General features: G+C 45.0%; 2 protein-coding genes and 1 long non-coding RNA gene across 5 annotated transcripts; 2 read left to right on the top strand and 1 right to left on the bottom strand.

Annotated features, from left to right (window-relative positions):
• Positions 1 to 3621: 3621 nt before the first annotated feature.
• On the top strand, positions 3622 to 62913 carry LYPD6 (LY6/PLAUR domain containing 6). 3 transcript variants are annotated; one of them, XM_054208531.1, is made up of 5 exons: positions 3622 to 3644; positions 54645 to 54805; positions 56254 to 56352; positions 61490 to 61620; positions 62710 to 62913. In XM_054208531.1, exons 2-5 carry the CDS (start codon positions 54688 to 54690, stop codon positions 62911 to 62913), a joined length of 552 nt encoding a protein of 183 aa, XP_054064506.1. In that variant the 5' UTR covers positions 3622 to 3644; positions 54645 to 54687. The 3 variants fall into 3 exon arrangements, with proteins under 3 accessions (XP_054064506.1, XP_054064505.1, XP_054064504.1); XM_054208530.1 differs by lacking the exon at positions 3622 to 3644 and adding an exon at positions 12096 to 12426; XM_054208529.1 differs by lacking the exon at positions 3622 to 3644 and adding an exon at positions 28496 to 28999.
• Positions 62914 to 76281: 13368 nt separating this feature from the next.
• On the bottom strand, positions 76282 to 90593 carry MMADHC (metabolism of cobalamin associated D). Its single transcript, XM_054208528.1, has 8 exons — positions 90516 to 90593; positions 90214 to 90256; positions 87828 to 87972; positions 87349 to 87566; positions 84740 to 84845; positions 83296 to 83426; positions 80266 to 80352; positions 76282 to 78943 (listed from the first exon to the last, which is right to left on the bottom strand). Exons 2-8 carry the CDS (start codon positions 90220 to 90222, stop codon positions 78749 to 78751), a joined length of 891 nt encoding a protein of 296 aa, XP_054064503.1. The 5' UTR covers positions 90223 to 90256; positions 90516 to 90593; the 3' UTR covers positions 76282 to 78748.
• Positions 90594 to 114320: 23727 nt separating this feature from the next.
• On the top strand, positions 114321 to 119716 carry LOC128912869 (uncharacterized). Its single transcript, XR_008467783.1, has 3 exons — positions 114321 to 114422; positions 115323 to 115448; positions 118739 to 119716. It is a non-coding gene; the product is annotated as an uncharacterized LOC128912869 (long non-coding RNA).
• The last annotated feature ends 2180 nt before the right edge of the window (positions 119717 to 121896 follow it).

Below are 121896 nucleotides of genomic sequence, written 5' to 3'. Positions count from 1 at the left end.
GTTTGGGGGAGAGGGTTGGAGAACATACATGAATACATTTAGCAGTCATAACTCATTATTTTAGAAAGTTTAAATTTCACGGTGATTTGGTAAGGTCATTTTTAACATTGTTGTCAGTACCCTATTAAGAAGCTGCTGTTAAAGGAGGGAAAACTGTAGATGTTTGATGTTTGAATGGATTTATGCCAGAAGAAAGGTGACAGTGTTCTATAGGGGTTTAAGGGTCACGTTGCACAGGTCATTTGTGTTAATTTGTCCCTGTCGTAGCATTTATTGTTGGGGTCTTTTTAATCTCTGCCCTTTGATCCGTGTCACTGTAACCAGGGTGATACGGTGCTGGTCTGGAGTGGGAACGCTGGGGCAAAATGAACTGTAATAAGTAGAAAATAAGTCTGCGAGCGGAGGTGGGATAAACAGAATATTAAATAAGGTGAAAAATAAGTGAACGACAAATTCACTTGCAATTACTTTCACTGAATTTATAGAAAATATGTCTTGTGTCATTTGAAGAAAGTATGTATCTTTTAGGTCTTACAAATTGTCGTAGTGTTTCCTCATGGTTTTAGTTTCACAGATTCCATAGTATGTTCCTCCTACTCTGAAAAAGGAAAAAAAAATAACCTCTTGCGCATGCCTCCATCCCGCAGACTTGTTACAAAAGGCACTTCCTTACTGATCTTAGGCTTTCCCGTGTCTGGTTTTGGCTAGGATTCAAAGAACTTGTTAATAGATTCCCCACTATGCACCCACGCTAAATGAAGGATGAAAACAGCCGATCCCAAGCTGTTCAGTTTTAATTTGTGACCGATCCGCGAAGGACCCTGTTATCCTTATTCCATAAAGATGTATGTGTCATTGTTAAAGGCTAGCCTGAAGCTTTTAAACCATGGCTGTGTATGTAATTTTTTAACTCGGTGAGGTCACAGGCGTGTTACCAGAGCACACGCAGCGCATCCTTTGTGCCGTTAGACCTCGGTGACACAAACTGCTGCGATGTACTCATTACTCGCGTCCCCGTGTACGCGTACTGTTTGTCAGGACTCGTCTCCATTAGCACATTAATGCTGGTACAGGTAGGCTGTCAGGCTCGAGCACAGCAGCTCTACCCAAATAATCTTGTGGTAATCTTGTTTACTGTAGTGCTTTTACCGGAGACAGGTAAATCTTCCAGGAGTAATGCGTTGTGTCCCCACCTGATCTTAATCAGCGGTGACTAATGATGAACTCCTGTGTAGGCAAGTTTGGAGCCTCACTGGAAGTGACTCCCAGTTATTCTGTGATGCAAGTGTTCTCCGCTGATGCTTTTCTTAAAAGTACTTTCCTTCTTACGGCATAAAAATAACTGCATAGAAATGATGAAGATCAGGAGAATGTGGTTACTCTCTCCTCTTGCTTTTCACCGTCTTCCAGTAACCCCCCCGTGAAGGCAGGTGCTGGCTGGAGTAGCCGGTCCCGAGGGCCCCGTGGGAGGGACGGTGCGTATCCTCCAGGCTCCCCTTGGGTCTGGGGCCTCTCAAAGTGCCTTTGCTCTTCCCGAACTTCTCTGCCACTGAAGTTGCATGAAATGGATTTTCAAAGTAAGGCTTTGGGGTGCCTGTCGAATGGTGAGATGATTTAAGCTCAAGGATCCAAAGATGTGCAGGTGCTTAAAATTTAGAAATGAAAATAGTGTCGTTTGCTGTGTAAAGGGCAAACACTGTGAAAGTGCTTGCCTCCAATATTAAATATCTGATGCCTTTCTTCTATTGCCGAATCTACTGTACGTTTCACGTATTTAGTGTTTAAAAAAACCCTCAAATAATGCCTATTCACTCGCTTTGCCTATTATATCTCCCGATGAAGAGCGATAATATCCATAATATTTTGCTTTACCAAACTCGGCAATGCAGAGAATATGGAAGTATTCTTGCAACTATGCATTTTTTTTCTTTCATGAATGCCAGTAAACTTCCAGTAAACAGGAAACGTGCCTTTGGCAGAACCCGGGAAGGTGTTGTCCAGGGAGCAGCGGCAGAGTTCAGTCTTGAATATTTGAAAGTAGAAAGTTAATTACCGCAATTGATTAAGAACTGTGCGAGCGCAAATGCTTTCATTTAGTCTGCGAGGGCAGTTGTCATGCATAGTTAGTCAGCTCGTATTGGCAGTAAATCAAACTTTTTAAAAACGTCTCATGGAGAACATTATATTAATGAGTTTTGCCCGCAGAACTCCCCAAACTGGGACATCATTCCTCTAGTCTGGAAAGCAGCCCATGGAAGTTGTCAGTAAGAAGGAATTCCTGGAATTAATTTTTTTTCTCTTTGTTCTTGGGTCAGAAGAGAACATAGGTGGGTTTTTTGATGGTTTGGGTTTTTTGGGGGTTTTTTTGGAGGTGGGGTTTTTTTTTTGTTTGGTTGGTTAGTTTGATTTTGGGTTTGGGGTTTTTGGGAGTTCAGTTTTGGTTTTTTTGGGTTTTTTTTGGAAAGTAAATTATTTTGCCTTAGAGGGGAATATGGGACCTGAACTGGAAGAGATTAGAGAAATTGTTGCAAAGCTTGGTGCTGTTCTTGGTTCACTTCCATCTTGTTCAATGGTGTTGGGATTTGTCAGGGGCAAGAAGTAGTGGGGAGAATAAAACTGCTTTTTAAAAAAATTAAATCTAGGTATGCAAAAGATTCTAATATATTTCTAATGTATCTCTTTCTTATTATTTCTAGATAAGATACTGAAGTAGGAAATGAAAGTTATGCTAACTCCTCCATAATTAATATTATATTTTACATAAAGAAAGCCAGCTCTAGGTCTGTGAATCACTTTATACCTTTTGAAGTTGTCAGGTAAGAGTTTAGGGACAACTTAATTTGATGCCTTAGGACTTTTACTGCCTGAATTGCCAGGATAATGCATACGTAAATACATAACACCCAGTCGCATGAGCATCACCATTTGGTTCGAGAGGGCAGTTGCCCTGCCTGGTTCTTGTGTGTCTGATGGCACTTGTTCAAATTTGGTTAAAAAGAAAAAAAAAAAATTATCTTTCTCACAGAAACCATATTTTACTGATGAGCATTTCTATTGTGTCATTGCTCACGATTGTTTACCAGCTTGTCTTTAGAAAATATCACCTCTTGCTCCCTGCGAGGAAATTTTCTGCTACTTTACACTGGAGTAAATAGAAGGAATAGATTGAATTGGAAAAAGTGAGATTTTGGAAAACCACATCAGGATATCAGGAGCTGATAATGACTGTTACTTTTTTAAAACCAAAGTATCCTTCTCTAGTCTTTGTACTTCCCTCCTTACAGGATTTGTTTTACTAGATTGTTTAGAACTACAAGTAACGTTTGTTCAAAGGAATGTTATGTTGTTATAATCCCATGGCTAAACTAATTTGTGCTTTTGCAGGCAAGTTTCAGGGTTTAGTCAACTAATTTTTGTTTTCCTTCAGTGTTTCATTCAGCTGATTGCTAGTTTGCTTCTAACCGCCGCCTCTGAAACTGCGACTGTGTGCATTCAAGCTGAAAATACACAATAAGGCATGTTTAAATAAAATGCCCCTCCCTTCCCTCCCCCTCCGCCCCACGTGATTCAGAAGTTCTCCGATATATTTACCTTGGCTTTTGGTTAAACACGGGCTGCCAAAGCTAGCAGATCTGATCTCGAAGGTGAGCAAGGTATTGGCTGCAGATCGTCACATTGGAGGTACCGTCGACGTGATGCCGTTGACTCTCTACCTTTTCCACTTTCCATAAATAATCATGTCACCCACTGACCTAATCTGCTGAGTCTCAACCAGATTAAGAAACCGTTGTCTTTACAGGAAGAAAGTTTTTGGGAATATGCCCTTCCCTTGCGCTCTGGCCCTGTTCTGAGCCAGGGGCTGGGCTGGATCAACTCCAGAGGCCTCTTCCCACGTACATGGTCCTTGATGGCTTACTGCGTTGGGGAACATCTTGTCGTTCTCAACTTCAGGTGTTAAAGGAAGAAAGTCTGGGTGAATACTTATCTTTTTAGGGCAATTGTGAAGGGCTACAGTGACTTACCATTCTATCGGGCAGTTTGTTATTACTGTGGCTGACACAGGGAAGCGTTTACGTTTAAATCATTCCCGTCATAGAGTGTTATTTACAGGTTAAACTCTTTGTGGGTTTTACAACCTCATATCTTGGTTTTTCGTGCTAGAACAACCCCTCAGACTCTGGTCTTACCGGGCACCTAGAGAACAGCACGACAGGCTTGGTGAGAAATCTGTCTGTTCTGCTGTGAAACAAGAGAACACTGAACATTTTTATTAATAATCATTCTCTATTTGAAAATGAGTTTCAAGTCCAAATGATCTGTTGGAATGCATTAGTGCAGATAATTTTAATAGAAATCATTAAAAAAAAAAGATGATTTCTACCTTATTCTGCTTTAGATGTACAGATATTTTGGTTAGGCTATCTTATATCACTAAAATTTTTCAATTTTACATAATATTCTATACCAGACTAATATTTGTGCATGTTATATACAGACTCTTTTGTGCTATGTTGTAATGGTTGGATGGTACCTAAATGGAATTAACCAGTGTTTATGAATTTAAGGTGATTTTAATACTACTTTCACTCCATGTTTGAAGAGTTAGTATGACTAAGAGTAATTAGACTCACCGGATTGTAGGAATCTGGTGAATAACTGATTATGGAACTTTTCAGGGGACTCTGCATATGAAACTTAGTATAGAACCTGTCTTGCAGTAAGTAACTGCAGCAGAGCGCGCAAGTCTCTGTTACAGTTCATTTTCTTGCTTTTGCTGATAATTGTGCTTGTTCGTTTAATTGGCTCGGACAGCGTGCATATAGTCACTTGGGGAATTTTAATGTCAGAACGGTGTTTGTGGTTGATGCCTGTGTACGGCTGGGATTGCTGTGAGCATTGTCTTCTGAGATCCCAGAAATACCCTGCCTTTGGTGTCCCTGCACCGCAAACGGGCTTCATCCATCAGGGAGAAAAATCTCCATCTCTCTGCAACTTCTTCTCTTCGCTCAGAAAATGCTTTGACTAATCCAAGTTTAAAAGTTTCTCTTTTTTAAAGTAATATCAATCTAATACAGCTTCTGCCCTAACTGTCAAAAATCAGCAGTGCTAGGGGGTTCGGTTGAATGACATTTGGCTGTCGATTTGTTCCTTTCTGTTTGTGAATTATTTCCAGAACTAGCTTTTTCTGTTATTGCAGCTATAAATAAATATTCCATTTACACACATAAGACGTGTCAAGAAACCCCAGACTTAGTCTTGACATGCAGTCGTTCTGCTTTTCTTCGCATATACTGTTAATAGTTACTAATGACTGAAGGCTCTAAATCACATTTGTACGCCTCTGATTCGCAGGATTTTCAGCAGCTGAAATTTTGCTCCCCTTTAAATTAAATTTTAAAAGCCCAATCGAAATGAGCATAAAGGCAGCTGAGGACCGGCCGAGGCTTTGGGCTGTTGCCCGCTCCGCGCCTGGCATGATTTAAAAATATGCATGTGTAGACACGCGCACTTTGAAACATTTGGCAACTCTACACCGTTGATTGATTTACGTTGTCTTAACATATGTTTAAGTATCCTTTATTCCCCTGATTTTAAGCAAATGCAAAATATTAAGGGATTTAAAAATTTTATTACTAGTATGGCTTGTGTATAAATCAGACCATCAGGTTTTTATGCCTGTGTCTGCCAGGAGCTGTGTTTTAAGTTTCTTTATTTGAACTTAGGAAGACTAGTGAAAGCTCCTGGGGTCGCTGCTTGGTAAAGTTCCTTCTAAACTCCGAACATTCCTGAAAAGTTTTGAGTTCGTATGAAACGTCATGATCAATGACCTTTGTAATTTCATTTCATGGGCTTTATTTTTTTTTAATTCAAATGTTCTCTTCTCTTATAGTAATTTTCCCTAATACGAATCTATTAAATTTCTTTGAGGCCAGATAGGAAATTAAAAGAATCTCCAGAAAAATGTTGGATCAACCTTCTTTGGATCGAAGATTGGTCTCAGCCTATGGCTGTAAACTAAAACTTGAGAGGCCTGTGGATTCTCTAAGGGATCCACTGACAGACAATCTTCCCTTCCCTGCTCTCCGTTAAAAGAGTTATTTTTGGTTGGTTCAAATTAGACCCAAAGGTTGTCTCCCTTTTAGGAAACTTTTAAGTTATGTGCAGGTCAGAAAAAAGGTTAAAAAATGCACCTCCCCCTTCACTTAGCACCTTTTTTCAAGCAGTTTGTGTTCCCTTTTGTGGGACAGAAACTGATGGTTTCAAGATGTTCTTTGGATTAGCTGTAAAATGAGGTCTGGTCACGGGAATTCATTAAGGATTCTGCATGAAAACAGAGGTGTTCTCCCTCAGCTGTGATCTACCCTCCCTCTTCACAAGTTGCCTTTCTGCGGTCTCCTTGCTCTTACAATTAAATAAGGTGTGCTCCATCACACCGTGTCCTACAGGCCGCGTACAGCAGGAGTGTTTCTGTTGTACACATCTGGGTGTTTCGGAGCGTGGTCGTGGTGATCCTCTCAGATCCCCCCTGCGCACTGGAAGACGTCACTGGCGAAGATTTTAGGGTGGTTCTGGGTCCTCAGGTGTCAGAGGATGTAGAAGTGATACTGGGCAGCTCTGCCTGCTAAGATAGCGTGCCTTTATGTATTCCTTTATACATGTCGCCTTTTAAACTCTGGATAAAATCTTTTAGCTCTTCTTCAGCTATTTAAGTTTCTGAAAGAGATTATTATCTATCTTTTTTTTTTTGCCCCCCTCTTTATTGAGTGAGAGAGTCTCTGTCTGCACTGCTTAAGAAGTGGGCTTTTCATTTCCTTTATTTGTCCTCTTTATCTTTCTCCTGGTCCCATCCTAGGGAGCTCCTGATTCATTCCACTGGTTTCAGTGGAAATCCATTCTTCTCCTTTTCCCTCCTTAAGAAGTTGTAGTTGGCTGTGGGCAAAGGAAAGCTACTGAGAATGCGGTTCTGTTGAAAAGCTTAATCTTTTTGCTTATAAAAGCCAAGGGCAAATTAAAGAGGACACAACAATTTATTGTGCTAGCTGTTTTATAACAGATGCTTCCAAAAAGGCTCAATGTGAGATTATTAAATGTGTAGAAAGCTATCTTTAAAATACTCTGCAGCTTCTTGTGTAGGTTGGAAATATAAGGAGGCTGTGTGGTTCTACAGGAAATCATGGAATCACAGAATGGTTTGGGTCGGAAGGGACCTTGAAGACCATCCAGTGCCACCCCCTGCCCTGGGCAGGGACACCTCCCACCAACCCAGGTTGCTCCAAGCCCCGTCCAACCTGGCCTTGAACCCCTCCAGGGATGGGGCAGCCACAGCTTCTCTGGGCAACCTGGGCCAGGGGCTCACCGCCCTCACAGCAAACAATTTCTGCCTCAGATCTAATGTGTTATTGCTTTTCAAAAAACCAAGCAAGTCAACATTCAGCCACTTCCCCTTGTCCTTCTCTATATTCGTTGGTACAAAAATGGCCACAAAGGTCACAGTGAGGAGATAAGTAGGATGAGGGGAGCACAATGTTGGGGAGGTCAGTACTCTGTGGAGCATCATCAAGTTAAGTGTTGAGTAAGTATCACCTGGAGCCTGATCATATCCTGGATCATCAGAAGACCTGGTGAGATCTTTTCACTGGGGAGCTTTGTTTCACTACCTCCTCGCTGAAAAATAAGCTCAAGTAAGTGTGGAGAAAAAGGGAAGTCCTGCTGGAGTACGTGGATTAGGAGAGCGGTAGCAAGGAAGCGTGGTGAGATGGCAGCTGCCGACCCCATGGTGGAGGGGGGAGCCGCGCTCTCTTGAAAAGTCAGTTACGAAGAGATGTGAGAGTTAATGTGGGGAAGGGAAGGCAAAGAGCAGTAGCAGCGTGAGTAAACTTGACTTACGGAAATCTTCTGTGTGGAGAAGGATGAAAGAGCGATCTTGGTTACCGCAAGTGCGGTAGCTCAGCAATTCATCGTATAACTGCAGGGTGTACATTTGATTTGAAACCTAAAACCTTCTTGGCTCAGGCGGGGAGATAACACTTGTGTTGAGGTATGAGCTTGTACGTCGTGGTCGCGCTGGCGCTGTGCGTTTAACTGGGATGAACGGAGGGTGCAGTTGTTCGCGGCGCTGCTTGAGACGCCTCGGTTCAAGGAGGAAAGTTATGAAAAGGAAAATTGTGCCGTATGCAAGGACATTGGCACTGCACGTGTAACAGGACTTTTTTCCATCTGTCATCGGCGCATTCAAGGCAGTCATTACGCCCGTGCTTTGCTGCGTCTGCTGTGGAATTTGCTATCCTAAGGCAAGTAATTTCAGAGCTTCCTTAACTGACCTCCAACCCTTGCTGCCATTAAGTCCTGTAAATCTCTCTGGTATGAATCCAGCACAGGTAGATAATTTTGGAGATAGTAATAGTGACTGAATTACAGTGGGTTGGGTTTTTTATTTATTTTATTTTTGAAAAAAGATCAGGGAGGACGATGTTAGTGATACGGATAAAAGAATAATCTGATGGATTCAAGCGCTCGATGGATTCATAAGCTAATATGCTAATGTTTTCAGGCTTTATAACTGAGATGAAAAGATTCTGGTATGTTTAGGTTAGCTAAATTAGTTACCAATCAGTCCCAGAAAACAAAAGTACAAAGTGTTTTTGTGGTCCCTATTAGACTCATGTGCTCCTCGGCTTTTTTTGATGGGGATGCAGAAGGCTCGTGACTGGGCACAGTGCTGGGATGTGAGAAATGCCTGCACGTGTTCCTTTGTTCCTTACGTGACTTCAGCTAGCGCTTGTCTCCTTTCCGTCTGCAAAGTGGGGATAAAGGCTCTTCCCCACACCCCTGCTTCGTTCTGCCTGCATTTGGGGGGCAAAACCTGGTTGGCCTTACTGACCATCAAGAACACGCTCCCTTTGAGTTTCAATCTTGCTGAAGGCATTTAGATCCTACTTGATTCACTTAATAATTATTATATGTTAATCTTTATAGAGTAATTGTGTGCTCAGACCAAAGGCTCTGTGTGCGTTGAAAGGACGTATCTAACATTTCCCCCGTAACATCTCCCTTTTCGACAGCTGAGGGCAGAGTCTTTTTACTTGGGCGCAAACTGCCTTAGGAGTTTTTGAGACATGTTATTAGTCTTTCTTCGCAGAAGAAGCTTCCGTTAATAGCCAGACTGCTGCTGACCGAAATACCGGTCGGAATATCTCTTTTGTTGATCTGACCTGTCTGCCACGTCTCGTTGCCTTGTTGCAGACGAGCTGCGTGCCGTCTCCTGCCCACACGCTGCCTGTGGCTCGGGGCAGCCAGCGATGGCGGAATCAAGCCGTGGTACCCATTCAGCATCCCGTGCTTGTCTCGGATAGAGGGGTCCAGAGCTGGCATACGGAGGCAGAATCATTGCTCTTCACTTCTCTGCCTCGTTTACAGGTATTGGTTGATTATTCCTATTTTTTATATATTTCTTTTTTTTTCTTTATGATGAACCTTGGGGAAACCTGTAGCCCCTGTCTGCTTGAACTTTAATTGAAACCCAACAGAAATCTTTGTTGGATGTCAGCTTTAGGCTCTGTGGGCACTGTTTCTATGGCCTCTACATCGCGGGCCATATATGACAACAAGGAGCATGGGACACATGGACTTTATTCAATTTTTTTTCCTGTCCAAAAGCTGGAGGTAAACATCTATCAAGGAAGGAAGAATTTATGTGGGGCCTTAGGCTAGAAATGCTCAGGTTTCCCTGTCAGTTGCAAAGTGAAGTAAAAGCATCCATCTGTACAAAACCAAACCTTCTCCAGAAAATAAGCTATAGATGAGTGTTGTGCAGGAAAATCCCTTTGTAGAAAAAATTCCATTTTTGTTTTATTCTCCTTTTTAACCAAGAAGCACCCCTGCAGAATACATCTGTGGGTGGTCTCATTCAAATAACATTAATCTTTGTGTCCCATTTGTTTCTCCAAAGTGCGAGTCATAGTATCATTTTTGTGCCACTGACTTTTATGAGACCTAATTAGTTATTTATTGGTCACTTTTAGCCAGATTACACAATATATGTGCACTAGCACTGGGTGTATATACCCTTGTCTTCCACCGATACCCTCCAGAGCTCCTTCAGCAGCTGTTTAAACCCCTGATACTCCCCAGGATTAACTAGTAATTAGACCTCTGGCCACGGCTAATGAAGAAGCACCAAGAAAGGTTTGCCCATCATAAAGCATAGAACCAAACACAGAACCAGGTGGTTTGAATGCTCGGGTAATTAGAATTTTTTTTTTTTTCCACAATTGCACTATGTAATTTTTTTTCTGTCTTTGCTCTTCTGTAAAGGACACAATTCGTGTGTCTCAGAGGTGTTACGAGGATATATTAGAAAGCACCTAGCCTGCTGAAGGCTTTAACGTTTAATTGTGTAAACAACCTTGACCTGAGTTTTTGACCACCGAAAGCAGCGTGGAGAGAATCCTTTCCAGGCTGCCTAATTAGCTGGGCACGCGTGTCATCCCAGCCAGCTTGGTGTCACCGTGCAAGCGACCCATGGTGGTAAAAATTCAACTTCTGGGACGCCAAAGTACCAAAGTGTCCTTTCCACACAAGGGAAGGGAGGCGGTGGCTGAAGTTCTTCTCGCTTTCAGTAAAAGACAGGCTCCTCGGGGTCAGGTTTTAAAGTGGCTATTTGGCAGCGTTCTGAAAACCACCTGTATCCCTAAGGAATTTTACAATATCTTGAAAAGCCTTGGCCGAAAATACCAAAGCCAAATTTTCAGGCTGGTCAATAAGCTGCAAGTCAGTAAGCACGCTTCAAAAAAATACTATCCGTGGAGAATAAAAGTCATCATAATTTCTATTGCTAATAAATCCCTGTGGTTTTATCACTAAAGCTGCCAGAAATGCATTAAGGAACAGATTTTTGAGTGTTTTAATCATATGACTAATCCTGGCTGAATTCAAACAGGGAGAACTAGCATGAACATGCATTTCTCGGTGCAAATAAAGACTGAGTAATTTGTCTCACGTGAAAAGCGGCTTTGCTAGTTTTCGTACTCCTCCCCCTGATGAGCTGGTTGTCACCAGCCGTAACGCAGTTACGTGAGTTTCGCCTAAAGACCCAGTCAGGTGTGCTGGTAAGGATCTCTCTGTGCACTCCTATTTTTATTTTTTTTTCTTCTTTTTATCTTGTCTGGATTATTATAACTGAAGGTCAAATAATTCTGCATGGCTGATACGGAAGCATTGAGAGTGTCCTGATGGTGAGATAAGGCGGATGCAGGTGACTGTCAGCCTTGTAAAGTAACTACATGTGAAATGCAGCCTCCTCTGAAGCTCTTAAGTGCACAGCAATTACATAAAATTTGCTCGACTCTTTCTCGTATCCCTTGAAATCTAAGCGAGGAAGAATGTGGCATTAGACATTAAGATTGATAGGATCCTCGATAGGCCGTAGCAGCTCAATAGCTCTGTGTTTCCTCGCTGGATTCCTTCAGTATTCCCATTGTTAGTTTAAACTTGATAAATGCAAGGAGATAGTGCAAATGGAAGGCTGGCCTATTTTGTTTGTGCGGAGGAAAGAGATAGCATTTTACTTGTTTGCTAGCCAGTCAAAATTCATATTTTTTGATCTTGAATATAAGCTAAAGTAACGCGGCGTTAATTTTCTAGCGTTTGTTTCGTGTGTCGTTACGCCTTTTTAAAAAACCCAACATAATACTTGTTAGGAGGGGCGATGCAAAGGCTACTTATTTCCAAAAGTAGTGTAACCCTAGCGTTGGGCACTGATATGTGTGCAACAATGGTGGTATTCATGCTGGTCTTCAAGGATTGAAAATGAGTGGTTAAGTAGGCTGCCCTTCTGGGGTTGAGAAAATCAGGGCTGTGCTCTCTTCCCCATGTATATAGGAAATGGTACCGGGGGGGGAAAAATAGCATTTTTTTTCAATCAATCCCGGACAGAGAAGCAAAGTTCACTGCTGCTGGTTAAATCATTCCGTAAGTGCTGGGAATACTGACAATCATTTACAGAAACTCTATGTAATGTATCTGATAATGTGCTGATCCAAAATACTGTTTCTGCTAAATGCTGTTACTGCTGAACTGACCTAAGCAGTGTCTTGGTGTTAATCCTCTGTGCTTCAAAACAGCTTTTTTATTTTTATTATTTTTAGTTTTTTTACCTTTCCATTTGAGATCTTACTCTCTGAGGTGTCAAAGCTGATGATTTTGGTCTGGGTGAAGCCTGAATGCCAGGACGCCGTGTTTGACTTCCCTCACACGGTGGGTTTGGAATTCAGGCTGGCTCCTGAATGCATGAAATGACCCATCTCTGGCTCCCAAAATTCAGCAAATGACAATAACATCATCAAATCAAGATATCCTTCCTCAAAAAAAGTACTTTATCACTTGCTACAGAGAGAGATGGCCAAAGTCAGCTTGCGCAGCCTTAAGGTAGGTTTTGGAGCATTGTAGAGCTGATGCCGTAGGAAACCTCTCCCTGGAAATGCTGAGGTTTAGATTTGCAGTTTGTCCTTCGCATCTGTCTTTCTGGGGCTAAAATCTCCATCTCCGGTTCCGTGTGGCTTTGAGCCATCGCAGGCGGCGGCGTTCAGCGTGTTCTGTTTGGTTTGGTCCTGCCTGGCGTTTGCTCGTTATCGCCTTCAGACTCCGCTCTTCCTGCAGAGTTTTCCCGTGCTCTTCACAGAGTACGTACCTGCCCAGGCCTATGCGCACACACTGGATGGGTTTAGCTTTGCCGTCTTTGATTTTTGCTCCTATTCCCCTGTAACTAATCTGCTAACGTTACAACTTCATTTATATGAAAGAGGAAGAATTCCCTTACTGATCTTTTCTTACTGAAAATATGGGTTTTCTAAGCATCGCCCTCCAAAATACCTCTCAGGGTACGAACGATTGCCTGTTTTACAGACAGGGTAACGTAGGATGTATCTGCCACAGGCTGTGCAAAGTTTGGAACAAAAAGCAGGAGTTTTTATCTTCTATTGTGCCGTTTTTCCCTCCTATTTAAAAATAGGCTCTTTTTTTAATTATTTTTTAAGAAAACTATTGTGGATTGCTCTATTCATCACCATTTAAAACCTGAAAAGGGAAGGGCTCTGGGCTTCAGCCGACAACTACTATGGCCAACAACATAGTCCACCCAAGAGAAGTCTGCGGACTCGTGAGGGCAAAAGCAGGGTGCAGGTGGACTCAGAAATGTCAGAAAAAACTGTTTACAGAGATGCAGAAGAGCAAAGGCTCTGTGGGTGTGTACGGCACACAGCGAGTTAAGCGTTACCGGTGGTGAAACGAGGGGTGCAGAAAAAGAAAGAGCAAGAGCAACGTAGGCTTGAGTTTTCAGGAGGGTATTGAATGAAGAACATTATGAACTACAGTGGGAAGAATTACACCCTGAAGATTTTGAGTAAACCAGATCCAATGTCTTCGTAGCGACAAACTAACTTTTGGAAAAAACTAACTGGAGAGAAAAATCTGTGCTTAGAGGAACAAAGTTTGGGAGCAAAAACACCTGGGAGCAAAGAGCCCGAGACAACAGAAACATTGTCGAAATGCTGCTGGAGAGCACAGGACTGTCACAAGGCTCCCCAAATCAGAGCCAACACAACTGGAAACTGTGGCTTTTGTATGAATTGGGCATGGAGGAGAAAAGACCTGGTGGTCCGGGACGGAGGGGTAAAATACCGTACCTGAATGGAGCTGAGATCCTAAATTAATGCTCTGGTTTAAGTACAGGGTGAAGCGTTGATGTCTGTCTTGCTGCTGCTGCTGAGAAAACGTGGTGAACACTCCTTTTCACTCCACTGCTTTGAAAAAATGTAATAAAATCCATATATACAGCCCATGGGATAGCTGTTGGTGTGCAACCTCGGGGCCAGGCACAGCGGCCGGGGGTGGGAGCTCGCTGCTGGTAGTGGTGGAAACCGGAGTTTTTGCACAGAGCCTGGAGTCCAAAACAGGGTGAAGGAGGGCAAAAAATCTGCTGATGGGATGAGATGAAATAATCTTCCCTGGGGACAACGATTTCCTTCTGTATGCAGGTTTGGGGCTCAAACATCTGGAGGACGGGAAGGGCATGAACGTCTTGCCCATACAATACCTTGCCCGGGAGCCGGTGTTCCTGGTTTGTTAAGACCAGCTTTGCGCAGGATCTGGCTTCACAGAAAAGTGTTTTGGTCATAGCCCAATTCATAATAGAGAGGGCAGAAAAAACCTTTTTGACAGTTCATTGGCAATAATCTTTATGAGCAGATTTCTGGAACCTAAGCCTTTTCAGCACCCATCAAAATCTGCAGCTCTAAATCAGTTTAGACACCAGCAGACTGATATGAAGGTTTTTGATTTGCGCATGCGAACGCCTGCAGTTGGCCTGTAAGCGTGAGGTCAACGTGACGTTAGCAGTGAGGTGTTTGGTTACGGGACGGGCTGTCCCGCTCTTGTGGGATTTATACGTTGCTCTTGTTGAAGTCTGAGAAAACATCCATTAATTTGTAGCTTGGGAGAATGGGATTAATTGTGAAATCTTGAAAGTGTACTTTAATAAATTTGTCCATTAATATAATGTCATCCTTGTCATTAATCGTATTGCATTAGCAAACTATGCTCTTGACTTTGAAAGAATTGTTGTTTTACATTCCCCTCGCCCCCCAGTTTCTGCTATTAATCTTAAAGACAGTTATCCCTGTTCAGATTAACAAGATAAAGTAGTCATTAATGAATTGGAAGAACACTATTGGAGTGTCACTATTTGGAGTGTCCCACACCTCTGGAGAGGGGCTGGGACAGCTGATTGTTATGGAGTTCAGTGTTGTCTGAGCATCAAGAGAGGGAGCAGATGTTCTCCTGGTGGGCAGAGATGTGCTGTTTGCAGAGGATGCTCCAGTGGTGTCCTGGTGTCCGCACAGCAGCAGTCACCTTGCCTAGTAGGTGCGACCGATATTAGAGACCTCAAGAAGTCTCAGCTAGGTATGTACAAAGGCAGTTCTGCTTCCTGACCCTGCTCTTTCTTGACCCTGCTCTGGCAGGGGCTTGGACTAGGTGATCTCCAGAGGTCCCTTCCAACCCTATGGTTCTATGATTCCTGTGCTCCTCGGTGGTCCTTGTCTAACCTGGACTGCAAGACTTCCACTGAGGGCACGGAAAGCTCTTCCTATGCTTCACCACCCTTGCTGTTAGGTTTTGTTCCTGTCTAGCTTAAGCGGTTTTTGCTATAGCAGATGTGTTCACTTCTATGATGAAAAGGCTGAATAGGTTGTCCCTTGGTGACCTGTAATGAACCTGCCTTTTCATTCTGTCAGAAAATGTCCATAGGTTGAATAGCTCCCACTCGTTAGACCTTCCCCTGTAGGTCATGGGCTTTAGAGTTCTATTCTTTCTTGTTGCTCTCTTTTTGTCACTTCTCCGCTGGTTAAGTCTCCCTCTCTCTTCCTGCCCAGTCCTAAAGTGATGACATGGGAATTTGTGCGCGCCTTCAGGGCAAGAGGCTCTGAGGAGCAGAACGCGGTGGGCAGAGGTGAGAAAGCAGTAGGAGATGGGGGCAGGCAGGAGGAAGAGTGTCTGTGAGGCTGAAGGCCATGGGGAAAGCATGGAGAAGGTTCAGGCTGTGCCACACTTCTCCTTTGCTCTGCAGCATCGCGTGCCTTTCTTGAGAACAACCTCACTTCATCAGGTTTCCTTCAAGAAAGCACGATGGTTGGTTTAGCAATGATATCTGGCTCATCTAAGGAGAGATGAGGGTGTCTTCTGGGGGGCCCACATGTGCTACGGGCAGGCCAGGGCAGCCATGCTGAGAGCATGTTGGGTTCTGCAGTGCCTCATGTTTGGGAGAACCAAGGGTTTGGAGATAACCCTCTTTTCAAAATTCGGATGTAGTTTTTCTTACCTCGTTACCTTTGCTTTTGCTGGAGGTGGGGCTGTGGTCTTGCAGACCTGGTACCGCTGCCCTGCGCGGCCACCTCCCGCGTGTGCCACTGCCACCATTGGGTGTTGATTCTCTAGCAGCATGCGGCTTTGCAGCACTCCTAGTATTTTATCTTCAGCTCAGTTCTTACCTGTCTTTTGTTGGTGGTGAGGGACTCTGTTAGAAGTTAACCTCCTGATGTGGAAGCGTTAACTGTGGGTGTTGCTTTGTGTGTTGCTGCCTGGGGTGTGATGCTCACCAGCCCCGTTTGTCATAGCTGTAGATCCTCAGCACCTTCTGACCTTCCAGGATGCACGACTGAGTTCTCCACTTCTTGTATGAGGTCCAAGACCACAACCGGAGCCTTTCTCCCCCTCTAGCTGTGGGTCCAGATAATCCTCTGATGAGCCTGTTCCAGTTGCCAGCTGGACTGGATCCCAATCTAAAACTATTTTAAGCACACGTGTAAATTTAAGCATGAGAGTAGCCCAACTCAATTCAGTTCATTTTTGGGGGCTGGGCCGTGGTGGCAGAGCTGGAGAGCTTTGTGGCCGTGAGTGAGGTATTCCTGCCCTTCTTCAGACGCATTCTTGATGAACGTGCTTGGCTTTCCCAGCAGCGCGAGTTAATGCCGAGCCGTAGCTGCTGCTGTTTGGCCGAGCATGAATTATTCTTGAACAGGGAGTTTTGTAGCAGTTACGTTTTGTGTGAAACTAAGTAATTCAGTAATGAACATTTCTGTGATGAAAATAGGATGGACGTGATCAGTTGTCATTATACTATTTTAAGAAAAGAATCATTTAAGCGGCAACTAATGACCTTGAAGAACACGCAAAAAAAACCCCAAACAAACAAAAAAAAACACAGAAAAAAGTGCAAAAGGGGCTTAACTCCCACTGGCTTCTTTTCCACTGAAGCATTTGATATTCATAACGAATTCAACATTCTATATTTGATATTCATAACCGAGATTTGAAGAAAAAAATATATCTGAATTTCCAGTACTCCAGGAAGAAACACACAAGCACTTTTCATGTTTTAAAAGATATCCGTGTATTCTAATGAATCAAAAGTGTTTGGAAGGCAGCATTTAGCAGCCTGATTGCAAACATTTTGCACGGCGATGGGGAAAGGGCTGGATTTCACTTGTGATTCCCAAGTTTGGCAGTTTGGGGAGCGTTCGCGTGTTGCCCAGCTACTATCGTTGTGGGGTTTGTGGTAGATCTCATCTTACATTCTTTTCTGCTCGCTGGGGATCCCTGTCTCTCCCAGGTGAGGGCATTTGTCTTTATGCCGATGCAATTTTACAGCTCCTCTGATTTCTGCGGAGAAGCAGACTGCTTGGCTCCACGGCTGTTAGCATAAACTGGTTAGGTTTTTTTTAGCATAAACTGGTTAGTTAATTTTTCAGGTTCATTATAAATCCTTCAAAATATTGCCTGTTCACCCAATTAGATAAGAAGATTCTGAAGTGCGGTTCTAATCCCACGACCTAAATTTAAGATTCTCTAGAAACTGCTACTATTTATTTAGTATAAAAAAGCGAAGTTATTTAATGACTGACAGGTGGCATATGGCAGTGTTTTTGGATAGTTTTACATAATTTTGGATAGCTTCTGACTTTATATTTAGAAGTTAATGTATCGATCATGTGTGTGATGTTTTTCTCCTGTTGAGCTAAAAAAATAAACTACTCCAGACCTCTTCCAGCCCTCCTTCGAGGACTCGCGTGTGTGCCGAAAGCCAGAGCGTGTGAGCACCTTGAAGTAACTGACACTGGGTCCTTCGTTCTGAGTGAAAAGCCCTAAATCCAAGTGTTTGATTGGGATCTAGGCTCTGCAGCGAGTATGCAGAAACGCTGTCAGACTTGGGCTTTCAACAGGGAGAAGGTTGAGCTCTACCACTTTTACTTCTGCGCGTAAGGCAGTATCTGAACTTTCCCCTCCAGCTCAGTTTAATGTTAGCTCCAGAAGTGAAGGGAGCTGGCAGAGAAGAGCCATGGCGCTCAGCCGGTGTCCTCAGAATTGAACTCATTACTGAAAATAAGGCGCACGTAGGGCGTGCTGCTCCTGGGTCCCTGGGGGCTGAGGGAAGAGAAGGAGGTGAGCAAGGGGCCTGGGGTATAACCGTGCCGGTGAGGTTCATCGCAGGTAACTCAGCTCCTCCCCAACCTTGACTGCATCACTTCCAGCAACTGTTCCCTCTCCGGGGACACGTTCCTCTGCTGTGTGAGCGATTTGGAGACTGAGGGGAAGGGCACAGAGCAAGCCCTGTGGGTTGGGAGCAGTTGGAGGAAGCAGGACTGAGCTGCTCTGTTGAAAGGACAAGTTGGCACGAGAACAAATGGGACCTACTGGAGTCATGCATAGGCAAAGACATGCTGCCTTAGTCCTTTAGAAGAGGCACAAGAAATAGCCTAGGGGGTTTCTTCTTGATGACTTCCTCTGCAAAAGAGCAGGCCTGGGTTGAAAAGCCTGTTCCTGACCGTCCTCGCTGCTGGGAGCGATCTAAGCTAACACGGTACAGAATGTGATGCAGCCATGGATACCCTGCGTGGTGGGGAGCGGTTCTGGCGGTGACCAGATCAATGAGAGTCAGGAATAGCCATCCAGTTGGCGGAGCTGCACGTTTAACATGGAAGTTGATCCCTTTGTGAAACAGATTTCCTGACAGAACTGTTTGCAACGGCGGAGGGTGAGGTTTGCTGGTGAGGGAGGTTCTCTCCAGTACCTGACTTCTGCTTCTTGGTTTTTCCCAGTACTCTGTTCAAGAGAAAAAACACTTCATGAGAACATTGTGTCGAGCCAAAGTCTAGGACCATCAGGCCGAAGGATGTGATGCTACACATGTAGGTCCCCTGTGCTATAAGGCAACGTACATCCTTCTCTGGTCACCTCTGTATTGATGCGCCGGCCACTACCATAACTACCCTTCTTTTTTGCCTGCTTGGACAACATTGCAGTGTGCAACGGACTGCAATGCTGGGGGTGAAACAAATAAACTAGCAGTCCAGCGCCGGCTGCGGTAATGCCACCAAGATGGTTGCAAGAGTGGAGCCAGCAGTCCCATGAAGCCACTGGATGGACTACTTCATTAATACCTAAAGTCACATGAATTTATAAATAGACATTTAACACAGAGGTCCTAGAGGTGGTCAGCTAATCATCAGTCCAGCTGCAGCAGTCGCTTCCCACCCTGCACCAAAACTCTTCTTTTTGACCATCTTCTCGATTTTCATGAGACGGGTTTTTCTGTGCCCACCTAGGAAATAGCTTCTCTTCAAAGGATTTTACTTAATCACATGAGAAGGTTAATGAGAAGAAATAATCCGTTACTAGCAATGAAGTCATTTTTCAAACTCTGACAACTCATTTCAGCCTTCCGTTTGGGAAGGAGGCGGCTGGCTCTGCGAGGCAGCTACGGCCAAGTGGGACAGTCCCGCAGATAACCCACATGGTCACAGCTGCGCCTCGGCACCGCCTAGGAAATAATTTGGAAAAAGGATTGTAATCCTGGGAAAAAAAGCAGGGATTCCCAAACAGAAGAGAGGACTGAATTCATACCAGCGTGCGTGGTATTGTAAATAACCAGAAACTCTCTACTCAGCCCAAAAAGATGCCAGCAGAGCGGGAGAAAAATACAGCTGGGGTTTAATAGCTCTGCCGACTGTCTCTCGTCTCAGGGACTCGTAGCTCGTTCACTCCAGCTCTCACCGCAAGAGCGAAAAAGCTGGATCAAATCTGGACTGGCCATCTCTGCGTTGAAATTCTCAAAAGTTTATCTCAGCCTCTCTCATAAAGATTCTTTTTAGCTAGCTTGGGAGCAGCTTAAAAGAAAATTAAGGAAACAAAGATGCGATCTTGGAGTGACATGCCATAATGAGACCTTTCAGTCTCTCAAACTTTCTCATTAACTTCCACCAAATGCAGACTTCAAAAATTACAAAAGGATTTTCTCTCGTAGCCCATAAATAGTCTGTGCTTAGAGTATACCACATTGTCTCCATCTTTTTGGCTTTTTCCCAAAGCAGCTTCTTTTGGCACGCTGCAGTTGATGGGAATGATATTGTAGGAAGAACAAAGTGCAATTTTTCCAAAGGAAATAATAAATCTGCTGTGGGCTTTCAAAGCAAGCTAACATAATCAGCAAGGGATTTCTTTTTTATTTTTTCTTTAAGAACGTAGGAAGAACACAGATGTTATTTGGGACCATTAACATCTTAACTATAAAGACATGCAAAGTATTTCCCAATGGCTTTTCCCCCTTCTTTTGTTTATTTTCTTATTTTGTTAAAGCCTTTTTTCACCCTGTATATTAAACATGGCAACGCCACCTCACAGTTCTGCCAAACTGCCGGTATGATAGTCTGAACAACTACTGCTGAATATTTTATTTTATTTTATTTTTTAAAAAACTGCTTGTCGTTCCACCAGTTCATATTTTATCTCCTTAATGTATAAACCCAAAGAATCATAGAATCGCTGAGGTTGGAAAGGACCTTTAAGATCATCAAGCCCAACCTTTAACCTACCCTGACAAAAGCCACTTCTAGAAGACATCTAGCTGAAAAGCAACTCCATCTGTAAACCAAGGGCGACAGGGTTAAGCCGCTGATATTACATATCCAGGAAGTTTGACCTAAACATGCGGTGAACCCCAAGATGATCTTGATGATTAAAAAAAAAAACCAAAAAAATTAATGGAATTTAGCTATATGGAAAAAAAAAATGGAGAAGTTTGTAATTATTTTTTTTTTTAAAGCCTAATCAAGCAAGGCTGGAGTTGGTGGGAGCCTTGCATTAATTCAGCTTCAGTGGGCATTGGCTCAGGTGGTTAATAACGTGAGGTGTCGAGCTTCAAACCGAACAAGGGCTCTTTGCTCTGGGGCCCCGCGCGGCTCAAATGGTCCTAATGAAGGCTGGAACCGTCTCCAAACTAAAAGGTCGTGCCTGCGACGCTGGCAAAAGGGGCAGGTTTCAGGAGATTTCTCCCATTCCCACAACCTTGCAAAATCTTCATGCAAAAAATTGTGCATTGATCTTTTTTTTTTTTTTTTGGAATCTAAGACAAAGAGTTGAAGCAAATGTGTGTACGCGTCCTCCTTCAACACCTTTCTGACCTGGGATCAGATTTAATGGTATTCTTTAGTAACACAGACAAATGGTCAAAGGAAGAGGCTGGAGTGGAACTTGCGTGGTATTTTGCAGGATGGAACTGCTTTCTTTGCCCATCTTGCTTATGCAGTCCGACACCATTTCCGTGGGAAGGACACATAATTGTATTTGCATGTGATTTTTTGCTGTTTCTTCCATGTCGTGTTTGCACCACTCTGTGCCTTCTGCTCCTTATCTCCACACCTGCTTTAGAGACGTTTTCCCTGAGGGAAGAATATAAAACTTGTCGGTTTAGCCCCCTTTGGTATTTTCTTTTAAATCCATCTTTTTTTTTTCTTTTTTTTAAAATTTATTTAATTTTGTCTTGGTTGTGTTCTCTAACTAGTTATGCTGGAGAGCTGAGAACTTAAATACAAGTATTCCCTTGTATTTAATCAAGGATCCAACTGTTACAAATAGCTAGCTACGAATATCAGAAATTAATGGGAATCTTCTTCAGATGATCCTTTTTCCTCCTAAGAATCCCAACGGATCATCTCCAGAAAGCTCCAGTGTTTTGTGTCGGAATGTTTTGGTGCATTTGCAAGTGGAGAGATGCTCCTCAGGTAACGCTTGCTCAGAGTGATTGTAGTTGACAGCAGTGGCTTTGCTTGTTCCTCTAGAAGGAATGGTGAAAAAGGCAGCCGAACGAAAAGATCTAATTTGGTAATTTTGTGAAAACGCTAGGTTATTTATCACGCAACCGAGATGCATGGGGTAGATCCACGCACTCATACAAATGGGATCTGCAATGAGTTACTCTAGCCCATCCACTCTTTTTTTGAGATTCAGGGAAGAAACAGAAATGCAGGGGCTGGCAGGACAGACAGACTGCTGTTTTAACAATGAGGTATAGCAAGTAGGTATTAATTCCTGAAGCAGAGTTGTGGGGTTTTCATTTACCAGACCCCACCAGAAATGGAACCGTCAAGCAGTCAAAGGGTCTGGCGGCGCTACCAGAGGCGACGTACGCCCAGGGACCTGCGTGGGGGGAAAGAGGTAGGTGCTGTGGCAGTCACCTGGACGCGTACAGCTCCTTGCAGTAGAACCGGCCATATTATTATCCAGCTGGTTAAAACAGTTTTATTTAAAGCTGTTAGGGTTAGGGTTTAGGGTTAGGGTACCTAACCTAAACCTAGGGTTTTTATGTTAAAACATGGTTTACATCACCCTAAGCTATAGGAAATCTTGCCTGTTTGCTTCCCGTTTCTCTAATGTATCCATGAAAAGTTTTCAGAGTCTTTTAATTTCTTTGTGCGGTGCTATTTCTGTATTCCCTTACGCTGGCGTTTCGAGGATGCTGATGAAGCAGAGGCGATGGATTTGCTTTCCTTCCCCGCTCCCAGCGCATGCTGCGTTTTGCTTTCTGTCCTCTCCCAATCTCTTCAGTTGGAGATAGCCTTTATCTTTACGGAGCACCGAAGGAATTAATGTTTCCTTGCATCGTGCTGGGGAGGTGAAGTGATGCTGCTGTATCCCACTACCGACCCCAGGAGTATCGGGAGATACTTATACTTAATTAATTATGTTTTGTGCCGTGCTTTGACAGACCCTGATCAAAGGCGCGACAGGCATATGAACTATTATTGATGGTAAATTTTAGCGTTGTAATACTGCAATGCTGGGCATAAAGCGGAAAAATAGCAGGAAATCTTCTACTGGGGGGGGGTTAAAGTTGTCCTAAAATCATTAGGAGCTCTCTTGGTGAGTACGGCTGACTACAGGCATGTGTGTTTGCATTTTCACACAGGTCCGAGAGAAAGCATTAATGGAGTACGGAGCTATCAGGTTCATTTCCAATTTTCCACCAGACTGTAATGAAACGCCAGAATGCCTCAAACCAAACCTCTCATTAGTCTCCTTATTAGTTTTCACTCTAGTAAATAAACTAATGGTGCTACTAGCAGTTGATAATAGGCAATCAGGGTCTCTTTCATGCCCGTCACTTTTCTCCCTGCTCTTTGCAAAAAAAAAAAAAGCGAGCGGAAAAAAATTCAACCCCCTTTTTATTCCACTGACTCCCTTTTTTCTTTTTTTTTAACTTTATATTTTTTTAAATCCTTTATTTCATGGTTCCGTGCTTTTTATGGCTGCCGCTGATCCAGAAGTGCATTTTCTGTGACGCATCCTTCAGCCGGCAGAAAGGCTCTGCGCGATAGTTTCTGCAGTTGATACCCGCCTCTGGAATTCCCTTCCTGGCGCAGAGGTGTCTCCTGCCGGAGCCTGGCAGCGGAGGGAAAACACGCCGTCAGTCGTTTGCTGAGGTATTGTTCTTGGTGGGTACAACGGGCGCGCTGAGACCGCGGCTGATAAATTGCGGGGCGCGTTGTTAAAACACGCCACACACCTTCAGTACCTTCTGCTAGGAAATACATCACGTAGCTGCGCGCGAGTGTTTTAGTGGTGCTGGAGCTTCTGCCTTGTGTTCCTTAGTGACTTGGCCACCTTTTTATTGGTTGTTGGTTTTTTGGTTTTTGTTGTTTTGTTTTGTTTTTTTTTAGACTGAACTCACGTTGTCCATGGGCTAAAACCTTACAAGAAGATTTTGGGGATGTCTGTGCTTCTGCTGTGGCACAGAAACCTGCTCTGACTAATTAATCTAGTTTCTTGTCAGGCAGAGGAAGCCAGGTCCTTGTGGACAGAGGGATTTTCCCTGTCCATGGATTATTTTAAATTTTCTCTTCCGCCTCCCCACACACTTATTTCTCCATGTTATGCTGTCCCTTGCCCTTGAAGCACTCCTACTTTTCCCCCTCCAACTTTTTCCACCCTGCCCAGTTTTCTGTAAACCTGATCTCATTCTTTCTTATAATATTTTCTTGTTTATTTGAGGTATTGAGGGTTTTTTATTACACCAGACAGGTGTTGTGTTTGGTTCTATTAAGCCATGCTCTCTCTTAAAGGGATGTCCAAAAAGAATCGTATTTGAAGAGGTACCATTGGAAATGAAGGGATGCTGAACTGGTATGAAGTCCTTTTCTTCTTGATACTGCTTTGGTGGTTGGGGTGTTAGACTGGATGCAATTAGAACAAATAATTGATCAGGTTTTTTTCTCTCTTCAAGTGATATTTAAGCCAGGAAAGCCTGAAGTCAAGTGAAGGATACAAAAATGCCCAGTGTGTCCTGTTCTTTGTAAAATGCTGTGGTTTAATAGTGTGTTCCCAACTTTACTACTGGGAAAATAATTTCCAAATGCTAGAGACCAGTAACACCATAGATATTTACCTCCATTTCCTTTGTAGGGCTGAAAAATTCGGTCTTGCTGATATCATAGCAAGGCGCCCGTGTAGACTGCTCATTCAGTCTCCTGGCTCCCAGTATCTGTTGAACATTATTAAATGTTGTTAATTATGTCACTAATTCCATATGAAACCAAAGGCTGTTTGGGCATGCAGGAACCTAAGCCTTACAGCTGGAATATGACTATAAAACACCGATAGCTTGGAATATGTCTCCAAGCTATTGTCCTTGAACCTTCTACCAAATAAGACAATTTGGGAGGATTTTGGTAGCAATTGAATTTGAAGCTTCAAAACTCAGTAATTTCAATCGTGTTCGTTTGGTGTAAAGTTTAATATCCTCGTCGCTGGTTTTGATCTTCTTCTTGCTGAGACTGCTGGTTTTTGAGTGGTGCCTTCTGGGGTCAGCGCACAAACACACAGTTCCCTGAGGTCTGTAGGAAGCAGAAGATAGATGGAGGCTTCTAATTTGGAGAACCTCTTTGTGTCAAGGCCCTCTCCTCTATCTCTGAAGATGTGGAGGTTCAGTTCCCATCAAAATGATCATTATAGTCTATCCAGACTTTGGATACCTGAAAGCAATGTGTTTCACCATCTTTTTATAGTCTTTTTGCCCCGGGTGGTGGGCAGCCAGGAGAAGGTGGTCTGGAAGGGCTGCACAGAGGCGTGAAGCGTGCGAGCATCTCTCTCATGCCCTGGCTTTTCTACAGCCTGATCATGGATGTCCGGCCCCAACTCCACCAAGCCCAAAGGTTAATGATTTGCTCATGTTGTGTCTTCCAAAATCTTGGTCTAAATCCCGGAGGTGATAGAAAACAGGCAGCGTGCCTTCGGGGGGCTGTCTTCTACTGCAATAGCTGAGCGGTTCTTTCAGAAACACCAACTGCCCCGGTGCTCTTGGCAAAGCTTCGGCGAAGATATAAAGGTGATTGAAACTGGCAGAAGGCTTTTAAAAAAGGATATAGCAAAACTTAATTTAGACAGATATGTTATATGCGATGCTGGTAGAGGAGAACTATAAATAGTGATGATAACGTACGCTTAATAGGGGAGTTACTGTCCTGAAACGCAGATGGAAAGAAGTTCAGCCTTATGCCTAAGCTAGAGTAGGTCATGGTGGAGAAAGAATGACATAGCAGTCCCGGTTTAGCTGTTTTCACAGTGTTTATGGGGAATTTGAGGAATCTGATGTAGCAGTGTTAGGCGCCGCAGATGCACACTGCTGCTTGTATAAGCTACACGCAACTAAAGAAACGGCTTTCATCTTCCCCTGCTATGGAGTGAACGTTCATAAACCATCGCAAGCAAGTGGCTGAATGAAAGGCATTGAATGTTGGCACAGAAACCGAGGGCTGCACTGAACATACTGTTAAATGGTGATGTGTCTTCGTGCCTGGCCAGTTAGGAAGTGTCTGAAGATAATGTGAAAATTCAAATCTATTTTTACATAGTGCACAAAGGCAGGGTCACAGCACTTAAGGCCCCCCCCAAAAAAACCCCCAAACCATTTCTGAAGGAACAGATGTCCCTCATTCATTCACCACAAAGACAAAACCAGGATTTGCTATCAACAGAGCTCATGTTGTCGGCTGGTTTTTGCTGCGATTGTTAATTCTTTCATGTAATCTTTAAAACTAATGAATTAATAATAACTATTAATAGCTGGCCTTTGATGCTTCAAGATTACCCGATTACCCGATTTAACTTGGCGTGAGACACCATAGTGCTTGCTTGGACCCTTGGGGTTAATTACTGCTCGTGAGCCTGCCCCAAATATCACATGAGTGCGCAACCTCTTGGCGAGGGGATGCGTATGGTGCTTGGCTGCAGTGAGCAATCCTCCTTAGGAGAAGAAATAAATGTCTTTCACAACAAATTACCTAGCTTTTTTTTTCATGGTTAACGTCAATTATTTATTTCTTTAATCCTCAAGTCTGTATGGGACTCTGAGAGCGCTTTACAATTTATTTCGTAACTTGCATAATTTTACGAGTTATTTTAACAATGGTTTTATGTACCAAGTTTCTAGGCGGTTGGAAATGACTCCGTACATGCACACGCAGCCAGGTAGATACACCTTCTACACATACTGATGGAGTGAGTTGGAATAAATTTATTCGTATAAAACCCTTTTCAATTAGACGTTTTGACCTCATAATCTCCCTGCTGAAACACAAGGCTTTTGTAACCTTCACGAGGCTTACAGCCCTTGTAATCCTGATACTGTTGTGGGATTTCTTGCCTGTCTTTTTGAACATCTCATCTTCGCGATGCCGTCTCATAGCCTTGCTGCTCCTTTTGTCTTCTCTTTGGTGAGCTCCTTGTCTGTGTGTTGTGATTGATTCATTGGGATGATTCACAAGCGCTGCAAGCTCCAGCTGGGTGAGTCTCTTTCTATTAATGGTATTCGTGGCAATAAACAGGAAAATAATTCCTTATGCATTATTAAATCCTGTGTATCAGGCGAGGGGTTTTCAGTCTGAAGGATCATCCTAGACCTGAGTCGGGCCCTCGGTCCCAGGGTGTCCACCCTCTGTTAGCAACACTCCATGTCTATCCCACTCTTTTAACCTTTTTTCGCATTAGCTCCCCTGAAAAGGAGCTTTCTTTCTCTACCCATTTATTTTTTGGGGTAAGGCTGGTTGCCACCTCAGTCCACAGAAGCCCATTGAATACTTGCTGGGCTGCAGCCAGTTCTACAGCCACCTCCTGGTGCAAGCTGTGAACACAGTGACTAAACCCAGCCAGGTGCCCTTCCTTGGTCCCGGCAACGGCCAGTACCGAACTGGGGCTTCCATAGCTTCCTCCTCGCGTGGGCTTTCTTGCTCCTGTCCCCTCCACCCCAGCGCTGCCGGCTCAGCACCCAGCTCCCTGCCTCCGCGCCCAGCCCTGACTCAGGTCCTTGGCCCAGAGCTGGCATCTGCCTTTGAGCAGCTCATCCTCCGGAGACACCTGGCAGCTCTGGTCCTGCAGCCGGGTGAGGGAGCGGACCTTGCCTGGCCCACGCAAAGGTTTGGTCCTGGGTCCCATAAAGGCTTTCCCGGACCTTTTATTGCCTGTTCTGCTAGACCGTTTCTCTCTTTCCCCGTCACTTCTTCAAGTCGTCCTTCAGCCTTCACCTGACACATGGGGTACATTGCTCTAAGGAGGTCTGCCCTTCGCCCTGGGTCAGTGCTCCGTTACGTGGTATTTTTCGTGCAAAACTGTAGGGAATCTTTGAAATGAATACTTATACTATAGTAACCCTAAGAGGAAAACATGAACTTCTCCAAGATGCCGTGTAGACAAATAATAAGCAAATAATTCAAGAATTGGGTCTGACTTTGCAGCCTTTCCAGTGAGTGAGGAGCAACTCTTTATGAAATGAAATTATCCATGGGAGCACACGGGTGTCAGCGCTCAAAGCCCAGGGGACAAAAATATCTTTGGCCCTGCCGGAGAACTGTGAGAGCTTGTGTTTTGCAGATGACGTTCCCATAAACATTGCGAGAGGGAAGGGGAGCAGCGCAGAGCAGGAAAGACCGGGGAGCGGGGGACAGGTTGTGTAGCTTCTCCCATCAGCCGGAGCATTCCTGGCTTTATTAGCAGCTTTCAACTGCCAGCCAATGCTGATTTAATACTAATGCTTTTTTTTTTTTTCTTTTTGATGAATTGTTGCTTAGTCTTGTTTTGAATACTTCCTGCATGACTAATTAATGTAGCGAAATGAATTAAAGTGTGTTGTTAAACTTTACGCTAGTGTGTGCAAACGAACGGCTGGAAGTCACAGCTCTTCTTCGATGTTTTATCTAATCTTCGCATTCTCAGGGACGCGGGGTATTGCTTGTTATCTAGAAGCCAGTTAACTGAGCTAAAATGTGATGTCATGCTTCCCTAAGTACGTGTAGGTATTTATGTTCAGTCTGCTGGGAAACAGGCGTGAATATAGGGAGATATACGTAATTACATTCTTCTAACGATAACAAAACCCACTTGAAATTGGCAAGAGATGAAAACCTGCAGCCTCGTATACGGAGTTTTGCTGGAGTAAAGCGTTCTGTAACATTACGCTGGGATAAAACCCGGGTGATTCATCGCGGGAAAGGCACTCCCAGCTGGAGCAGATAGTTAGCAATCCCTCGCTGCCGACCCTGGCGCGCAGCGGCATCAGCCCCTCCGAGCGGAAGAGCCGCAGGGCAGAAGGTAACCCCGCGGCCGGGCGAGTTTATATTTCATTTTCGGATAGCGCTGGCTCGGCGCTCGGCTCGCTCCTCGCTGCGTGCCACCGTTCCTCTCCCCTTTTGGCTGCTCTCCCCGAGAGCTGCTCCATCCCCCTGCTTTATTTACGCTTTATTGTCCGTAGTTTATTTTTTTTTTTCCCCCCCGAAACAAAGACGACTTGTGTAAGAGTAGAATAATAACATAATTGTGCGATACGCCTGTGTACCCTTGAAATAATTCAGCATCTAATTTTTAACGAAGCATGAAAGAAAACTAGAGCTCAGCAGGATCCGCGCCGGGCGAAGATCCTAATCTTCCCTTTCCAGCGGCGGGGAGTGTGTTCGGCCGTCGGAGGAGCCGCCGGCCCCGGCGGGGAGCTGTGCCCACCCCGGGACATGTCCCCGCTGCCAGACCCGGGGAGGGGACCGAGGGGACCGTCCCGGGATCCCCCGGCGCTGCTGAGGGCGTGATGGAAACCCCCTGAGCAACCTGCCAGAACGTACGTGCTGCAAAGGTACACCTCGATATACTGTATAAAAATCTCTTCTCTCTAACCTTTTGTTTCTATTACAGCAAAAAAAAGTGATGATCTTTTAGTCTAAAAGTCACTTGGCTTGACATATACTTAAAAATCCACACTGTGTGTCGTGCCAGGTGAAAAGTAAACCTGAATATTTTCTGTTTATTCAACTCTCAGATTATTGAAGCCCAACATGTGGATTAGTCGTCCCATGCAGGGAGTAGCCCCGGACCAGTACTTGCCCGAGGGCTGGCGGGGGGAGCCCGGGGCGGTGATACGACCAGCCCCAACCCCAGCGCGGTGCTTTGGGTGCCGCAGGAGAACCTGCCTGCAATTTTTAGGGGTGTTTTTTTTTTTTTTGAGACCCTGCTTATGAAAACGTAGTTCTTTACAAATCGCTTTCCAAGCAAATGCAAATGAAAAAAATTATACGTGTTGTGCGTCTGCAAGAGAGAAGCGCATCGCTGGCGTGGAAGAGCTTCCCACTCCGCCTCCTTATTTAAAAAATTATCACTATGCAAAAAATTAAATTAACTTCTTAAACAAATATTCGAGTTTCTGATTGTCACTAATAGCTTGCCAATATAATAGGCAAGCTATTATGATTCTAAAAAATTAAATTAATTTCTTAGACAAATTGTTGAGTTTCCAATTGTAACTACTATCTTGCTGGTATAATAGGCAAGCTATTATGATTCTATGTTTCTAAAAAATTTATTTAATTTCTTAGACAAATATTTGTGTTTCCAACTGAACCCAGCGCATGCACTCTTTTTCTGCTAAAATACCCTTTCTTTGGAGGGAATATTGGCAGCTTCCTAGTGATTGTTACGTTCTATAGCTAGTGTGACGGAAAACGGTAAATCACACCACTTGCCAATAGAATAGGCAAGTTTCTATGATTCTGTATAATTCTATCATACGTTCATGTGTTTTCTTTTGCATCTTGGAAACTTTTACTTAGTAGTGGATATTGAGAAGTCTGAAAACCTGCCCAAATTGTGGGACGACCTGCAGGAGTATCCGTTGTGTTTAACACAGCGCGTTATTAGGTGTACGCTGGTTGATTTTTACAGCGTGGGAAGCCCAGGCTGCGCAGAAGGGCTGTGGTTACTCTTCTTTTACTTGTATGAGATTCATTGTAAGGCCACGCCAGAGCAGAGGGCTGATGGTTATCGTGGATTGTGAACTTCCAATGGGCAGAACTGGTACAATATACGTATTCTCTAAAAAAAAGAAAAAAATTACGTTGCCTCAGAGAGCTTGTTCTGTGGAAATATGGTAAAAAAAAAAAAAAGTGAAACAACAAAAAAGATCTCAGTGTGAACTGGGTGGAGATCCCCAGTGTGGCCATTAACATGCCTTTAGAACCATCTTTGTTGAATTTTTTTTGCTTTTATTGCTGTGGAAACCCCGTTTTGCACAGAGATAACGACTATCTGGATGTATCAGAGCTCAGGGCGGCCGCTGGACGGTGGTGTCGGGAGGTCGGGATGGCTCCGGCGTCCGGCTCCAGCATCATGGCTGCGGAGCCCCCGGGGTTTCACACCGGCGCCTCTGGATTTCTGGCGTGGAAATGTAACGGTGCCATCCGCTGTGTAACGAGCTCTGAAATGAAAACGTAGAGATTTCTGCTGTAGTGAGCGATGAGCTTTCAGGCTCCATGTGTCGGTGGAGGGAAGGTGTCAGGACGAGGTTTCTTCACTAGATCCGCGTCTGCTTTGCTGCGGAACAAGGTAAAAATAAAGCCTTGGTGAGGTGCTTACGGGTGGGTGATCACTGCAATAATAATAGTGATTTAGCTCATTAGTACCGCTCAGATAAAATGATTCCCAACATCCAACTGAGGAGTTATGCAAACACTGAGGACAGGCTTTGAATCAGGCTGGTCCTCGGGTATAACCCTGCTGCCTCCTGCGCGGCCCCGGGGGTGCCAGCGGGGAGGGAATCCGACCCTCTGAGTTTCCACTGGATTTTTTTAGGTCAGCGCTGACATAAAAAACTTTTGAAAAGTCATCCTGGTTGCATTACAGTAGAAGACTTGTTCGCCGTAAATCTAAAACTTTATTTATGCGTCAGCGCCGCGATCCGCTGGTTTAATTATCTGGCATTCACGTGGCTGATCTTGAGTCTGATTTCCTGCGACTCTCTGGTGTAAAAGGCAAAGTGTAAGTTACAAGTAGTTTGGAAACAGAATAATATGGGTTTTTTCAGCTTTTGCTCATGAGTAGGGTTGGAGTTTTCCAATGGAGACCCAAGTCCGAAGCCCTCGATGTGTCCAGGCTTCCCACTGCCCTTAGAAACGGCATTGATGGGTAAGTATAGCGGTTTAAGCAGTGCTAAAATAATTACCGTGCGTCCTTCAGGAGGTTATTTAGCCATGTATGAACCTGACCGCAGTAAGCTATGACCCCCCCCCAGCCTTTTCCTGGCCCTCACATCGCACGTCGTGTCTGTCACATTGATGTGATGGGACAGGCAGAGCAACTGGCGGGGGTCAAGCGATACAACAGCCGAGCTTGGGCGATGGTGAACCCCGCAGAAGAGCCTGAAGCGCGTGTTGGTGCGGCTGATGGTTCGGTTCGATAAAGCTCAGCAAGACATATTTAGTCAAAATGAGCTCATTTGCCTTGAAAACAAACTCTTTATTTTAATGCTCGGGTGGCTGACGTGGTTAAAAGGTGGTGTATCTTGATTGCTGATAGGTATCTTCCTCTTGGAAGAAGATATTTACTGAGTGAGAATAGCACAAAGTAGGCGGTAAGGTAGAATTGCTGGCACTGAACAGATCTTCACATTAGACAATACCTCCTTGCGATATAATCAGTGCGGAAGGACATAAGTAGAAATATATTCCATGTTTATTTCATCTTTTTTTAAAATTATTTTGGATTCCATGATTTTTTTGGGAGGACGGGATAGTTTGTACGACAAGACTGCCTGCTTGCCTTCTTTCTTTTATAAAGTTAATAATTCTTCATAGTTTTCCTTGTTGCCAACTATTGGAATAGCTGTAGTAGACCTTAGATGCCCATTTTCCCTGGTGAAGTTACGGTGTTCTTTGCTGTGTGGGGTGACCTACTCGGAGAGGAGCGTAGTTCTTATCCCTCAGTCGCCATATGTTCGCAGCAATAATCATCGCTTTCCATAAATGCCAGTATTGGGTCTGTTGTGCGTACGCGGTACTTTACTGTCCCTGATATAGTTTTTATAAAGCTGCTGTGGAAATCGTGAGGGTTTCACGCTAGAGATGGATGTACGTAGGCAGGACTGCTTCATCACGGGCCATATATCACTGTTAACTTCTTAAATATTTTTGACATCTGCAGACCAAATAAAATCACAGTTGATCCCTTGGCACGTGCTAGAAAAGGGAAAAGTTGTCTATGAATGGCGTTTGTACGTTGACACAGCTTTGCGCCTACGTGACCCCCAGTCCAGACCCTTCTTTGGCGCCGCGGGGCGTGATCGGGTCTGAATCCACAATATTGCCAGTTGTGCGGCTGGCAGCGGTGCCAAGGCAGGGCGTTAAGAGTGGCTCTCTCTCAGAAGGGATGCTGCAGATGCACGCAGCAGGAGCTGCGCCTCGTGCCGGGACTTTACTTCGCTGTAACACTCAGAAAATTCTTCCTGGGAAACCTTGAAGCGAAATACGGGGATGCGCTCAGGATGAGGGTGTAAAATACCCGGCGTGCTCCTCCGGCGGTGTGTATTTCTGAGCAAGCTGCGGCCACGCCTGGCTTTATATAAACAGCTAAATATGCTATATGAACTGCTAAATATGATAGGAAGGGATGGGAGGAAAAGAGTCAATTATAATTAAGTTTTATTGTGGCCTTTTTTCCTTTTATGTGTTCATATAGTATATAAAATCCCTCGTGCGTTCTGTTTAAATTCTGGGGGGTTTATCTGACCTTTCATTCTCTTCCTATACAACTGCCGTTCCTTTAATAGAATTACATAAATTACTGTCATCGAATTCTGCCTGCAATTACTTTGTATCCGTCAGCCTACTGCTTTTGTGCGTATCTGCTTTCATCTCATTAGCTGTTGTACAGACGAATTATGGCTCGTGGGTAGGTGACTGACTGGCTGTCGGGTGCCTCCTTTGTGTACTGAAGGTATTTGGCTGGTGAAACGGTAACGTAAATATTTCGGCATCGGGCAGGTTACAAAGCGACCGGGGTTTGTATTGACAAGGGTGTTTCCGTACGAAGGGATACGCTGCGCGAAAGTATGTAACCGGGTTAACAAACCAAATCATTGGGATTCCGAAATCGGTTTATAGTGCAGCAAATAAAATGATTCTGGAAAACTGGAAGTCAGGCCAGGAGGGCATTTTCCTGGTATTTTATATTCAGAAACGCCGAAGGCTGCATACTCATGACCTTGCCTAATTTTGAGCTTATTAGCTATAGCTATTAAGAGCCCCAGGGCAATTAAAAAAAATTCCTCAAGAAAAATAGCTTTTCACAGGAACTTGCATGAGCTGCTGCTGTGTTAGTGTTTGATTTATTTTTTAATTTTTTTTAACCTCTCCCCCCCCCCCCAATAGCTGGAAATTGCTAACTCCAGTCCCCGTTCCCTTTCACCGTTATCATTCCTTTACTCCTGCAGAGATTTTCGGATGAAATCGCTTTGCAATGCGAGTCCCCGCTATTTTCCAGCACTCGTACGGAAGCGCGGTTGGGGCGATTGCAGCTGGTTGTCCTTTTATGCCACAATATTCACATTACTGCTATGGAAATCAATTGCTTTTCTGTCTGGATGCTGGAGGCAGGGGCCTGACGAGCTCATTTCTGGAGTTTAATCAGCTGTAGGATGGATTTTTAAAAGTAAATAACGTGTGTCTACAGTTGCGCTTTGGAAGCTAAGGTAAAGCTATGCCATAAAATGAGGGTGGCAGGAAGGAGAAGGACAATCAAACCAAAATATTCGCTTAAACCACTGGATTTCTGTTCTCCAGCTCCAAGCTTTCCTATGCAGATTTTTATTTGTTTGTTGTTTCATATCCTTGCACGTGATTTTTGCAGTAAATGAAGTAGATCCTGTTTGGTTACTTTTCAGACGTTATTTTTTGAATAATTGAATAAAAGCTAATTTGGGCTATTGGCTGCATAGCGCGGCTTCCCAAAATAGCGCTGATGTGAGTGGACACAATAGCTCTTGTCTCCAGAATAATGCAAGTCCTTGATAAAATTGTAGCGTCTTAAGATACCGCCCTGTGCATCTGTTGCTCAAGTCATTCGGTCTCGTGGGCTTCCATGGACCAAAACCCCAAGGAGCAGCAGTTTAATTTCAGCATCCCAAACCAGCTTGAACCTTTTCATCTGGCTTCATTGGAACGCGATAAGCAGAAAGAAGATGCGGTCGGGTGGCTGCTGATATGTCGTGATACGTTTAACGCTGTTTTGCCCGCGTGTTGTCAGGGATGAAGCACGTGATGCCTGTGTGTGTTTTGGAACGGCTTCCCTAAATTACAGCCATGCTCGCTTTGTTTGAGTGGATCGGTAAAGTGTGTTTCGGCAGGATAATCACTCTGGTGGTTCTGATGTGCACGTGCAGTTGATTTAGACTTGGTTCATATATGTCGTATATAATACCCATCTCATGATATTTGCTTGAGTGTCGCCACATAAGGCTTGTGGCACTTCTTTAGGTCTAAATACATTAAATTAACATTTGAATTTTCATAAACAAGGCAAACCTTCAGATAAAGGTGGTTTTGACGTGAGCGTTAGTGGGTTTCCATGACCAGTTTGGCTAGTACTGTTATTGTGGTATTGTGTATGTTTAAATATTTAATAGAGTTTAACTTATTTTTAAATATTTTATTTTTACTACATCCATTGAGCTCTTTGTTTTTGTGGATGCTAATGATGAAAAGCATTCTTAGGCTTTTCTGGCCTTAAATATTTACCCAAGGGAGTTTGTTTTCCCGGGATTCTTGTGTTAATATATCAAGAGCCTAAAGCTAAACCAGTACAGGGCTGGATTTCACAGAAATCCCTACTGGTTTTAGAGCGCTTTTTCCAGACAAACATTTGGGGCTAAACTGCCGAGGAAACAGATGCCAGTCTGCAGTTATTAAGAGTTAATATCTCTTGAGATGTGTTCGTTCTCTTAAGGAGCTTCCAGCCCCCAGCGAGGCTCCTCGTCAGCGAGATAAGAGGGGCTGGCGAGGGTGGTGGCCAGCACCTTCGGTCACGGCCTCTGTCTTGTGCGGAGCCGCCTGCAACTGTTGAACTTGAACCCCGTGTCGCTGGGATAGCGGCTGTGACTTTGGGTAGGTTTACGTAGCTTCTGAACAGGTTCGTCGGGTGGATAATAATCGCGGTGTTCCAGAGCATCCGAGGGAGTCAACTACAGGAAGAAGTTTGGGGGGAGTGAAAACTTCGTTGATTCCTCCCAGCCCAAGAAAAGGCTAAATGCCCTCGTCCTCCTCGTTTTACCTCCCGTCTCTCCTGAATGATGAGAGTGTGTGTACATGAGTGTGTGTGTATATATACACGTGTATACGCGTGTGTGTATTTATTTGTTCATTGGCCTTCGGGATTTGAAAAGATTTTAAAGTTGTTTTATCAGCATTGGGTGAGCTGCTATGTAAGTATGAAAGTTTCATTAAGTCGCTTTCAACAAGAGTTTAGCTCGTGTGGACCAAACTGTATGCTACTTTAACATAGACTACAGAGGGGGTGTGTGCATTTAAAATGTTTTAAAAATTCATATAATAATTTTCTTACTTTTTCCCAGACAGAAGAGGTTCGAAACAGCTTCTACCTCATTAAAACTTGGTTCTAGATCTGATATTCAAGTTGCAAAAAGGAAAAAGACTTTCTTATTGGTTTTTGTTCTCGTGAGCGTTTTTCTGTGGTACTGCTTTATTGAGCAAATTTCAGCTGAGGCAGCCAACAGCATTGTTAAACCAATGAATATTATATTAATGAAGGTAGAATTTCATATATATTAAAATATTTTATCTGGGAATAACATTTGGTGCTATTTAGTTTGGTGTTCAGACAAAAAACCTCTGGCTTTCTGGCACTGATGAAATAAAAATCTTTGATTATGATGCAGTTTGGCAGGAGACCAGCCAGCAACATGCATTGCCCCAAGTAGACCATGAGACCCAGGTCTGATGAAGCCCGATTTCTTATGGCGTTGTGTTTCATGGTGGTTTGTGGTTTGTAATTTAATTTTTTCCATGATCGGGGCACCTAAAATTTTTCTCTTTGTCTGTTGGGTTTGGGGGTCATGGGGTTGGGTTTTTCTCTGTCTAATGAGGCACTGGTGCAAGCTGCAGTGTTTCCTTAACTGGGGCGCTTGGAGGATGTTTGCTCTGTGTGTTCACTAATTTCCCAGCCTCTACCTCCGTGTCCAGCCTGGCCGAATGCCACCGACGGGTCTGAGTGTGGCTTTGGATGGAAGGAGCGAAAAGGCGCATATTGATACACACTCCAGTACAATGGGAAAATCCCCCTTTCCCTAGTAAACCGTGCTGAAGATGGGATCAGATGAAGAAGGATGAAAAGGGAGAAAGAAGCAATAACATAGGGTGCATCAGGTTGCTTTTTTGCCCTTCTCCAGTGAGAGGGTACAGAAATGCCGGGGTAACCATTGGGTGACCCAGCGCACTGACTGGTGGTGGGATTTGAGGAGGGAAGTCCTCACGTAGGGAGCTGGGTGTTGTTTCCCTCACCTTGAGAGCCTGATGTCATTAAAACTTTTTAGCACTTCTAATAATAGAAAAATACTTATTTCCTAACTGGCTCTTAAATGCCTTTTAGTGGATTAGTTTGAATCACATCAACTAAGAGCTTGATCATCTGCCAGCTGCTAGAGTTGGGCCAAAGCTTTGTAAATTAATGAGGTCAAGGTGATTAGTACAGGTTTTGGTGCTTTGGACCATGCACCAAATTGTTGCCATGCAAAGTGTGTAGCACTGGACGTCTGTCACTTTGTTCCCTTTTCAGTCATATGCTGTGAGGGTGTTTGCCTGGGTTGGCAGTCAAAATAAATGTGAAGGGCTCTGTCTGATGCCAGTGAATGAAAATTATATTGAGGGTCCAAAAAGTAGGATCAACGTTATAACCACTCCTTTTTTCTGGACACCTACTGCTGCGATAATTCTGACTCCAATCTCGATTCAAGGCCGTGGTGCATTAAGCAGGCTGATATCTGGTATCCATTCACAGGACGTGTATGGGAAGAGATTTTAAAGTCTCGCAGTATCACTCCCGTGTTGCTGTTGTGAATGGAGAAAGGTCTTTGAACAAACATGTTGGTACGTCTATCGTATAGAGCTGTGGAAGCTCACAGAGCTCCTGCGGACACCAGCGCATCTTACGCATTAACTGTTGACTGTTATTGGGCGCAGGAAAAGAACTGAGCTGTCACTGTTACCCAACAGGGCAAGTTCTGGTGATGTCTTTAGGACACTCGTTATCTGTAGAATTTTAAAAAAATATAGTAACTTTCAGTAGGCAGGAAAGACTCCTGCATTTCGTAAGCTCTCAGGCAGCTTCAGGCGATGGAAAAATGATGTGGGCTGGATATCCAAATTCACTCCGGCATTTGTGGTCCAGCGAGAGTTTGATGGGTCTGGCAGTGGAGGCTCATATTTCTGAGGCTCACCCCATACCTTCCTGCTAGCTTGCATCCGTCATCTTCAGGGACAGAGAGCGTTTTCAAGCCGTTTGGTTGAGTTTTGTCCCATTTGGTCTAGAATACTTGATAACTCTGTTCGTTGATGCCAGCCTTTGTCTTCACTGTGTTTTTCTCTCTAGTCAGCATCCAATGTATATAATTGCTTTTCCAAGATCTTTACAATCCCCTTCTTTTCACAGATGTCTGAAAACATTTGTTGGATATCATAAGCTTTCTTGAGGGAGGATTATTTTCAAGGTGATTTGTCTTGGAATGATTGCATGTGCTTTCAGCAGCTGTCAGCAGCATCTGGCAGGGCTGGACCACCAGTTAACAGTCTTAGCTAGATCTGTCTGAGCGCCATTCATTTGTTGGATTTTTCGCATTATTCTCAAGCATTTCAAGTAAGACTTTAATATCTGCTTGTTCTTTTCAAATCCAAAATACCAGCAGATCTGTGTCAGTTGATTCGGTATTTCTCAGGGCGCCGTGTCGCCCATTAAAATTGGTTCATTATTCAGGAGGGAGGCTGTAACTGTGGTCTCCAGTGGGGCACTAAGTCTCCTGGTACCTCTGGGAGGTATAAGTGTATTTATTTTGTCAGTCCTTGGTTGCCCCACCTCCTGGGGTTCAGGTCCATCTTGCTGGACTCACCGAACATGGGACATGTTGGAGGCCTCTGCATGATTGTGCATGCAGCAGCTGCCTTCTGTTGCTGGGCGGCTGGAAGAGCCACTAGGTGCCATTGAAATATTAGAGTCATAGAATGGTCTAGGTTGGAAGGGACCTTTAAGATCATTGACCCAAGCATTAACCCAACACTGCCAAAACCACCACTACCCCATGTCCCTCAGCACCACGTCTACATGTCTTTTAAATACCCCCAGGGATGGCGACTCCACCACTTCCCTGGGCAGCCTGTTCCAATGCTTGATAACCCTTTCAGTGAAGAAATTTTTTCCATTTATTTATTTTCCTGTTTTTCCTAATTAGACAGGTCATGTCCAATGGGCAGACCTTGCAAGACGTGAGACTTGGCTGTATAATGCAGCACTTTCTGTGTCATCTGAAATTTTTTTGGTCCTCTGACACTTAAAATGACACAGTGAGATCGCTTAAAGGAAGTGTCATCGTCACCACATCTGTGGCCGTCTTTCGCTGCCATTGTTGAGCCCAGCCCAGGCTGCGTGAGATACACCTACCAAGCCTGGTCCTTCAGGGGTGGCATCGTCCACGGCCAGTGCTTGGGGACAACTGAACGATAACAGAGTGCATTTGTGCAGGTAAAATGCTGTTTGAGACAAACACCCGTTGGCCTTGGTGTGAGTTGCAACATCTACTTTGCAGATTCTCTCCAAATCTGACCCGTAATCATACTCATGACTTAATTGTGGTTAAAACTCCTGGGTGTCTGCAGTTATCAGGACTGGTTGGCAGTGGCGTTAAATTAAGATCCAAACGATTTCTTGTAATTCACAACAAATAGCAACTCCTCTGTCTCCAGTCGGGGTTTGAGGTTCCATCTTCTGGCCCGCGCCACGTGCTCCACGTCTGGGGAGTGGGCGGCTGGGCAGGAATGTCCCCTGCGGCGGGCAGATGGGAGCTGGTGGCTTGCTGCCCAACGCTGTTTTGAAGTCTCTCTGCGTCTGTCTGCGCTGACTTAAATATAGCCACGTCGTGTGAGAGCCCACACTGTACGTTGTTCTATGCGTGTAGACGCCGATAGCGTGATAAGATGGTAACTACGACTCAAGTTGGACATATATATATTTCTATTAACCCTGAGGGCAGCGTTGTAAAAGTGCTCTTTTGTTTCCAGTTTAGCACAGGAAGCTCATTTTGGCTTCATTTAATATGAACCGCTCAAACTGGCGGGGAATCAGAAATTTAGTTCCATGACATCATATCTCTGGCACAGCAGCAGGGCTGGGAGCTTCCCAGAAACCAACCCCCCCTGGTCCTACATCAAAACCCGAAATATCCGTGCAAGTCTGTTGGAACAGGAGAAGGTCGTATGGCACGTTTTTGTATTTCTTCCTTTCCGCTTCGAGAAGAAAGGTAAAATTTTCTGAAGCGCTGCAATGAGCTGGATATGGGAGAATACGCAGCAGAGGGGGCGAAGTTCTGTGCTCGGGGGGTGGGTGCCTGCCCCGTCCCCTCTGCTGCCCTCGGGGGTGAAAATTCACCTCGTCTCCCCCCGCGGTGCCTCCGCCTGGGCCTGACGATTTACTGCAGAATTGTGACCGTGAAGATTGCACATTTCCACTTAGGCTAAAATAAAAAATAAATAAAAAAAAAATCTACACTGGTAGATAAGAACATATAGGGGTTTAGCTTGCAAGAGTTGTAGCTACTTTGTTTCTGGTGTAAAATTGATTTTTTTAATTTTTCTTTTTTTTTTTTAGGTGAAATAATATAAAGCAAAGACTTAAACCACTGATTGTTTTGTTTTCTCAGGTGAATCGTTTTCCCGGCTGCAGTGCGCAAAGCTTTAGGGTTTTATAGCGGGCGAATCTGGAGGAAACAAAATCACTGGTGGAGGGCTGAGACCTTTTTTTTTTTTTTTAATTTTCTGATAGTCTTATTGCATAGGGGAGAAGGCATGGATGTGTGCTGAGAGTAAGTATAAGAGCAGACTCTACAAACTTCTATCCAGTATTTTTTCTTCTTTATTTCTCTAATATTTTATCTTGTGCAATGGTGTGGGTTTTTTTTCCTCCGCAGGAGCGTGCATAGAGCAATAGGTGTCAGCTTGTTCTGGAGGAGCCGGCCCTGGTGCCCGTCTCCCTTGCAAACAAAGCTGCAGCAGAAAGAGCAGACACCTGATCAGACGTGGAAACCTGTTTTCTAATTAATTCCTGATGCTTCTCACGCTGCTGTATAACTTTATAAGGAGCTCAGAGAGATACTGTTCCCTTGGTCCGGGAGCCTTGGTTACTGCACGCCTTATCCTGCCGCATCTCGGCAGGCCTAGATTTCTTCGGTTACCTGTCCCTTCCCTGCAGAAAGGTATATTTTTAAAAGCGCTTGTTGTGTTGTGAGGGGTTTTGTACGCTGCAGACAAGGGACCTGGCCGATGGTGGGCGAGAGTGGGATCATTTCTTGGTGCCAGACCCGCCAGCGCTGCCTTGGCTCCAGCCTTTGGACGAGCGGGGTGTGAGCAAACTGTTTTTAAGCGTCTATTCCTAATTGTCGGGCTCAGAATTGCGGCTGCAATTATGAGCTCGTGTGTAAAGCTGTGGTGGGTGTAGGAGGTGCCAGGTCCGGGTGGGTGCCCCAACTCCCTGTGGGAGCGCGGCTGAGCTGGCGCCGGTCTTTGCTCAGGCTCTGCAGGAGGATGCACCTCTCGCCAGGCTGTAAAAGCCCTATGGAACAGGTATTTGAGGCCAACGGAACCTTTCTGCTGACCCAGACGTCATTGCATCCAGCCCCAGAGGAAAACCGAGCAAGGTGAAGTGTCTCCTCCTCATGGGAATTTCTGGTTTCCACATGTTTTTGAAGTCAGCAAGGCTTTACGCTTAAATATAGAAGCAACCAAGGGGAGCGTTGAGGGTGTAATCACTGAGATAACTGCACATTTTTCAGCTTGGGGCTTCTACCGGCAATCCCTGTGTGCCAACGCCGGGCTGGAGCAGGAGCTGTGCCTGTGCCGTGAGCATCCCTGCATGGGACCCTCTCGGCCACCGGCTGCTGGCGGGGCTCTCCCAGCCGATGGCCAGGCACCCCTAACCGGGGGAGCTTTGTGTGTGGGCACCCCTTCCTGGCCTTCTCTTGGCCCACTTCATCTGCGGGAGTGGGTGTAGCCCCCATGTATTAGGGAGTGCAGAATCCATGGGCAAAACTTTCCGTTGACGTAACAGTACGTCTGTGTGTGTGTATGTGAATATATATATATATATACACATTATATATATATATGTAATCATAGAATTGTCTAGGTTGGAAGGGACCTTTAAGATCATCAAGTCCAACCGTTAACCCAACGCTGCCAAAACCACCACTCCTCAAAAATTCTACGAGAAGCTACTGAAGGGGAAGGTTCTCGGGTCCATGTGGAGGTGGCAGGTGTTGGGGTGAACAGGCGGCCGATGGGGAACCTCGCCGGCTTCTAGCTCCTGTGGCCCCTGCCCAGGATTAGGATAATCATTGCAACCAGCAATTTTATTGGCTAATCTTGCTGTATAATGTTTATAGTGCTGCTTTGCTCCATAATACAGTCTCACTTTTTAGAGTTCTCTTTTAAATGTCTGTCTTGCATCGGTAGTTTGAGATACTACACCTAGTGCATGTGTTACTTAAAAAGAGAACAGAAATGCCATTTTTCTTTAGGTAGAATCCAGCATGGATTTAAGCACATAAATGGTTTTACAGCCAGTGACTTGTGACATAATTAGACGTTATGGAAATTAAATCAGTCTTTCGGTGCCAAAATGTGTATCTGTTGGTGAATATGTTGGTGACGATCATAGATGTTGTCGAGTAATCTGTGTTTGATCTACAATATTCTTGGAAAGGCCATCATTCCCTATAAGAAACTTGGCCTGACTTAATTTTTCATGAGGTCTCAGTTACATATAAAAGAGAAATTAAATAAAATAGTGCTGCAGAAAGCAATCTGGAATTCCTCTCATCAGACACGTTCTCATGGATCCTTTGGACCAGTAAGATTTTTGAATTTTCAGTCCGTTTGCCTCTCTGGAGGCTAACTTGCCAGTTAGCCTCTTCTGTTGGCTTTAGGAAGTAAACTTCTATCATACTTTATTCTAGGTTGATTTAATTTATTTCTTTTCAGGTTTTCAGTGATCCATGTTTCAAATCAACATTTCTTACTAGAGCTTGACTTACTGTCTGGTTCTGGGGTTTTGTTGTGTCTTTGTTTTCAAATAATGGTGTGGGCCACGTTTTCTGGCCTGGTTGTGCTCTCAGCTATAGATCTTGCTTAGAGAGGTCTTTGCTAGGAAAGAAGTGTAATGAAATATAATGATGCTGGCCTGGTGCTTCAGTTGGAAAGAAAAACTCTGCAAAGTTGCAGTTCGAATGTTCTAAAGAAAATTGGTTTAGGTAATCTTAAATATTCATTGGTATTTGTTGTGGTAAAAATATAGCAATGTTGTGGCTATGATGGTGGAGTGTCTTTGCTAGAAGCCTATTTTCTCCCAAGGCTGGAGGAAGAGTTGTCTTCTCAGGCTCGTTATTTATAGCCGTATGTTCTACTGTCAGCATTGGGAGTAATTGTCAGAAAAAGGTCAATTTTAGAGAAATTAGTAGATGAAGAGCAGTGTATTTTCAAGTCAGATCAACATTTCACCGATCAGACATGGATTCCTCAACAAGTTGGGGGTAGGACCAAGAGTGGAGATCAGGTCTAATGAAAACCAGTAAATCATGGTCTTCCAGCAGTGAAAATGTCAGCGGTGACATAATGAAAGCTATATATCGTGGCCTGTGGAATGCCAGATGATTCATGTGTGAAAATTAAGCAACTGGTTAAATCAGGGGGGCACATTTTGAAAACTGCATCTGCTTTTAGCGTGTTCTGTAGGTGAGTGTTTGAGGCAGATGAGTTGGAGCACGATTTTGAGGTATTCTTCAGCTATGTTGAAGATAACATCTCTTAGCTGGCAGACACTTGAATTACTGATGATACTCCATAAACACTCTGTACCTTGGGAAAGTGGACTTTCTAATGCCAAGATGATGAGGCATTTGGATCTAGCAAAAGGCAGAGCAGATGAAGAGATAAAGGAAGGAGCAGAGAGGTCTGCAGTGAAGCTTGATCTCCAGGAGGTGAGAGGTTTGATGGAACAGATTGAAGATGGGGCAGGAGGAGGTCTGCCTTAGCTTCCCATTACTGATAATCAAATATGTTCTTTTATGTCATATGTAACACTTGCCATCTAGTGAACTGATGATGGTAAAGCACCCCAACTGGATGAAATGGGCACTGGCAGAGGTGATGGTGCGTCAGGAGGTGGGTGGAAGGTGTTAAGGCAAATGCACGAGACGTCAGGGAGTGGGGCTGGTTACAGCTGAAGGCAAAGGGGGGATGAGGGTGTCAAAACCCTGCACGGGAGCCTGCCTCAGCTGGCCGTATCGGAGGCACAAGGCTGAAGGGGTGTCAGCTCCTACATTGCAGAGATCTTCCAGGATGGAGGGAGAAGGGCAGGTTGGATGGGACTTTGAGCAACCAGGTCTAGTGGGACATGTCCCTGCCCATGGCAGGGGGATTGGAGCTAGATGATCCTTAAGGTCTCTTCCAACCCAAACCATTAAAAAAAATATAAAGCTTACTAATACCAAGTAGGGGTTATGTTTTAAATCGTGTACTGGCGATTGGTAAAGTTGCCAAGCAATGCATACCGACCCAGTGTGACCAGCTGCAAAATGATCTATGGAAGCGTGTGCCCCAACGTACCCCAGGGGAGAGAGCCAAGCAAGACCCAGATGCAGGAGGGCAGACCCATCAGCTTCTGCCTTTTCCTCATTTTCTTATGGGATGTGGTAAAATTGTTCAATGAATGTGGTTTTCTCTCCATCCTGGACAACCCAATCTCTTCACACCCCAGCTGCCGTTCTTTTTCTTTGCTGATCTTGGGCAACATCCACCCCAATGTCCTGGCTCCCAGGCTCCTGCTTTAGTGTGCTTCGCTCTCCTGATTTGTGTTTGTTCTGGCTTTATTACCAGAACCAGGGTTTACCGGTTATGATGGGCACCGGGTGGTGATCCTGTGACTCTCAGGATCTAGCCCACAGAGTCTTCATGTAAGGTCCCCAAGTCATCTTTCTGTCCCCTCTTCGTCCTCGCCATTTTTTAGGTAGCTTTATTCATGCATGCATTGCTTCTGCCCTGAGATGAAACAAACGTATGAATATCATTTTATTATTTTCAAAAAATATCAGCCAGACAGACATCATCGTTTCAGGGAGAATCACGTTTTCTATCCTGGTGCACTGCTGTTATTTGAAGCTAATCATGAATCCACACAGTAAATAACCCATGAGCTCCAGCTCGTTATTTCTGGTTGGTTAAAGTAACAATTGGGGAAGAAAAAAATAAACAAACAAACAAAAAATCCCCAAACAACAGCAAAGCCAACAAAAGACATCTTTTCTGACATTGCTTACAAATGACTAGGTCTGTTTCGGTGAGAAATCCAGGAGAACAGGAGCCTGGTTTTGTGCGTGCGGTGATTCTAGTGCAGCGGTGTTTACCTCTGTGCCGTAGCTTGGTTTACTGTCGTTAAAAAAGGAAAAAAATATAAGTATATGCATTAGCTTTATAAGATGTTAGCAGATAATTAATGATCAGGGGAATGTTTTCCTGCTTAACTGTGTCATGTAACATCAGTATTTTTGATGAGAACGTTGCATCATGCTCGCATCCTCGCTTGTGCGATTTGCACACAGTGAAATGGAGGAGTGAGGGACAGTGATTAGCTTTAAGGGAGATGTAGGGAGGGTACAGAGCTTGTGTGGAAACCAAATGAAAAACTAAATGCACAAGGAAGCTGGTACAAGAGGGAATGAATAGGTCTGCTTTAGTCCCGGAGTTTTCTGCCGACAGTTAATTCACTTTATAAGCAGTTGCCTCCCAGCTGAGCTCTGAACAACGAAGTGGTTCAGATCTCTTCAGCTTCAGAAAGATGAATTCAAAGCGTTAATTTATCTTGCGTTACGAGTAGCGTATACCAAGGCACAGCAGACTGTACCGCTCCGGCAGACTGTGTTTGAGGCCGGTTGCGGGGCAAGTCCACCCGTGCCTTGTGCTGGCATTAACCAGGGTGGGCGACTGTTGCAGAGGAAGCCAAGGGCACACGACGTTCTGTAGGAAGGCATGTATTCACTGCTGCGCAGCTTCCCAGCCCCCGTACGTGCCGACAAGTGCCAGGGAGCACACTGAGGTCTCCGTCTCAGAAACATCCACCTAAAACCATGGTGTGATGTTGGAAGCTTGACACTGTCACAGGAGTGGTGGCTAAAATGAGGACGGCATTTTATAGCTTCCCATCACGGTGGAGATGACAATTTTCTTTTAATAGGCGTTTTTTTTCACCAACAATTTAAAAAAATAAAGGAGTGAAATGGCTTTTTCTGGGAGGACAAGAGCCAAATAATTAATTGGCCATTGAATTCAAACAGCACTTGAAAGTCTTGTGAAGTTGGGGGGGGGGAGGGGGTTGTTTGTTTTGGGTTGTGCTGGGTTTTGTTTTTCTGGAAAAGCTATTGAAAATCTGAGTGAATTAATGATGGTAGTGTTTGTTTACTCCATGGATTAACTAGACGGCACGGATTAACACTAATTGGTCAGTTCTAATTTGGGTTTCTTTTACATGACTTTAATGATACGCAGCTTTTCTAATGTTTATACCAAATAAGATATGCATAAAAATCAAAGGGAAGGCAGTGGAATAACTTTGAGTAGAGCTTAATGAGAGAAGTATTTGAAGTTGAGTATCACATAATGTCAAATATGAAATCAGATTAATTTGGCTCTTTTAATGTACCTAATTATGGAAATTTCTGCAAAGGGAGATTTCCTACAAAGTCTGTCGTAGTCCTTGTGGAGCAAAGGGTGGCAGTACAAATAATACCACAGTGCAAATAGAAAGGTCTTATTTATTTTGGTGGCTGGACCAGGTTGTGGATGCCACCTCTAACTTGCCTAGAAGTGGATGCACAGGAACATGAGCTACTTTCTTCTATCATCAAGAGAAAAATGAGAACGAGATACTTATCCAAAGGACTGTTGTGCGACGTTAAGTTCGTTCTTCATTAAACGTTATGTCGGTGCCGAAAGCGCATAGCTGGGGACGGTCAGCCCATGCCCAATTATTTCCCTGAGGTTTAGCTGCCGACATCGGTGCAGCGTCTTCTGCAGCCCGGTTGGAGACGTGCTCTTTGGAAATGAGCAAAAGCAGCTGTTTTGTCCTCAAACGTGTCCCCTGCCTTTGTGGCTTGCTGGTATTTTTGATGCCTTGTGCCAACGGGAATTCAGGCGCGGGTTGGGAAATAAAAAATGGCATGAACTCCGGGTGAACTGCCAGGGGAACAGAGCCCTTCTGCAGCCTAATCTGTGCGGGTCCGGGGCTGGAACAATGCCGCCCGGTGTTCATTAACTACTGCATAAATATGTTAAATTGTTTGGGGAAAAAAACATGGCACTACAGCGTGAATGGGAAGCACGAGAGTTTATTAATATCTCGCCCATCGCAAGGAATAGTAACGGCCCAATCCTGTTTATGCTGATTTTGGTGAAAAAGGTCCCGTTTCTCTTCTGCGGGGGAAAAGCTCAAGTTTTGAATTAGTCCGTAACAATAAAATCTCATTTCCCCAATACTGTGTTTTTGGGGCTGATCTCTGAACATCTACAAAGCTCGCTTTGGGTCGATGCCGAGCAGTCTGTGACTCGGTGCCTAATCTAGCATGTCAAATGTGCGGGGTGATGTCCGAGAAGAACTGTCACAAATCGCTCTGGAGAGCCGAGGGGGAAGGCATGGGCAGAGCCAGGACACAATGGTGCAGATTGATGTATGGTTTTATTAAAGCACAGTTTGTTGCATGACGGACAAGCGTTTCGGCTCGTTCTTTAACGTCTTCTGGGGTGTTTAATACAAGAAGTTTCTTGTTGTCAATAGTTTTGGGACAAAAGGCTGAATGTAGCCTTGCAGGAAAGTGAAAAAAAATAAGTATTTTCATTTGAAGATGCCCTTTTCACCAATTAGATTTTGAGATGTCACTAAGATGTTTTTTTTTTAATTTGTCCCAAGCATGCTTGGTTAATTGGGTAGAACTCATTTTTGTAATCAGAAGGGTCTGGTGCTTTGGTCTCCCCCCAATTATTCTGTGTAACAGTCTCCTTTCACAGCCAGAGCCGTAATCCTGCCCATTTCAAAACGACGGGTTTGTTTGGAGACCTATTTTCCACAAAATCCTACCAACCCTCTCGCAATTTTTTTTACAACTGGAAATGTTTGTTGGTGTAGCATAAATAAGACTGTTGTGTGAGTTTACCCAGGACTGACCTTAGGCTAAGCAGGCGTTCCTTTGAGCCTTTAAAAATTCGGAGTTTGTGCTGATGATCTTCCTGGACTCTAGACTGTCCCAATTTTCTAGAAAATGTAACCCCAAAAGCTCAGCAGTATCATCTCATTCTTTTAAAACCCCTGAGTATATATATCTGCTAGCCTGGTACATGGGCCAGAAAACTATTTTATTGAAGAGTTTCATGTCTTGGTTGCAATTAGATCATTTGCCGGCTGTCTCTTTGTAAGCATGGGATGCGTCCTCCTGTTGTATTTTATCTCACTCCTCTCATTGGCATCTCTTACTCTTGGCTACGTTTTATTTGGTAATGTGCTGCGAATTTTTGCCCTTTTTCCTAGCAGATGCATTGCATGGTCGCACCATAAGTGCTTCCCTGTGTTTTAACTCTTGTTTATTGGGTTAAATGCCCTTGCTTATTGGGAATGCTCTTGCTTCTTGCGTTAAATATAAGTAGGAAAGATGGTCCGGGATGATCCCAATTGCTGTCGCCACACCGAACCTCACCCAAATTTAACTTACTGCATTGGCTCGGGACCTCATTTTACCTTTCCCTAGGAGAGCACCACCACCCTGCCCGCTGCCAGCACCGTTTCACAGTGTCACCAACCCTGGACTGGCTGTGGCGGCCTCCCTGCCCCGAAACACCCTTCCTGGGGGCCGGCTGCTCGGAGCCTTGCACCTCCTTTTTCAAATGAGACTTTCCCGGGCAGCAAAAGGAGCCGTACGCAACACGTGGTCCACACAAACGGCATCCCAGCCTTGGAGAGAGGAGCCCTTTCAGTGGCCCCCAGTGAACTTCAGTGTTTTTTTAGGAAATAATTTACAACCCGCTTCCCCTTTGCAGAGGGGCCTGGCTGCTGGAGCTCGAGAAATGTTTTTTTGCTTCTTATTAGCAGGAAAATCCCAGGATTTCTGTGCTCACCCATGGTTTCCTTATCCTCCGTCTGTGTGGAGCCAGGCTGTCTGGGGGCTCCCCGCGCGTTGGGGTCAGCCCATGTGCTGTGGGACAGGGCAGGGGCGAGCGCCGGCTTCCAGACTTCCCCGACTGAACCGAATCCTGGTCTCACACATCCCCTTGAGTTCAGGGCTCACTGCCCCTGCTGCCTCTAGGGCATGCCATGCCAAAACCTGGGGGATAGGTCTTGAAATGATTTGTTAGGTCATCCATGTCCGTCTTGCCGCTAGTTCAGAAGTGTTCAGTCTTAAATATTACTATGGAAATGAATTATGTCTGACTTTGAATATCTCGCCTTCTCAGTTTGACAATTAATTTGACCATTAATGTATTTTCTCATGTGAACATCATGGCCTGCCTGATTTTTAAGCTAACTTTTTTTTTTTCCCCTGTCATTTATGCCAAATTCTAAGTATCTGAAATACTCAAGCGAAATACATCTGTTTCATCTCTCCTCTGTTTTTTATCTGAAGCCAAACTATCCTCTGGGGATGCACGAATAGAAGTGGCATTTTACTACAACTCATTAAAAGATGAGGGGTTTATTTATGACCTAAGAAAAGTTAAGCTTTCGCTAGTTGGACTGAAAATATAAGTAACACGGGTTGAAAATAGAAGCAATGTGCTACTTCTAAAATAATCGTGAAATCACATCTTGTTAAAGACTAAATTGCATCCGAGGGAAGACGGTGTGAGAGGGAACATATTGTACCCCCCCTCGCTTCCCCAGGACCTGGGCTTTTAGCTCAATGAACTACGGGCTTTGTAATTAGCAGCAAGGCGATTAGATCGTCCACATTTCTGGGAGTAATTTGTGCAGTAATTGTGTTTGATTGTTTAATTACTCTTGCTTACTGTAAATGAGGAGAGGTAGTGAACCCCTTTGCACGAGCACCTACAAGTTCCTTAGCCAGAAGTTTCATGTGCTTCACTACATCCCGTATTATCAGGAGAATAACATAAATTTAACCATTCCCGAGGCCAAACTGCGAAGAAAATTCTCTAAATGGCAAATGGAAAGCAGCTGGATTTGAAGGCAATTCAAATTAATTCCCAATTTTGTTCAAAATCTTTCTGACGTGTGTGGGAGGAACCAAAAGACAAGAAATAAACAGAATAGACCCCCCCAAAAAAAAGAGGTAAAAAAAATTGAGCAAGGTGGAGGGGGAAGATTGCAAGTAGAGCTGGTGAAGTTGCAGATAGTCTCTGTGATTGCTGTCCGGGCTCCTGCATAGCCGGTAGGTGGGAAACCTTCCGTTGCAATCCCGATTTGTCTTGGGACGGTGATGACGTGACACAGTTAGAGAGCTGGGGTTTAATTTTTGAAGCTGTAGAGAGATGCAAATGAATGCATGTATTGTAGATTCGGTAGTGGAAACTCCAACCTGCAGCTTTATCTGGACTGTGAGAAAGGCAGGAGGAAACGTAAAGAACAGTGAATTAACTCTTGCAATTGTTGGGAAAGTCACATTGGTGATGTCCACAAGGAGGAACGACTGTTGGGTAGACTTTGCATCCAGGAACAGACCTTCCAGCGTTGTCACACTGGTTGTAGCTCCTTTGATGTGGTTTATCACTGATGAATTATCATCGTAACATAGTAGAACGATGGTCCAGCTGACCTTGCATGGTGGAATTTGCTAGAGCAAATTACTCGTGCTGTGATTTCTGCAGTTTCTCACAGATGTTGCTGCTTTGGCATGCTGTGCTTGATACTTTAGGGCTGATAAGTCTACTGCCTGCTGAGAGGGAGCTTTTGTTTGCTTTTACTATTTTATCTATCTGAAAGAAGTGTTGCTTTAGGGTGCTCTGAGATGGAGGTTCTTCCAAGTGAAGAGATAAGAGACAACATCTTCAAGATGAAGTGAGGTAGCAAGCTATAAAACTTGGAGATGTCGCCCAGAGAGTGAGAAGGAAGGTGGAGCTGAGATACCAGCAGAAGTTATCCCAAGCATCAGCCTCTGGTGAGACTGGGCAACCTCCGCCTGCATCAGACATACAGGGAGAGCAGGGCAATGCCTCGTCTCCCGTGGGAGGGAGGTGGAGGGCACTCAGTGCTGCAGCATGTGTTGTACTCACACAAGGAGGAGGACCACAGAAATGCCTACAAACCAGGAATTCCTTCATGCCTGGCTTTGGCCAACTGGTTGTATGGGAAGATTTGGTGTCTGACTTGTTTTTTTTTCTCCTGAAATGCTGCAACATTTACTGCAGCCTGGCAGCCAGCAGCAGCCCAGCTCGTGGCCATCAGTGAAGACCAACGAGCAGGTATCTACTGAGTTTGCGAGAGGGACAGGAGGGACTAATACATCCTCACAAATAACTGCCTTCTCCAACAACGCATCTCCCCCAGAACCAGAGGTCTGACGTTCAGCAGCGCCTCTGCTCGAGGGCTCCCCAGTCCTTCCTTGGAGGATGGGGACCTTCCATTGTCCCCAGCACTGGTGACAGCGAGGAGGAGGAGACGTCGCCGCCCTAATGAGACCTGACAGATGGGCAATTGGGCTGCTGCTTAGGGAATTTAATGGTTAATTTCCATAGCGCCGTGTGGGGGCAAAGGGCAGGAAGAAGTAATCCTGCTGCAGAGCGGGGATGGGGATGCTTTTCCGTCTGAAAGGTGCTGGTGAAGCTGGAAAGATTGAGTTAACTAGGATTTCTGTGTCAGCGCCCAAGACCTTTTATAAACAGACTGCATGAGCTAAATACCATGTGACTATTTCCCCGAACTGCAATCCCGTATCGAATTCAGAGTCGGGCCATGCCATTTCCTATTAGGTTGGTGCGTGCACTCTGCTCTGCGCGAGCAGAGGTTCAGCGCTGCCGTAGCCGATACGTCGGCGAAAGCTGCTCCAAAAAATATTTTTGTACAACGATTGGCGGTTTTGGCTGGAAGCCATGAGCTGGAAGGGGCTTGTGAGCAAAATAAAAAGTCTTCCTGCCCTTGATGAAGCTTCTTAGGGCTTATAGACCTCATGAAGAGAAGCCATGTTTGCAGAAAAATATAGTTTGGGATGATTTGGGGGGAAAATAGTGAACTGAAAACAACTTTCTGTCAAATGTCTGCAGGTTTTAAGACAGTGTGTCCATATATATATATATATATATCCCCTTCCTTTAAAAACAAAAAAGTAATTACATTTTATTTTTGTGTGGGGGGGTGCTGAGCAATAATTATTGAATATGTCTGATGTTATTCAAAGTAGGTTTTGATATTCCACTCTCTGTGAAATACCAGTATTGCCGTAAATCTCAACGAATATTTTCTCCATTGGATGTAGTATATTTGTACATTTAGTTTTGCCTTCTGCGAAAGATAGAACTACGTGTACCCACGTGTATGTACTCAAAATATTTGTGAAATACTGAGTATTCAAGTTTCTGACAGGAGGGACTCCTATCTATGCAGAAGTATCTATTTCTGTTCTAGCTACGCGTGTATGGGATGGCCAGGTAGAACGTGCTCGCTGTGAAGAGCGGTGACTCTGACGGTGGCGGGTGTTTTGCTCAATAAGGACTTTCTACTTCAGTAGCTGCCATAGTTCAAAACGGTGGCCAGGCTGGCCTTGCTCTGCTCGGGGTTGTTTGGAACACAGAGGGGTTTAAAATTTTAATTCCTTGCCTGTAGTTAAATCCCTTTCAAACCTATAAAATAGAGGTGGGGAAGTGAATTCCATATATTCATTTGTGGTTCTTGCAACTCCTTAGAAGTGGTGCTGGCAATTCAGCTGCTGAATTACAAGAGGCACGATGTGAGTATTTTTGGCGCGCAGCTGGAGGATTTCTGCCGCCCTCGCAGGCAGGACTAACAGCCCCTTGTCTTCTGAATCTGACGACTCGGCAAGTACTAACAGCTAGGCACAGGCACTTGGAGATGGGCTGAATGAGCGCTTGGTCCCTAAAAGGGAGCGTGTACGATAGAGGGAAAATTCATGTTCTCAACGGGAAGACTTTGATCAGTACTGCAAAGGGCTTTTTGTGAACATGCTGAGAAAACCCAAGAAATTATTTTCTTATTATACTTGGGAGGAATTCTTAGGGAGCTTAGGGACATGGTTTACGGTGGATTTGGTAGTATTAGGTTTACGGTTGGACCTGATGATCTTAAGAGTCTTTTCCAACCTAAAACATAGAATCACAGAATGGTTTGGGTTGGAAGGGACTTTCAGGACCATCCAGTGCCACCCCCTGCCCTGGGCAGGGACACCTCCCACAAGCCCAGGTTGCTCCAAGCCCCGTCCAACCTGGCCTTGAACATATAAATACATGCCCTGAAAGTGAACTCTCCTGGAGGGGAACATGTCTACCCAGTGCCGTTGCTTGTGCAGCTGATGGCTCCTGTTGTCCTCGACTCAGGACCATCAGGACAGGGTTGGCATTTGGCCAGCTCAGCTCCAGGTCCGTGCGTGTTTAGCCGTGAGAACTCAAAAAAATGAATAGTCCTGAATCCACGCGGATGCCCCGCTCCCTGGCCGAGGTGGGCTCCAACTGGCTTTGCTGGGGCTCCTCCTCCAGACCCCACAGAGAGCTGCTGGTCGCATTTCTTTCATCTTTCCCGTGGCTGGGAGAGGCTTGTTTTATTTCCTTTCTGCTTCTAATCAGGATTTGATTTTCCCCTGCTTGCATTCGTGGACTAAACTCAATGGAAATTGGCATTTTCCTCTTCGTAAGGTTAAAACAACAAAGCCTAACACACCACACTATGCGTTATCTGTCTCCCTCACTATTTTTATGGATTTCACAGTGTTTTAATTAAAAGGGGTGTTTTCAGATAAGAGCCAAGAATAATGACAGCCCCCCCCCTCGCCAGCCATCGCGCTGCTGGTCCTGTGTGGGTCTCCGCTGCAAGAAAAACATTTGGAGCCAGGGGTGGAAGGTTACATCCTCGCCCCTGGAACATCTTTCCTGAGAAAAACAACAAAAATGATTTATTAAACAATGGGTACCACGCTTTCAAAGTTGCTTAGGGAAATACCTGGGCATCGCTGATTTTTTTGGTCAGTCTGGGTGGAAAAAACACCCCAACCCTGTGTGTGCTGGAGGGACACCAGCGGCCGGGGGAAGCCGGCGGCTCCTGCCTGCCTCGGCAGCCGCGTCCTCTCAGGGCTTTCCTGTCCCGCTCGGTTTTGACGCGTGTTTTCATCATTTTTTACGGAATTGTAATAATATGAGCTGTGTATTTAATGATGCGTTAGCGTTGTCTGTTGCTGGAGATTGCTCCTGAAAGCTGCTGATTTTGGGACGGCTTCACAGGTGGTGCCACAGTGGGTATTTGTTTCTGCTTAAATTCTGCTTAGTTCCCTTCGTTCGGGGACATGCGGAAAACACCCTGCACTTGTTGTCAACAGCGTCACAGAGGGAATAAGACCCTTTGGAGCACGGATGAGGAAAATGCAACAGTCACTCTGTTATTAACAGCAGCCAGGTGAAGGCAGGGACAACCTGCAGCTCCTCGCCTTTCCTGAGATACGTGGAAAGTAACATGGAGCTTCTGGTTGGGCGAAAAGGTGCATTTTTGAAGGGTGTGAGCCTGTGTTGGAGTGTGGGAGTGGGAGACCCATCGCTGCTCCCCCGGACATCCCGATGGGTCTCCATCTACCCCGTTTCCTTTCTTCCCAGTTCAATTCTCCAATTTTCCAATATTCTCTAAAAGAAGAAATTAAATCCTGTCGCAGTGCAGTCTCCGATGACTTTATCAACGTCCTACTCAGGTTTTTGCAAACCAGTCGCTGACCGGTGAAATTGTAAACAGCGATGAACCCAACGACCCTTCCCCTCGGCTCCCATTTGGCCGGGAAAGGGTTTGCCCGACGGTGCCAGGGATGTCACTGAGCCCACACCAAAGTCGCCACACGGCTGCCTGTCCCCGCGGGAGGGCAGCCGAAGGTTCATGGGACCGTCATGGTTTTGGCAAGGTTGGGTTGCTGGGGGCGGAGGTGGTGGCTGGGCTGCTGGTGGGTTTCCTCTGCTCACCCCTGTTTCTCTGCCGTCGCCCAGGTGAGGTTCTTCGGCCGCCGCATGAGTACGTCCTTGCCAGGCGATGGCCTCGCAGCCCGCGCCGGCCTGGGTGCTGCTGCTCTGCCTGCTGGCCACCCGCCCGCCGGCCACCCAGCCCCGCGACTTCACCGTCAAGGACATCGTCTACCTCCACCCTTCCAGTAAGCCACCTTTGCGCGGGGGTAAGGACGGGGGCGAATGGGGGTGTTAAGGGGGTTGAGTTGAGCAAAGATTAAAGAAATATTCCCGGTACTCACGATGTAAAACCAGAGCGTTGCTTCCCAAAAGGGATTAAAGGACAGCAAGGGCTACAGAAAGGCAGTTGCTGAGCGTGTCAGGGGTGTTTTGTTCTCTGTTTTCTGCTCCGCAACAATCTCTCTGGCCGTAAGACCAAGCCCCACGGCCGCGCCGTTTGCCTGAGCACATCGATAGCTCCGAGCAAGGGCCAAACGCGGCCATTTGCAGCTGCGGCACCAACCAGCCGCTCCTGACGTTATTTCAGTAGCGCCCTGAGGCAACTCTATAGCAAAGTTATGCACCTTCAGCTCTTTTTATGGAATCCCCTTTCACCGGCCTGTTCACTTTATCAGTTACAAATTCTAGGTGGAGAGAGCTGTGCCTGCCATCTGCTCCCAGGGAAAACTCCCCGCCTTTCCAAATTTGGCTGAAAAATTTATATTCATTACGAGCAAGATGGAATTCCTGTTTTATGCTGTAACCATGATCTGATAGTGCCCCGGGGTGGATTTATTAGCGCTGTCGTGTCATCCCACCCCAAGCTGTTCCTCGAGGGCAGCCCCAGCCCCTCCAGAGACGCCCCCAGGCGACTCGTTGGTCCTTACCCAGAGGAGCCTGGGGAGACAAGCTGTCAATGCCTCTTGCTTCACCTCTCCTACCCGACGGGGTCTGGCCCAGAACCAGTGGGCGAGGGGAGGAGGTGGAGGGCAGGGAGGGGTGAGACGTGGCCCGTGAGGCTGTGGAGGTTTGGCTTACTTTGCCCCATGGAGATAAACGTGACCCATTTGGCTTCTGAGAAGGTGGCAGCATCTTGAAGATGTATTGAATGTGCTACAGAAGCCCTGCCAGGAGACCACTTAAGAAGCTACGCTCTTCGTTTGGCGAGATAAATTAGGATGGAGTCTGCTGTTAAAATCTGGAGGTTCAGCAAATTGATTTTTCTTTCCTTTGGGGACGTCGGCCTGCCTTCAAAAGGGGTAGCTCCTTTCCTTGGTGGGACAGAATCCAGAAGTATTTTAGTCCATCTGATATTTTGTTATCAGCGGTGATAAAGTAGCAGTATTGGATGCGAGCTCTGATATCAAGCGAATAAGGACTCCTTGCTCACATTAACTCCCTTTGAAGTCAGCAGCGGGAGCTTTTGCTCGGCAAACACGGCCGAACTGAATCCTTATTGTATCTGTACGCGCCTTTCCCGCATTACTATCGGTGATAGGATTTTTACAAATCAGGCCCAACTTGACGAGGTTGACAGGTATACTTGTAGACAGATATGTCTTAAAGAGAACAAGTGCTGCTGTGTGCCTCTGAAAAGCGTAGTAGAACTGGATTAATTGGCTCATTTTAACTGAATGCTGTCTGTTCCTTTCAGCCACACCGTATCCTCACGGATTTAAATGCTTCACCTGCGAAAAGGCAGCAGATAATTACGAATGCAACCGATGGGCTCCGGATGTCTATTGTCCAAGAGGTAACCAGCCGCATTCTGGTGTTTAATTTAAACCCACCTTACGACAACCGCTCGCTGTCCCCACCGCGGGGACAGCACTGAGCCCCCTTTATTCCTTAGGCGTACGCGGGTGCCGGCGATTGCTGCTCCCGCGTGTAAGCCTCCTCGACAAGAGAGATGTGTAAGCGATACGAGTAATCCTTTAAGCTTTTCTGTCTCTTGGCAGTGGGTGAAGTTTAGGACTTTCATCTGTTCCCCATACTCCTCTAGCTCAGCGGGAAATTAAATCAGGCTGACGCCTATTTAAGGGTTGTATTTCTCTTCCTGGTGAGTACGGGACCGGTTCTCGCTTTGTTGGGTTCCCTCCCCCGTGGCACAAGCCCACGCTTCAGGGCGGCTGAGCCTGCCTCCTTTTTGGCTGGCATCAAGGTATTTTCAGTATTTTGGGCTCATAACCCCCATTGGAGTCTGAAGTTGGGAACAGCTCAGAAAGGGCTTTAGATACAGGCACCCAAATATCAGATCCAGGTATCGGTGAGATCCTCAGACCTCCCCCTCCCCGACCGCTTCTCTTTTTGAGACGCTCACAAGTGTTAAGATGTCCACAGCCCCTGATGAAGCCCTGGACATGGGCTGGATGTGGACTGGGTCCTCACCGATGTGGCAACCACGTGTAGGCAGGTGGCAGCCGCCGTGGCAGAGGGGCAGAGGGATGCTGCTGGGGTGGTGGGATGCTGTCGGGGCTCACCCCTCCCCTGGTGCTTTCTGTAGGCTCAGCAGCGCTTGTGCAGCATCTATCCGGAATGTCTGTGGTCTGTTGTGGGACATTACAAGTGCCCTCAGAAAATATTTATCTTGGAAAGAGAAAGACCATAACCTGCACCGCAGCGATGGACCAGCTGTGTGTGCAGCCTGTGTCAGAGCGTGTTATCTGTCCGAGAATGTATTTGCTTTGAGCTCAAATCAGCACAACATCAACAATGATAAAAGAGATCAGTCTGGCTGGCACCAGATGAGACCGATGTTCACGGACGCTCCCTGTTTTGACAGGAGTAGGTGATATTTAAATGACTAAGGGCGGTGTTACCTGCACATCGCGGAGCGAGGGGTGACCCCACCGTCTGCCCTTAGCAACAGCCAGCAGAAACGGCTTGCCCGAAAAAGATGTGCCGGTCTGGAAAGCAAAGTTAGTACTTAGTGGCTGTTTAGGGGAGGGGGAAGCCACGCTTTGGTGTGTCTGTGTTCCCCAAGACTGCAGCTGCGAGTCACGGTCACCAGCCCTCCTGCCGCTGGTACAAGCGCCCACGTCCATGAAGTCAGGATGGGGTTTTAGCCGTGAGAAGGGGCCAGCCGCAAATCCGAGTCTACCTTTGAACTTCAGCACAGCAGACTTCTTATCTCCTTAAACTGGAGGGATCCGATAACGTTTCACTCGAGGCAGGACTCGTTAGTGCCCAGACTGCCCCGAAATGGTGTTGCCTTGGGCTGGAGCACGGCTCTGCTGGTGGCACAGACCCCCAGCCCCTCGCTGCCCCCGGGAAGGAGCGACTGCGGAGTCGCTGTGCGTCGGAGGAGCAGGGAACTGGGAAAGGGGACGGGCGCTGGGGCTCAAGTGCTCCGTCCTCCTTCTGTTGCAGTGGAAGCAAAGCTGATAAAGTCGTGTCTCCCCAACCTTTTGTTAAGCCAGCTTTTTTTCTCTGTTGCTTTAACGTTCAAATGTGATTCTGCGTTCGGGTAAGGAAGCCGCAGAAATGCAGCCTCAGGTTTGAGGCCTGACCCCGGGCGTGCTCTGGGGGCTGGGGTTATCTGCTCGGGGACTTCCCTTATCTCTGGGAGGCAGAGGGGTGCGCTCGTGGTGCCGCCCCCCTCACTGCGGTGATCCGAATCCAAGCCCTTGCTGTTTTGCTTGGGTTAAATGGTGGGAGAAAACAAGAAAACTCCATACTGGTATTTGCTTTCTTTTTTTTCTTTTTTTTTTCTTTTTTTTTCTTTTTTTTTTTCTTTTTTTTCTTTTTTTTCTTTTTTTTTCTTTTTTTTTCTTTTTTTTTCTTTTTTTTTCTTTAAGACAGAATGCTATTAAAATGCAAACCAAAATATTTTCATTAACTATAATGTAGGACTTAAAGGGAACCACATTTTGTGTATAACAAAATTCATTGTAATGGAGAGTAAAAACACGAATCCCTGTACTGAACAGAGGTTAGAAAAAGCATTTCCTAGAAGGCAGGCCTCCTGCTGTGCATTAACCTTGTTTTCTGTTAGTTATTAGCTTCAGCTCAAGCAGAAACTGCGTTAGTGATCTAATTTGTATGGAAATACTGCACTCAAAATACTCCCAGTACTCTATTTTTGGACGGCCTGTGGGCGGGCTGACGTCTCGGTGGTGGCCACCACCACCATGGTGATGTTCCAGCCGCTGCGGGTGGCACCCGAAGGTGCCATTAGAGGCTGCGGGTTGGGAAACGGGCTCTCAAAAGTCAACATGTGACTCTGGGTGCTTTAAAACCCCAGATTCAGTGTTTCCCTACCCAGTTTAAAACGGAGAGGACAACCTTTTCCTTCTGGAGACACGTGCCAGCCTTGCTGGGTTGCAATGTGCGGGGCTGGTTTGCTTGCCCCGAGCCTGGCTGGCTGTCTGCACCGTTGACTTCTGGTTTCGGTAGCTGGTTTCGTGCTCCCTTTAAGGGTGCAGGAGGGTGCCCAGGAGGTGGATCCCATGGGGAACGTGCGTTTCAGGCGCTGGGTGATGCTGCCATAGGTCAGCAACGCTCCTGGCAGGTCGAGACCGCGGCTGTCCCTTGTGTGCAGGTGTTTGGAGATCCCTCATAGCTGAAGTGCGTCACAGAGTCTTTGCATGACAGTTCCACCAGAGAACGGACAAATGCAAAAGACAGTGATGCTCCGGAACTGCAAAATTTAGGAAGCATTACTCCATGCTTTCTTGATAAGATGCCACCAAGAGCCATCCTTACCCTGTGGCCGTACAGCTTGCAGCCTGGCTTGGGACCACCGTGCTTGGAAGCATCAGCTTCTAAGTCTTATTTGAATCGCTCTAAATGTCTCTGTTATTGTTGGTAAAATTTTTATAGTGTTGGGTTCTTCTCTGTAGCCTGTGTTCTTCACGGGATCAGTTTGGAGTCCCTCTTCCCTCCCTCCGTCCAGCAGCCTCCCCATCTGCAGCGCAGTTAACGACCCCCCCACGGTGATGTTCCCCACCTCCGCTTTGCTCTGGACTCTCCTGGTGCTCTCTGGCCCAATCCTTCTCATAGCGCCTGTCGCCATTGCGCTAATCCTGCTCTGAGAAGAGCGGCAGACCAGGATGGGGCGCAGAAGTTAATATTAATGTGAGTCGGTGGATTTTATTGCTTATTGTGGGCTTACTCCGTAGCTGCCGCCCTGCCTCGCAGCGATGGTAGCCGTCAGTGGTGGCTGTACGAGGAGAGGCGTGCTCGCTCCCTCTGAGCAGGGGAAAATACATATCTCCAAGATGACCGCACAATATTTTCTAAAAACACATGCGGAAGAAAGAATGAAACAGCCCAAAAAGAGTTATGGGGTGCTAGAAGCTTTATTTGTTCCATCTGGGGCCTGTCAGGGCGAGCTCCTCGGCACGGACAGAGCCGTTGCAGGAGAAATAAAGCCACGGGCGCCCAGGTTTGCTGGGAAATGGCACTTCCAGGCAAGGTCCTGGGAGAAGCTCAAAGCCGCCGTGCAGAGAGTGGGGTAAAACTGCGAGAGCTTCACCCCCGGGGGCAGGAGAGCCTGGAAAAGCCATTGAGCCGCGTGTGGCAGCCCTGGCCGGTTTGAAGGAAGGCAGCACACCGAGGGTCTCCAGCCTCCTGAGATAAGTTACGGCTGTTTGCTGTGGATATCGCACTCGAGTTAAGAGCAGGTCAAAGATATGGCAGATGTCTGAGGGGGTTTATTGCCTCATGAAGAACGCGTTTGGTCGGCAATCTCGCTCAGCTGCTGCCGAATGCCTAAAACACGAGAAGTATGCGGGGCTTTGCCCGTCGGAGATGAGGGCTCAACGGGAATGTTCGCTTTAAATTAACTATACTCCCTTTTTTTTTTTCCGTATGAAAGCAACAATTTTATTAATAATAAGGCTGATTAATAAGAAGCAAGGTATAATTTAAAGAAGAAACACATAATGGCATGTTTCCTGCGTTGAAAACCCGGTGTTTTCATCTTGGAGTGCCAGGCGGGGGAACAGCACCTGCAGCTTCCCTCTGACAACTAAAGCATGAAATAAACCCAAATTCCTGTAAGCCTGAGGACAGCCACAGCGTTTGTCAGACGTTCTACTTCGAATTTTCTGGGCGTTTTGCAAGTGTCACCAGAGGAGTAGCTTAAAAAGAGGAGGAGGAGGAGGAGGGTTGTCCCCCTTGGGCATGAGGGAGCCCACAGGAGAAGCGTGCAGAAGACGCGATGGGAATACTGCAGCCATGGTCCCTTCCATGGTGCTTTTTCCAAAGACTGTGAAGCTGAGAAATACATAAATCATTGTTTTGCCGGTATTTTGGCATTATTTTATAGATGATAAAACTGAGGGACAGAGAAGGTGAAGGATCTTCTCTGGGCTGCGCAGGAGCCGCGGCAGAGCTGGGATGGGAGCGCTCGCGCGGGCCACTAGGATACAGGGAAAGGCGTCTCCAATGTGTAACGTTTTAGGTAATTCTGCAGAATTAATGGTTGTGCATGAAGCTAGGGAAAAAAAAACAAACCTATACAAACAAAGGTTAGCTTCAGGCATAAACAGGTATTGCAAAGGTTTTAATTTTTAAAGGCCATTCTTGTAAAACTAACGCCATAGGAGATTTTGGGTGTTTATTTGAACCTCCCTCTGTAACCCGATCATCCAACGTCCTGTGTTTCTTTGGCTGGAACGCAGAGACCCGCAGTCGGACGGGGAACAAACCTCCGTGTTCCAGAGTGCTTTGAAACCAGAGCTCGGGGGGTGTGTGGGGGGGTGTATTTAGTGACATTTATGTATTGCAATAAATACCTCAAAAGTCTCTTTTTTTTTTTTTTTTTTTTTTTTAAATCCCGAGATTTGAAAAAAAAATATCTAAGACCTCTATCCGATTTCTTCCTATTTGTTAGACTCTCACAAAACTCAATTTGGATGGGTAAACACATTTTTCCGTCTTTCTAGGTACGAGATACTGCTTTAGCCAACACATGATGAAAGTTACTGGCGAGAGTGTGTCCGTCACCAAACGCTGTGTGCCATTAGAGGATTGTCTGTCTACGGGATGCACATATGTAAAGCATGAAGAATACAAGGTAAAGGATAAAAATTGCTCTTTTTTTTTTTTATATGAAAACCGGGCAGAATCCTTTTGGCCTCCGCTGGAAGTCTGACCGGTTCAGTGGGTAAATCAGCATCGTCAAAAATCAAGTTTCTCTTCTTAACGAGCTCCAGCTCATTTCCATTTGTTACAGAAACAAAGGGATAACCTCTCCCAGAACAAAAGAATAATCTCTTTAAACAACGCTCCTGCCAGCGGCTGCGGGGAGGGAACCGCTCCCTTCTCCCTTCGCCTGCGGATCTGCTCCGGGCTTGGTCCCCTCCGCTCTGCAGCGGACGCTCGCCCACCGACTGGTGGGTTTCTTACCGAAACGGGACGGGTAAAACCCCGAAACCTTTGGAGCAAACGTTTGATGTGCGAATCCAACAGTTAATTTATAAATAAGATTTTTTTTTTTCTGAAGGTCAATAGTCGGCCTTTTTGGACTTCTCCAACAGGTTAAAATGAAAGAGCTGGCTGAGCTGCCGGGCCCCCCGCAGCCCCATCGCGGGTTTGCAGAGAATTTTATGCTCTCCTGGCCTCGGGCGCGTTACTCCTGTTGCTCTGAACCCGTGTGCTCTGGCAGGACACTGTCACTGGCCCCTTCTTGCCCTCAGAAGCCAGATCTCCATGCCTTTGGGCCGGCACGGGGATTGTCTATCGCCCCCGTGCCTGCACGCTGGGTGACAGGCAATAAAAAAACCCTCTATGAATAAATTCTGGTTTGTTTGAGTCCTGACCCCTGAGCTCTACTTGAACCAAACAACAGTAGTTTTTGTCAGTTTACTTATTTGGGATAAAAAAAATACAATAACCTCTTCAAAATGGATGTGTCCTCCTTGTGCTAGCCAACAGTACGGTTCCTGCATGAGTGAAATGGTTCTCCAAGTAGAGGGATTTAAAAAACAAAGGGCAGGGGGGAAAGAAAGGAAAAAAGAAAGGAAAAAAAAAAAAAAAAGGCAGGAAAAAAACCCCCAGACTGGCCACTGTGCTCCTTTGCAAATGCCCTATTATTTTCCCTATGCCTTTATTCGGTGGCATGGGTATTTTTCCAATAACCAAGTTATAACCCGGTGTCTTTCAGATCTGCACCTCCTGCTGCGAAGGAAGCATCTGCAACTTGCCGCTGCCGAGGAACGCGACGGACGCCGTGTTCACCACCCTCTCCCCCCTCAACAAGACGCAGCGGCTCCCGCATCCCGCCCTGCTGACGACGGCCTGTCTCTGGCTGGGGCTGGTGTCCCAGCACTGGGTGACGCTGCCACGCGCGGCGGGCCCGGACAGCTGAGGTGGCCGAGGACATCTGCACCCACGTCCAGCCTCTCCCCGCCGAGCCTGCGCTTCGGAGTTCTTTGTAAGACTGGTTTTCCTCCTGATTTTTTTGTTAGCGATGAACTAGCGAGCCTGGGATGTTGACGCATTTGAAGGGGGTAAAACCATCGTGTGGTTTCTCTACTTTGTTCTGAAGAAACTCATGCAAAACATTCCCAGAATCCATGGCTGAGACCGATACATAGACTTTTCTTAACGCCTGTCTTTCCTCCATGAAGAAATGTTATTTAAAAGTACTATATCACTGCCAGCTGCTATTATCACCACTTATGCATTTGAAACTTTCTTGTTATAATTCGTCACAGCACTAACACTGGTGTCTCCTTAACCTGTTTTGAGACCATAAGGTAAATAATATATAGGCAGTAGGTCTTTGCAGTCTCCCCACATCTCCTCCTCCCGGAGAGGGCAGGAGTTTGTAGCAGGGCAGCAGAAGCTGGAAGGGATGAGGACAAAGGAACAGCTGGGACCAGGCCAGCATCGCGCCCAGATGCTTCCTCTGAGGTTCCACCAGCAGCACGAAGAGCCACCCCCACAACACCACCCACTGCGATGGGCAGAAAACCACTTTGGTATATAAACCAAACAGGAAAAACTCTAAAAACTCTGGTCCTGAAGCGCAACTAGAGGGGAGGCGGGTGCGTGGTCCCTGACCCTCCCGAGAGGAGAACCGGTGGGTGTCCCGGTTGGGATGCTGGTGGCTCCCAAGCCAACAGGTTCCTGGTGTTTTGGGGCTTTACATATTTCCACATTTTGGCACCCACCATCCTACGGCACGAGAGAGAGTCGATCCTGAACAGCTTCTTTTATTTAATGCGCTCCCACGACGGAGGATGGACTGTTGCTCGCTACAGCTGCATTTTGGTGACCTGCGTTGCTTGTTTTGCTGGGAAATCATGTATGCAATATTTATTTTTGTACGTTGAGTAGGCTCTAAAGCGTTTAAAACATTCTTAAAACTGATATTGATAGGCAAAATCGTTGTTTTGCAAGTGGGTAAGCCTGTAATATATAAATTATCTCATATATATATATATGTAATGGTTTGCATCACTATTGAAAAAGCATCAGCTTTGTTTTGCAAGGTCAGTAATAAAGCAGGGTGTCCATGGACAGACTTGTTTTAAAGTTAAACCAAACTTTTTTATAATTTTTGTTTGGCTTTTTAAAAAAAAAAACAAACCACTGTAGTCGTAAATGGTTCTTTTATGAGTTAACTTTTGGCTAGTCACGCTCCAAGGTAACTTGCGCCTTATCAAGCTGCTTAGTGCTGTTTTGGCGAGTTACACAGTGAAAGGCAGGTGAAGGTGGCCCAGGCTGGAACCCAAATGCTTTGCAAACCCCTTCAGTGCTTTGTGAGGGTCCCAGCAAGCCCCCGTTTGGCACCATCTCTGTTGGATAACATTAAGAGCTGGGAAACTGCTGCTCTGAGCACGCAAGGTCTTGAGTTCTGTGTCCTTTGGAGTGAACTCCGGCCAGTTTTACTGGAGGCAAAGGATGAGGAGGACCTAAAGCACCGCTCGCTCACGATTTAGTCTCAGGTAACGTCTGTGGGGGAGGAAAGCCCGCTGGAAGCCTCGCTGTGCTTCACTGGGTGATGTTTTCTAAAATGTATATAATACTTCATTGTGAAAACTGAACTTCAAACACTGTTTCTTTCTTTTTTTTTTTTTTTTTAAACTTTTTATACGAAACTAGCGTTTTTGAGGACAGACTAGCTGACCTCCCTCACAAACCTTGCGTTTTTGGTGTCCTTTCAGCTCGCCTGTGACTTGCTCGCAGATGGCTGGTATTAAGAGGGTAGTTGCAATCTGTTATTTTCTGCAAGCCAGACCTCTCGCTGGAGACCCTGAAAAAATGAACCCTGGGGTCTTTCTAAAGCCCATTCCCTCCTCTGCCTCTCACGGCAGCTGAGCTGTGCCAGGTACTCACCCTGTATGGGCTGCGGGACAATGAGGTGGAGGGTTATGGCTTCTCCAGCAGCAATTTAAATATTTATTATTACTATTATCCTGTGAAATGGAAGAATTTAAGTCTGGAGGGACCTCGCTCAGCGGTTCAGCTTCTCTCCTGGGCTGGGGGTTAAACAGGTTTTCTGCGATGGCCGAGCATTTCGTCAACGCTGTGGTGTAGAAGCAGGCCCAGATCCAGGACACACGCTTGGAGAACCTGTGTTGGAATCTTGGGAAGTCTGGGATTACTGAGGAACATCTTGTTTATCTGTTCAATCGAGGTGGGCTCGAGGTTTGGGCCATCCTGCACGTGGCCAGAGGTAGGACCTCGTGGGGAGCTCCTCACCATCTCCGGGCTCACACGCTGGTGGTGGCAGCTCAGCTGGAGGTTTTAAGGATTTATGTTTTTACTTTGGGCCATGCTGTTAAACACCTGCATTTAGGAGTCAATCAATAAGACACCTAACCAGCAGCAAGGAGCAGAAGTTACCTCCTGACACGAGCTGGCTGCCCTGGTTAATGGCTCACCGTCAGGTTTCTGCCTGTGTCTTCTGGCTTCTCTGTATGTCATCGCCCTCTATTTCCCATTTATTTTCCAGTTTCGTTGTTATTTAACAAGGCTAACCGGTGGTGTGTAACTCTGAGCTAGATATGTATAATCACATGGGCTGAGCTGCAGGAATGGCTGGATTTCCTCAGAAAATATTGGACTTTCAGGACCGCTCCCACCCCATGCAAGGTGTGGTACCCGCAGTGAGAGGACACGGGCTCCAGTGCTACCTGGCCCATCGTGTGCACTAACAGGCAGGACCTTCATCCTGTGTTTAGGTGGACCTCAGACAGACCAGAGACCTTTCTGGGTACCTGGTAGCGCGCTCTACCCACAAAGACCGGGATGCCACTGAGCAAGTTTAGTTATCGATGTTGCATTACGCCAAGCCGGTTACTTCTACTCCCTTTGTAGTCGGTGGAGGAAAACGTGGTGTTTCAGGGGCTGATTCATTGTATGCTGAGGTGGATGGTTAAATTATGTCTTCTCAGGCACACGATGGACGTGCCTATAAAAAGCAGCTTGGCTGTGAGTACTACACCCCACCTGGGCTGTCTGTTTGCCAGCCACGTGGCTCTGCTGAGACCGGTGCTTTGGGAAAATACCTGAGCGGGAGCCACTCCTGAGCCCATCACCAGCTTCGCTCTGACCGTGATGCTGCTGCAGATGGTGAAAGTCCTGGTTCCTGTGCTGTGCCGGCCCCGCTCCCCTGCCACTGTGCCGCGGTTGTGCCCTTCAAAAGGGACCTGAGCCCTGTCCAACCGAGCTGCTACCTCCGGTACCAGGATTATGGACATCGAGCTCAAAAGAGCAAATGAAGGTGCCTGAGGGCAAGAGGGGAACGGGCACAGCATCCCCCCGTGCCAGCAGGTCGCTGTGCCCAGGCTGCCCGCGGAGCTGCTGGGGGCTTTTTAAAAGCACATAAATGCTGAGCTGCACCGTATTTATATATGCAATATTCCTTTTAAATCTCTAATTTTTTTAACTATTGTAAATGCTGTACATTTGTATAAATAAATATTTTAAATGTTCAGATGATGTGAGGTGTCTGATAACCATGTACAGTTGCCATCACCATCCCTGCTCTTCAGTGCCGTGCCACCCCCTGCACCTGGGACACTGCTCTCTGCTCCCCTGTCCCCTTTTCCTCTCTCTGGTGTCCTAACAGCAAAAAAAAAAACCCAAACCACCCCAAAACCCCCAAATAGCTGTATTTAGAGCATTTTGGTTTAACTCCCACTGCAGCTAATGAATCTTTCCCATTGTTTCCTCCTGTCGAGCTCCCATGATTATTTGTTGCAAATTGGTTTATATTGGGCATTTGAATAAAGTAAGTCTGAGAAGGTTCCTGTTTAGTTTGTGACACCCAAGTCTTCCATTCCCTCGCCTGCTCTGGGAAAGCTTTCCCTTTTTTTCCATAATTGTGCTGCCACACTTAGTCCCAGTGCGTCCTGGAGGGTTCAATGCAGTCATTTCTAATTTCCGTGAAACCTACACTTACTTGGATGGAAACAACTTCATTTAGCTAATGAAAAGTTTTGGACAAAGATATTTACGGGTAACATGAAGAAGGTACAACCCAAAGTTAAAAAAAAAAAAAAAAAGTTTAAAGAGATACATAAGTTAAAGACATAAGAAACTATAGCCATATTATGGGATATTCTGACAATCTCTTTTCCCCTTACGCTACACGTATAGAAATGAATTTACTTGTTTCTCCTGCGTTCTGATAAAAACCTTTCTATCTCAGTGACCGCTTCAGCAGTGGGAAAGGCTGAGCCGAGGCTCTCCTGGCCAGGATACAGCAACGGCAAAAAATAATAAATTGATGTTTGCCAGGGTGTATATATATATATATACAATAACAGGAAAAGTGTGTTGGTGGGGAGTACAACGTGCAATTAATGCTTCGTGCCTCGAGCATCAGGAGAAGCCTTTGGGGGGGGGATTAACATCAAGATGTTAACAGTTCTCGCTTAGTGATGAAAAAATCTGGTTGTACTTTAAATGGGAGCTTCATTAACAGTTTGCAAAATAGTTGCTTCTCCTCCCCTTAAACACCACTAGACGCAGCCTTCGCCTGCTTTTGTGGGCATCGAGCAGCCCAGCGTAGCTTTCTGCCACCCAGTTCATGCAAAACCCGCCTGGTACCTCTGCCCTGCAGCACCCAAAGCGATGCTGACCCTCCTGTTTGCAGTACCTGTAATCACCAACATTTTTTTTGAGACCTCCCGGGAACCTCTTCTCCATTGCCAGCCAGACTCCAGCACCGTCCCCAAAAAAAAACCCCCCAATTTGGACTAACTGGCAGGGCAAAGCTTCTGAGAGCATTTTGACCCCCTTAAAAAGGCTCAAGCCACCAGCAAAGGCTATGCCTCAAGTGTCTCACTGACACCAGGAGGTTCCCATCTATTCCCTTTCCAAGCTGGGGAGAGGACCCTGCCTCACGACTTGCTCCTTCCACCAAGAAACTGCCAACAAATTGAACTCTGACTCTGGTAGGTGGTATCACCATACCTGTATGTAGCTAGTGAGAAAGGAAATAAAAAATATACTTAAAACATGCATATTATGCAATCAACGGCAAGCATAAGTTAACTCTCATGATCCATAGGTGCAAACCTTGGAAATGGCAGTGCCCGAAGTGGTATCAATTCAGAAATAAAAAAACCACACAAACGAGATGGGAACCAGCCCTCTGAATCCTGAATGAAAGTCCTTGTATGCCCCACAGCATTACAATTCCAGGTGTGTGTCAAAACGGGCTTGCGATTTTTGCTGCCAACCCTGTTAGATCATTCGATCGGTTCTCGTACCGATGTCTCTTCGCGCATCGCTGAGTGGGATTCCCCTTGACATTAATCCCAAAGTCCACTTAGATTCCTCCTTAGCCAACCATCAGCCACCCACTGCCCAGGCTGGTCCAATAACGTCATTCCTTTAGCATTGACATCTTGTATTTGAAAGCATTTTAAATATATCTCTTTCAACTTACATGTATTTAGAGGGTTTAAGGTTTCCTGTCCCTTTTTTTAAGGTTTCAGCAGGTTTTTAGACAGCTAACACACATTTCATCACACGCAGCTCAACCTTGCAAGTCTTGGGCTAAAAAAAAATAGCAGGATATCGTCAACATGAAGGAGCCTATCCACAAGAAAGGCAAACAAACACACCACAGGCGTGAGGGCACTGCCAAAACAAAGTGATATCAAGCTCTCAGAAAACACCTCCCAGAGATTTTTATGCTGAGCAAAGCAGCCTGAAAGAGCCAGCTTCGCTGATGGGTATAAACACTTCCCTACTCTCCAACATAAAACTGAACTAGCATTTAGTTGGGCTACAGCTGTGTCTATCAAGCTCTGGTGAAGACAGGCTCAACCTCAACTTGTCAGTCCCCGTGTGTTAGAAATGACTAACTCCGACCCAAAAAGCGTTGATTTGGGATGGCGGCAAGGGGCTGCCAGCCCAGCCCTTTCTGAATATTTGAAGTCAGTAACTATTCTAAGGCGGGTAACTTGCCCAAGTTTTTCCCATAAAAATGAAAATAATCCTCCTGTTGTGAGCCTGTGTGCCACGCAGCGCTCTATCTGCACAGCCAAAGAAAACAGCCTGTGCCAGAAGAACAGAAGAACATGGGGTTGATTTTGCTGACCCCCCGTAGAGGACCACCTGGGATGGGTATTTCCTACTGTTCATCCTCAACTCATGTCTTCGCAACCTAAGCACAAGGTATGTCACAACACATGTGCCCATACGTGGCTTCTTTACAACCAAAATCACGGGTTGTCACCTGAAAACATCCCACTAACCAAAATTTTGAGTTGTCTCCAGGGGAAATATATTCCAACAAGTTTGTTTCCCGACATTTTCTACCAGTCACCGCTTGGGCTCTCCGGGATAGCGCTGTGTCTCTCTCAGCCATAAAACCCTCCCCACAGCCCGGCCCTCAGACTACCTTTGCTTTTCTTCAAGCTTTTCCAATCTGCCAGGCGCTGCGGTTTTAGCGGTAGAGATTACTTTCCCGGTGAAGCGTAACACCCAGCTGCATGAAATTTCAGTCTCCTAATCCTGTTAGGTTCCCCCCATCAGCCTCCACGCCGATGGGACCTTTGTGTTTGTGCAGCTCCTGAAATCCCAGCCTCAGCCCTACCGAAAAACAAAAAGACCCCAAAGCAAGAATTGCCATTGCCAAGGTGAAGGGCTGCTATTTTAAAGGCGCCGCAGCAGCTCGAGGAAGATAAAAGCCGCAGTCACTTCACAACTATTATGTAGTCCTGGTTTTTATGTGGATTTGCAGATTTGGGTGCCGGGCTCAAAGCTCCACCTGTCCGACTTCGATGTTCAAAGACTGATTTTCAGTCTCTGACCCTGTGCATACAGGCACAACCTCAACTTGTGTGAGAGCCTGGCAGGCACGCTACTAGCCTCTGGTCTGTAAGTGCCATACTTATTCATATATATTATATGCCATATATATATATATATATGTGTCTCTTCAGAAAAATGAGTTCAGGGCATTCATATGGAGAAGGAGGAGTCGGTCACGGCCCGTTGCTGAACATGCACAGTCTGTAGTGAAAGTCTATGGTCCACACCGTAGTGCCTAATAAATAGTTCTCCAAACAGGACAACCATCTACGTATTATTAACGTCTAGATGTGGCACTTCAGGGCATGCTGTGGTGGCAGAGATAGTAGGTTGTTTGGTTGGACTCGATGATCTTAAGGGTCCTTTCCAACCATGAAGATTCTGTGATTCTGTGATTCTTGAGGTTTTAGTTTAAAAAAGAAAACTGGCAAAGCAATAGGAGGTGTGTGGCTCTCGCGTCTTTAACGAGAAGAGCTGGAAGAGCAGTGGCTTTGCAGGCTGCAAAGATCAAACCCCACGTGCCAGTGGGCCAGCCCCACATTTCGCCCTGTTTCCGTGGAATATTTGGGTCATTAAATGTGACATTTTCCCTTGGGAAGGGACAAGACGCTGGGAGAGAGGCACGCCTGCACAAGCAGTACTCCCGTGAGCTGTTTTAGGAACCCCTTGGTCACGTTTTGTGTTGGTGGTGGGGATCAGAGGAGCAGCAGGAGGAGAAGGGGCAGGAATGGGGGGTCCCATCACCCGCACCCTGCCGGCACACGCAGGAGGATGTCGCCTTGTCGGGAAATCCCCGAGCTGAGAGTAAGGCATTGCTCTGGACGACTTTCATAAACAATAGGATGGAGCTAAATACCTGGATTTCCTTTGATTCCTACTCTGATTCCTGTCTGTAAGAATTACTAATGGTATTTTCTATGCTTTTGTCTCTAAATTCTGAACTTTTCTGATCTCTCGCTCCCCTCTCCCAGACTCCAAAGTACCAAGTCAGCAATGATCCTGCCCTCTCCCCTCGCACACGAATTTCCTTTTCCGTGCCTCTACACAAACATACGTTGCTTCTGCACCTCTGGGTATTATTTATCTTATTATTTTTATATATTTTCAATATATATAATATTTTATAATTAATTAGTTAACATTTTATATATAATATTATTACCTTATTATTTATCACCAACCTCTATTTTTCAATATTCTTGAAACTTCATGCACTTCTGGATTTAAACCATATTTATCACACAACGCTCCCCCCCTCCGAGAGGGCGCAAAGATCACTGGATAAAATAAAAAGAGAAATCTATCTAACTCCTGCTCGTAAACAAAGCAGTCCTGAAAATAAATATGTTTATCACGAGCTTGTCAGCTCCACATCAGTGTTTAAGTTCTGTTCAAATCAGTAAATTACTTGGGTCGAGATTTTCAACTTTGGGTTTTCCTGAGCAAAGAGACCGCGATGTGTCTCAGCTGCGGGCTCCGGGTGGTCTCTGCAGCAAAGTCAGCCCTCGGGAAACCCCAGCCGGTACAAAACCACCCACGGATTTTAGCAACACTTGATCTCACTGAATGTTTTGAGGCTTTTTTCCTCCTGTCACCACATCAACTTCTCAGCAAAGACCGTGTCAGACGTCACGCTTGGGTCTCCTCAGAGGGAGAGCAGGAGCTTTGCAGCCGCCTGCAAACCAAGCAGGACTTCACGCGACCACGCTGGGCTGCCCTCCTCCTGAGCCCCATCCTCCCCCCGAGCACAAGCCCAAAGCCCCTCCAAAACCTGTACGACATTTATAGGGTCTTCACTGTCTCGAGACCCAAGCATTCATACAGCAATTTGAATTATTGTCACAATATTCAGAGCTGAAAGGCCGAGAGCATCTCCCAGCCACAACTTACCCACGCCGAGGCGACACCACATCTACCAAACCCTCTCAGAAGGGGCAGTTCAGCAGCTGAGCAAGAGAGGTCCCACCGCAGGGCTGGGCTGCAGGAGGACGGGCAGGACCAGGGGGACCAGCTGCAGGGCGTTGAGCCCCCATTACCCACCTGTGGAAAAACCTGCCTCCCTGTAACCAGTGGGTGAGGGAGGGGCAGCTGTTTAACGAGAACATTGGGGCTTTTCGGTGTCTTGCAGCAAATCCAGCTTTGCTGTGCTGCTGCTAGAATTTATTTAAAGAGTTTTTTTGTATTTGAGTGTAATGGTTGGGATGTGATCATGAGTAAACGATTTGGTCTCGGTCACCTGGTTAAGGCGCATGTTGGTGTACGTACCCCAGGGTTAAACCCTGCGTATTAACAGGGCACAGAAAACCCTCACACGGCAAAAATAAACCTTCCATCTCTAAAATGAGCCTAAGCACTACATATCACCAACGCTGCGCGTATCCCCCGGCAAAGAGCTGCTCCTGGCAAAGAGGGCTGTCAGATGCCATTATTCCCCTGGAAACAAAGGGAATTATAACAGAGCAGGATCCTATGAAAAAGCCAACACATAACTTATTCTTGCAGCTGATCCAAGATATTGTCGTCATCAAGCAGCTGCTGCGAGCCTCGGGTGCGCGTGTGCATATGGGCATGTAGCTCCTGGACGACTTCCAGATTTATGGAAAAGGTCCCCTAGGCAAGTGCCAGCCTGCACGGAAACGTAAGGGCACAAAAGGCTCCAAGCGACCTGCTCGGAACAGCAAGCAGAAAGCACGCGCGCATGGCAACCTTTAACCTTCCTTGATACGAATGAGCTGGACCTTTATTTGGTGGAAATTAAAGCGCGTCTGCTGGCTTCCATGAAATAATTTCAAGCAGCTGACCAACTGCCCCCCAAAGTGTTTTATTTTTAAAAAAAAAAAAAAGGCCAGGTCATATCAGAGGCAGCACTCAGTGCTCAGGTGTAGCCGAGGTCTTGATGGCTGAAGTTCTTTGGCCAATGGTTTTAATAGCAGGGTCAAAACTTCAGTACTTTGCCACTTCTAATTGCAATTAAAATTAGTTAGCCCTGCCGAAGTTATGCTTGAAGAGGAAAAGCAATGACTTAAAATAAACCGCAGGAATATTAATACCTTCGCTGCAATTAGTTTTCTCAGCTGGAAATTCTGACCGACCTTAATGCTCGCTCCTGACATAGCAATTGTACAGAGGATGCTTTTCTGGCCACACCATCACGGTCCCTTTCACAGCACACCTAGCCTTCAGTAGTACCTCGCCATCCAATGCTTTTTTCAAGCTAAGAAAAAAAATAAAAATAAAAATGCATTCAATTAGAGCGATAACATACAAAGAAGTATTGATACTAAAAGGCCAAACGATACAGCCAGCGTGTGAGTATGCACTACCGGGGGTTTGGGGTTTTTTCCCCCCCAGTAGCACACACAAGCCACTCCCACAGCGGCAGAACTGATTTCCTTAGGAAATAATTTACCGCTACACGATTTTGCATTACATCCTGAGTGTTAATAACTAATCAAAGCTCTGTGATAACAGGAGGATACCTCGGCTTCAACCCGAAGAGTACTGGTAGCGTTTGTGCTCTGGATCTGCTCAGCAAGACTCTGCCAAGAGCCAATGAAAGCGACGGAGACGCAAGCTACCAACACACAACTTTTCAAACTTCGGGGTATCTCTATGGATTTCCTAGTGGGTGCTGACAAACCAGCCTAAAATTCTGTGGTTTAAAAGGAAAACTTAAAGCAGAGTGTTTTCCTGACCATGACTTTTGTGTGCATAGTAAAGTAAAAAAATAAATATTGATGCATATGTGGTAAAAACAGCTATTCAGAGAGAACATCGGTAATTATGTATGGATTTTGGCTTTGTGTAAGAAAAACTGGGGGGGGGGGGGGAAAATCCAGAAATGTTTGCAAATTTTGTGTGAAATTGTCCTATTTTGCTGGAAGAATGACTATGCAAAAAATATCCGTACACGGAATGCTTCATTTTGGATCAAGCGAGGTATTTCAGCCCTCGATTATCCACTCGCCAGTTAATTCACGTAGACACGGCTCATCCTCCTCCATCAGCCAGCCCTCCACATCCCTGCTGCGATGCTAACACGGCATCGCTGTCATCGCTATCAAATACAAGGGTTGTTATCAGTGTCCACTAAGCATTAGCTCAAGAGCAAGGGAAGGAATTAATTTAACATACACGGCCACATGGGCAGCTTTTAAGTGGCAACACCGTGGTTTAAGAAGTCACCCCGTTTCTAAAGTACGTGATTTCAGAAATATATACGCTGTGTTATCTCATAACGCAACATAATAACTGCCTTATCTATATCTATCAGACATTTTAGACCATGCAGCCATGAAAATCAATTTCAGGCGTGTTTTGAATCAGCAGCGTTCACGTTTCAGTCCGGCAGGCAAACCGCAGGGAGAGATGCTCTACTGCTAAGGGTGCAGCGGGGGGAAAAAAAAAAAAGAGCAGAGAAATTGTGCTCTGATGTCTTGGATGACACAAATTGTATTGCCACTCTGTACTTATTTCAAATTATTTGAGCAACACCATCAACACAGGCTCTGTACACCGAGTTCTTCCAAATTCACGTGGTTTTCCACTCTGTATCTCGATTTCTGCCATTAGTTTAGGCTGACCGGGCAGAAGCTTTGGGAGTAAGACAAGCTGCCAGCCCAAGCTTTGTGTATGGTACCGTGACAAAGTAGCTTATGTCCTGCGGCCTCACCTTCCTGCCTCAGCTGCCCCGAGCTGTCTAGAGTTACAGCCCTGCTTTCCTGCGGGTTTATGAACCAGAGCATCTCTCGTTGAATGACACCGCAATTAGCAAGAAAGGGCGAGGAGCCTGCAGCCAAGCTGGCAGTCAGAGACAAGGGGCCTCTGCCCCAAGAGATCCCTTCGACCCTCTGGGTTAGTCTGAGAGCTTTTTTGCCAGCCAGGTGGCTGCTGGCGGAAGGAGAATAGAGTTCTTCACTGTTTATACTCTTATAAACGAGAGGCTGCTCGATTCCCTGGATTATTTTTCCTGTTCTCTCTAAAGGCATGCACAGGGAACATTAGTTTGAATGACAACTTCGAGGATGCCGAGTAAAAAAGAAGCGACTTTCAGTAAAAAAGAGGCTTTACAAAGACCGGGCCCATGAGGCAAGTCATACAATTGTTTTGCTATTATATTTCAGCTCTACATCACTAGCAGTATTTTTACTCCCTCCACATGACAGATTGTATAGTGTTAATTTTTAACTCAGTGTCGACCAACACCCCCAGCTCCTTTTCCGCCGGGCAGCCCTCCAGCCACTCTGCCCCAAGCCTGTAGCGTTCATGGGGATGTTGTAACCCAGGTGCAGGACCCAGAACTTGGGTCTTCTTGAACCTCATACCCTTGGCCTCAGCCCGTGGATCCAGCCTGTCCGGATCCCTCTGTAGATCCATCCTACCCTCAAGCACATCAACACTCCCACCCAACGTGGTGTCACCTGCAAATTTACCGAGGGTGCACTCGATCCCCTCACCCAGATCATCGATAAAGATATTAAACAGAACCGGCGCCAATACTGAGCCCTGGGGAACACCACTTGTGACTGATATAAAGCCAAGTTCTAAAACCTCTACTGTTAAATGAGGATGTGTCCTAAACGAATCAATGAATTCACTGAACTGAACCAAAGTGGATGAGGATTTGGAAGATTCCTCCGTACACAATCCTCAATCTGTTAAAACACCGTACTTCTGTCCTTTCAACCACGAAATCAACACAACTCCTACACTTAGCTCTTACTGTAGCACAGCTTGAATATGAACATTCATGGCACTGAAACCCACGTAAGCTTTGCGCTTACTGCAAGCAGAAACTGCCCCTTTCCCTCAACACCTCATCCTGTGAATTTATCCCTACCAAACTTTTAAGCCTGGTTTCAAATTTATTTTTGTAACTTAAAATCCTGCCACCCCTGCCGTCCTTAGCAGTGACACCACCAGCTATTTAGGAGACTATAGTGGTGTAGAACTTCACCAGGGTAACAGATCACGTAAGAGTAGTACGAAGATATTTTAGGAGAGAGAAAAAGACAACTCTGTAATTTTTTTCCTTTACTAGGAATTCTGTGGAAAGACATTTAGCTCAGTTCCTCATAACTTAGGGCACCTATTCACCCGTAACATTTTTTTTAGCCTTTTGACTACTATAAGCAACTTCTAGACTTGCATAATTTTGAGCCTATTCTCCATGTATACCAACGTGCTTGCAAATGCAACTACACAAAGATAGCACTGCTCTTGTGATGCTCACCACCACCACTTCACATAAGTTTTTGTGGAATTTCTTGCAAAACCAATAAATTGTGTTATATTTGGTAGTAACTAACTTTAGAAATAGCCTCTCCACATTAAGAAAAATAGTACTTCCCACAGAACAGTAATCTTGTTCAAGGAAAGATATGTGATCTCACATACAACAGCTCTTCTCACGTGTTTGTTTCTTTACTCTAGAAAGGAATTAACTGTGTAACACTGAAAGTTGTTTTGTTTTTTATTATCAGAAGTACAGTTAATCACACTGCATTCAAGAACTTTTATTTCATAGTAGCAAGTTCATTAAGGCACAGTATAGCTCTTCTGCTGTCAGGGAAATTGAACTGGAATCAAAAATGTATGAGAAAATCTTACTTAGAAAAATATCGGGAAATTATACTTCCCCTCAAATTCTGTTATGGAACATTAGTATTAGCAGAGTCAAGGCAAAACTCACCGTTATCTTCAGTGAGATTTTTGCCTTGGGTTGAAGCCATTTGAAAAGCCACTGTAAAAGCCCTTTCCAGGCCGAAACTGTAATGGATGCGAACTCAAACACTAGCATCCCAAGCTTAAATTGCATAGCTGTCTGACAGCCCCCACCCCTTATAAAAAATAGAAAGGCAAGAACAGCACAGTCACCTAAAGAAAAGATAGCATCAAGAGTCTTCAATGTAGTTAAAATATATGTGAACCATTCACAGAATTTATTTTTCTAATACTTATCCAACAAAGTTCTCCACAACAGTGGAGAATAGTCCAGGGAGACACTAAGCCTCTTTTATCAAATGAGCTAATTTGTGTTCTGCAAAATAATTGTATTTTGCAAACAGACAAGACACAGTGCAGCTTCTCAAGCTTTTTTAATCCTCTTGATCGGGGGCGGGGGGGGGGAATCAATGAAAGACTTTGAAGTAATACAGCTTTCTTGGACAGTAGAGAGGAGGTCAAGGACCTGGGCTCTGGAAATAAAGCACAAATTCCACAACAAAGTGATAAACAAATCCTGCCTCAACAGCCATACACTTCAACCTTGGAATGTGCGCAGCCTAGAGCCAACAGTGATGACGATGGTAGGGGAGTAAGATAATCTCTGAATTGCTGCTGGCTTAGTAATTTCTGTCTACTTGAGAGTAGACAGCACTCACTTCTTCAGCAGAAAGTCCTCCTCACTTCCACCTCCGTGATCCAGCAGAGTTATGGGCTTGCAGCAATCCTTAACAAGAACAGGTACAGGCACTTGGTAAAGGATCTGGTTCTAAACCCATTGAAGCCAATAAAAAGACTTTGGTGATAACTGGCTTAGACCCTGAGTAGGGAACAGAGTAGTATACAAACGTAGAACAAGTTTCAAATCCACATTGGTTAGTTCACATTGGCAAAAGACACAATGATTAAAACCCCTACCTATCTGACAGGAAGACAGATCATTATCTTGTGCAGCCATTTTCCAGACAAAAGTTGCACTAAATTTTGACGGAATCAAGACTGAAGGATTCCCATTGTTACACGAACTGGCAGAGCTACAGCAGTGGTGTATTAACAAACAGCCCCGATAACTGACTGCGATGAGATTAAAATCTAGTTCGTTACTTGGTCTCTGCAGCGAGGCTGCCAACAGAGCTCCACAGTTTCAGGTGCACTGAATTTTCTTCACTGTTCTTCCACCAGTAACTTCAACTGACCCGATTGTTTTTACGATACCTGAAGAGACTGACTAGTTTACTGAAACCTTCCTGTTGAAATATTTTTATAATTGATCATAATTGCAATAATTGATCATAATTGCTCTTTGCACAGGCATTTCAAAATTCCACAGAGACAAGTCTAAATTGCACCCAAGTACAGGAAAACAATGATGATATCCAAGCATTGTCCTATTATCTTTTTTTTCCACAATGTATTTAATGACCTAAGAAAGTTACAAAAGCAACTGTAAATTACATTTATGTATATAAACTAATTAAATATATTTAGCTAACACTGAGAAAATAAAATCCCAAGCAATATAAAGGCAAAAAACATTATGAGATGACTGATTCTAGAATAATTTAAGACTTTTTACTGAGTCTGTGGATGTAGCAATCAAGTGAGCACTCCCCTACTGAAGTATCACTTGTAGGTAGAGCACCCCTGAAAGCTTATCTCATTGTTCTCATTTTAGAACAGCAAACAAGCAATTAGTCTGACATTAACTTCCGCAGTTTTTATGAAGTTCTATATTCTGGGAGAACAATTTTTTTCTGGGAATTCCAGTTTGGATTTTTTTTGCCACATTTCAAGTAGCACAATTCCTAGAAACTTCAGTGGCATCAGGATTTTTAATACCAAGAGCATAGACTTGTTAGACACTGAAAGACAAAATGGTTAAGAAGCGTGGCTTGTAAGATAATGTTAAAAAAGGATATGCAGATAGCTATGTACACGTATGTTTAAACTCATTCAAGACGAAGGAAACTCACAGCTTAAAACTCATGTGGCACATTAAGGTATCATCTGTTTGAATGTTGTCAATTAATATTCTAAGTCACGTGTGGTGAACACATATTCACAAAGACTAAAATAAATAACAGCTACTTTATTACCTAAGAATACTTTAAAGTGTGGCATTTCCTGACAATGCTTAGAGAGAATCATCAAGTAAAAGAACGCAAAGGTCGTAAGAACTTGTGAAACCCTGATGACTGCTAGTTTCCACTTAGTTTTCTCATGATAGGGCTGTCAGGTTCAGCATTAGTGAAAATACTTCCTACAACCACATGAGTACCCCAGATGTTATGACGAATAACTTTGCAGCAGCCAAGATCATCAACGGAAAATCCCAAGTGGCGGTAGCGTTCATCTGTTTCAAAGAGAGTGTTGTTTGTGTAAGGTCCAAAAAACTAGGTGGGGGAAAAAAAAAAAAAGAGAGAATTTTTCATGTGAACATTTCCAAGAGCACTTTAAATGTCAGAACTACCCCTTTTTAAAACCAAACCTAAGCCCAGAAGTACTAGTTACATCTGTTGGAGGCAATTTTAGGTACAGTTTTATTCATGAAATTTACACAGAAAACTAAGCAGAGCACTTCTGGTACCCCATATTTTAAGATTTCCCTTCCCCACTGACAGAGTGCTGAAGGTGTATCAGTGTGTTTCAATGTCTGATCAATCATACCTATAAAAAACCCCAAGTGCTTTGGAAAGGCTCCGTTACTTCTACAGGCAGTAAGGATAGAATCCTTCTGTGAAATAGCAAAAATAAGATGTACCTTTTCAATATGGCCCCTATAAAGAAAGATGCTTTGAAGAGCAAAAAATGTGTGCAAATTGGAAACAGGCATTTCAGTTGCTTTACCTCCAGAGGAAGCTTCTGACCAAAAGCCTACTCCTGATGAACAGGTTATCATTAAGGCTGTTGCTACTGAATTGGAGCCCAAAGACAGAACCCTACCTTCATCAATCCGTAACTATTCCTTAAATGCATGGAATTTCTGGGAAGCTTTTAAGCACTACACACACCTTCAACTGCCTGTTCACCTTATAAACATACTCTGTTAAATGTAGCTGCCTCTGCTGACACAATAAATCCCTGACTTTCACGGTGTTTTTAAATAAAAACCCACTAAACTGAGCTTTGCCATGATTACGTTCAACTATGATATGGTTTTAACAGTTCTCAGACAAAAATACATATATGTTCATGCTTTGATAGAAGCTTTCTCAATTCTCTCCTGCAAGTTTTAAGACTCCTCCAAAGAGCTGGTATCATCTGATAATGAATGCCAATGCTGTTTAACAGGAACAAGCTATTCATTTTTTCTGCATAACAAAGATATCATTAACGAGTGCAAAGAGACCTTTTCAAACCCTGTGTAACTGTATGAATAGGTGTCAGGACTACCAGGTTACCTTGGGAGGGCATGACCAGCCTTGTTGTCCACTGACAAAAAGCTCTGGGGCACAAAACTTCTACAGTTATCCAAAATTCAGCTTCATCACTGAACAATGTTCTCCAAAATACCAACTGCAATGACAGCTGACACAGTATGGGAACTGGCTCAGGGTTACTATCCCATCTTAATTTATGAAAGGAATTATCCTATGGTAACAGCTTTTGGGCAATACGAAAAAGCTGGATTTAACCCCTAAAGAAGAACACAAATAGCACTGCTAGTTAGAACACAGCAGTGTCCGTTGCATATTCCACACAGCACATAACTTACTGCCAGTCCTGAGGATGGATCAATGAAGTCAGCCCAATAGCCTTCGGAACAAATCGCATAGCAAATTTCCTTGGCACCATTAATGAACTTAACAGAAAATAAAGGGAAAGAAGGATATCAAATGGGATTTTTGTTACATACACATCAGAACACACATAAAATATTCCAAAATGAACAAGCACAGATTTTTTTCGGCCTCTACTAATAAATGAGAAATTCAGCATACTTGCAATAAAATATTAATAATATTAAGAGGATTAGAATTAATGGCATACATTAGGCTACTTCAATCATATGAGATTTAAAAGTGTTCCTTGTGCCAGTCAGTAATGGATTAACAGCTCGTACAAGGAATAATGTAATTGCTTTGATTATTCATGCAGATTGCAATCATACCTGTTATCCTCTTTAAGAAGTCAACCATTACTGCAGGTATTTCTGTGTTATTTCCACGAGTTTACAGATCTCACCTAAACTCCACAAATTTGACACTAAATGTAGCATGAAATATGTATTTTTATAAATATATGAAAAACATAGTTTTGCTGTAAGGTCTTATCTCAGCCAACAGGACAGTATTATGTAGTTCTTCCTACACTACAAAGGGTTTTAAAGAACATTTCAGTTCCGCATCATGACAACAAACAGTTCCATAAGCACTTGACATTTACATCAACCTACACCAATTCTCTTGTTGTAATTAACTGGTGGTCAGGATGAAGGACGATTTCAAACTCACACGCTATTTAACAAAGTTGTAGGTCACATTTCAATTACACCACTCGATGTTCCTGAAAATAGTATTTTCCATTAAGTAACATGCCAAGAAGTTTCCTGTTCTGTAATGTGTCAAAAACCTCCCTTCTCTGAAGAGACAGTTTAAAGAATATACTTTTTTTTTTTCAGCAAACTTTTCACATCAGCTAATTTAATAAGCTACGTTGGGGTTTTCTTCATTATTATTTTTGTCTTTTAAAATCTTTGGTGTTGACTTGCAGTTATGTGTTTGTCAGATATAGAAGAAAATTCAACCAAGTAGATTTAAAGCTGTGCTCCTGTATTCTGACATCACAACACAGGGCACAAAATAATTACATGACCTACAGATTACACAGCACATTTTTTCCACAGATAAATCGGCAAGAACAGGAGACCTCAGTTATGTACTTTTAATCACCTAGACCAGCAGTTTTGAACCCATGTTATGAGGGACAGCAGGGCCCCGTAGAAAACTTCTGAAGAAACCTCCAAAGGTGAGCGAAAAAAAACACCCACAAAAGTCGAGGTATGTGATAGATCTAAAACCATCCATGAACTCTGAGAAAAACATGTCCAAGTGCAAAAATCTGAACAGCTGAATACACTGGTCTAGAATAAAGCACAAATAGAATTCATATAGCTTCCTCAAAATGTGAAAGAAATTCCCTAGTCTCGTAAAAAAATATTTTTAACTTCAGAATAAGTTAATACTTCAGTGCCCTTAGGAGCTCAAGGTTTCAAGTTTATAGAAATGTTATTAGAATTACTCACCTTCAGTTCCCTAATGGTTCAAATTATGGGGAGTTTATCCTTTACAGTAATCTGTTCTGTATTTTGATATGCGATGGCTCTGATGATTAACTATGCTTCAATTGTAAATTAAGTCACCAATGTAAGTAAGCCATCTGAAGACGGGATTTTAGGCATTACATTTCTGATACAGTACATCTTTTGATCCAGTGTTGTAACAACCCCTCAGCAACCACTCAGAGTGAGGCTAATAAACACTTGAAATTCACTACTGTAAACACTTAGATTTGGCTGTAAGTAACCCTCATTACTTTAGCACAAGCCTCTCACATTAAATTAGTATTTTTAAGGTTACTTCTAACCATCTATGAAGCAAACAAACAGACCATTTTCTTGTGAATTTGCTGTTAGTAACCTTTAGGCCAGGAGGTTACATCCAACATCCTAACACCCCTACAATGACTATATTAGACTTGACAGGGAGGTGCACAAGGAAGAAAGATGCCAATTAACATATAATTAGACCAGATTACAAGGCCAAAGACCAACAGACCAGAAATAATTCAAAGAGAAGAACACACTAAAATGAAGGGAATTTTAATTTGTGTGTAATCTTTATGTTGATCCTTCAGACTGCTTTTTTTTTTTGTGGTAACCCTTACACTGCTTTACACAGGCCACACTTGCAGTTTACAGTATTGACAAGGACATTACCAGATTATTTTCAAATTAATACAACCCTCGCTATACAGATGAAAGTCCCGCAGGGTGCTTTTTATAAGTTTTAGAAAGATTTTAACAAATAATACGTAGAAACATTGTATTTTGAGGTGCTAAGAAAAGAATGCTAGCGATGGGGAACACCGACACCTGCTGGAGTACATGCACAAAAAAAAAACCGATCTGAAGATTGTGAAATAAAGTGATTGTCAGAGAGACCTCTAGTGGCAACAGAACAATAAGACAAAGTTCATGAGGATGGTTAAGATACAATAAATGTAACTGATACCCAAGTTAAAAGCATTAACCACACCCGTTATCAGAATGGAAAATTCAGAGCCACCACTTCTTAAAAGGACACTCATGGACAGACTCTGTACTGGAATCTTAGTTACACCATAGAAAAACAGAGAGAGAAGCAAAATTCTACAAAATGCATTGTACTAAAGCTGAAATAAGGTGAGAAAATAGTTGCTGCCCTTTACCTGCAACAGGACAACAATCAAGTGTTTTTAACAATTTACTGTAGTATTTTACAACATTTTAGCGTACTTTTGACTCACCCCACTCTAAAGAATTTAATAGTTCTATGAGACACGTGTAGAGTAGTCAAAAAAGCTACAAAGCTGGAAGCGTTATCTCCATTTTACCAGTAAAAGAACACAGGATTAGCTCAAAAATGCTCTAAAAAAATAATACGATATATCATTACCAGAGCTACAAATGGACGAAAATACACGCATAGTTCACTGAAGATTCATCTGAAAACAAAAATAGCTGGTGCTACTGCCAGCTACTTACATTTTCTAACAGCATTTCTCTTTCATCCTCCACTTCTTGACTCCATACAGTCATATCATTTTTAGTCTTCTGGGTGACAGTTAATATCGTTAAACGATTGGCATTCACTTCTGGAAACATTGACTCAAAGTCTAAAAAGAAAAAAAAAAGCAAAACTGGGATGTTATGGCTTGCTCTTACATTTTACTTACGATTTTTCAGTTTTCGACAAACTATTGACCCTACTTCAGAGCCTTCCTTTCATTTAAATCCAAGATATATGTTTGTTTTTTCATGTCAGATGCAGCAAACAGCATGCTGGTTTGAAACGCTGGCCTTGCTTTTGTGGAAACTAATGCACCTTGGTAAGGTCCTGTTAAAAACAACCTAGGCAATGGAATTTGCTGTTTCAAGACCTCTTGTTTAATTGCAAGATGATAAAAGCTCCACTACTCTGCACATATCAGAACCTGCAAACAAGTACACTTCTTTGCAAAGACAATACACAAAATATAGTAATAGTTTAATATTTTGAATTGAACACCACACAGTTCTCCACACACATAAGGTGTGAAAACCCTTATTTTCTGGCTAAGCCACGTTACGTGATACACACTGACTTTTTTACATTAAATGCCTCAAAGTCTAGAATGTAGAAATGCCTCAGATCTTCTTCCTAGAACATGACAGCAGACTCGGTATGAGAAGTGTACTGCAGGCATGAGTTGTGACAGTTCTTCCCCTGGGAAGGAGAAGGCCCAAGCCATCGTGACTCTCTCTCTACGTCATCTATTGGGCTACAAACAAGAATGCATGTGAAGCACCAAAGTCACAATTAGGCTTCGTGGACCCTTATTTTCAGTGTAGAAGGAAAAAGCACTTTCCAAAACTAAAGGTCCAAAGGTTCAATCTGTCTTACTCTCGGCAGTCTGTTCTCTTCAGCATCTAGACTAAGATTTCATCCAGACTCCAGTCTCTTCTTTCTTTCAGTATATGACTTTAAAATTGGAATAAAACTTTCCAATTTTAATTTCAATCATTTCGTTCTTGAACAAATTAAAGAAAGATACAAAAGCAATGCTTTCAGTACTTTCATAATTCCAGTTTGCTATTTTACTGGGAAGCAGTGGCAAAAGATTTGATTTTGTCACAAACTGGTTTTTGGATAGTGACTGAGCTCCAGAATCTACCTGACACTGAATCTACCTGACACTGAAGAAGCAGGCGGCAGTTACTCCCCACCCCAGCTGATCTCCAATTTAAATGGCACTGACAAAGTATTGTCAACAGCAAAGTTTCAGTTTTCATTTTATAGCATGTATTTTTCTTTTGTAAAATATTAACTCTGGATTACCCTTTTCTATTACACATTCTGTGGCATCGGTTACATCAGAGCGTCTACTTACATATTTTCACATTTTTAAAGGTTATAATTTCTTAGCTATCAAAAGAAGTGAAAAAATACCTTTTCGTAGCAGTTCAGGACAAGCTTGTACTGCACATTCTACCTTTGCATTTTCAAAGTAAGTTTCAGCGCTATTGATTTGCTGTTTCTGCGGAACATCAGCACCCTGAGGAAAAAATGAAAATTGTTAACATATAACAGGAAGAACTTTGTACACCAGACTATGTTTTTGTGACAAAATGTCCACCGATACGCCCAAGCAGTTTCAGAGAAATATCATTTGCAGTAAGACTTAAAATTTGTTTTTCAAATAGTAGAAACAGAACAGATTAGGTACAACCTATTGCTTAAACCTATACAGAAATGTTAAGCTTTATGTATTATTGTAACCATATTACCTCAAAGCCTTAACCAATACAAAAAATCTTGAAAAAATGGCCTCAAGTATTCAATACAATAGCAATTGACAGATTTCAGACATAAGCACATGACCCAAGCCAGAATAAAACTTTACTTTAAAGTTACACAACAGTTCTAGAGCTCTGAACTACCAGTATTTTCAGCTTTAGCTGTTGTAGCTCGAGAAGCGGAAGTTTCCCAGTAATACTATTTCTATTCTTTACAGCTTTTTAGTTCTACAGTTTCTAAAAAAAAACCCAAACCAAACAACAAACCAACAACAAACCAACCCCCCAGATCCCCCAGATTCTTGTGGTTATGTTATAAACAGGGCACCTGTAAGTTAGATATATAGCATTTAAGCTTAAAAAGTCCTTAAGAAGGTAGTAACAACAGCTGCCTCCTTTGGGATACCAATTATTATGTAATAGGTGTAGCATGCCTTAATACAGTTTTTCTAGCTCTAACTATGCCATAATTTACAAGGAATTTCAGTAAGTTTCTCTAAGACTGAAATGTACTACTTAACATCATAATTAGGTCCTACCTAACACCTGTCTTTATGCAAAAGTTCTCCCTAGAGAAAACTATTACATTAAAAACAGCGTGGGTAATATTTTTGTTCTAGAAGTTAGCATTCAAGAATAGCAAAAAAACCCCAACTAACCCATCAAAAAAATAAACACAAAAACAGACTAACAATAGACATTAACTGCAGTTTCAATACATATGTTTCTATATGTATCTCACATTATGACTGCAGTAATTTGGACAGATCAGTTGGTACTTTAAGCCTGACAAACCATGCAGTTATGGTGGTAAACCCCTTCTCTTCCTAAGATGCTTCTATTACTACGAACAGAGGTTCATTGTGATTTTTTGCCTACTACTCCCATTCTATCCAGTTAAACACCACTTCATAGCGCGTACGCTTAGTAGGCATGCTATCATCAAGAGACTATGACCATTTTCCAAAGATCAATACCGCTTTCTCATATTGATAGGCTGCTAGGCCCATTTACTCTGCTCCGATTAAACTAATGCATCAATCTCAGGTACAAAGAGGTCAGAGAAGTTTGCCATTCCTCTGACTGGTTTGAGGACTGGAGCCTGAGCTCCAGCAGCACCGAGTTTTTCTCCTGCTTACTGCAGCAACCTATGGCAGGTTTCTGTATTCAGCTGATCCCATCATTCAAAATCTGGTCCTCTCCTAAGATGAGTAGTTTAGCATTTTTATTAGCTAAATGTCGTTCATGGATTCCTAAACACCACCAGTATGAAGCAGCACTGACTCTTGTTGACTGCTTTCTGAATACCAGTTGCAAAACCTGCCTCTGCTCTTTCCAGTTTCTCCCTTCCATTTCAGACAACAACAGCTGCCCCAGGCATTTTATTGTACAAGGAATCTTGATGGAAAGTGAACATGCATTCAGTGCACCTGGTTTGCACGAAACAAACAGAAGACTAGAATTTTCTGTTGGGCTTTTAACAGAAAGTATGATCCACACAAGCTGAAAACTGAACCTGGGGAGCTCACCAGAAGCTTACGTTTTCTGAACACTTTAGAATACAATGCCACATTTACAAAAAAACGCTATACAGCATTTTTACAATGGAGATTTGCTAGCTGACTTCCGATGTCTGAGCATGTCACAAACTCAGAGAGCCTGGAAAGCTGAGTCAGCAGCTAGTAGCACTAAACTTCTGTCAAAATGCTGCAATCACACTAGTAATTATCAAGCTGCTTGTTAATAATGCATCTGACTCGTTGCAAGCTCTGCCATTGCCAAAATGCAGTCTCATTGTGAGGCTTGAGGTATGTTGATCTGCTTCTCCTGTATGAATTCAATGGCTGTCAGAACTAAGCAGGCAGATCCAAACACTGTCCAAACTATGTAACTTCAGATCCATTAAATGAAATACTGAAGAAACCACCAATTCCATTTGATAAAAGGCGAGGAAAGACTCAGTAAACAGCAAGTCTTGAAATTGAAGTTTTCTTTTCCCATATCAATATAATTAAGTCACTAATAAAATGCTATTTCACTAAACAACGCTTAGTCAAAAAAACCACACCCTGAAATATTTCCTTCTCCTAAAAGAAAAAACTTCAGGTAGGTTCTATGTAATATCTCGCTCTCCCCAATTGAAGTTCATCTTTCAAAACCATCTAGAAAATCAACAATATCTTTCTTCAAGAGGAAGACAGATTAGTTATGTTTCTCTTAGACAGGAAATACCAGTTTCACAGAGATGAAGCCTGTTCTTACCTGAAATTCGTTTATGTATTGTGCCATGACAAATTCATGCCTTTCACTTGCTGAAGGCTCTGCTAATATATCAGGCAGACTTTTTGAAACTTGGCTTTTCTTCTGAGAAGCAGTGCCATTTAGGTGACAGTCAAAACCAATATTACCAGGCAACTGGAATCTCTGGTCCTGAGGGCCAAATGGACCCATTACTTCATCTGGCCATACAGTTCTCGGACCTGCAAAAGTCAAGGCCTTGCTTTAGTCATCACATCTAAAAAGAAAGAAAAAAAAAAAAAAACCAAAAAGAAGAAAAACCCTCTCCCATACAAATATCTGTATTTGATCACAATCACATATAACTAGAGTAACCACAACGCACAAGTAAAAGTAAGGGCCCTGACATAAAAAGCACACTTGAGAATTCCCAAATTTATATGGGGTGCAAAGTTCCGATAGCACACGAATGCAAAGAAAAAGAAATTGCTTTTTTTTCTTACATAAATCAGGAGGTGTAGCAGCAACATGAGGCTCATCTGAGCCAGAGGACCCTGCTGTAGAAAAAGCCTTGGGATTTGCAACTCTTTTGACTAAGGAATAAAACCCTGGTAGGTAGGTGACCAATCTTGCTCTGGTACAGAGCACCTGAGAAGACAAAAATCAAAATAAGTGTTACATACTGCTAGCAAAAATACTAGTTTAAGTACAGTTTTGTGGATCACAAGAGAAACCCTCATGCGATAATTAGTTTACAGTTTTAATTATGATGAACTGTGTTTCTGTAAAATCAAGCTTTAAGAGTATTTTATTATTACTTTTCTATTCTACTAGTAATAGTATTCTAAGCAAAGAAAAAGCCTCAAAAACTCTTATTGAAAGGCCTTCTCATGTGAGGAAAGAACTCTTAAAAAGTTTGAATGGCACCACTGAAATCCCACAACCTAAACTATGTTATAGATGGGGATTGTTTCCATGATTATTTCCATTCATGTCATTGTTTCCATGATTGTCACACTTCAATCATGGGATTGATTATCAGAAATACCTAGAAATATTGTTAATTAAGTAAATGCTGATATCCCAGACATTTGTCTTGAAGGCTAGCCCAAATGTTAGAGAGCCTATATTCCTACTTCATAAAATACTGGAGAGAGACACAAGATAATATAACTATAGATACATCTTGTAGCTGTTATCTAGAAGCACACATACATATGCGCTTACACGCACTTCTCTGCCAGCAAATTACACATACCAACAGCTCTGAACTATACAGGGAGATAAGCATATCAAAACAGGTAGGTATGGTAATTACGGGTTCTTTCTTTTGTTATCAAAATCCATAAACATTTAACACGTGCAAAACTTAAGTTAGTGCAGCCAGTGTCATTCAGATTCACAAACTGGGTACAGTCACTTATTTATAAACAAGCATTGTTGCAAACAGATCAGTACCGCAGGCAAAATGCCAGCAAGCCATAAAACCTTTATGAATTCCACAGTCTTGGAATACACCAGAAAATCTGCTTCCCACCACAGAGTTTTCCTGTCAACCTAACTTGCAACTGCTGAAGATGATTCTATCGGAAGCTGATTCAGCCACACAGCAAACAGAAAATGATGCAACGCTATCTCCCTGAGTGTGCAAATGGTCTCAACAACAGGGCTCTAAAGATCTAGTAGTTCCTCACAATGAAGATTAACTCTGAGGCCAAATGATATTATCTTATGTAGTAATAAGAGCGACTATTACTGGTTTCTTTTGTTGTGTTGTTTTTGCCAGGTGATGTGATTAAACTGAAACATCTGATCTATTTTTTTATACTTTAAAAATAGATTGAAAACTCTTATGATGCATTTACACAGACATAACAGAAAAATAACTCATACACTCAAAACAGAGAGTTGGAAGTGTAATTTAAAAAAAAATAATATTAAAGACTACTTAACTCCAGCACAAAGCTACTAATACTCTTGAATACAGTTGCACAAAAGTGTGCATTAAGGAAAATACAAATCCCACCTGCCATAGCATGTGTGCTTTCATAAAACTTTATTTTCCAGGTGAGGGAAAGAAATTCTTTTGAGAAACTGACATAAAGGCATTTTCCTTAAGTGCTGTATTCTTGATTCTGTAAAATTTTATGCATGTGTTTGCCACTAAACATGTATGCAACAAGGTTACTTCAGAAAAAGTGAGATAATGCTACTACTGTTTGTATGTTTAAGATAAAGACTATTCAGTGTATCAGGACCTAAGCCGGTATGCACCAGTTTTTTTACATACCCCCTCTGCGTAAACATATAATGTCTAATAAGTTCTATCAACATTATGAAGACTCAAATACATAAAGGCATGTTTGATTTTATGACTTAAATTGAGAATTCATGATTAAGACTTTAAGCTGTCTAGTTCTAAACCACCGCTAGATTTAAAAGGTTCCTGTAACAACAGCAAAAGCCTGAGGATTCCACCTGAATGCTTTTTTCTTCTATTATGTAAAAGCGCTACTAAAATTTGTTTTTGCATAATGACAACGTTATAGATAAAGCAGATGTAAACAATTATAGCTGACACATAACTACAAGAAAAGAGCATTTTTCCTTATAATCAGGATCACTTAACGTGGAGACGTTAGCGTTAATTACAGACGTGTTGACTGCGCTCACTTACGCAAATATTTACAAATGTAGCATTACCCGAGCGGAAAAAACACCGTCGAAATCAATACATTATTCATGCCACCGTGGCAACACTAGATCAATAAAGGGTGTTTTATTCTTCGGTCTGAAAGCTGCCTGGTGAATCCGAGCACTTCATCTTAACTCACGACATCAAAAAATAAACAAAACCAAACGGATCCGACTTAATCCTCGGTTACTCACATTGGCCATTGCAAACAGCGGGCTGCCTCTCGCCGACAGGCCTCTGGAAGAAAAGCGAACGCACTGGCCTCCGAGACACCGGCCGGACCGGGGCTTCCCCCTCACCTCCCGCCCCGCAGCGGCCTCGCCTCCTCCCCGCCCCTCACGGCCGCCCCCCGCTTCCCCGACAACGGCCCCGCAAACCACCGCCGCGCTGCCCGCTCGTTACAGGCCCGGCAGCCCGCGGCCGAAGCTGCCGACGACGGGAGGAGAGAAAGAAACACCGAGGGCAACCAAACCACCACCCCGCCGGCACCTCTCACCTCTTCCTGCAAAATGGCGACGGCCGCCGTCCCCTCCCCGGCACGGCGCACCCGCGCGACGGGCGCGCGCCCCGCCCGTCGCCAAGCCAAGCGAGACGATCCACCGACACCTCGATTAGCGTCCCGAGGGAGCGGGCAGAGCGAGCGGCGGGGTGAGTCGCTCGGCGGTCGATTGGTTGGGGCGGCGGGGAGGCCCGGAGGGGTGAGGCCGGGCGCGGTGGGCGGTGTGTGGCGGCGGGGCCGGCGGAGGCCTCTCACAGCGGGCGGAGGGAGGTCGGGCCGCCGCGGCCGGAGCGGGTGTTTCTCCTTGTCTCGGCGTGGGGGCTTCTCGGGGTCGCGGTGTCGGCACCGGCTCGTCCTTCGCCGGCGGTGCAGTACCCGTCGGGTGCGCCAGGAGTCAGTCATGTAATGTCCGCCGGGCTGCCGGTACACCGCTCCCCCCCCCGCCCTCGGCCGGGGCTTTCTGGGGATGGGGAGTGCAACGGAGTCGAAAATGAATAAAAAAGAGGGTGTTTTTATTGAAGAAAATACAGGGAGAGCTTCCCAGCCAGCGAAAGGCCGCTAGGCCCTGGGTTTCCTCAAATTTGAATATAAATGCCACTTCTGCTAACAAAACTGTTCCTCTAAGGGCAATATGTAGTTTCTTCAAATAACTGTTTTACAAAGTAAAATACAGAATAAAACCCCTTTTCAGTGGACCAAAGGCTTTTCTTTTGTTCTCCCACTTTGTTGTGGAAAGGCTTCGTTTTTCCACCTTTTCTCCTTGGGCCTATTTATTGGAATCTGGGGGGAGGTTTGATTACAAAGCTGGCTTTTATTTAAAATAAACTTCTCCGCTATGAGCCAGATTGAGGTAATTCCATAGGCAGAGCTCTTAAATATCTGTTAATTTCTGCTACGCAAAGTTAACTAACTGCAGAATTTATTAATGCGAGCGCGTATTTACCGTTGAAAGCGTTCTCCTTTGTGTGGCGAGGGAGCAGCTCGGCGGCAGGAGTCGGCTGGGAGCCCCGCGCAGAAGGACTCTCCCGTCCAAAGGACTCTCTGCTCCACGGCAAAGAGAAGGGGTCGTGGTTTTACTCCACTATACTCATCGTCTGCGGTTGGAGGTGCTCCAAGCTGCGTTTGGGGGCAAGGCTTTGTTGCTCCGAGGAAAACGGGCAGTATAAAGATAGTTTGTGTTTGGTATTGGGCCCTACTGACTCTATGGGTTCTGCTGAATAGATGGATCGCTACCCGCGGAATGCCTGTTGAATATCTACACAAAGTCAGTGAGGCTCAGCTGGGGCACCGATTCCAAAGCCACGTCCCTGCGCATGCGTTAGAGTTCCTGCACGTGCTCCCTCTTCGTTTGCAGAATTGTACGGGTTTTCCAGTACATAACCGGGTTCAAATTGCCATCCTCTCTTTCTTAATGTCACCTGGAGCACGACACGTTTATCCCCCTGTGGCCTGAAGTGGACTTGTGAAAAGGATCATCTTAGCTCCTTTTTTATCTTTGTATTTGCCTTTTTCCTCATCCACTTCAAACACTGTAGCCATTGTGCGGTATCAACCAAATCTATAACTTCTTAAATGCTGTGTCTTTCCAGCTTTTCTAGCATGGCTATCTCTATCCGTTTGCTAATTCTGAGTCCGGAATGGCCTTGCACAGGTACTGTGCTGAGGAACCTCGTAATCTTTGTCTTCGGTCTTTTTTGTTTGCTTAGCGCAGGCGATCGCTCTCTGTATCTTGCCTTCTCATAAATCCTGCCATCAATGGAAAGGGGAAGGGAGAAAGCTTTGTAGCTAGCTTAAGACTCGGTGTTGTTTCCAGGTAGCTTTTTTAGTCCTTTTTTCAATATTGTGATTTAATTTAGATCATGAGTTCTTTGAGGCAAAAACGTCTCTCCTTGCATAGGTGGAAAGTGCTGTGCATACTAATGCAACTGTTTAAATGCTGAATTAAAAATATCAGGGGAGAGGTGCCCAAACCTGGATCTTCTTTAAAGCAAATATAAAAGAGCTGTATTGCTTCGGCAGTAGAGGGGAAATGCACACGAGCCACGTTGCTATACTAGGATTAAGACTCTTTTTTCTTATTTTTTGCCATTTCTTTGCTATCTTTTCAAAGCAGTGATGCTGGTTAAGGAAAGGGAACTTTAATCTCTTGCCTTCAAAATAAAAGACTGGGCGTTCAGATCCCTCAGTGAATGTGCACATGCCCTTTAATTTACTTTAGTTATAAACCGGATATTTCTGGACAATTTTTTTTGCTTTGCTGCCGGGTTATTAGCATAAACCAGCTCTAAAGGTTTCAATACATAACCCAATAGCTAAATATCAGAGCAAGAAGTTGTTTTTGTTGTTCATAGTGCTAATATTCAGCCCTACAATGCTCAGAATTTCTGCTTTATTTTATTAGGATCAAGACAACATTCCTATATCCAATTCTAAACAATATGATGCATTAGGTAACTGTAATGTTGCAGTTTTGATTTTCGTATTTTTTCATGAGAACATTTGCTCACTGTTGCATGCTACTCAACTATTTTATTAATTCAATGTTAGCACACTTAATTCTCATTTGCTTTTAAATTAAATATTCATGTTGAATCTCTGAACTTCAGCAAAAAAAGGCTGGAGAAATTCAACTTTAACTCTTTAGAGAAGGTAATTTATTTCCTCTAATAGGAAAGCACTCTGGATTACATTCAGTCTGTATTGACTTGTCCTTAGGCAATCCCAATTTATCTTCTCTCCAGGGTTAGCACTTCAAGATACTCAAATCAATCAATGAGTTATCATCCCCTGAAGTTTGTGGCCTGAATTCGTAAAGATTAATTTCAATAAAGTTTCTACCTCTATTCAAAGGAGGCTGCAAAATCAAACGATCCAATTACAGATTTATCAAATATTAATCATGAAAATCTTCCATATCTTTCTGATGCCAACATTCTTCTCCCCTGGTGTCATGAAAGTAATTAGCAGCTGGCTTTGATTAAATTCTTCCCTCAGAGATTACTTTTCTCAGTTTGGGGGAGAGGAAGGAATGCACACAAGATTATACCTAATTCCTCATTTTAAAGTCTTTTCTGAAAAATACACGTAGGCTCAGTTAACAGGACACTCCTTTCCATGAAGATGGAAGAAACAGTCTCTGTTCAGGAACCTGCAATAATTTTAACAGTGAAACCTGAAGTTCACCACCAGCTTTTCCTGTTGTGTTACTGAGATGCTCTTTTTCCTTATCTTTTTTTTTTTTTTTTTTTTTTGGTGCCGGTGGTTTCCTCCCGGCAGTTTGAATGGGGTGCGGCACGGGGAAGAGTCCCAGCAGCTGCAGCAACATCAGAGCGAGAGGGTTGCGAAAGGGAACTCTCCCAGTCACCACCATCCTCCACCTGAAAACTGAGCTCCAAGCCCTGCTTGGTATTCTCCTTCACCATCCCCAGACTTGCAGGGTTCCTTGGTCTGCAAGCAGAGGAGCCAGGGGGGCTTCTGAGAAGCTGTTTTGATGTGTAAGACTAGCGAAAACTCCGCTCTTCCATCTTGGAGATCTTCAAAACTCAATGGGATGAGGGCCTGGAATTGGACCGGAGACTTCCAGAGACCCAGCGTGGAAATGTGGCTTTTCCTGTGATCAGGTGCTTCTCCTCAGAGGGCTCTCCTCACACAAACATCAAATGCTCCTGGACAGTTTGGTGTCAGCCAGTACCTGCGCTGGTACAGGTGGATGTGGCGTCTTTAGTAGCTTCTCAGCTCCGTGACACCGCTGTTGTAACCTGTTTACTTGAGTTACGAGTGATGGACCCGGACCCCTGTCCTGTTCGGTACGGGGGAATCCTGTCTGTCTCTCTGCAGAGAACCACGTACCGTTCCTGGAGCACGTACGCTGCTGTATAAAGCTCAGCCTTGAGGGGGTTCTTCTGTCCTCTTCACTTGTTGCAGGAACAAGACCTTCATCAAAACCTCTTTGTCTTCATCTTTATTCATTAGCTGAAAGCCAATGAACAAGCAAAATGAAAATTTTGAAGGTCTGTCCAAATAGAGGCGTTTGGAGTTTTTCCACCGGCGTTAGGGTTTAGTTGCCTCTTTTCCCAGGGTTTCATCCTTAATGTGGGTCTTTGCTGCTGTTATGGCTCAGTTCACCCTGCAGTTAATCAGGTGTGATTCATCTGAAGGCAGTGGAACTGTACCTGATTATGAGAGCGGTGGTTTTTTATTCGTAGGTGCTTATCTGAATGCTGCAGAAGCTTGTTAAGTGGTCGTAAAAATAACGAGATATTCTTTATTCTTACTGTACTTATATAAGGAACTTCAAAATGCATTTTGAAGTATCTCCATTTCTGTGCAATGACGGATAGTGCTGGCGCTCGCAATTTACCTAATGGCATCCATTAAACTTCATTAGGACTTTGTTAAACCGAAGTTAAGATCGTTGGCATTGATTTTTGATCTCTACAACCTGCTCGCAGCAGAGCGGTCGCTGATCATACCCAAAGCCAGCCGGCTCTCGCGGCGTGCCTGGTGGTTCCAAAGCACTTCATGAGCGATGGCAGAGGGAGGGAGGAGGCTCTCAGCCTGGGGTCCCCGTGACATTTAGGAGGAACCGTGGGTCTGACCCGCAGAACTGAGCCCTGGGCTCGCGCTCGTCGCGTTGACAGGCTTCAGCCATCACATCGCCTGCCTGTGTCACTGCCCCGGTCGGGGAGCTTGTAGTCTCTAAGCTCTAACTCAGCCTCTTTGTTTATTCGTTTCATTCCCTGTATTTATTTTTTCTTGCATATACAACTGCGGCTCCCCCTTCACTTGACCCACTAAACCTTGTTTGAAACGAGGAATATCTGCTCCTAAGTGCCAGTGAAATGGTGATGAAGTAGAAGGGAAGAAAGGTTTTAACATACTCTTTTTCTGGAAAAGTAAACATCCTCTGGCTATAGGAAGAGTAAACTTCCCCTGGAAATGTATGTGTTTATACGAACAATCTCTTTCTTCTGGCATTTCCAGATACTAGGCTGGGAGATTTGTTCGCTGCCACAGGGAAAAGAGGCTTTTTAGTAAGCGGTGCGAATGCACAAGATAAGTCTTAGCATGGTTTGTTTTCTTTTTGGAAAGACATCCCCCCCAGGTCTGTTTCTGTCAACATGGAAGGGATTTCCTCCTTTATCCCAGGGCGTTGCTCTGTGTCTCGTTCAGCTCCCCCCGCCCGGCCGAACGTGCATCCGAACGAACCGACGGGGGAAGTGAGCATTTCCCCGATAACGGGCTGGATCTAACTCTGCCGGAGCTGAGGGAGCTTTCCTGGAAATCCTTTACCAGCAGAACTTCCCCTGTATCTGTAAACTACCAGTTTACACTTTTACCACAGGGAGAAATTTATCAAACATACTAAACCGGGATGTGCCCTTTCCAGATGTGGCGACATCCTTCGAATAGGAGCCCTGGTGTGTGGTTGCCCGCGTGGCGCTCAGGCTGTAAGGCAGACAGTAATTCATCTCAATTCTTATTGTAGCTTCTAATGATGGGTTGGAGAGGGGGAGGCTGAGCTTTAAAAGCTTTGTAATTTGGTTGATAGGGATTAAACAGGCATATTTTTCCTGGGGTGGCAGCATGAGTTGCTCCTGCCTTCAGCCGTCCCCACTCACATGGCGGAAGTGGAGGGATTCCCCTTTCCTTTCTTCCCAGGTATCGGTTCCACCAGCACTTCTGGGATGCTGCCACATCCAACGTGTCCAGGCTGCCTGGAAAGTGGAACTGCGGGTCTTTGCAGGTTGGGTGTTTCAGGAGGTATTTACATTTATGACTGGGAGGTGTTGATCCCGCTCTGGATCTGCCTCTTTGTGAGGGCAAATAGGGAATTTAGGTATCAAATGTCCAGTGCTGAGACTGTCACCAAGGCTGGAGGCCAGAAGTAGCCTCGACTAACCTTAGCGTGACCTGATTTTGTTCCACACTGAACTTGAAAAGGGACCGTTTTGCATCAGGACTACACCAGAGCGCTGCTGTTCTGCTTGACTGAGGTCCCCCTGTCCCAGGTCTTGGATGGAGAGATCTGCAAGGAGGAGGAAGAGGAGGAGGAGATGGATCTCTCCCCCTTGATCTCCCGGTGGGAAAGACAGCGGGCTTAGCAGGCTGGAAGCGCTCCGAGTCCTGGCTCTTGGCCACGGTGGTCCTCAGCCATGCAGCTGCTCTGAAACGTGGTCTTCCAGGCGCTTGGCTCCAGTTCTGCGTGCCAGATGTGCCAGGTGGCAGGTAAGGAGGCAGGTTCCCATCAGAACTGTATCAAAATCAGGGGGTTTATAGGGCGTTTCTATTTTGGTAATTCTTTATTTTTCCATCTGGAAAGCGTTCTCTTAGAAAACCTGAGAAGTCAAAATTCATGCTTAAACATAGTGCCATGCCTAATGGGCTACCTACTCCACTAAATTCCTCATTTATTGTTTTTTAAATATATGGGGTCATACTTTTTAACCCTCGTGGTTATGAAGTATGTCTCGCAAAAGGGTTTATGGCATCGAGTGTTGCCTGTGAGTTATGAGACTCTGTTCCTGTCTGGCAGCGAATGAAAGAGCCCAGCATCTGGCAGTATGTAAAACCAGATATCGCAAAACTTCCCAGTTTGAGGAGATGGGATGGATGATGGATGTTGTGATAAAGAATCTCTTCTGACGTGTAAGTCAGGACAGTTGGAGGCCCTTTCTATAAAAATTCATGGAGCTTAAACCTCCTGGCCTGAAGCTTGAGGAAATCAGTCACTGTGAAGGATGCCGCTGCCACGCGATAGCAGGAATGCTTAAAATCCTTTTGTCCTCTGCGTTAGGAACAAATCCACAACTTGGTTCTGGGAGATGGAGGCGAGCAGTGCCCAGAATTTCAGGGATCAGTCCAGAAAACCTTCTTGCAAAGTCTCATCGGGATTTTTGTCACCCACATTTAGAGCCCAATAAAGTCAATAGAAGACCTTCTGATGCCTTTAGTGAAAACTGGAATAAAAAATAGACGTTAAGATACATTGTGTATTAGTAATTCTCCAAATATTTCTTATAATGAGTCACCGAGTGAGGCAGAATCCACGTGTGAAGTCTCTCTGTCCAGGCTCCCCAGCATCGCTCTGGTACTTCAGGGGTAAAATGGTTAGTGTAGAGCAGCCTTGGGTAGAGACAAGAAGACGAACTAATAATCATGCGAGTTCTTGCATTTTGTCTTGTAATATATCTAGAGCTAGAGCTAAACCTATTAACTTGGAGAGCATCTTTATTGTTGAGAGCATTCTGCTGACAAATCTGGTTGGGTGCTATCACATATTTCTGTCACCAAACTCTGGTTCCTACTTTGCTATTTTGCTAATGCATTTTTGGCCTAATTCCATGGCACAGCACCTACTTCTGCTTTAGAAAGAAAGAGAAGTAGTCTGATTTCCACAACACGTTCCTGGTAGCTTTAATATTCTCTTTTACCATTTTAGGAATAACAACCAACCTACTAATTTGTCACTGACAGATTCCTTTTCTTGTGTTGAAATGACTGAAACAAATGACTGAAAACTACATTTTGCATGTGTCAACCTCCTCCTTTCTAAGGGTAACCTAAAATAAAGGCTCTTCACTTTCTTACATGAACTTCAGAAGGAAACATCAGACATCTTCTTCAAAAGTTATGATATGAACAGATGAGACCTGCAAGATGATCAAAGGAAGACTAAAGTTAGCTGAAATGACCTGCTCATATGATGAAACCATAAAATGCTGTGGGTTCACGTGCTGCATTTCAAATTTAAACCCGCAAAGAACATCCGAAAGCTTTCTTAATACAGGCTGGGTTGCGTTTTTTTTGTCAGTATCTTTAAAACTACTGAAAAAAAAATAGCAAGTCACTGGTATAAATGATCAGTTGATCCTGTCTTCCTCTTGGATTAATACTGATCAGAGGAAACGGGTCTAGTGGGGACAAACTGCGGTGCTACTTTGGAAGCATCATTCCTGCTGTGTATCACTGATTCATAGAATCATAGCATAGCTTGGGTTGGAAGGGACCTTTTGAAAGTCACCTAGTCCAACCCCCCAGCAATGAGCAGGGACACCTTCCACTACTAGATCGGGTTGCTCAGAGCCCCATCCAACCTGAGCAAACCTGTAGATGAACTACGTGAGACCCAGAGACGCGGCAACGTGCATACAATTTTCTTGAACGTATAGTTTTATTTAAGCTGCGTACAGCAGACCCAACATTGCATGCTCTCTTCCAAACGCTATCTTTAGCTTCCTTTTGACAGCGAGTATAAATCCGTGGCTGGGGTGTCTCACAAAAGGCATCATCGAGCATATCTCTATGTACTCGAATATTCAAACTGGCATCTTTATTCATCTCCCTACAACGGTTCCAAAGTTCCTCATCACCAACTATGGTGATAAACCACATGAGCTGTGAGCTCACTGAAGGCTTCTCCATAGACGGACAAAGAAGTCCCATTAGGTCATGGTAAGATCATCATTTCATCATGCTGAAACTCATCTGCAGTGTCTCCTGGGAGCAAACCCAGCTCAGCTGCTCGCAGCCTGTTCTGATCAACCTATATAGCGACGTAGAGCTCGAGAGGAAGGAGGAGGGAGACTTGGGCTCCCACTTGCCAGTGTTTGCCCATCCATTCTACTTCAAATAAACAAGTTTTAGAGTGAATGCATTTGAGGGAGGAATGCTTTGGGACCAAATATTTAGTTGGGTGAATCGGTTTGGTGTGGAAAACCAGCAGAAGGGCCGAATCTCTTTTAAAGCTTTATCCTTTTCTGTTGTGTTCACTTTTTCCCCAGGAAGAGGCTTTTTGGCAAGCTGCCTTCAGCTGGTGGGTCGTGGCGCTCTGTCCCCGCATGGCTGCACCTGTTTGACATGCCTGTGCCATTCCTTTGAGAGCTTTTCGGGAGCGAAGTGACTTGTGGAGAAAATGAAAGAATTCTTTCTAAGTGTGGGCACAAGGGGATGACATTATGGAACTGATAAAGCGATGTATTTCGAAAGGTGACGGGCAGGGTGGCTGTAGCGTATGCACATCTCTTTTGTAGCTTGCCTGTTTCGAGCTTGCCTGTCCCTCCGGTCTTCCCGATGATGATGGGGAAGTGTCTGTAGCTCGTGTGGGGCAGGACGGTCACCCACCCCATCAGCGAGAGGGCAGAGGAAATGAGAGCACCGCTCCCTGGAGCGCTTCCTGAATATTTATCGTGGCAGCGCTAAGCATTTCTATCGAGCTGCCCAGCCTTTAGGGGTCTGGGGCTGATTTTGCTGCTGGTGTTTACTGTAGAAAATGCGTGCCAGGAACCGTCCCCACGCACAGATGAAACGTGTCGGTCCACAGCAGTGGCACGGGGCTGCGGCAGGCAGCTCAGCAAAGACCATGTGTCCATTGTTACGTTCATGATGGTTGTTGCCCCAGATGAGCCTGGACAACAGCTCCGGGGGTGGAGGTGGCGGGGCAGAGCTGATCATAGATAGACCAATCACCCCCCAAAAGACGCCAGGGTGCAGGTAGAGGGAGCAGAACCCGTTTGCATCAGCTGAGGACCTGGTTGGCCAACTGTGAGCTCTTGGGGAGGGCTGTTGTGCCGCTCTCCCTCCCAGGTAAGCCCACACGCTCTCCTGCTTGGCCGTGCGTGCATGTCGAGTCGTTTAAACACTTGCCAGTATTTAAACCGAGCACAGCAGCCCTTAGCGGTAATAAAAGTCAACGATGTGTGTTTGTGCACGGACTGCAGATAGCTCGGGTGGAAGGAAAGTGGGTGAGACTCAGACTACTGCCTTTGTCCACATTACTGACCTTTTGCCTTGCGTATCTCGTGGCCCGCGGGTGCAGGAAGGAGGATTAAAGGTTAAGAAACCTCTCTTGAAAGAGTTAGGATGCCTAAATGTTTTAAATGTTTCCTTTCCCCAGCAATTCCAATACATATTAAAGCTAAAACCCTTCTGAGAGGTAATAAAACAGAGCAGCAGAGAAGATCATTGGGAAGATTAGGAAGAAGAGACTTAAGAGCTTACTCTTGATGCTTTCAGTTTTATACTTTGTTCCTGTTTTCCTCTGTCAATCTCTTCTAGGGTTTCTCACTGTGATTTTTATTGTGTTTTTATGGAACAGAGACGGCGTTGCAAACTACCAGGGAAAAGCTTGTTGTCGTTTAGTGGAGGGGGGAAGAACATTCCTTTGCACATTTTTCAGTGTTCCTGTTATATATCAACTTTAGAAAGTAACACGAAGTAGCATCCAGTTTTCATTAATGCTTCGGGGATTTCTTGGCACATGTGTTTTCATTTCCAAGCGTGCACATGAAAGGCAGAGGAGAAGATGAAATTCCTCCTTCCTGGCCATCGATGGAGTACCCGTCTGGCCCTAACCAGGGGGATCCCTGGGCCTTGGTGCCGGGCAGCAGGCTGTAACCTGCTTTTTCTGTTTGCTCTAGCTCAAAAACCAGCAGCAACGGGAAAGACGATGGTGGTTTATGTGGACAAAGGGCCGCAGTGTGATTGCTTCCCTTATGTGAACGTTCCTCTTGACACAGTCTGGCTCGTGGCCCATATTAATTTGCTCCCAAAAAAAAAAAAAAAGAAGAAAAAAAAAAAGATGGTATTCACATTCTCGGAGGAGTTGTGTGTGTTCCATCTGGATGCTACAAACCTGCTAACCCTGTCCAAATATCTCCCATGTTCGCCTTGCTCAGGGAGGGATTTTTATGCGTCTTGTCAGTTAAACATATATGTGAGCCCCTAAGGCAGGAGCTGAGCGTGAGGGTGTCTCCTGCCCATCCCGGGGAGACAGTCACATCAAATCCTTACTGCCCGAGTAGATCACAGCAATGTGTAGCTCTGTTTGGGAGACGTCTCAAGTCAGCGTTGTCAGTAAATTTGTAAAATCACCACGAAGGTGCGTTTTGTCAGCTCAGGTGTGAGCGGGTCTCGGACCTCCAGGACTGTGCTGGCAGGTGGATGGACTGGGTGATGTTAAAAGTCTTCTCTCTCTTAGTCTCAGTGTTTCTATGGAAACAGATACTGAGCAGGAATTGTTGTTTCCTGCCTTTTTGTCTCTCTGATCATGGTTTCGTTGGTGAGAAAAAGTGAAACTTCAGGTGAAAGCCAGAGTACCCAGGAGTCGGTGTTTCAGCGAGAGCAGGGCCGGGTCCTCGCTGCTCAGCCCCTCTTCACTTTCAAATCAAGGGATGTGGAAAACAGAGACTCAAAAAGCTTCATGTTATATCTGGAAAATTATTTCTGAATTTTAAGCAAGAAGCGTGCCCACGTGTGACCATGGCTTTGGTCAGAGCGTTGCCACCAGCTGGAAGGGAAGGAGGCTACAGGATGAGGACTGTGGTTTCCCAGACCTCTCCTAACCAGCCTGGCCTGGAGCCCTTCTGGGTTGGGTTTCAGCTGGAACAGAAGCTTAGGCTCTGGACACGCTATAGAAATAAAATGGTCACTCGGGTCAAAGAGAATTGTGATGAAAAGAGCTTGGGGACACAGGGGCAGGCCGGTGCTTGTTGGGGAGATGGAAGCCAGCTGCTTTCTACCATCTGGAGACATTTGAGTCTTGTCTTCATGATGATCCTCCTACACAAGAAGTACGGGGTAAGGAGGTGTGTGTTGGAGTCAAAGCTGGAAAGAGAAATGCCTCTGCAGGTTGCAAGTGAAGCAGTTTTTTGGCAGCAAGACTTTCAGGAGCTTTTTTTTCCTTTAGTGAAATGCTTGGACTGGATGTTGCTTGTCTGCTTAGCCAGAGAGGGGCCTGGACCTCTTGTCTGCGGGATGGGGGCTGCAGGACTTGGTGCACCCAGTGGATTTGGTGAGTTTGAGGCATTTCTAATACTCCTGACGACTGTCGCTCGGTGCCACAGCAGAGTGACAGGTTCCACTGTGGTCCAAGTGTCCTTGTCTTTATTGCCTGGTGTTTCCACTAATGGATGACACCCTTGTTTCATATCAGTCTCGCTGCAAAAGGTTGCAGCTCCTTCAGGACCAGCTGTCCATCACCTGTTGGAAATGCAGAATAGGAATAAACCCCAATAATTTAGGATATTACTTACCAAACTGTGACGACCCTCTGGCTACGTATAGAGAAGAGACAGGGAAAAGGGAAGGAGGACGGTGAGCTGATGAAGGACGGGTTCTGCACTCAATCCCAAAGCACACCAGAGGCCGATTGCAGCAGAGAGTCTCTCACAGGTTGTCTTGTGAATAAATCACAAGATTACTCATCTCTGTGGCATTCGGAGGCAAAGAACAGATCTCGGGAAGAGCATCTGGTCCTGATATCTGCGATGGGAGGGAAAGCTATCCATTGCCCTCCTAGCCATCCTGTGAAGGGAAAGCAGAACTCTCCAATGATTTTGAGGCTTTTCACAAATTTCCCTATCCAGAGGCATTCACCTGCATGAGGCTTGAGCTCCTGACGGGATCTAAGCTGGCACAGCTCGCAGCTTCAGCCACCTTGTCACGGAGATCTGCTTCTTCAGCAGCCTGCTGTGTCTGGTCCAGTCTTCTCAAATGAAAGGGAGACATCACTGGAAAAATCTATGCCGCTGTATTCATCCAGAAAAGAAAGAGTTAATCTTTCTTTTTAAATAGGGCTTGCCTTCCTGTAAGTTTTGGTATTTAAAATTAATGAAGAAAATGAGAAAAAAATGTGGATCAGATTACTCCTTCTCAGCTCTTTTGCTTTTTCTGGCAAATTGTTGCTTGTAGAGTTCTGGCAATTTTTTTCTTTTTTTTTTTAAGCATTGACATCTCTCATCATGTTCTGTATAACTCTTTCTTGGGAATTATATGAGGGGTGGATGGCCACTTCCTCCTGGTCCTGCTCCTAGGGGCATCCTTTTGCAAGCTGTTCTCCCCCTCTTTCATCCCTCCACCAACCTGTGGGCGTCTGACTCAGAGAGTTTTGGAGGCTCATTATGTACTTTTCTCATGTAACACTGTTAATTAACTTGTGACTCAACATGTTCATGTTAGAGAAGAGATAATTTACAGTTTTACTTTTGCTTTGCCTGTTTCTGGGTGCAGCATGCATGTGTGATATAATTCCTTTGAAGGTGGTTACATTGGTAGGTTAGATGAGGTTGTAGAAGCCCCATCCATGGAAACATTCAAGGCCAGGTTGGACGGGGCTTGGAGCAACCTGGGCTGGTGGGAGGTGTCCCTGCCCAGGGCAGGGGGTGGCACTGGATGGGCTTTAAGGTCCCTTCCGACCCAAACCATTCCATGATTCTATTTGTAGTGGTAACGGCAGTACTGGTGTGCTAGAAACAGGCTCTGAAGGAAAAGGTCTTCTGTAAGCAACAAGTTTCTTGCACAGTTGCAGCTACCTCGGAGGAGGCACCGCTGCGGACGGTGACCAATTGGCCAATGCCGCTCAACCCGGCACAAAATACCGGCGCTGAGCTGGCTGCTGTGTGCCAGCGCGGTTGGGCATCTTCCATCGGCAACGGGTCTAAAGTCCTGCATCTCCCATACGCAGAGGGGCCAACTTCTCCGGCTCTAGATTTGGAATTGAAGAGGCGTTAACATGCGTGGAGGCTGCTGGCAGCAGTTCATAAATTCTGCTGAGGTTTTGGTAAGTTCTGGGTGTCCGGACACCGCCTCCCTCAGGGCGGTGCAAGGTGATGGGGACCATTGTGGGAGGAGACGTTGCAAATGGCTTTCTGCTCATGCCTACAGGAACACCTGCTAGTGTTTGTCAGAGGGGACATCCCTCCTTGAAACTTTTAAATGCCCATAAAACCCCCATGTTTCTCTTTTTTACCGTTTGCAGTTTAGGACTATTTTGAAAACTAAAGCAGTTAGGAGAAGGAAAAATTGTTAAACTGAAGCAATTGAGTTGAGCATCGAACTGCAAGCCCAAGGCCCAACATGCTGGCAAGGAAAACAACTAAAGCCGCTCGCAAGCTATTCAAAACACTCCCGCACCCAAATAAGTACAATAAAAACTACAAACCTAATCTTTAACTTTAGCTCACAGTATTGGGGTTATTAAAGTTATTAAAATCCACTCGTTGGAGGGCTCGGGGTCTCCGTTAAGGTATCTGCGGCTCATTGAGCCTCATGTAGGAATTTTGCCCAGGAGGATTTTCTGGTTAATGCATATGTTGACTGGCAAATTGCTTTCTGTCTGCAGAGCTGGCTGGGGGAGTAGCTGGGATGCTTCTATATGGAGGTACTGCTGCTGCTGATGGAGGTGAAGAGGACAGAGGGGGGAAAACTCACAAGTAATTCAAAACCCATGTGTGATTTAGCCTCCTGGTGCTCTAACCCAGCTATAAATATTAAACATGGGTTTGGGATGGGATTTCAGCTTGGCCCGTTGGCTCCTCTTCCCAGCGTACAGCAACCTCATCCATCTCCAAGCCGAGGGCTGGGCTGCTGGCCGGGCAGCCACGGCTCGGAGAAGCAGGACGTCTCTCTCCTCTCCTTACCCAGTTTTTCTCCCCTTCCATTAATCACACTCCTAGCAGAATGGGGGAGGGATAAAGAGTTTAAAAATCTCTGTTTGTCTGTAGGAACACGTCGGAATTGGAGCCATTTCTTTCCACTGGGACACAAAGCCCATGGGGGAGGGAAAGTGCCAGGTTTGGGAGTCTGGGGGAAACCCCACAGCTGCATGTCTGCAGGGGGGGGACCTGCCAAGGCTGCTGCAGGGTCACGATGTGCTGGATTTATTCCTTCTGAGGGCTGCAAAACATCTTTGCAAGGGAGTAGCAATGCAACGCAGAACTGTATTTCCACCGAGTACCAACGCCTGTGCAGAAATGTTTCCCCTGGTCATTGTCAATGCAGGCATCCTTTATTAAATAGGATTCAATTAATTGGAAAAAGCTTAGGAAGCCAGGATTCCCGTGCTTTCAGAAGGGCTGGGGACAGAAGAGGACCCTGGGACAAGCCCTTGGGAAGGGTGACCCAGACGTAGTGCCTGATCTGCGCCACATGGGATGCACCAGGATCCTGGGTAAATTGCTTCCTTTTATTAAGTGCACTTAGAGTCGGAAACGAATCCGACTAATTTAAGTTGTACCAGACTAAATTTTGACTTCCAGCTACGATAACTTCTGATAACGTTGCCTGCCAGGCTGCAGAGCACTCTCCTCTTAGACTGCAGACCGCCGTCTATTAGATACAGAAGATATTGTGGCCAAGTCACCTGTTAATCTTTGCCTTCATGAGAAGATTAATCTATTGAGCTTATGTCTTTTGCTATAAAAATGTATCTAACGTTGTTCTTCGTGTGAACAACAAGCCTTTTCAACCTACCAGCACCCTGTATTCTGGGCTCCAGAAGTGGGAGATAATTTTTCCTCTACGAGTTTTCCGAAGCGTAAAAGTAAATACCCCATCACGCCTTCCTCCCGAGGAGACACGTTGCCGCAGGTGCTTTTTGTCGAACGCCACGTTTAATGAAGAATATTGCATTTTGTCAAAGCATTTTTTTCCTAGCCTCTTATGTTTTGGTTATTTGCATCGTTTAGCCAGAGGATTTGGAATTTTCACCGCAAACGCAGCCATTTCCAGACAATATTTTTATAAAGTCCAAAGTTATTTCATTTTCTTGGAAGACCTTTTTCAGGGGGGAAAAAAAAAAAAAATATTGGAAGAGGTTTCCTGGCTAAGCCTAAGAAAAGCTGTGCGAGTCCGTGTTACTTATTCACTTGTATAAACGTGTTTAGTTCCACAGATGCAAAGGTGCCGGCACTGCAGGTGTGTTACTGGGTGATAAGTGCTGTTCATATGTTTAGTCATGCAGTGTGGAAATAAATGACCACATTTCAGATTATTTTAAACTCCTGACGGGTTCCGTATGGAGAGGAAACAGCCAGTACAAATAGATTAAGCGCAGAACCTGCGTTTAATGTATGAAACTCTCTGAAGGCATCTAGTGCTAAAAGGCACTGCAGGAAAATGCAAAATCCCACGTGTTTGAACTGAATCGTTACAACTTCGGGGGTTTTGCAGACAGAAAAACTAACAGTTATTGCACAGCGACCGTCTCCTTTTCTTTCCCATCCTCGCAAAGCTGCTGTGACGGATGCGCGTCACTCCCAGACAGAGAGCATCTCCAGCGGTAATGAAAGCCCCCCATAAAGCAGTGGGTATTGGCAGAGCGTAATCATTAAGATGATTTTACTCCATAATGAGATGTTGCGGAGTAGAGCTCCATTCAAAAGCCCTTTAAATAATGTTAACATTGAATATAATAACCTTACAGGGAAATAAAATCCCTCTCCGAGTCTGTTTCTGTCTCAGAAAGGGAATCAATTTTCTGTGCCTGATAGCTTTCCCCAGCACTTAACACAGATGGGGGAAGTCGGTTATTGTTAGGGTTGCCCATGAATTTCCTTATGAAGGTCAATTCTTTCAAAAAAAAAAAAGAAAGGAAAAATAGAGGTCTCGTGAGCCCTATCCTGATGGGAAATATGGATGCCCAGTGCATCCCCTGTCTTGCAGGTCCCATGGGAAGGACCCGCCACCGCTGCGGTGCAGTTATGGGATCACAGCACGGCTCGCTCTTAGCCCTGCCACCGCAGGGCAAGGTTGCAGGTCTTAATTATATGCACGAGGAGTCTGTGTCTTCTTTAAAATAAAAATAAGGAACCAAATAATAGCCTGGACCAGAGGAATTTGGACTCTGTATCTCTCTGTTTTAGCTGTGGCACCCTTGACCTGCGCAGTCGGAGCCAGCTGGTGCATCCAACACATTGCTTCTATCGCCTTTCAGACAAAGCAATGTAAAGAAAAATCTTAAAATGGTGTCATAGAATCACAGAATGGTTCGGGTTGGAAGGGACCTTGAAGACAATTTAGTCCACCCCCCTGCCCTGGGCAGGGACACCTCCCACCAGCCCAGGTTGCTCCAAGCCCCGTCCAACCTGGCCTTGAACCCCTCCAGGGATGGGGCAGCCACAGCTTCTCTGGGCAACCTGGGCCAGGGGCTCACCGCCCTCACAGCAAACAATTTCTGCCTCACATCTCATCTCAATCTCCCCTCTTGCAGTGTAAAACCCTTCCCCCTCGTCCTATCGCTACACTCCCTCCTAAAGAGTCCCTCTCTTGCTTGCAGCCCTCCTGAGCCGTCTGCTCTGTGGCTTAGCAGGAAGACCCCTGGCAAAGTGCAAAATCAGGGAGCCCTTTTAATAACGCACTTAATTTCCCTTCTCATGGAGCGGCTGAGAGAGGCAGGGTGCCTGGTTCCCCTTGGTTTGCTTTGCTCTGCAGCTCTAAAAACCGTGAGTTAATATTTTCGGGTGAAACCGTGACTGTTCAGGCCAACTTCTACTCTCAGTTACTGTACTGTAAGCCCGATGAAGTCAAGATTAATAGCCTTTAATGAGCTTTCCAGGGAGAACAAAAGGCAGAATTTGGCCCACGATGTGTCTTCTGCAAAATGCAAAGCCCGGGGAATGTGTACGTCGGGCAATGAAATGCCTGCAGTCGTCAAAGTGGGGGTTCAGGTTCCGGAGGGGGAGCATTTAACAGAAAAATATAACTCGGAAGTAATTTTCCCCATAAAATCCCGACTGCAGAGTGTCACCATAATGCACCGTAATGACTGGGAGGGGGTGTAATTTTAGAAAGTGGTTTTAAAATGCTGTTCTGGAATACATCTGGATTCTCTTAGGAACAAGCAAAATCTCATCAGGGACCACTTCAAAGACCATTTCCTCATGGTTAAATTATCTCGCGTGAGCCTGCTGTTGCATGTACATTGTTACATTATGTATGATTTTTGACTGCTCCTAATATGAACAAACTGCACAATATTCCATTAGTGATTTTCAATTTGTTCCGAGCCTTAAGTCCCACAGACAGCCCGCCTTGCTCCCTTGGCTTTCTAGGTGTACGTCGGGGGGAATTTCGCAGCCCTCCGGCCTCATGTCCTGCCTAGAGGCTTTAGAAATAGGAATTAATTGTGTTTTTCAGTAAGCATGCCAATGTTACATTTATAATAGTGTTTAAGTGGCTTTCAGAGTTTTTCATTCTTAGAAAAAAATGTATTTTAATGGTGCTGCTGTGGGCTCGGTTGCACGGGTCTGATGGCCAGTCTCTGCGGCCGCTCTCCGGGATGTAGGTACAACACGCCGGTGTCACGCCGGGTAATGTCTGCTCAGGTTTTATTTTCTCATTTTCCCTTTTTTTACCTGGCAGGCGCGCGGCTCTCTGCTGTCAACGAGGGAAGTGATGCTTGGGCAAAGCCTGTGTCCTGGCAGGGAAGAGAAAATGATGTCATTTGCTTCCCAGTGAGGTACACCTGAAGGATACAGATGTCTTTTTATGCCAGTACCGTGATTGCACAACAGCGCATCAAATTAAACCCATGTAGCTGCCGAAAGCCTACGAGCCGCTCGTATTTCTCGGCGTACTCTTGTGGAGCGACTCCTTTGTCGTTTGGCAGCTGAAGGGAGTGCAATTGCTGCCCTGTGTCTCTTGCTACAGCGTGGCCCAGAAATTGCTGCGTGCTCTATAGTAGAATTTGGAGATAAAACATAAATATACCGTCTTAGGGTAGACGTTTGGTGGGAATGTAACAAGGTAACTCCATGTTGTACCACCAGTGAATGCCATCAGCTTCCTCTTGGAATCAAATCCAAATCCTTTTGTGGGCCAAAATAACAGGGAAGTTTAATAACTCTACAAGGTAATTTTTAGCTTCATTTTCTTCCATTTCCATAGGCATGCTATCTCATTTTAAATTCCATCAAACCCTTCTCCTCTTTCACGCCGTGCCCTATAATGCGCATTTTTGGGTCTGTTATGTAAAGGGCGTACATCTAAAAAGATCACCCCTTCTTTAATTTACAGGAGATTTCTGCAGTCTGTGCTAATGCCGCGCATCAGGTCACCTCACTTCTCTCACCTGGGCCAAACTTTCGTGAGTTGATAAAATGCATCGGTGCTTTCCTAACATTGCTCTTCCACGGAATTCCACGGAATTGCTCCAGCTGCCGGAGGGATATTATTCACTTGCCAGAGGGTTGGAGGATAGAATGTAAAATAGGCTTTCTCTGAAGATGTAGCCTATGTTACGAAAAGGCTTAAAAGCCTTGATGTTGCATCGTATTCTGTCTTTTTGGCATATAGTTTGCAGCATGTTATCATCCTTCTTATTCCTTCACGTGTCCTTCACTGGGGGAAACAGGTCTGAGTGTCCCCCTCTCTTGTCACCTGGGGGGACTGGCCATGCTTTTGCCTGATGCCTGGCACAGCTGGTGCTCCACAGAGGCGTTTTTGGGGTGCTCTGGGGGTATCCCTGGAGGTGCCGTGCAGCCCACCCTCCTCACCCCCCCCGCAGCCCCTGCCATGGGGACCGTGTGCCCCAGCCCCGCAGAGCCACCAGCCATCCCTACGGCCGTGGGCGATGGCAGCGTGCTCCACAGCCAGCAACCACTGCCGGGGGAAACTCCCCATCCTCCTCTTTAGCTGTGGAACACTAAAGCTCGCCTTTCTTGCCAAGATCCCCGGCTGAGCTCTGCCAGGCCCTGGGTTCTCCTGGCTCGCTCGTGCTCGGGGGTCCCTCCTCGCAAACTGCGGCTGAAGCCTTTGTGCAGTCCCTGGATGCACCGGCGTGAGCAGGGACTGAGGAAATGATAGTGGAAATTGAGAATGGAGAGGAGACGAGAGGAGACGAGAGGGGAGGGGAGGGGAGGGGAGGGGAGGGGAGGGGAGGGGAGGGGAGGGGAGGGGAGGGGAGGAGAGGAGAGGAGAGGAGAGGAGAGGAGAGGAGAGGAGAGGAGAGGAGAGGAGAGGAGAGGAGAGGAGAAGAGAAGAGAAGAGAAGAGAAGAGAAGAGAAGAGAAGAGAAGAGAAGAGAAGAGAAGAGAAGAGAAGAGAAGAGAAGAGAAGAGAAGAGAAGAGAAGAGAAGAGAAGAGAAGAGAAGAGAAGAGAAGAGAAGAGCCAGCTTCTGTCGCCTGCTCTTCTCCCCAGTCGGGGCAGGGACCAGGGAGGGCTGCTGGCTCCTTGCGTGTGTGCGGGCAAACACTCCAGTACGGTGTTGAAAGGCGGAGGTCAGAAATAGCAGCCTGGGATGGGGAATAACCACATTGATTGGTCATTGAAGCAATAAAAGTTAAACCGCTCTTTTAGTAGCTTGAAAGAGTTTCAGCCGTACCCAGAAGGATTCCTGAAAGTGGTTCTGAGATAGAGAAGAAAGATAATTTGCCAAGAGAGTGCAACCACCCCCTCTTTGAGCATCCTCCTCCTTGCAATCCCCTCAACGCCCTTGCACAGATAGTTTCATGGAAACATGGGAGAAAGCTGCGCTTTGCTTTGAGTCATTCCTAGTCCCATTGTTCAAGAATTTGGAGACCTTCGTTTTGGGTCCATGTGTAAGTGATTGGGACAGTCTCAATTTCCCTGCCCTGAATGACTGTTGTTAAGATTTAGCTTGCTGCAGTTCTTCCTGCGAGCAGAATATCAGCTGAGAATAAAAAAAAAAATAAATAAATTAATTACAGAGAATATATTCTCTTTATCAGTTAATAATTTTGTGTGTAATCTGAGTCACTTTTGTGTGAATCAAATATAGTCATCCTCATAACACAAGGTAATTAAATGAATCATAAAGCAGTAGCAATTACCTTCCTTCTCCTTGGGAAACCCTTATCTGGGATTTGGCAGGGCTGGGCGGGCTCTCCTGCAGGGAGCTGGCGATTGTGGAGCTGGGCGTTGTGGGTGCAGCACTGCTCGGCAGGTCAGGTGGGGGTACAAGGTGGAAGAAAAATGGGATGGGGTCTGAAGACAGGGATGAGCTTCGGATGGAAAATTGGAACATGGTGCGGTAGAAGAAATTTGCCAATCTTTTGTCTGGTCTTCTGGTCCCCGTGCACCATGTGGCCAGCGTGGAGGGGGCTGCCACGGAGGGATGTGCTTGATGAGGGTGACCACCAACAAACACATCAACCAGTAACCAAAATGGGGTGAGTTAGGGTCTAAAGCCAGGTTAAATATCTAATGGAGGAGATGGTTGATGTCAGAGAAACCTCTGGTGGTGGTAGGTCACTGGAAGAGCTTTTCTCCTAGATGCTGGGTGCCCAGGATGTCCCAGCATCTGAGGGTGGCTGGTGACCAGAAGGCTTCCTGGGGGCTGTGGGTCTACTGCCCACCTTGGGTTCTTGTGCTTTGAGCTAGGCAACAACCCCGTGCCCTGAGAGGGTATAAATACCACTGGTGGTCACTGCGCATCATCCCAAACACCGACCTGGCCCATGAAGGGAGCGAGCCTCGGCAGCTGAGGCTGCATCACTGCTCCCCAGCGGGAAGATCCTGCAGGGGCAGGACTGACGGGGCTACGTACTGGAAGAGGAAAAGAGAAAAATACCTATTACTTCATTTTATAGGTATTAAAGAAGGTAGTTTTATGGCTCATCAACACACAAGGTCGTTTTGTTCAACATGCTTTCACACATACCGTGTAAGTATCCAGCATCTTCAGCTTTGGCATTTTTCAGCAATCCAATAAACCCAGAGTAGATCGTTGATTTTTTAATTGACTCCAGTATAGCTGGAGGTACGCGTTTGATATCCTGACATTACTTCTGATTTGATGTCATGTGCAATTTTCTCAAAGCTATTTGACTTCCAAAGCAACACCTCTGGCTATGCTTTGTTTTTTTCTGTCATTGGTGGTTTGGGGGGAAGTTTATACCCCCCAAAATTTTGCAATGCCATAAAAATTCATGACTTGTGAATGTTTAAGGAAATCAGATTTCCAGGTAACTCGAGTTTGCTCATACTGAAAGCCAAGTAAAGCTGGATGGATAATGGATTTTTTAAAAAAAATAATCGCCGAACTGAGAGAAAGTAGATTCAAGTGAAATAAAATATTTATTTTTTTTCTTTAGGGTCAACCCAAAACATCTCATTATACCCTAGATGAAATCTGGGAGAGTATTTTGGGGTAGTTAATCTTGCTGTTTAACCTCTTTTTCAAGTGAATTGATTTTGCCATTTTGAAATGAAGCGTCAGGAGGAAACATTCTGCCATTTCTGAATTTGCTAAATTCAGCCAGAATTCATGTATCATTTCATTCCTCCCAGAACACTGTTCTTCTGATAATCTTTAATTGATCTCTGAATTTATGCTCCACAGAAGGAAACAAGTGGGAAGAACAGACTCGCAATTAATTTTTGCCAAGACTTGGGAGATGCAGCGCTGGGGAGGAGCTGCAAGACGCCGGTGGGTCCTGAGGGGGCACAGGAGATGGCACCTTGGAGGTCTTGGAGCGATTTTGCACGCTTTATCCCCCTTCCCCAGATTGATACAACCTCCCTCGTCATCTGAGTCCCGTTTAGAGAAGCAAACAAAAGAAAAACACAGTCACATAATGTCTGTCCTGAAACCTGAACGCCGATGGGGCCATCCACTGAAATAATCTGATAAAATTAATGTATTTTTGATAAGGTGTTTCAATGTTATTTCCAACCTGGATATTCACTGGGCACCTGGATTTTCACTTATTCTGTTGAGAAAAATACACAGTAGGAATGAAATTTTTCACAGCTCCTTTTGCTCACTGAAGAGAAGTGAAGGAGGTGAAATGTTTATGATCTGTCGCAAATCAATATGAATCTGGAAGGTCTTTGACACATTCATATTTTTTATGAAAGAGTGTGAGAGGATGGAGAATACGAGGAAAAACAATATTACAGAACGCTGACACCTTTGTCTGTGATCTGATGGGATACGACTGATGTACCATCAGCTGAGAAACCTAGCAAAACGCGGCTTGCAAACGATGAATTGAGAACCGAGATAAAGCCAACTCCCCGGTGGGTTTCCTTTTATTAAAACAAATGATATTCATGTTTTATGAAGTGCACAGTAAATCTGTCGTATAACTGAAAAGTAAGAGGATTTTTATTCTCTGGCTTGAGAATACATAGGTTTATTTACTTTAGGTATCTGAGATTTGTAGCTGAACTGTGGTGGGGACACACTGCAATGCCTCCAGTGTCCGTGTTCCTCAACGGGCACAGCTGGAGGCACAGCTGGATGCAGAGCATGGGGGACAAGAGATAAAGTGCTCACCTGGGACCAGATGTGGGGGTTTTAGAGCCAAGTTGGAATCGTGGTGGCACCGTATTGCAAAACATAACTATTATTCTCTTGGTTTGTTGTAAAAAAGGGTGTCGTGCTACAGTTTTGTGCATTTTGCCTACTTTGAGACTGTTTTGTAATTTAGCGTTTTGTGCTAAAATCAACCAACGTTTTGACAAGGGTTGGGAGGGTTTTTTGACAAAATGTTGGTGAAGTTTGACAAGGCTTTGACTAAGAACCAAGGAAAATCAGCGGTTTGGGGCAAGATTTGCTCTCAGTTTTGGGTTTGTGTTCAGACCAAGGACATACATAGAGAAGGACATTTTGGCAAGAGCCAAATCACTGCTCTTTTGGACCATGGCAGACCAAAAATGAGAACTGCTGACCAGGAACCACCTTCTTTGAAATGATGGAGAGGAGGGAGCAGATACTGCTGTGCTTGGTGGAGGAAGGCAGTGAAGAGGTGGCACAAGCAAGTTCTCAAATGTTCCTCCCCATCACATGAACTCTGTTTATTATGAATGCAATGGAAAGGGTTTAAAATTAATGCAAGGTTTGGCAGAGCTGCCCCATGCCAGCTTGTCACTTGCTATTTTAATTCAGGTGATTCTGGTTCTTATAGAGTTGGTTTGGTGTTTTAAAGGATGGAGAGTGCACGGGGTTGTGGTGCGTATCGGGGATTTTCAGCACTCCTCACCTGCATTATGGCACAGATGATTTATTCATTTAAATAAAGCAGCGATGGAAAATTTTGTTCTTACTGCAGAGGCATCGAAGGAAACCACAATACGTGCGGATTGCATTTAGAGTTCCTCTGATTTACATAACGCACATTACTTATGAAAAATGGAGTATGAAGAGACCAGGAGAAAATAAAGGTATGATTTCCTCTGCTGCCACTCATGGCTTTGCCCTATATCATTTTGAAAAACACAAGACCGCTTAAAAATATCCTGCAATTGCCCATGTCTTTGTTTTCTGTCGGAGACGTCTATGGCTTGTTATGCTCTATACTCTTGGCTTTCCTGCAATCTTCTGGCTGTTTAGCACTGAAATAATGTAATCCAATTTTCTTTGTTGCCATAAAGGCCTTAATTATGGCTTCACGGGATATTGTAATCAGAATCTGTTGGATTTTCTCATATGTCAAAGTGACGTCTGCTTCGAATTCATCAGTGTCCTTGTGTTGTTGTAAGCACTCGGAGAGTCTGGAGGTCATGCCTCGCTTCATGTGTCATTGCCAAAGATGAATTTATTCAGCATTGTTTCTCCTACAGCAACACAAACTCTCAGCTTGCTTTGAATTTTTGCCTTTATCTTTAGGTTATTGCCGCAGAAATGCGATAATCTCTCATTTGCGCCGATGCTGATAACATCTTTCCCGCTTTGATTTTTCTGTTGACGTTTGCAGGAAGAGTTTTCATCTCTCTCGACCGTACGCCCCGAGTCACCCTTGGACCGTGGGGTGCGCAGGGGCCACGTGGGCAGCTGCGAAGGTCCACCGTGGTCATTTGTGTCCTTGTTTAATTAACACGGGGGCTTTGTGTCCGAAGCAAAAAAAAACACAACGATTTTTTTCAGAGAGCACCGTTATCCTGTGTTTGCCAGGGTACCTTTTTATCACAAATACGTTTTTACGGCAAAGGTGGTGTTGGCTTGTCTCCAGCCCGTGTATTTCCAAGTCACCTCTCCAGGTTTCTTTTGAGCATATGGGGGCTGGGGGGGGAAGAGGAAAAAGAGGAAAACATTATTTCTGGTTCATGACTTTTGTGTTTCAGAAATGGCCAGCGATGGCTGGGAAGGCTGTGGGGCACAGAGGCGGTGGGGATGGAGCTGGGCTTTGCAGGACCGCCGGGGGCGACCCGCAGCCCCTGCCGACGGGGGACAGGCGTTTCGGAAAGCAGGTGCTGGAGCAGAAATGATGCGCCCAAATGGGAAAACTTTCCTTAGGGCTGTGAAATTATTGAAATTTCCAGCAGCGCATGTTGAGCCTGGCTGAAGACAGTGAGGTGGGCTCGCTCCGCCCGGACCTTGCTAGCCAGGCTCCTCCTGGGTGCGGGCTGGCGAGCTCAGGGCTAGTTGCTTTCCTAGGAAAGCAAATTAAATCACATTTGTTATGTGCTTATTTCCAAAGTGTCATGCCCAGCGTGGCTCGCGTGGACAAAGAACCGGATCCGCATTTCTCCCGTCCAACCTCCAGTTTGCCCTGGCTGGCTGAGGGTGGCAATCATCCTCCTGTCAAATACCGCTGTAGGATTTTCCGGTAGGGTTTCCAACCTTCCCCTTTAAAATAAAAGCCCAAGACAGATTATAGCTATTTCCCAGGTCTGATCACTAAATATGTTGTGGATTATTTTATTTTCCCAGAAATACTGGTTTGAGTGGTGCGTGGCCAACCCCAGGGAGCCCGTTTAGGAGCATCCTCCCCGAAGCAACTCCAGCTGGGCGTGAAATGAGCCCTTTTGTCTGGCGGAGCCGCGGGAGGGGGTCGGTGCGGGCGCATCGATGCAGCCCAGCATCCGAAACAGCCCAGCCGGGGACCTTGCGACAATAGGAAATAAGGTTTAAAAGCTCCACGCTGAATGCAGCCAATTGCAAATAATAATAATTTTTAGCAGGAGCGAAAATTGCTCCTCTTGCTCCTGTTTTAGCAGTTCAGCTGAAGCCCTGAGCTGGGAACGATGCCCTTGGATGTTGTTAGTCTTTTTGTAACCTAAGTGCGACAGTAAAATCACAGCTCCGTGCAAATCCACCCAACCTTTGGTATAATTGTAAACAAGTCCCTCCAAGCAGCCTTGCTCTTACTACTCTAAATGGTTCTTCTCCGTCCTGCGAAACAACCCATCGTGGTTTGTAGCAGCATCCCGCCTCCACACCTTTTTGTACCATGTTTCAAATTAATTAATTCAAATCTCTCGAAAGTCCTAATGACTCATTCTTTGCTGTGAAGCGTTGCTGTACGTACGATGTTCGTTTTATTGCAGCTTCCGCTATATGCAAAGGTTTATTGCCGAACGCAGTAAAGGCAAAGGCAGCTGGCGTTTCCAGCAGGGAAAATACCCATTGTTGTTTGCATATATGCAAAGCGAATGTCTCCGCAGGCGTTTCTGGCAGGGAGGCAGGTTGTGGGGATGCGAAGTCCGGTGTGCATGGGGGGAGATCTCAGGCTGGGACCTCCTCTGATCCACAGGAGCATTTTCTACCCACTTTGAAGCCAATCCATATGCCGGCTTGGATAGCATTGCCATAGAGGCTGCGTTTTGCTGTGGTTTATGTTGGGTTTTCCCTGTAGGTGGCATTTATTTTCCCGTTTTATTGCCTTGCAGGTGTAGGAAGCTGCTTTGCGGCAAGGCAAAGTACTTCACCCAGCTTTGAACCACGGTCTTTGCACCTTCCCAAGTGGGGCTGTGTGCGATTTGTCGGTCAGACACCTCCTCCTCAGAGAGAATGTAAAATCAGATCCATCAATGTTATTTGCACAGTCTTCTGTTATGTGCCAAGATATTTTGGGTGGCTGAAAAAAGCCTGTAAAGTTCACTTTAGCATTTACCAAGTCCATCATTCTGATATTTGGGTTCAAGACAGCATTTCATTTGCTTAGTTTAATCCTAAAATGCCAACGCGGAGCTGTGATGGAACTATTTCATTTTCATGGCAAAAAAATTTAATTTAACATTGGCAATGAAGGAATGAATGAACTTGAAATGATTTTTCCCTCCCGTTTTTTCAGACTAGCAGGAAAGGGAGAGCCCAGCCCTTCCCAAAGCCCTTCCCAAAGCTCCTGTCCATCCCTCTGGGCATCATCAGGGAATGTAAATCACAGCCACAGCTCCACGCGAGGCGTAACCCTCGCATGGCTTTATGGAGGCTATAATTTAAGCCTTCACAGACTGTGAATCTTTCTCAGAAGTTAAAGGGCGTTCACCCTGCCTTTCTCTCTCATTACTACGTGTTGGAAATGCTGCCCACGCTTGGAGCATCCCTGATGGTTCAGCTCCCCGGGAGTGCTCACCAGCCAGCCAGGGCTCGCGGCGTCTGTGAGCCATACCTGTTCCCGTCTTAAAAACATGATGGGTTATTTTATTTTCTAATTGACTTTTGATTTGGAAGTTGTCAGATGAGAGCTTTGCGCTTAAGCAAGAACTTAGCATGTGATGTGTTTTATTTGGAAAAATTTCCCATCAAAATATCCCATATTTCCTTGCCTTTGTTTCTCCCGCAAGATCACAGGCTTGTTTGCTCTCATCCTTTTTGCTTTAGTGTCATGACCCTGCCCTTTTCTTCCTTCTTCCTCATACTGTGCTTTGTCATTAAATCTTAAAGATTATTAAATAAAGTCATTTCTACTTGGTGCATTTCCCCTCAGCTTCTAGCGGTCCTCAGGGAGATCTATCTGAGGACTGCACCGTCTCTTAAATAACACTTGTAATAATACTTAAAGAGCGCGATATACGGTAATTGCTGCCGTTAGTGCACTAATGGGTCGTTTGCTCACGCTGGGGCTGTGCCCTCCCGGTGCGGTCGCAGGTAGGGCTGCTGCCAGCTCCACCAAAACCTTCCCAATGCACCCACTGCTGGGCTGTTTGGGGGCGGTTTTTAGGTTTTTTTGTTGCTATGAGTTTTTAATTGTGGAGCGGGCATGGAAGAAGGCAGCGTATAAAAGATTAATGGTGCTATTGATCACGCCAGCGTGCTGTAACCACTCGGCATGCAAAGCTGCTGTAGACATCTGAGGGCTACCGGTGTTCCCAGACATGAAAGCTGAAGCAGGCGTGTGCGTTTGTCTGCGTGACATCGTTTCTCGTGTTTTTTTTTCCCCCTTTGTATTTTCAGTCATGTTCTGCGTATGTAAAATGAAGCGCTGCAGAAGGAACCAGAGAATAATGAGGGTCAGGTGGCGGGCTTCTTATTTATGAAGAACCCCCTTGTAGCCTTCAAAATAATTTTCCAGTGTTATTGGGCAATCAAAGCCAAGGATAAAAATCGCAAGATCAAATAAATAACGTAGAACTAACGAAGCTCTATCTACATGCCAGCAAATGTCAGGAAAAAAGGCTCAGGCATGCAAATGCCTCCTCATCTTGCTCCCCAGGGAAAGGTTCAGAAAGACTGAAGGTCATCTTAGACGTTGTGGATGGCTATAAATTGATGCCAGAAGAAAGAATCACAACAGGAATTTTTCTCTTGTTTGCAGGATTTGATCCCCAAAGAAGCCTTACGTCCGAGATGAGCTGGGGCATGAATGCAGTTCTGGGCTGTAAACTGGAAGGTGCCCATCTCTGTTGATGGTGAGCCGGTGGGACAGGTGGCACCCCTCAATCCACTGGTTAGAAACTGGTCCCACATCAATAAATATGAGGGAAGGGAGAAATCATTCTTGCTTCTGGATGTCCCAAAACAGCTTTCATGATACCTTTACGTACAGCCCCAATTAATTGTATTGTTTAATGGTAGACTGGAGGATGCACTCGAAAATATAAGGAGCAATTCTGCTCTGACAGCGGGGATGATTTAGATGACCTAATTCTCTAACGTATGAGATTTCAGATTGCTGTATCAGCTCCGTGTCCTAGGGTAAGTATTTCATACTGCACCTTAGCGTAGTCTGAGTTGTCCAGCCCCACACCCAAAGCGTGGTGTTTGCTTGCCGACATGTGCCTTTTTCTGTCCAAGTTCCACCTGAGACTATATGTACCTATATACTGATTTTTTAAAATACATCTGAGAAGGTATCTTGACATCTTTGATGAGCACCTTGAGCAACAAATGTATAAACCTTTTAGTCCTCTCATTTATAAACAGCTTAAAACACTCAGAGCAACACTGATGGAAACCAAGACGAGCACCTGACAAAAGCAAATAAATACCTTATTTAATACATAGTAATAGTAATACATAATAATTGCCACAGAATGTAAATGCTGGAGCACTGCTTCTGCAAAAAGATAATGTGGGAAATTTTTTGTTGAAAACATATAAACTTCCATATATCAGAAGGAAATATGAATTACAGATGCATCAAAACCTATTGAAAAATCGACATTGGTTGTGACTATTATTTAAGTCTGGGGGATCTGATAAGATTCACGAGAAAGAGCTCTCCTCCCTCTAACACATGCAAGAAAATTGGAGGAACTGGAAGGAACTCCATCAGATCAAATTGTGAGGTGGATCAAGCTCTTTTCTGTTGTTTTTTTTTTTAAACCGGATTTTCTCTTCCTCTGTTTCTGAAGTATCTCCATCCTCATCCTTATCAGAGAATCACAGAATTGTAGACTCTCTTAGGTTGAAAAAGATCATTGAGTCCAACCATCAACCCAACACTGCCAAGTCCACCACTAAACCATGTCCCTCAGCACCACGTCTACCTGTCTTTTAAACACCTCCAGGGAAGGTGACTGCCACCTTCTGCCCTGGGCAGCCTGTTCCAATGCTTGACAGCCCTTTCATTGAAAAATTTTTCCCTAATATCCAACCAAAAACCCCCCTGGAACAACTTGAGGCCATTTCCTCTTATCACTTGTTCCTGGGGAGAAGAGACCAACCTCCCCTCGCTCCAACCTCCTTTCAGGCAGAAGACGTGATTGTGAAGGTCATCTAACTCAGCTCTCAATGCAGTCAGATTTCACCACCTTCACAGAAAAAGACCCAACCAACCCAACTCAAAACTTGGATTAAATTTTCCCCTGCAGATGCAGGGACTTCCAAGGAACCCAGCTGCATTTTGGTACCAGTCAGCCCTTACTTGCCCTGGTACGTGGCTTGATCTGAAGGACCAGCATCCATCCCACCACCACACTAGGTGGCTGGGGTGGGGGCTGCGTGGCCGTGTGTGTGTTTATCACCGCTGGGGATGAACAGCCGGCCAGGTTTGGCTGTTGGGAGAGCCAAATGTGTCCCCGCGTTAGCTCAGGGGTAAGGGCTGGAGCCCCAGCGATGACCGGGGGGCAGCCTCTCCGGGAAGGTGTCCTGTTTCAGCCTGGATTCCTTACCCGGCGTTAAGCTACCTCTTGGCTGCTCTCCAAAATGTAAACATACTTCAGGGCTGGGACTTGGGAAGTAATTTAAAATGTGTTAGCTCTAATGTTGGGAATTTGGGACTCCCGAAGCCCAGGGCCTAAAAGGAACATTGTTTGCCGTCTCATTAGCCCTTTTGCTGAACTCCGGTAACAGCCTCCCTGGATTTTCCCACCAGTATCTCTTTATCTAATGGGGCTGAGAAGGAAAACCTGTTGCAAGCATTAAATATTTTCTGATCGGTCGTACGCTTAATTGTGGCTCTGTAGGATTGTATTTATGGTCTACAGAGCTATTATGACTGTTTCTTATATTACAGCTTTACACTCGGCGGACACTGCCAGCTGCGGAGGTGAGCTGCCTGGGGACACGGGAGCCGGATTTTTCGGGGGAAAGCTTTCTTTCCTTCCCGTGCTGGCAGCGGGTGATTTCTCCTGGCGCAGGGATGCTTGTGCAACAAGGAGAAAAAAAAACTGCCCAGGAGGAGAAAAAGCAGCATTGAGAAACGCCTGGTCAGGAGGGGCTGGGGAGCGTTTGGGTGTCCCTGCAGCATAGCCCTCCCCGGGGCTGCCTGGGATGTGGCCACGGCCTTTTCCTGATGGCTCTGCCTCTATTTCTGATTTTCATACCAGTATTTCTGAGACCCAGGATCCCTCCTGGGGCCCGTTGCGGGGATGGTTGGTAATTCCCACATGCATTGAGCTCAGAGCCAGGCCCGGGCTGACCATGGGGAGCTCTGGGCCATGGGGACACCTCTCTCCTCCCACCCATGGAGAAACGCCTGGGCAGCAGTTTCATTCCCTCATGTCTTACTCTGTTTCTTGTCTTTGAACTATTATTCCCCCTGCAAAAGAAGCTGAAAATGAGGCTGGATATTCAGTTGATAATCAGGATCACCGCATTAAAGCTGATGGATAAAATAAAGATGTGGGCCACTAATTTATCGAAGCACTTAGAAACACTAACGACAATGGCTGAGTGAGTTTCTGCCTATCCACCCAGCCATTGCAGCAGCCCGTGCATGCCTGCGGGGTAAAATCCATCTGTTTTATCCACTGTCAGCAGCGTTTGAAGGGAGATGGTTTTCCTGCAGCCTTGGGGCTGGGAAGGGGCACGCATCTGCCCATGGGGTGGCTGGAATTGCTTTTTTCCTCTCCCAGCACCTGAGCTAACTGGGTGCATGTACCGAGTCTGTGCCATTGAGCCCTGATTTGCAGCGTGGGCGCAGGCAGTGTTACCCACCACTGGTAACGGGCTGGCACTGAAAGGTCCCCTCCATTGAGCGCAGCCACCGCCGATAGTCCTGGAGGAAAAGTGCCTGTCGTCTGCCAGATG

Source organism: Rissa tridactyla, chromosome 7 (assembly GCF_028500815.1).
Source record: "Rissa tridactyla isolate bRisTri1 chromosome 7, bRisTri1.patW.cur.20221130, whole genome shotgun sequence".
NCBI lineage: Eukaryota > Metazoa > Chordata > Aves > Charadriiformes > Laridae > Rissa > Rissa tridactyla.
Note: the sequence above shows the minus strand (reverse complement) of the source record. Positions and strands in the feature narration are given on the sequence as shown.

Coding starts and splice junctions, on each gene's coding strand:
- LYPD6 (XM_054208531.1), top strand. CDS start 54,688: ATGGCCTCGCAGCCCGCGCCGGCCTGGGTGCTGCTGCTCTGCCTGCTG. Junction 56,353..61,489: donor GGATGTCTATTGTCCAAGAG/GTAACCAGCCGC, acceptor CCGTCTTTCTAG/GTACGAGATACTGCTTTAGC. Junction 61,621..62,709: donor TAAAGCATGAAGAATACAAG/GTAAAGGATAAA, acceptor GGTGTCTTTCAG/ATCTGCACCTCCTGCTGCGA.
- MMADHC (XM_054208528.1), bottom strand. Junction 83,427..84,739: donor TCCTGAACTGCTACGAAAAG/GTATTTTTTCAC, acceptor TTTTCTTTTTAG/ACTTTGAGTCAATGTTTCCA. Junction 80,353..83,295: donor GAGAAATGCTGTTAGAAAAT/GTAAGTAGCTGG, acceptor TTTTCTGTTAAG/TTCATTAATGGTGCCAAGGA.